This window comes from Theobroma cacao, chromosome 5 (genome assembly GCF_053813885.1).
Source record: "Theobroma cacao isolate CCN51 chromosome 5, ASM5381388v1, whole genome shotgun sequence".
NCBI lineage: Eukaryota > Viridiplantae > Streptophyta > Magnoliopsida > Malvales > Malvaceae > Theobroma > Theobroma cacao.
This window is the reverse complement of record NC_142643.1, coordinates 4,547,804-4,691,982: the sequence shown is the minus strand read 5'-3', so window position 1 is coordinate 4,691,982 and position 144,179 is coordinate 4,547,804. Positions and strand designations below refer to the sequence as shown.

The 144,179-nt window shown below is 34.2% G+C and overlaps 7 protein-coding genes, 2 long non-coding RNA genes and 1 pseudogene across 10 annotated transcripts; 4 read left to right on the top strand and 6 right to left on the bottom strand.

Moving 5' to 3' along the window:
* Positions 1 to 9,311: 9,311 nt before the first annotated feature.
* LOC18598146 (uncharacterized) lies at positions 9,312 to 21,846 on the bottom strand. Its single transcript, XM_088806187.1, is given in 4 exon segments — positions 9,312 to 9,512; positions 21,364 to 21,435; positions 21,437 to 21,537; positions 21,540 to 21,846. Coding segments are annotated over 4 exon segments (468 nt in total). The 5' UTR covers positions 21,793 to 21,846; the 3' UTR covers positions 9,312 to 9,470.
* LOC148762371 (uncharacterized) lies at positions 10,282 to 15,027 on the top strand. The gene is made up of 2 exons (XM_088806756.1): positions 10,282 to 10,315; positions 13,014 to 15,027. The coding sequence occupies exon 2, from the start codon at positions 13,064 to 13,066 to the stop codon at positions 14,951 to 14,953; it is 1,890 nt and encodes a 629-aa protein (XP_088662882.1). The 5' UTR covers positions 10,282 to 10,315; positions 13,014 to 13,063; the 3' UTR covers positions 14,954 to 15,027.
* A 1,732-nt stretch (positions 21,847 to 23,578) lies between the features above and the next one.
* Positions 23,579 to 25,608, top strand: LOC18598145 (uncharacterized). Its single transcript, XM_018120825.2, has 7 exons — positions 23,579 to 23,738; positions 24,156 to 24,372; positions 24,499 to 24,580; positions 24,682 to 24,748; positions 24,835 to 25,020; positions 25,104 to 25,164; positions 25,258 to 25,608. The coding sequence occupies exons 2-7, from the start codon at positions 24,159 to 24,161 to the stop codon at positions 25,419 to 25,421; spliced, it is 774 nt and encodes a 257-aa protein (XP_017976314.2). The 5' UTR covers positions 23,579 to 23,738; positions 24,156 to 24,158; the 3' UTR covers positions 25,422 to 25,608.
* Positions 25,609 to 27,509: 1,901 nt separating this feature from the next.
* On the bottom strand, positions 27,510 to 31,436 carry LOC18598144 (AT-hook motif nuclear-localized protein 1-like). Its single transcript, XM_018122349.2, has 6 exons — positions 30,603 to 31,436; positions 29,839 to 29,906; positions 29,577 to 29,708; positions 28,428 to 28,589; positions 27,853 to 28,195; positions 27,510 to 27,767 (listed from the first exon to the last, which is right to left on the bottom strand). The coding sequence occupies exons 1-5, from the start codon at positions 31,069 to 31,071 to the stop codon at positions 27,863 to 27,865; spliced, it is 1,164 nt and encodes a 387-aa protein (XP_017977838.2). The 5' UTR covers positions 31,072 to 31,436; the 3' UTR covers positions 27,510 to 27,767; positions 27,853 to 27,862.
* Positions 31,437 to 40,968: 9,532 nt separating this feature from the next.
* On the top strand, positions 40,969 to 43,670 carry LOC18598143 (protein PSK SIMULATOR 1-like). 2 transcript variants are annotated; one of them, XM_007027532.3, is made up of 2 exons: positions 40,969 to 41,201; positions 41,769 to 43,670. In XM_007027532.3, exon 2 carries the CDS (start codon positions 41,780 to 41,782, stop codon positions 43,499 to 43,501), a length of 1,722 nt encoding a protein of 573 aa, XP_007027594.2. In that variant the 5' UTR covers positions 40,969 to 41,201; positions 41,769 to 41,779; the 3' UTR covers positions 43,502 to 43,670. The 2 variants fall into 2 exon arrangements, with proteins under 2 accessions (XP_007027594.2, XP_007027592.2); XM_007027530.3 differs by having other exon boundaries at positions 41,062 to 41,201; positions 41,715 to 43,670.
* A 690-nt stretch (positions 43,671 to 44,360) lies between these two features.
* On the bottom strand, positions 44,361 to 50,055 carry LOC148762370 (uncharacterized). The gene is made up of 2 exons (XR_016026388.1): positions 49,206 to 50,055; positions 44,361 to 44,736 (listed from the first exon to the last, which is right to left on the bottom strand). It is a non-coding gene; the product is annotated as an uncharacterized LOC148762370 (long non-coding RNA).
* A 10,310-nt stretch (positions 50,056 to 60,365) lies between these two features.
* LOC108661914 (iridoid oxidase-like) lies at positions 60,366 to 64,522 on the bottom strand (annotated as a pseudogene).
* Positions 64,523 to 65,009: 487 nt separating this feature from the next.
* Positions 65,010 to 67,681, bottom strand: LOC18598140 (cytochrome P450 76A2-like). The gene is made up of 2 exons (XM_018121187.2): positions 66,770 to 67,681; positions 65,010 to 66,046 (listed from the first exon to the last, which is right to left on the bottom strand). The coding sequence occupies exons 1-2, from the start codon at positions 67,679 to 67,681 to the stop codon at positions 65,429 to 65,431; spliced, it is 1,530 nt and encodes a 509-aa protein (XP_017976676.2). The 3' UTR covers positions 65,010 to 65,428.
* Positions 67,682 to 70,264: 2,583 nt separating this feature from the next.
* LOC108661913 (cytochrome P450 76A2-like) lies at positions 70,265 to 121,856 on the bottom strand. The gene is given in 4 exon segments (XM_088806358.1): positions 70,265 to 70,876; positions 72,961 to 72,982; positions 94,690 to 94,704; positions 121,702 to 121,856. Coding segments are annotated over 4 exon segments (804 nt in total).
* Positions 105,320 to 107,090, top strand: LOC148762369 (uncharacterized). The gene is made up of 3 exons (XR_016026448.1): positions 105,320 to 105,391; positions 106,041 to 106,124; positions 106,982 to 107,090. It is a non-coding gene; the product is annotated as an uncharacterized LOC148762369 (long non-coding RNA).
* Positions 121,857 to 144,179: the final 22,323 nt, after the last annotated feature.

Below are 144,179 nucleotides of genomic sequence, written 5' to 3'. Positions count from 1 at the left end.
TGACATACATTGCCAGAAAGATGGGGTTCATTTTACACTTTGGGTGCATTTAGAATATGACATGGCAACTATATTAACAATTTGTCTATCTAGCTTGCTCACCTAATACACTTGGTTGGGGAAATGAACTTGGATTTTCACCTAATATAAATGGAAAATTAAGGAAGGAAAAGGTTTGTTTTATAAATAAAGGAAATGATTCAGATTTAATAGAACTTTTTTCTAAACTAATTCAGTCCCCAATCATATAAGGTTAGTCAAAGTATAAGGCACCCCCCAGCTACATGCTGACTTGAAGCAGCACATGCAAAACTTGTTGGAGTGAAAGCTCCACCATATAAAAAAAATGTATTGAAGAGAAAGGAAAACATTCTAGACAGAGATACAGCTGGATAATTTATGGACTGCCCAACGGCTGCCATTACTTCCTAAACAACAGTAATTAATACTATTTCATTATTTTAAGTATTTTATGTGGAGTTTATAATTTGTTACTTAGATTAGTTCCCAATTGGCTAGCTTCCGTCAGCATTTATAATTAATAACAACAACATTACAACTTTAATACATTGAACATTATCATCAAATTATGATATTTAGTCTTAGTATATTTATGTAAGTAACACTTTGTCCTTAAAATATTCATTGACAAAATCTTTATTATAATATAAAAGGTTTCCATGTACAGGTCAAATTTTCAGTGGCCTTAATGGTGAGGATTATGTGTGGGAGTTTGGGGGTAGATGCTGCCCTTGCGAAGGGATTGGAAATGTGAGGGTGAGATTGGGTTTTGAGATTTCATATTTAAAAGGAAAAAATTCCACAGATGGGTAGGGTTTTTTATTTAAGAAAACCCATTATATTATTAGTAAGTGTGAACACGTCCTGTTGGTCACTGACCATATATATTTGAGTCGGCAGGGCCCTTTCCTTTTTGCATTTTGCATGTGAAAAGCTAAAGTTTAAATAAATTATAAAGTGCCCCAAAGCACGATTATGTTTTTCCACAGTTGAGAGAAGAAAAATAGCAAGAAAGTCAAATTCTACATTGTTTATCTTAAATTTGATATTCCCTTTGTACCATAATTTTGAAGTCAAAATTTTACCTTCTTTCTTTTGAACGGAAATTTTTATTAATTTCTAATCATTTTTGGGAAACAAACTCCCAATACATAATTGAACACCCTTGAACTGATTTCTGAAAGTAGTACATCAAACAAAATAAAGGTACTATCTAAATTAAAACCAATGTTGGCCATATCATCAGCTACCATATTTCATTCTCGATAAATATGAGAAATTTTTACCTCTCAGTCGAGTTGCAACAGTCCATGAATAGCGCTTAATAAATCAGAATTCGCACATGGATGCGATTCACTGGAGGCAATTGCCTGAATCACGATTTTATTATCCACTTGCAGCCATATCCTATGAAATCCTTATTTTTGGCACATTTTAAATATTTTGAAAACTTTGTGTAGCTTTAAAGATCATTTTATTTGGAGATATGTTTGGTATTATTTGGCCAAGGATGATGTAATTATGGTTTAAGTTAATATATTTCCTTCATATAAAAAAAATCATTTTGAGAATTTTTAATTAATAAAATATGTGAAAAGAAAATAGTCTACTTAATTATTAATTGCCTTGTCTTAACTTACACTTTCCATAAGATAACCTACTTAATTATTAATTACCTTAAAAAAAGAAAAACGTAGCATTTTGATGATGCCAAAGAGCAAATGGTGGGTTAAACAGAAGCCATATAATATAATCATCAAACACTGCTTTGCATTTATTCCTTCCATATGTTATCTTTATTAATAGTAAAAATACGAATTTCAAAAGTGAACAACATATTTTTAATTATTTTGGCATTCATTAATATTTTTTTATTAAATTAAAATATTGATTATTTTTTATTTTTTATTAACATTAACTAAAATCCTTATCAAAGAAAACTTTTTTTAAATGATAATTTTTATTAAAATAAATATTAACATTGAAGTTCTTATCAAGATAAACTTTCCTTAAGTGATAATTATTTTATTAAATTAAATCAAACCCACACATAATGACATTTTAACTAAATAGATAAAGTTTTTAACGTCTTCATCGAGCAAATTGGTTGATAGAATGATCTATATAATAAGTTATGTTTTTTTGTTATCCTGTTTCACTTACATTTAGTTTTAATTGTTAATTAAAATATTTATGAATCTTATCATTTATTTATTAAATTTTAATGGACAATCATTGATTTTTATATAAAAATATATTCTAGATTTAAATTTATTAAATTTTGGTATGTTGCATGAAAATATAATTATTAAATATTGATTTGAAGAAGGGTTGACCGTCATCATTCACAAATTTGATCGTATCAAGCTAGTTATTAATTTAAACACAATAATCAAATTAATTTGAGTTATTTGTTCAATTATAAATTTGTTTGGGTAAGAAGATCCTTTTCATATTTGTTGTTATTATTAGTTACATATTATTGAAACTCAACCTGAAGGAAAATATGTACGATAAATGCATATGCCTAAAAAAGTTAAAAAGTTTATTTTATTACGATATTAATTTTTTAATTATAAAAATAAAAAATAATATAAAAATTATAATAATTACGCTTTAAATCAACTACATGGAATGCATATTTTCTAAAAATTACTATAAAAAAGTTCTTTATTTAAATAAAAAAATGTCCATTATCTATTTTGTCTCTAAGTAAACAAATACCAACAGCTTCTTTGATAATAAAGAAACTTGGTAACTAACAACATTGTCTTTTTAACATGGAAGTTGGCTAACAGTCGAATTTGGTTGGATATCCAAGAATTTTCAGTTCTGAAATATATGTTGTAATTTCACAAGTCATTATATATATATATATATATATATATATATATATATATATATATATATATATTGTTTTATAAAAAAATGGGATCAAACCAAATGAGCCAAAGTAAAGGCACATGCACTCTCATGGAACTAGTAAGCAATCTGCAGAAGGTCACAATATCCCCACATGGCCATATGACTAAGAAGCTTACAACATGTCTGCTGAACAGATACATATATGATAATTCATTTCCTGCAATCCAAATGATAGCTCCACGTCATTATTACCATATTCTAGAACCATATCTAATCTAGTGTATTAATATGCATTCATTCATGGTTAGATGAATTATATAGTGGGATTGCTTAATATTAACTGTTTAAATATTTTACATTGCATTTCCTTTTAATGTCGATATTAATTTAATAGTTTTTATGTTAAAAAATGAAAAAAAAAGAAAAATAAAATTTAATATACTAGTATGTTTCGGAACCGAGCTTGTCTATTTAGTCCTTAACCTTTCTTAATCACCACCTACTCCTCAAGTAATAAGTCAGCTGTAAATCACTATTCTATATCAACAGCATAATTATTTATATCTCATTCTTTAATAACGTTTGCAATTTGGAACGACTACCCATATATATATATATATATATATATATATTAATGTGACTATTGTCCATGCTCAAATTATTACTATTATATTTTTTCCTTTCAAGTGTCCATTATGTTATTTAGAAAATAATAATTGATTCCTAAAGGTGATTTGGACAATACCTTTTGTTTAATTTAATTTAATGCGTCAATAACACAGAAAAAGTAGTGATATTTTCTGTTGAAATTTTCCTCTCTTTTGTTTCTTTGATTTATGTAATTAATCCAACCAAAGCAAAATTAAAGGGCGAATTGGACTATTTTGGGGTATATTAATACAAAAGAAGGACATGGTGGGGTTCTCTATTTTTGTTTTTCTTTTGAATGGCACATATTGTCCACATTTCTTTTGTTGTCAAAAGATTGAGTGATGTGTGTCTACAAGGATCTTGGCCTTCCCCATGTCTCACTACAATAATTATTTATGGGTATTTCTCTTTTTAATTTATGTATTTTTTTAAAGATATAAAAACTAAAAAAGTGAAGAAATAAACCATACATAAGTTGTGTTGGTTGGATGGTGGGCTCCAAGGTGCATATTGCACATGGATATGATGCACCATCTTACTTGTCTCTAAACTATGCTGAAAATAAGTTTGGAAATTAAGCTTTTATAATTTATCCCTTGAATTCATGTAACTGGTGGAAATGTATGTGCCCTGTTGAGCTAGACACCTCACCTTACTCCATCTTTGACTATCACCAATTTGCAAATCTAACTCCTCCTTTTCTTTGTCCACATAATATGAAAATAAAAGAAATAAATGAGAAGGCAATGTTGGATATTGTAAATATTTTTGCACCTCAAATAATATCAAGGCTTCTTTAATATGGTGATTGTTATTGTCGCACCATTTAGGGCATAAAGATAACCTTGATCAGAAAAATTAAAATCATTGCGAGGAAAATTTTAGATTGCCTAAGGATCTCTATGATTGGAAATAGACATATCGTTTTATCCTCATATGATGTGTTTTTCTGCTTCGGGGTACAAACAATTACAGGAAAAAGCTGCTATCAATCGACACATCTTCATACTTTGTTTGGAAATAGACATATCCTCATTGAAGTTTGGCTTGAACAAAATAGTATGATGTAAATTTATGAGATAAATTAAGTCTTTTACAAGTGTCTCAAACCCCTTTCCTGTTTTGTTTTTCTGTTAAATTGGATCTTAAAATTACTTAAACTATGTTTCTTGATTTTTTTTATTTTTCTTTTCTATTCTTTTTGCAAAAAAAAAAAAAACAATAAAAACTCAAAACTGGTTCAACTCAAGCAAATTAAAAAGCCTAGTGGTTCCCACACAAGTGCCAGCAAAACAAGATGCTTTAAATGTTTTCTTCAAGTCGCAGAATTTTGATTTTGTCTCTAGCTTCGTGATCTTATGGACATGTGTCATTCATTTATCTGGTACAATGTTACAGATATAATTTATTTGAGGAAGAAAAGGTTGTAAGTTACCAACTTGATCTTTGTTAAAATATGTATTCCTTCCTTGGCTGTGATTATCCGTTCCAAATATGTTGTTTATCTAGATTGAAATCGGAAGGTAATAGCTTAACTAATATATATTCTTCATTGATTCTTGTTTCATGTTACTTTTACCTCTAATAATGCCTCTAATCATTCGATAAAGCCAGATGAAGCTCCAAAAGACAGATGAGACTTGGATGATTTTAATGTGTGGCTGAGAGAGAAAGGGAGAGATGGGTCCATTAATGTAATGATGGTTCATGAACATGCGAAACGACAGCTAAATAACTTTTAATCCATGGATCTCATAGCGATTTCTCCCAAATGCAACTTCCTGTCGCTGTGTTTCCTCTTTATAGTTAAGGCAAAATGAGTTTCCGATTTCCCTTTTATAGCTAACAAATTAATTTACTTATATGTTTTTTCTCAAAGAAAAACAATAGTGGCACACCGGCAGTTCAGTTCAAGTTTTCTTAAAGCAATGGTCCTCCAAACTTTTTGCTAGTGCAGTTAAGTTCCACTCCTATCCCTTCATTGCGGTGAATCTGTCTCTACCACCATAACTTTAACAAGCGGTGGGAAGCTGCAAATTTATGCTGAAGTGTAAAGCTAAATTAAACCTTGCAAGTTGCAATGCCAATCAATCAAATCAGGTATAAATCCATCCCCTCCTTGGCTTCTAGCATATAGATATCTAAATTTGCAGAACTTCTTTAATTAAAGTCAACAATTAAGGACGAAGCTTCATGTAATGATGTTGCATCACAATTTACAATTCCTTCGAAATGTTTGCGTAGTCTAGCGTCCGGTATGCTCAAATCCACGTGACTTATCTATACTCCATTGACACCCTGTCCCCGTACCCAGTGAGAGTCGTTTATTTGTTAATTGACTGTGATTTTAAATGCAAAACTCCAGATGCCTAGTAGAGTAATTGAAGTGGGATGATTAACCTTAATGAGTTAAATGAAAATATTTTGTTATTAGCTTGATGGCAATTAAATCAAATTGCATGAACCATGTTTTGCCTGCTCAAAAGGTATTTTTACATTAAATACAAACGCATAAGAACGCAAAACAGAGATGGTGACGTAACAAAAAGTTGAGACATCCTTTTTAGCTGGTGAAAGACACTGCAGGGAAAAGTTATCATTGTAAGCAAACAAAGGTTTGATTCTCGCATCCAGCGCTGTCATCCACCCATGTAGTAAGAAACCCTTTCTTTTTTTTTTTTGCTCTTCAATACAAAGCCTTTGGCCTGTATAATTATGTAACTGCTGTGAAACATCAACAACTCTTAGGACACGTGTTAGGTCGACATGACAGGCAACCAGTCCTTGCAATTCAAGTACTCCTTTTAATCTGTCCAAATCTGCCAATCTGATGTTAGAAAGCTTAAGAATCTGGTAAAATTTTGCTTAGCAATGTGCAATATCTGAGAGTCCTGCTACGTAATAGGAAATTTGAGTAGCTTTTCAACTAGGCTTGGTCAGTTATGTGTCTTAGTTGAGACGAAATACTGCATTAGCTCGATGAGACATGAGAGTTTCAAATTGAGTTCCGTTGTCTGTTTTTTCATTTGGTGAGCAATTTCAATTGAGTTTAGTTGTTAGGGGCTTATGAGACAGAAGTGGACTGTCCATTGTCTAACCACTTGTGCTCCATTTTTGGAAATACTTGTCATATCAGAGTTGCGGTCAAGAAAACAGAAAAATGCAATCGATGTGCTCAACCAAAATTTGTTTTTGTAACAGCGTTCATTCAACCCCCGCAAAACACAGGTAGAGTCCACGACGCTAAAGCTGCTCGTGTAGTTTGTTTATCAAGAAAATTCAGGTACGACACTTATCTGAAAGAAAAGCTAAAAGAAGGTGCTGAATTAATTCGGAAATTCAAAGTCAATTAAGTACAAAGAAAACAGTAAAAAGGTAAATGAATGAAGTTACTTGAGAATTACTTGTGTTTAATTTGATAAATATAAAGATTTGACTCATTTACTATAGGTTTGAGTCAAGTTAGAACTACTTGAGTAACGAGTCAAATCGAATTCAATTTTTATAGTACTCTACTTGATTCGAATGATTCATAAATTTTTAATATTATTCAAATAAATATAATATTTATTTATATAATGATAATGATTACATTTTTTTTCCTAAATTCGAGCTTGAGTTTAGTTAACTTCCAAGCTCTTTATATAAATTAATGATCGAGCCTAATAGAGTCGAGTTCAAATAGCTTGATTATTTTACACCAAAAAAAAAACTTAATTGAGTTTGACTCTCAAGTTATTTAATCAAACTGAGCTCAAATTTGATACTATATCAACTCGATTATACATCTAAGTAGAAGATTATAATGTTCTTACAAAAGAGAACTAATTAGATCAGGTTTCTTAAATTAAGTTCTTATCGTTAAAATCGAATGAATAAAAATTAAAATTTTAAATTAAATCCTATAGATTGATGGAGTTCAACTAGAAAATCAGTAATATGTAAAAATCTAATTAAAACTAACATCTACACGTAAAATTTCATCAATATTTATTGAATAATGAAATTATTTAACAAAAAATATCTATTTGATTGAAATTATTTAAAATTCTGTATGTTTATCTAAGTAATAAAGTAATATAATCTAGAAAAACCTTCCTATTTAGTCTTGCTGGTGGTCCCCCGTCACAAAACTCAGCTAGCCTAAACAGATAAAAGGAGGTCGAGTAGCGCGCTGTTACTAAGCCCGACCTGAATTAGAGTTATTGGATTAGGCCGTTTGGGTTAGGTCGGGCCACAACAGGTAAGCTCACAAATACCAAAATGAGCCGACAAAATTCTTTTATTCTTGCCTTAGCCCTAGATTATTAATTCCACCTCACATATCTGCTGCCGATTTATTGATTATTTTCTATGCTAATAAAATATAACCACATTTTGTTTATAATGATAATCCTTAATAAAATAAAATTAAAGTTACAAAATCAAATTCTTTTGATAATAGTGACACCTAAATTACATGATTTATATAATTTATGTACTTGCAGGTGTAAATACAATTTTTATTTTTTAAAATATTTTCATTTTATTATATAATTTAATGTATGTATACTAATATCGTGATAAAAAATATAATAATATTCATGTTTTTATATTCGTTCTTACCATTAAATGATAATAGTGTAATCATAAAATAAATTTATCTTTCAAAATATAATATTGGAAATGTAATTACTTCATTAAAAAAATTTAAATTCAATTATTTATGACAAAAATCATAATTTATATATATCATACAACATTTAATGTACTTAAATGATTATGTATCAACATATTCTATTTGTAATATAACATAAAAAAAAATGCAGGTTTTAAAATCACTGAAATTATTATTCAATCAATTACAAATTAAAATCATTTTAATTTTTATGGACTATTACATTTTAAAAAATGTGAAAGCTTGTTTTTATTTAATTTATCTATCATCTAATTCTATTATTTCTTTTCCTTATTATTTTCACTCTATTTCCCATATTTTGTATAACATAGATTAATAAAAAAATTACCAAAATAGAAGAAGAGAAAAGTAGAAAAAATACAACAAATTAAATAATAAAAGTTAATCAAAACCTTTTTCACTAAATAATATTTTGTTTTGTTTCTTTGCTTTCATTTTTTTTTCCTTTCTTTATCCTTGAATTGTTCCCTTTTTTTCCTCTCCAAACAAAAAGAAAAAACACCTTGTGACAGTCAATTAAAGGTGCCCATCAACTAGAAGTTGTCCCTCTTGGGGACAACTTTAACAGTTTGCATAGATATCATCATGAATGGAGTATAAGTAAAAACCTTCAAACATGGGAGAGCCTAAGTTGAAGTTTGTGCAAGACACCTTGAAAACAGAACATGAAGTCATGAATCGCTATGACAAAGTTGAATCATTACTTCAAAACATAGGTAACAGTGGCATGGTTAACTCAAAGCATATGTATGTTTACCCCTCTTTAAGTGTGTAGATTCCAAAATTTGTTAGCGAACTTAGATTTTGTTGCTACCAAAGACACTACTAATTTGCAGATGAAGTTGAAATCTCAAATCACTAAAACCAGTCTTAATTAATTAACAATCATCACCTTAATAAGGTTATTAAGTTTGTAAACTAATTTCCTCCATATCTAAAACAAGTTCCTATTTGTCAAGAGATGGGCTTCTGATTATCTATGATACGCTTAGGAATAAACCCAGAACTACAACAAATCAATAGTTTGTTTGCCATAAACAACAAGAAAAGATTTTAATAGCGCTACTATAAGAAAGACTTCAAACACAAATTAAGGTTAATTTAAATTTACTTATATTATTATTTGTTGCAGTACGAGGGACTTGCAACAGTTGCTCTTAGCATCCCGCTCATTGGTCATTACACTTCTCTTTTGTCCCCAAAAAGAAAAAGCAATCTAACCACGAACAAGCTGATAAAACAAGCATTATATGAATTAATTAACCTTCAAGTGAGGATCAAGCTCAACTCTAGCCACCTGTCGTGACGTGCGGGTTCGGGAACCCGTCCGTCAGACGTCGGGCAAAAATAAAAATCAGTTAGTGTGTGGGTTGTAGACACTAGATTAAAAATACAATGAACAAAAAAATGATGGAAAGAAAGGGAGAGAGGTACGACTGGCAGGGTGCGGACGCACCCTGCCAGGCACCTCTCTCACCTGCCAGACGCGAAAAATTCGCTTCTGGCAGGTTAGTGGAACTTGCCCCTGGGTGCCCAGGGACAAGGCAGTAGTGGAGCGCCCCCTCCAAAACCCAGAAATCGGGTATAAATGGGAGGGGGAGAACCTGCAGCAAAAGGAGGCAGCTTTCAAAACAATGGAGAGCAACCAAGGAGCAGAAAAATAGAAGAGGAAGGAGAGCTGGGCAGAAAAATAGAGAAGAGAGGGAGAGGTGTTCTGCTGCCGGCGCAAGAAGAAGGAGCATCGAACGGAGGAAGAGAGAGAGGAGCGGCGGCTGGCGCGGCACCAGAGAGAAAGGGAGCAGCAGCAGCGAAGATCTGGCGCGAGGGGAAGGAGCACCGAACGGAGGAAGAGAGAGTGGAGCGGCGGCTGGCGCGGCACCAGAGAGGGAGGAGCGACGGCTGGCGCGGCACCAGATCTGCAAGTGACGCAGTGCCGGCGACAGTGAAAAATAGAGAAGGAGAAAGGGAGAAGAATGGTGCGTGAAGAAAGAGGGAGGGTCCAAAGATTTAAAATGGCACCGTTTTGACTCACCCCAAGACCCCTTTTGATTACAAAACGACTCTGTTTCGGTGTTGGAGGGTGTGGCTATTCATAACAAGGTAAATTTTTCATTTTTATTATAGATATATTGGCTTGATTTTGTGGTGCTAAGTTTGACTTAAAATATATATATGTATATATAAAATAAAAAAAAGGAAGCTAATTGGTTTCGTTAGAATATTAATTTAGCTAAAAAACATATAATATTTAGCGGATTGTTTGTTTTAAAATATATATATATAAATATGGGAAAAGATGAAATGTGGAACATATTTATGAGATTCATAGTCATGAAAATTTATATAGAGATAATAAGAGTGAAAATAAATTAGGGAGAACTAGAATTAAAATATGATGAAACAAAAATGTGGAAAAATCAAATTAGGTAAAAAGGTAGTTCTATATAAACGGAGAAAGAACAAAATAGAAGGAGATAAAGAACTATTTAATATAGATAAAGAATCATTTAACTTAGTGCCGATGATGGGATAATCGATCGGGATGCGAGAAGTCGCAATCCCGGGCCGATATTCCTTAGGTTCAGAATCCGAATCAAGGCTCCACCAGTACGATGGGAGGGCCTCGATTTCAAGGTTCCGAAATTCTCAATAAATGAAAAGTTTGACTATATCAAAAAAATTACTTGATAAAAATAATAAATAAATAATTAAAAATAAATAAATAATAAATAATAATAATTCAAACATATAATAAATAATAAATTTGAAAATATAATATACATGACATTAAATAAATGAAAATAAATAAATATATAATAGTAAAAAAGGAACTAATTTAAAATTAAATATTGAGCATTAAGTGGCATAAACTATAAGAAATGTAAAGATAAAAAAAAATAATAATAATAATAATAATAAATATATATATATAAAATAAGATCTTAAGCATTAGGTTTGAATAAAAATCGCTTATGAAAAATATAATAATAATAAAAATATAAAAATACATAAAAATAGTACGATAAAAAAATATATAATTTTTACTCACTAAAATAACATAGAATTATAAACAATTTGTCTAACTATAAGTGAAAAACAAAGAACTTAGAACAAAAAATGTAAAGTATAAAAAAAATAATAATAATAATAATTAGAAATAATAATAGGAAATATGATAATAAAATAAAAATAATTAATAACAACAAAAAATATAGATAATTGCATTAGCATAGCATATACGTATTGCATCATACATATCATTGCACATAAATATTTCTGTTTTCGAGTCTAAGCCCCGATGATGGGATCTTTCGGGGATCCTGCGAAGGCGGGTATTTCTCGAAAAGTTCCTTAGGTGAAAAGATGTCCTCGGGTCCCACCAGTATGATGGGAGGGCTCGAGAATCATCTTTAATAAAAGGCTTTTGCCCGAATTAGGTTCATTATGCACAAAAATATTATTTTAAAAAGAAAACGTACGATGACCCCGATGACGGGAATTATTCGTCGAATTTGCGAAGGCGAGTTCCTCGGATAATTCCTTAGGTGAGAGAATATCCCGAGTCCCACCAGCATGATGGGCGGATTCGGAAAATATCCTCGATAAAAGGTTATTTGTCCGGTATTTTTATCTCACGCCATGCATTTCATCTCACCACCCATTTGCATTCCATTTTAGGTTAAATAGGAGATAAAATAAAAAATAATAATTAAGGAAATCTAGTGAAATTAAAAATTAAAGCCCAATAGGATAATCTAAAAATGGTACCGTTCATGGAACGGGCGTCCGAGGGGTGCTAATCCTTCCCCGGGCGTAACCGTACTCCCGAACCTAGATCCAGAAAATTGTAGACCGGTTTAAGGTTCTTTTCGGTGGGCTTAAAATTAATTTAAGTTTGCATCGATTAGAATCGAGTCAATAGGTGGCCAATCACACCTAGTAAAAAAAAAAGATTGGTGGCGACTCCTAGTTGAATTTTTTAGTGAGTTTTCACAGGTCACGTCTAGCGATCGGGTTCCCGGACCCGCACGTTACGACAGCTGGCGACTCCACTGGGGACTAGAGAGTCGAGCCATAAAAAATAATAATAGGTTATCCAAGGCTTTAAATAATTCACTGTTTTCTTAATATTAATGATTTGTACTGCATACTTTGTTTGGTACATTAGTTTATTTCGCATTTATTACTTTATTACTTCTAATACTTGTGGGGATTTAAGGTAGAGGGATGTGAGATTGTTACTTTGAACTCATGATTTCCTTCACACACACAGCACGTTCTACCTTCATGCATAAACCCTCCACCCGGGTTATGTCCTTTTTAGGAGGGAGTTTAGTAGCTACGCTCTCGTGAGGTGATAACCTCCGCACGGGCTAGTGAAGACTCCCACTCAAATCGAACCTAGTCCGTTTGAAGCCTGTAATGGGTGAGGACCGGGGTGCCTTACTAGTCCGCGTGGACGACAGTGAGGAACGATTTGGGAACCTTAGCTCTGTTTATAAACCCCGCTCAGCATATAGAGTACCGAGAGCAGCTTAACCTTAGAAAGAGCCATACCCGTGAGAACATACCTTATAAATAGGTACACATGAAGGAATTTCTTCCACTCCCTCCATTTTAAATTATGCCCCGAGATAATAAAGTATCGTGGAGTAGACAATAATACCCATGATATTGCTTGTTATTCTCTTATTATTTTTAACACCACATTATTTCTTTTTACCATACTAACTTAAGTTTATTTTGCTTGTCATGCGCATGTTACATGTTCATTTGCATACATCGTAATTGCATATAGGAGGAATATTGGCTACACAACATTCAACCTAAGAGATCCCAGTTATATCCATGGCATCGTCATCAGCCGGCCCGCTCAACATATACAGAAATGACTATGAGATAGAGTTACAGATGAGGCAGACTCAACAGGAAAAAGGAGACTGTTTGACCCAAGGACATATCTCAAATTTACCCGAGAGAGTTCACTTGGATCTTCAGCAGAATGACCTCACAGAGATGGTAGGAATTTGGGAACAATGGAGACGTGCTCACCGAGACGATTTTCAGAACAAGTATGGACACATTGCATGGCTCCTATATGTACCAGTCGATGACCAGATGCTCCGAGCCATTGTCCAGTTTTGGGATCCCTCATATCGTTGCTTTGTCTTTAACAAGGTGGACATGACCCCTACCATAGAAGAATACTCCTCTCTGCTCCGGATAGACCATATGCAGCCTGACAAGATCTATTGGAGGGCCCAGAAGACGGGACACCGACGAAAGTTGGCCAAGTTATTAGGAATGACTACGGTGGAAGTGGATCAGCATTTGAAGAAGAAAGGAGACACAGAATGCCTTCCGTGGAGTTTCTTGAACGGATATATTAAAAAACACATGGAGGATGAACAAGGTCTCTTGGCTTTTGCGATGGCGATTTACGGCTTAGTGGTCTTCCCAAAGGTTCTAGGTCATGTGGAGGTGTCAGTCATAGACTTCTTTGATCAGGTGACAAGGAGCATCAACCCGGCCCCGTCCATCTTAGCTGAAACCTTCAGATCCTTGAATTTCTGTCGACGCAAAGGTGAGGGACGGTTCATCGGATGTGCTCAACTCCTAACCATATGGATCAAAAGCCATTTCGAATGCAAAGAGAGCAAATTTCGAAAGCTTTATCTGTCTGCGAGTTGTCCTATCCTTGAGTTCTGCGAAAGTGAATGGCCTGACTACAAAAGGAAAGAAGAGTGGGTCACAAGGCTCCGGAGGTTAATGAGCATTGAAGTGACTTGGAGAGCTCCATGGATGCCACGAATGCAAGTAATGTATAAATGTGGGGATAAGCCGTGGGTACCACTGATGGGACCTTGGGGAGCCATCAGCTATGCCCCAATAATGGTGCGGAGACAGTTCGGATCTGAGCAATTCGTGCCCATGACTCACCAGCTCGACCAGTTAGAGTTTACATATGGAGAGCCAGAAACGCTAAAGAGAATTGAGGAAATTGCTCAAGACTGGAAGAAAACTTGCCGAGTAGATCAGGGAAGGGTTACTGATGAAGTCACCACAGGATATCATACTTGGCATGACCAAAGGGTGAAAAATGTCATACATCCCCCGAAGAACCCATCCAAACATCCCGTAAACCCAGAACCTCAAGACGTCCTGTTGGAGAGTGAGTTAACGAGGAAAAGACTTGAAAAGGAGATGATGAATATGAAGCGTAGGCGTGAGGATGAGCTAGAAGAAGTGAAGAAAGAAACTGCAAGAAAGGTACGGGTGGCTTTGAAAGAGCGGGATGAGTGGCAAAGCAAGTTTGAGGAAGCGAGTGTGGCAAATTCTTCTCTGTTAGCCCGAATACAAGAACTCCAAAGTGCCAACAACGCTTTGCAGCACGAGGTACAAAGGAAAGAACAAACCATCCAAGAGTTGAAAAATGACTGCGACATGTTGGAAACTGCCATGGAGGGCTATAAGGCACAGTATGAAGCAGTAAGGCAAGAATATTTCCAAATGAGGGAAAGAAACAATTCATGCGCACAAAGCCTTCAAAGGAAAGAAGCTGAAATGCAATGGATACTGAGGCAGATGAGAGAAGTGGCATTTAGAGCTCGAGTAATGGCAGACAAGACTGAAGAACTCAGGCGGGAGATCCTTCCCAAGGATGAATTGAGTGAGCGGTTGATCAGTCACCTCAAGATGGTTAGGGACCAATATGACAAAGTCGGTTTTTCTTTTTGATAGTTATGAATGGTTTTAGACAATGATGTAATTGGATATTTAAGTTTTATGGATGCGGATTTTCTTATGGTAAATGTTGGATGGCCAATATTTTTTCTATTCAAATACATTTCATTTGCATCATAATGCATGATTCAGACAAAAATAATAAATAATAATGCACTCAATATAAAATTCTAACTTATTCCTTGAACTAATAGAACAAAATTCCAGAAAAACAAATTCTCCACAGATACAATACAAGAGCCCGTTCTAAGATCATGGGGGACGAGCATTCAGAGAGGATGGATAAGATTGAGAAGAAGCAAGAAGAAATCATGGGTCAGTTATCAAAAATTTTGGAGTTAATATCTACAGATAAAGGAAAGAAAGTGGCGGGGAGTTTTGGTACACCAGAAGCCGTTCAACAGACAGAAACCAATACAGACCCCGTGTATCCACCAGGATTTACACCTCCACCTGCAAGGAATGCTTCTATTCCCATGCCATCCATGGGTCAATATCCATTTTTTGGGATGCCAATAGGACCACCACCGACTTATGCTCAACAAAGGCCAATTGGAGGGGCAAGTCCTTCAGATCCCATCTCTGTGCCTGATTTGGATGATCCAAAGGAACAAGAGAAGCTCAAATGTGGATCCGTTGAATCGAAAGATAATCCCGATACTCATCAAAAATTTGACCTTTTTGAGGAAAGACTGCGCATGGTAGAAGGAATGGGAATGTATTGTTCTATGGATGCAATTGAGCTTTGTCTGGTTCCAGATGTGGTTATACCCCCAAAGTTCAAAGTTCCAGACTTTGAGAAGTATGATGGAACCAAGTGTCCGGTCACACATATCACCATGTATTGTAGAAGAATGGCCGCATATGCTCATGATGACAAACTCTTGATACATTGCTTCCAAGATAGCCTTACTGGTGCTGCAGCAAAATGGTACGTCCAACTGGACCGCAATCGAATCCACACGTGGAAAGACCTTGCTCGGGCGTTTGTAGCTCAGTATAAGCACGTTACAGATATGGCTCCAGATCGCCTTTCTTTACAAAACATGGAGAAGAAAACCACTGAAAGCTTCAAAGAATACGCTCAAAGATGGAGGAATGTGGCCTCTCAAGTTCAGCCACCATTGACTGAGAAAGAAACCACTGTAATGTTTGTTAACACCTTGCGAGCCCCTTACTATGAACGATTGGTTGGTAGTGCCACCAAGAACTTTGCTGATATGGTGATTTCGGGAGAAATGATAGAAACTGCCATTAAGCAAGGGAAGATAGAAGGAGGTGATATGGCAAACACAAGGAAAGGGGGAACTTTCAAGAGGAAAGAAGGAGAAGCCCAAGCCATTACTTCAGGACAACACCAAGGAGGAACATACAACCCTTACCAGCCATACCTACCATACCCCTATTACCCAGCTGTGCACAACACTTCACAAAGCCCATACCCATACCCGCCTATGCCAAATGCCTTCCCTAACCCGTACCCATATAATCCCATCCAACGGACACCTTACCCGCCTGCTTCCACACCTGTTACAGCTTCAACCACACAACAAACAACACCTTCAAACAACCATACTACCGGTGAATCAAGAGGATGGCGAAACAAGCAAGAGAAAGTGCAGTTTGACCCTATCCCAATCCCTTATGCTGAACTCTTCACTCAGTTGGTTGCAAACCATCTAGTAGCTCCCTTATACATAGAGCCATTAAAACCTCCGTTCCCAAGATGGTATGACACGTCCGCCCATTGTGATTACCATTACGGAATCGAAGGTCACTCGATTGAGAATTGCACGGCATTTAAGCATAAGGTGCAAGGGTTGATCAAGGCAGGAATCCTGAACTTTGAAAAAAAGCCAGAACAGAATGTTAACAACAACCCACTGCCAAATCATGCTGGGGCGGGGGTAAATGCAATCGAAAGGGAGGTGTATGTTAAAAGGAACATTCGGGAAGTGGAAACCTCCATGGAGAAAGTATTTGAAGCCTTGGTAAAGGCCGATATGCTCGAGGTGTGGCCTGAATGTCCTAATGTGAATGACTCACGAGATATCCAAAGACTATGTTGCTTGTACCACAAAGGATGTGTGGGACATTCAATCCAGGGTTGTAGTTCTTTCCGGAAGGAAGTGCAAAGAATGATGGACGAATCAAAGATCGAGTTCTATACGGAAGCTTCAGAGTCAGCAGTAAACATGATATCCAAGGAGTCTACTCACCCAATGAAGATAAAACCTTTGACCATTTTCTACGAACCAAAAGGAGAGCTTGTGGAGGACAAAAACCATGCCAAGATGGTCATCGAAGTCCCTAAACCCTTCCTCTACAAAGACAACAAAGCTGTCCCATGGAACTACAACTGCAATGTACAAGTTTCGGAAGCGAAGAAATGGATAGCTGAATCTCAAGATGATGCTGCCAATATAACTGGTGTTGGAGGGATTACCCGCAGCGGGCGTTGCTATTCACCGGAAGCATTCGAGAATCTCAAGAATGAGAAGGGAAAGGAAAAAGAGCAAAGTCCTAGAGGAGAAGAGGTACAACCTCCGGAATCGACAGATGGTTCGAAAAGATCGGTGACAGAAAAAGAAGCTGCCGAGTTCCTCAAGTTCATCAAACATAGTGAGTACAATGTAATCGAGCAATTGAACCGGATGCCCGCTCGTATTTCACTACTATCTTTGCTCCTCAGCTCAGAACCACATAGGAACTCTCTGATGAAGATTCTGAACCAAGCATATGTGGATCATGATATCTCGGTTGAAAATTTGGACTACATTGTTGGGAACATTTCGGTGGGTAACATAATATCCTTTAGCGATGAAGAAATCCCTTCTGGAGGTAGAGGAAATTACAAAGCCTTGCACATCACTACCAAGTGTAAAGGTTGTACCGTCGCAAAGGTACTGCTTGACAACGGATCGTCCTTAAATGTGATGCCCATGAGGACCTTGGCCCGTTTACCCATCAACATGTCCTACATGCGAAAGAGTCAGATGATCGTAAGAGCTTTCGATGGAACAAGGAGAGAAGTAGTAGGGGACATTGAGATACCAGTAGAAATTGGCCCATGTACCTTTACCATTGAATTCCAGGTTATGGATATTGCTCCTTCATACAATTATTTGTTGGGAAGACCTTGGATACACATGGCTGGGGCCATACCTTCATCTCTTCATCAGAAGGTCAAGTTCATCGTGGAAGGGAAGATTGTCTGTGTTAACGGGGAAGAGGACTTACTCATAAGCAAGCCAGCAGATACGCCTTACGTGGAAGCAGCGGAAGAAGTGCCTGAATGTTCCTTTCGATCCTTCGAGTTTGTTAACACCACATATGTGGGAGAAGGAACCACACCGCCTATTCCGAGGCTTTCCAAAACCACCAAGATGATTGTCAGTCAGATATTAGGAAAAGGATACCGAGCGGGGGCAGGATTGGGAAAAGAACTGCAAGGTATTAGAAGTCCCATACGCACTACCAAAAATGAAGAAAGGTTTGGCCTGGGGTACAAGCCAACTAAGAAGGAAAGAGAAGAAATGATAGCCGAAAGAAGAAAAGAAAGGTTGGCTCGCTTTAAGGGGCATGAGTTGGAAATCCGAGGAATGACATATCCTCATCTTTACAAGACATTCCGATCTGGAGGTTGCATCTTTCCTGAATCACTCACCGTTGAGAACCAAGAATCAGTGTCAGCTCTAGGAGGGACTTTTTCTGATTTGTCAATATGTGCAACGGAGGAAGGTGAAGAACAGCCAAGAAATGCGGATGAGATTCCTACTACATACCTTGGGCCACCAAATCTAAAGCTGAGCAACTGGACCACCATGAGTTTACCAGTCACTTGTGATTCAATTTCAAAGTAATGCAAACTAAACATCCATGCTTATGCCCAAAAGCATTGGAATTTTATGTATCGGGCTTTTTATCATTTATCATTTTAATAAATTGACATACGTAGTGCATTTCTCATATCTCCTCTCATAATTAATCATTTCCATTAGTGTCGTTTCATCCTTTTATTTTAACTATTTACCTATACAATAGTTCTACATATTTCAATTCCCTTTACCTTCCAGGATTCCAAATAATGAATGCAAAGATGATAATGACAGTGGTTCAAAATTTTATCCCGAAATAGGCACATTTGTCAGCTCCCTTGCCTTTTGTATGAACATCTCGGATCATGAGCTTCACCCTTTCTGTGTTAAGCTTTTGTAGTATTTGGACCTTTCCGTGTCTAGACCGCCCTTTCAGGTTTTCGCCCTAAACACATCTCCCAAATTCAAGCTGCCTTTTCAGGTTTTCAACTTGAAAATCAGTTAGTGTGTGGGTGTGGGAGTCGCCACCAATCTTTTTTATCTAGGTGTGATTGGTCACCTATTAACCCGATTCTTAATCGACGAAGTCCTAAATTAATTTTAGGTCCGTCGAAAGAACGATAACTAGTCCACGTTTTTTAGAGATGGGTTCGGGAGTGCGGTTACGCACGGAGAAGGGTTAGCACCTCCGTGACGCCCGTTCTACGAACGGTACCATTTAATCTTAAGTTATCTTAATATAGCCTTTTCTTAGTTTAATCCCTATTTTATTAATTAAATTTTTATTGAATTGCCAGACTGAGTTTTTCACTTGGTCTTACGTATGCATATGATGCAAGCGTAGAATGATGTCGTGACTTGTTTATTTTAAATGATGGAGTCGGTAATCTTTTATTGGAAAATTATTCGAAGACCATCCCAACGCTTTGGTGAAGTCTCGAGATTCCCCTCACCTAGAGATATCCCCGGGAGAACTCGTCTCTACGAGCTCCTCGGGGAAATCCCATCATCGGGATTCCCGCGCCATTTGCAAAATAAGAGTGGCATGCAATGACCGTATAAAATGATGGTATCTATATGCACGCGTTTATTGATTGTTTAAAAAATTTTGATTATTTATTATTTATTATTTATTTATTTATATATATACTTTATTTTTTGGTTATTTAAATCCATGTTTGTTGGTCAATTTTTTTACTTGATTACAAAGTTTATCTAAATAATTAATTAATTTTTAAACGATTAGATTAACTTTATTTAGTAATATTTATTTGAATTAACAAAATTTTTCTACATATATTGTTTTCTAACAATGACTATTTGACTTAATGGGTTTTGAAATCTAGAGTTCAGATTTATCCCGACGCTTCGGTGAAAATCTGTCTCTAACTTCGCACCCGAAAATATCCACCGGAAAGAAGCAACTCTTTACCTCCTTTTTGGTGGTAATACTCAAATATTTGTTCCAATTATATTATTTATTATTATTATTTATTTATTTTTCATTTTTGTTATTATCATTATTATTTTTTTCTTTCTACATTTTTATATTTTTTATTTTTTTATCTAAAAAATATAATATAATATATATATATATTTGCATCATGAATTACTATTATTATTATTATTTATTTTATTTTTTGCAAGCCTTCTAATATATTTATAATATTAATATTTTTTATTATTTACATATCTTTATTAAAGCTAAGCAAACAATTAAAATAAAATAGATAGGCCCAAATCCACAAGAAATGGGTAAGGCCTCATCTTGCTTGGGCCGGAAGGATGGCCCAAGTTGTCTGGGCTGCGCAGAGGTCTGCCTGGCCCGCTTCCTTGGTCCGCTTGGCCCTCTCCTGAACGCACCGTTTTGGGGCTCTGGGGGCTCCCTCAAACGACGTCGTTTTGGCGTCGACCTTTTGAATTCTTCCCTCTACCGAAACGACGCCGTTTTAAGCCCTAAACTCGGGTATATAAATCCCGTTTTTATCTTTTCCTCTCATTTTCAGCCTTTTAGTTTCTCTCTCTAGTCGCACCCTCTCCCTTCTCTCTAAAAAATCTCCCTTCTTTGCCGGCGCCGGCGTCCTCCCCTCTCTTCCCGTCGGCTTCTCTTTCTCTTCTCTCTCTCCCGACGGATCTCTTCGCCTCCTGTCGGACGATCCCTCTCTTTCGTCGGCCTCTCTCTCTCTCCTCTTAGATCTCACCCTTCCGTCGGCCTCTCTCCTCTCAAATCTCACCCTTTCGTCGACCTCTCTCCTCTCAGATCTCACCCCACTCTCCTTGTTTTTCTTTTTTTTGTTTCTTTTTTGTGTTTTTCTTTTTCTATGACGGTTCCCCTTCTTTTTGCAGGTTGCAAGGTTTTAAAGAGCCGGGTTGTCCAATTTTTTGGACAACCCAGCGAGGGGGTTCTGGCACCTCCTGGAGTTGGTGGCCAGAACCCCCATCACACGTAGTGGGTGGGGATGGGATGGCGAAGGGATGGCTGGGAATTTTTTTTATTATTATTAATTATTATTATTTTATTTATTTATTTAATTTAATTTAATTTAATTTAATTAATTTTTATATTTATTTAGGTGTCTACACCACCCCTTCTCGATCTTCAAAGGCTTTGGCCACTTCCACTTCACCCATAACAAACCCAGCCACGTCGCTCTTCTCTCCCCTCAATCCTCTGTTCTTCCGCCTCATCGATATAGTTTGGGTCCTTCTCATCGATAGCTGCAGGCACCGCCAACAGCTCGTTCTCTGCCACGTCATTAGTCCTTCCCACGTGTACTTCCCCCCATGACCCGACTTTGGCGGTGGCCGACCAATCCCGATCCCATTAGCCGGGTGTCGCTCCATCCGTTGGACCCCTTTATCCTCCAACTTCTTCTCTACGTACTTGATGGTGTCTATGTTCCGAGAGGGCACTTCTGTCTTCTCAACTTTCTTTTTACGCTCTTCGTCGTGGCTTACAGCTTGGATCACCACGGGAGTTTTCTTGTCTTCCTTTTTGTCGTTGATAGGTTTCATTTCCACTTTGCTGGCTTTGTCTTCGATGTTTGTGCCTGATGAAGAGCTTGATTTTATATAAAGTACGGGATAGTACATACTAGAAAATGCATATTGCTTCAGTTTAGACACTAGAAAGTGCTGGAAAGAAATAGATTGAAAGAGTAGGCGGTGCTGGAAGGTTCTGCATGCCACGTTTATGCTGAGTTTTTGCCACGTGTAGTCAAATGTTCTGGTATGTCTTAGACTGGGAAGGAACTTAGTTTGTGTAAGTTTTAAATATGTTGAAAGACTGAGTGTAGGGTAGGGTAGGGTAGGGTAGGGTAGGGTGGATTCATTCCATCATATACTGATGGATGGATGTTTTATAAAACTATTCTTACCAAAACGAAGAGAAACAAAGAATTTGAGTATTTCCTTCATTAATTGATGTATTATTTTTATTTAAAAAGTAAAATTTAAATTTTTTTTAATTATAAAAAAATTAAGAAAAATGAAGCAATTATAAGACATTTTTCACGTATCCAAAAAAATTACTTCAGGTATCTAAAGAGCTGGTATAAATTCTCTTCCAGGAAAACAGTTTCATCAGTTTTAACCACATTCATTAGCATTTCACTAATTAATTACATAGTCATTATACTTAACTTTATAAATGAAATTCTACATTAATTCTTAATTACAAGATTCAAATTTTGAATTTCTACTTTAAAATATTTTAATTAATACAAAAGATACTTGATCTTATGGTTTGTAAAAGAAAAGGAGAAGATTTACAAAGTTTTTTTTCCTCTTTTTTTAAAAAGAAAAATTAAAATAACTATAGTTGACGGGTTAATCTAAGTGTCACGTGTCAAGATTTTAAATTGTTTGGACAGTTGGCCAGCTTGGGTCGTTGGTCTGCTTAAGCTGTTGAGTTGAACCTGCTTGGACCGTTGGTCTGTTTAGGCCGTAGACTATTTAATTCGTGACAAAAGAGCAGACCGAGATAAGTGGGTCAAACAAACCCAACTCAGCTGGGTCGAGATCCAAATTGCTAATAGATTGTCTACTTAAATTATAAATTTAAATAACTTTAACTTGAACGTTTTTAAAAGAGATTAAAAAATATAATATTCAAAAAAGTCCTAAATTATTTAAAAAAATTTAAATAAGTTATTATATTTTTATTACTTTTAACAAAATTTTTATATTTTTATTATAAATTAAATAAACTCTTATAATTAATGATTGATTTAATTAAAATGTCATTTATCATTTTATACCATGTGACATTGAAGTGGCATATTAATATATCATAATTAATAATGATGTAACATGTTGATATATCATAATTGATGATGGTGTGGCATGCTAATTTAGTATGATAACTTGATCTTGTAGTATTTTTTATCTTTCATATCAACACCATGTTAGTGTCATTTGAACATAAAATAATAAAAAATATTTTGACTAATAACAATAGTCAATTATTAGTTATAAGAGTTTATTTGACTCAAAATAAAAATATAAAAACTTATTAAACCTAAAAAAAAAATAAATTTACTTAAATAATTTAAAATTTTATTTAAGTATTATGTAAAAAAAAAAAATCAAAGTCACCCCTCACCGTAAGCAAATGGGTTTATTTGAATTCAGGTCATGTTTCCTATGTCGCATGGTTTTGATTTTTGAATGCATGAATGACCAATCAAATTTAAGTAACTCCTTTTCTCTATTGGTAATTTACACTGAGAGGTCATTTGAGTGTGAGTTTATCATATCTAAAGTGCATGGAAGAGCTTTTCTTATAAGTTGCAATCCCACTAAAAGAAGAAAAGTAGGTGCAGGTAGTCTTTCCAAATAATTGAAGTGTTTTGCATTGAAGTTGAATTATCAAAACAGAAGGATTCAAAATTTGAGAATTGCCTTATTGATGCTCTTGATTCTGACTTTAATTAGTTGGAAGAGGATTAAGAAAAGAGAAGGTAAGTAATGATCTTGTTTTTGGTTTTAACTTATTAGCACTATCAAATATTTCTGCTCCTTTATTTCTATATTTCTGTAGAAAGAAATAAAACCCTAGATCAAGAAATAGGAGAGATCCAGGTATTAAAATCAAGTGATAGTAATTTGATAGTACTAAGTAATGCTTTATCAGAAGTTGAAATGGGTTCATAATCTCCTCAAAAGACAGGAGATCAGGAGTATATATGCATGCACCCCATAAGTGATGGAACCATTGCCAGTTAAGGTTAATGCATGAAACTTGAAAGACATCAGTTAGATACATAATGGTTAATGATAAAAGCTGAAAAGTTATGGATTTTCATGTATATAAAGGAAACCAACCAGGGCAAATTCTCAAGTAAAAACAGTGCTTAATTTCATATTTATATGACCAGAAAATGGCTGGGACGAGTAACTTTACCAAGCGGGAATTTTTTTATGGAAGTGTGGAAGATGATAGAGATCAGAACTATTCTGTTCACACAAAGGGTAGAAAGAAACTTCTTGTTTTTGGTCTTGGAGGGTTGCTTTGCCATAGAATCTGCAGGAAAGACACAGCTGAAGTTCCAATAGTACATCGTAGGCCCGATGCTGTTTATGGAAGCTACGCTGGTATGGAATTTAGTATTGTTATTCTTTTTAATTTTCTTTTGGTCTGTTTCCAAAATTGCTGTTACCAATTTATTGTTAGTACTTAATTACACGCTGCTCGTCTTCCTTCTTTTTCCCCTCATTAAGTGTACAAGAGGCCTTATTGTGAAGAGTTCATGAAATTCTGTCTTTCAAGATTTGAGGTGGGGATATGGTCATCTGCAAGAGAGTGAGTCTAGTTAATGAAGCCACTTAATCAAGCTCTGTTTCTTTTTGCAATTTCATGTGGTGATTGCTATGCTTATTTTTATTCTTATGGTAAATGTGAAGATGGTACTTGAACAGCGCCTTGGACTGTATAATGAGTGGGCTGAGAAGCAAGATTTTATTTGCTTGGGTAAGCATGAAAGTAGATTTGTTTTTCTTATAGAAAGGGAAGTGGAGTCCATAAGAAAATGACAAAGCTTTTTGATTCTTCCCCAGGATCAAAATGAATGCACTAATACTGGAGTCAGCTGCTTGGAGAAGAAAGAAAAACCGATATTTTTGAAGGAATTGAAGAAAGTGTGGGATAGAAATTGGTCTAGCTCTCTGCAGCACAGGGATGAATATTCAGCATCGAATACGTTGCTAATTGATGATAAGCCCTACAAAGCCCTGCTAAATCCTGTAAAATACATATCCATTTAGAAAGAAGTACAAATTCCAACAACTTGAGTAGTTCAAAGCTTAATCTTTATGCCTTCTTGCAGCCTTACACCGCCATATTTCCTTCTGAATACAAGGCGAACCAAGTTAATGATAATTCTTTAGGTGAGCGTTTCATGCCCTTGAAATAGAATTCCCGGTTAAGACTTCGTATTTTTTCAATGAATTCATGTAAAGCTGAAATGTAACTTTGTCTAGGTCCAGATGGCGAGCTGTGGCGCTACTTGGAAGGGCTGGCAGCGGCAGATGATGTCCCTTCATATGTTAAGGCACATCCTTTTGGGCAGCCTGCAATAACGCCAATGCACTCAGATTGGGATTACTACTCCAAGATTATGGTCAATATTCAAGGGACAAGGTAGAACAGTTTTTGGCTTTTGTTTGGTCTAAATTTGGCATATATTATTCTAAGGAGAAAGAACTGGATCACATTGACTAATACCTCCTGAGAAATGTGGTGTTAGAGAGTACCATTAATGAGACATTTGTTCCGTTTACAAGGATACATTGTTTATGAACCTATATAAACTTAATCATATGCTTTATGAATTCCAACTTCTAGGAAGACCATTGCTCCAGCACCTCTCCCCTTCTCAGTTGACTCTTTGACGAAAGGAAATGGCAGGGTCATGACTCAATGTCTTGGCTCCACTCGGCCCATTAAATATCAACTGAAGATGGACCTGCCTATTCTGGCCTATCTGAAAATGCTATTGATTCTTGTTTCGTCTCAATCTGGATTTGGGGATTTTGTTTGTCTGAAAGAGTTTGTATGACTTGGCATTTTTGGATAGGATAAAAAATCTACCTAACAATTTCTCGACTCTTGCTCAACACAAAGCAAAATAAACAAAATGATATGGCAAACTCAGGTTTCATACTAACCAACCAGAATAAAACTGGTAAGATACTGTAAAGTTTTATCAATTAAAATCGTTTTACTTTTAATTAAATAAATATTAAGCCCTTACCGTTGCATAAATTTATCTAATTTGAGGAGATGCTTGAATTGTAGGCTAGGCAAGCCAACCCCAGCCCACACGCCTAATTCATCTAATACATATTATTATGTCCTTTAAAATATATATTTTGATATTGATATTTTAATTTTTTAATATATTTTAGATTAAAATTGCATAAAAATATTATTTATGAATATAGTAATACTTTTTGAGCTAGACATGTAAATGGGATTAATATATGTTTTTTTAATGAAATGGGATTAATATTTTTGGTTTAGGGTAATATTTTAATAATCAGATCTAAAATTGAACCGATGAAATTGAACATCAATCCAATCAAGCGACGATGTTGAAAAACCATATGATTTTAATATTAAAAAAAATTTAAATCTCATTTTTATAAAAATTTTTGAAAGCTTAAATAATGAAACAAAATGCTTAAAATGGATTTCATCATGCCTATATGGAGGATGGGCATTGCCATGATTTATTTACATGGACATCTTTATTATTATTACTTTTTTTTCCTTTTTTTTTCCGCAAAACGTGATGCATGGACATCTTTTGCTTCACTTAGCAAACAAAACCTCCATGTAGGGCAAAATCACTCCATATAAGTATAAATATTTCCTACTCTTTTAAGTAAGAGAATCATATACCAATTAATGAATCAAATACTTGAATACCATTATATAAATACAAATGTTTTTACCATGACTTTTCATAAAAATATATATATTTTCCCAATTATTTATTTGCATACTTCTTGTGATGCCTTCCCCTTTTATTAGCAAATTCATACATACATGAGCAATACATATAGATGCATGATTTTATACTCCTTGTATGAATTTTTTTTCAAAATGTTTCACTAGGATTTTCTTTGATGCATGTGAATCCCCTTGTCGGAAATTTCCATGCATGAGCAAAAACATAGAATTATTTTATTATTACTTAGCATTATTTATAAGTTAATTCTTATTTTTTCAATTTTACATTTATTCATGCACTTAAGTATTTGACTCATTAATTAATATATAATCCACTGCTTAGAAAATAAAATTCCAATGTCTCTTGATCAATACATGATCCATTGTTTAAAAAATAAAATTCGAATCTTTTTTTTTTCCAATTTAAAAAAAAAGACCTTACGTTTATTCACATTTAGTGATTGTTTAAAACTAAATCTAATAACTTAAATGTTTAAGAGGGTTTGGACATAGTAAGGTACTTTCTATGTAACATTATTGATCCATGATATCTATATATTATTTTGTTACCGACTTTAGCTTCTGTGAAAGTAAAGTTTTCTGCTATTATAAATAGCATTTTTTAGTAATTTGAAAACAAACGGAAATGTGAACACCCACACAAATTTAGACAGTACCCACCCGTTCCTCTCTCGCTTTTATCTCTTATTGGTTCCATTATTACAGCGCAACGCTACCTTTATAGAAAAAACCTCCACAGCAGTAACAACAACAAATGTGTTGCCAACATAAAATAATTGATGAATCTGTCTAAATTTGGCAAAGTTGAGTATCAGCACTTCTGGAAATGAAAATGCTTTTGACACCCTAGCTAGCTCTCCTACCTCCACCGAAAGGGAAAAAAAGAAAGTTCAATATCTGGCTATCACACAGAATTGTAGAAAATTCTGCGGTCTAATTGTTACAAGTGATAATGTGAATAAAATTAGTTTCAGTGAGTGTATCACGTCAGCCTCCAAGACTCTAAAATGTAAACCTGAAATGAAAATGTTGAGCAAGTTACAAATATAGCCTTTGAAATTGGTATATACAAACGTTTGTTTCAGAGGGCAAGTACATACCTTAGACACCCTATTCACTAGGCACGGACACGTTAATATCAGGGGATGGCCGATGGATTGATGTGGGCTCCGAGCCATTCCAACCAGCAGCAGCATGAGAAGATGTAGCATTCGGTACATGTTTATCAATTGTGCTATTGTCTCCTTCCCCAAGGCTTTCCCCTGGAAATGGGGACGTTGGTGTCATACAGTTGTCACCTTCAGGTTTTGCTTGTGAGATTGGCCTTGCTGCTGTCACCGCGGCTGAAGGAGCAGCGGCGACTGTGGAAGCCACCGCGTGCTCACGATAATGCTTCCTTTTATGCACTTTGTAACCGTTTGGCATGAAGCTTCCTACCACAATCTAGCAATAGAATATTGAACTATATCACTCGATGCATACAACTTTAAATTTAGTGATGACAAATCGGTTGAAACATAGTTGCTATATGCCTACGTCTCCATTTCAGGAGAAAAGCCTTCCGATTGATCAGATATGCTTCAGTTTAGAACATCTACTCCGATGGAGTACCATGGTCAACATATATGATGAAATATAGACTCGTGAATATACTGACAAAGGGCAAAGGACTTACTTGTATAGGGCTAGCAGCCACCAATATACCAGCAAGTCCACCACCTATTACGCGACCATCCGGTCCAGCCAATGAAACACTCAACCCACCAGTTCTACATTTTACACCACCAGTGTCACTGACAGTAAACGAACCAGTTAAGGACAATATCTCAAAGCGGCCCTGCAAAGAAATTTTAAATTTCAACCTATAAATCATGCTGAAAATCAAACTGTGAGAAGATATTATAAAGTTATAAACTATTGGAAAGTATTGCAACATGAACCATAAATCATAAATGACAGTTTTGTAAATATCGTATGATATACTTAAAAGGAAACAGACACCAGCTGAAACGTTGTGGGAAAACTACTAATACTAAATAAGTTGAATAGAGTAAGTAACCATCGGAGTTCAATGATAACAAACATCCTAGAATGCAAGTCTAATATATGAGATATTTCAGAGACCTACGGGAACATGAGCTTCCCTCAAAATCAAAACTGGATAAAAGAGAGAAAATAAATGCCTTTATAATTTGCTGAAAATTTTCTTGGATTTACATAAAAACATGGCATCAATAGGAAATTTTGCTCAAGATAACACATTTTTTATCCACCATAACACATGCTAAGTGTTATGGTGTCAAAGAGGAACCGTAAATCTCACATCAACTGTATATTAGAGTGAGGCTAGATATTTTAGTGTTCACAACATTTTTAACCTGAAACGCTTTTTGTGAGACAAAACTGTGAGTCCTGATATCATTGTAGGACAAAACCAAGATAAAATCGTGAATCTTGCTGTCATAGTCTCAAAAGGGAATTATAAATCACAATTGATTGTCTATTAGATTGAGATTGGACAATATTTTAAAAATTGACGAGTAGCACGTGACACTAGGGTTAAGTTTCCGAACCGAAAGCAACCAGCAAAACATGAAAAGCTGTAGCATTCCTTATTTCAGGATCTATGAAATCCTTAATTTGAGCTGTTCAAAAAAGCAGCTTTGTGTTAACGTGTGCCCTGGCAAATCTACCACCTTGTCTGGGGCATGCATCCCCTTGGAAATCACCTTTTCTAAGGGAGCATGAAATAAATAGTGTAATAAATAAAATTGTCCAAACAGTAAGGGACAACATTGCTAGGAGCAGAAGGTAGAAATCATGCCTCGTATGTTAAAATGCCACCAGACGAACCAGGTTGCCGAATAGTAACATTAGAAACAGCTCCATTGGCTGACAGAATACAAATCCCACGAGGACCCTTCTGCGAAAATGAAAGAATTTTTCCTGCAACATCCTGCATCAAACAATAAAAGTAATGTCTCCCATCATGCAAATTGAGGGAAAAAAAAATTAATACAGGAGATGAAATCTGTGCGAATTACTCTGAACTCGCAATTCTCATATTTTCCACTCTAGTACATTACCTCACCAGTATTAACTGTGACCACATGTGGCGTGAAGTCCCCTCCAGCCGTGTTAGCGAACAACTCACCTGTCCAGATTTAAGATTTGTACAAATATATAGTTTGTGATTAATGTCCAAAGCAGTAATTAAGAATTAATTCATGAAAATAGAAGGCAATTGTAGGAACCCAAAATTCACCAACCTAAGATGTCTCTCTTGGACTTAGAGTAAAACTTCTTTAGATACAATCAGAACTCTTACTTTCTAGCAAATTGAAGACCCAACTTAAATTCAGACTCACCCATATATAAATGGACAAAAGAGAGAAAAATGAAAAGCAAAAGATCAAGTTCCTGTAAATTTGCTGTATTTGCTATCGTCCTTTTGTCAAAGTTGAAATTAATGTGAAACACCCACCATTTATTAACTTAATCATCTAATTCCCTAAGAAAGCGTGAATCAACTACCCACAATGTGTTCGGTGGGAAATAGAAGAAAAACTAATACTAAAAATGGGTAAGGCTTTAAGGCTCTATTTCTTGCTCTCATTAGCGATTACGCTTTTATTTTTATTTATTTTAATTTTCCTTGCTGTGTAAGTTGAGTACTATTTACCCCAGAAAAGGAAAAAGAGTGAATATAACAAAAGGCATGCAACCAATTACACGACTTTATATTTTTCTTTTTTCTTTTTTAATTCCTGCACTTTCTCGGGAACCAAACAGAGTTTTCCATGGAACTAAACAAAACCAAAAAAAAAAAACGAACTTTCTTGAACTTTACCTAGAGAAGCAAGAAGCTGCCAGTTACCAGAACCAGGAGGCCTGCCTCGACCTCTCTTGGAAGAGGAGAACTCAGAGGGAGAACAAGGAGATAAAGTGAAGCCAGGAGGTGAAGTTGTCACTACCGGATATGGTAACCTAAGGTTCCCATCTGCATCATATTTTCTCGGTCTCCCTCTCCTTTTCTTTGCTAAAGAATCAAGCCCTCCACTGCCAGGACTCCCTAACGTTCCTCCTCCTGATCCTGGAATTGCTGTTGCTGCAGTTATTGTTGCTCCTGCTCCTACTCCCCCAACTGTTGCTGTCGCTGTTGCTGCACTATCAAGGCTTCTTTCCAAGGTCATGTTGATGCTCATATTCATATCCATGTTCATGACCTGCGGCAGCACCAGGCTACTCACTGGTGCAGGTGGTGAGTCAGTGTCCGAGTTGCCTAGTGACCCAGATATCGTGCTCTCCTTCTCTTCCATTTTGAAAAATGGCAAACCAAGAATTGGGTCCTTCCCAAAAAGACAGAAAGTTGGCTGTAACTGTACTTCGTTGGGGAGCTTTTTTGCGTTAATTAGAAGCGGGAGAGAAACAAATAAAAAGGAGGTGAAGTTTGAAACATAGAAAGGCTTGCTTCAAATGGCGCCAGAAATAGAAGGTGGTGTAGCCTTTTTTTCCTTCTTTTTTTTTTTTTGGGTTAACAGGGGAGAGAGAGAAAGAGAGAGGAACAGAGAGAAAAATAGAGATTTTGTAAACTTCCCTCCATTAATGGAGGAGGGAAAAGAGACCGGGGAAACTAGGGTCTTTTTCTTGTCTGCACTCCACGGGCCGAAAACAGGGTCAATTTACTAGAATGCCTTTATTCATCATATCCCCAAATTGCCCCTGTAATATTAGAAAATGACTTTTCATGTTTTCTACCAATTTGCTTGGCTTTGCAGTTTGCACCAAAGAATGTTAGCACTAGAAATTTAGGGTTGCTTATTGAAAAAATGGCAAAAAAGGGAAGCCGATTCAAAGTTCTTGTTACCTTGTTTGACAAGTTACGCAAAGTATAGTTCAAATACACGTAGAGTGCAATGAGAAAAAAAAAAATTGCCCTCAATTAATAATATAATAATTCTTTTGTTTTATTGCAAGAGGGCAACCTCATTGTTCTCACTTAGAATAATAATTTATAAGCATTTTAATTTTTATATAAATTCCCTTTTTGGGTAGACCAAAAATTAACCCGCAAGGCCATCAGAGTGAATGGTATTTTAGTAATTTAGTATACCATTGCATTCTCTATGTGTTGTTAGAAAGAAGGGGGTAAAATTAGAAGGTGGATTTTGAAAGGTTCTCAAAACTTGGATTGAATTAAAAGTGCAGTCAAACCGGTGCTTTGCTGTTAAAGCAATAAATCGTGACATTAAATAATGTTTTTTTACTTTATTTTATTTTATTTTTCATTTTTATACAGTGCCTTATCTTATAAAACTCAAAAAGGTTCCAAATCCCTAACTTACGTTTCTAAGCATAATTGGAATTCCGAATTTTCAATTTGTTCTCATTATGTTTATCATTTCTGGAAAAAGTTTTTGCCATTTTGGGCACCTCTTACTTTTATATATTCAACCACAAGAAGGGTGAAAAGGCACTCAAGCCCTCACTCATGTCTTTCTCATTTTCCATAATATATAGGAAATGGAATACCATAGCTTTCAAGAGTAACATTTGAGAAACGTATAGTTAAGTTCATATTTTAGATTTTAATATTAATATATAATTCTATTTACATGTGTTCTTCGTTGTCACCACCTTGTTTTAATTCAGTATCTATAGAGTGTTATTTTGTAAATATGAGTGATTTTAAGTATATAATGAAATACAAATTATAAAAAGAAAGATTATCTCCATTCAATTTTTCTTTAATTTTTTGTTCTTCATAAGTTTTAATAAACTTTCATTTCAACACTCTTAATATTTTAATTATTTTATATTCCAAAGCTCGTATCCAATTTAATAATAAATAGACAGGGTAGGAAAAATATTATATGTTCCTCCATTTTGTTTTAAAATAGTGTGTGCTCGTATCATTTTGCTAGTTCGCCTAAAAATGGCTAATGAAATATAATAAAAAAATGAACCAAAAAAATTATATAATTAAAAAGGAAAGAAATAAAAGAAGGCAGAAAAATCCAATTCTAACACTGCAAAAAGCGAACAGTGATATAAAAGCTGTCGGTAAGACCGTTGACGGCCCGGACCAAACACGCAATTCTTTACAAAATTATTATTAAACTCTTTAAGTAATAAAAGAGCTACAATCCCCTGCTCCAAACTTCACTTCCCAAAGTACTTAAATTCAGTCCATCTGATTCGATCTTAGAGTTCCCTGGAACGACCTGGATTTTCTCGTCAGGAGATCATAACCCACGTCAGATTAGCCGAGCCAATCTAAACGACCTCAGATTTGATAAGATGTGTGTGGTTAGGGATTGGGGTTGGGTTGGGTTGGGTTGGGGTTGGGCAGATGTCCTTTGCAAATGGAACTTTTAGTACAGTAGTACTAGAGTGTGGAATTTAAGAGCTGACAAGGAAGGTGATGTATGTTGAGTTGCTGACTTGCCGGCCAACATATCCAGGATCCAGGATCCAGGATCCGGGATATCCACTTGCAGCAGCAAAGCTGATGCCTGCATTTCCTGGATCTTTTTGGGACCAATCAGGGGATTGTCCCTGCCTTTTACTTTTTCATTTACAAACAATTTTTTCTTTCTTAATTTTTTCTTTAGTTTTAACAAACCTCTACATTAAGAAGAATACAATTATTGGGATAAGTGATGGCTTGATTTCAAATGCGATAATTTGAAGACAAAAGACTCCTTAACCTCATACATATTACTCATAATTTAGTGCATGCATTACATGAATTATCAGTTAAATTTAAGACATTTCTTTGGCGTTTTAGTATCAAAAAGGAAAAAAAAAACCCAAAAATGAAAAATAAAAAGAATCTAAGAGAGTGCATCAAACAAAATGAAATGATCATAGGGCCTCAATTTTTCTGCTATAAAACATAATCATGCACAATCGCCTTGGATGTAAGATTACCCTATGAGATAGCAATGAATAGACTTTAATTCTTTTTTTCTAGCATTAATTCGTGTCATCATTTAGATGTTCATGCCCCCGGCCATTTAAATTGTTTTGGTACAATATTGTACATGCGATTTAGAAAATGAGGGCCCACCCAATGTAAATTTTCCTCCTAAAATTGACCTTGTAAACTTTATTGCTCGCATTAATCTAAAATATTGAATGCTAGCCAGGTCTCTTTCCAAGGAGGAATAGCATATGCTCGTTGTTTTCTTTACCATTAAATAATATTCATTAAAAATTATCAATTTTGCGAGGAAAATATATTTTTTCCGCCTCCTTCTCAGTTCACATTATGAGGCAATATATTATTCTATATCTTTCGTGTGAGCGTCGGGCCTAACTCGGCAAATATAAGGGTGACTAACAGGTAAATTTTTTTAAAAAAAAAGAAAAACTAATGAAAAATCTTTGAATTTTGATTTAGAGTTTTTGACATTTTCTCTTTTCACACCAAAAAAGATATCATTGAAGAACGCCAAGGCTTCCCTTTGTTTTTTTCCTTTTTGTGGATCTCACAACATTGTTGAAAAGTAAAGAGATATGGAAGAAATGGATTAAAAGTAGTGCAAATTTGTCAGATTATTTATATAAACAAAAGTAGGAAAGCAAGGTCATTGAAAATCAATGGGCAATGTGTTATTAGAGTAAACATACAGTTGTTAATAATTTAATTTGTGGTTGTTGAACCGGTTTGAATTTGGTTATACTCTTCCGGATCCTATGAGCCAACCTCACCTAACCCAACCAACGCTCTTAAAACGTGCATTATGGACATAAGCTTGGGATAGAATGCACATATATCCAAAAATTTAAACTTTAATTAAAAAAAAAAGGAATTTTGGGAGTATAGGTAAAGTTTATGAGGCATGTGTTTAAAGATTAATGAACTTAATTTCTAGTGCTGAATGGCCCGTAAAATGGAGCTTATCCCAACCCACTGGCACGGTAATCTTGAATCCCCCTCTCCCCTTGGGATTCTAATATATTCCTGCCTTGCAGTCAGAGAGTTTCACCTAGTGATTTCTCAGATTACTTGCAAATATTTGGGCTCTGACTTGAAAAATATTTCGACTTCATTTTCTTACTTGAAAGTCAAAATCCAACTTGATTAACTTAAATAGTTGGGTAAACCCAATTTGAATATTTTAATAGCTAATTGATTTGAGTGGCTTGCGACCAAAATTGAAACTTTTTTGTTTTTTTAAATAGGCATAAAGCTTTATCCAAATATATATAATATTTTTAAAAATATAAATGAACAAGTAATTGAGCTTGATTTTGAGTTGATGATAAATTTAGTTATCACCAAAGAAAAAGAAAGAGTTGATGATAATTATCAAGCATGTTTAAATGAACTTGTTTTGTTTTATGAACTATATATATTTAGAGGTGGTAATTACGCTTATCAAATTGAGTTTGAGTCAAGCTATCTAACTTTAAGTTATTTTGAATTCAAGTAAATCAAATCAAATACTATTTAGATGTATTATTTGAATTTGAATCATTTTAAGTTATTTATTCAGGTCATTTGGATTTATGCTATTGTCAAGTTCTAATTGAACGGATTTGAGTTATTAATTTGTTTAATCAAATCAAGATGAGCCAAATTAAATAAGTTTTTCGAATTCGAATAAATTTTATTAGCTCAATATATCTGTTATGATTCTTGAGCTTGATTCAAATTCTTGTAAACATTAAACTAGTTTGAACTTTGTAGTCTCTTATGCTTACTAAATTTCTCTTAACTCTCTCACCGGCCAAAAGTATTCATATTCATTAAAAATTGTTTGATAACCTTTTATATACACTATATTTTTATGTTTTCTTACTTACTAAAAGGCAACTCTTTCGCCCCAAACTAAATTAGGAAATTATTAACATGAATAATTCTTAAAACTAGTTTAGGGTTTAAATATTTGCTAATAGTTAACCTCAAATTTGCTCAAATTCAAGTTCTTTGGTTCGGACTACAATAAAGTTAGTTCAGTGGAGACGTAGAAACAAATTTTATTGGATAAATAAAAAGGGCGGGGGGAGGGGGAGGGGATGAGATATTTGCAAATTGAAACCAATAAAAAATTGAAAAGGAAAGAAAGAAAGAAAAAAGACAACTTCGATGAGGACAAGATAAGTGATGTAAGAAGCAATCGCATGCCCAAATCTTTGGTTGTGTTGTAAAAGCAAAACACTAATATTCTATCTAAAGCAGCCAAAGTGAAATAAGATATTTTAAAAGTGACAGGTAATCCTAAAACTTGTAACTAAGTGGCCTAAGTTGTACAAAAACAAGGTGCTTTCAAAGATATCAACTCCAAATTCAAGATCTTCCCATAATTATATACACTCAACACTATTTTTCTTTCCCCTTGAGGTTTTTCCTTTTTCTTTTTCTGCTTTCAGTTGTACATTCACTTGCAGTATTTTATTATGTTAATTTTAAATACAAATAGGAAAAAGAAAATTGAGATTCTCCCTAGTGATGAGCATGTGGGGGGGGTTAAGGAGTTTCAAGGCAACCCCATATGCTATTTCTTTTACTTTGTTTGACAGTTCATTGTGCTCTTCCGGATAATTAAAACAAATAAATTTGGTTTTCCAATACAATGCCTTGAAAAAAGATAATAGTGTAGCTCAAAATATATGTTAACTCCTACCACCTTGAAGAGTCCCAACAAAGAACAAAAAAAAAAAAACCAGAATAAAAATAATCTCTTCCCTTCAGATTTAAGGGACCCCCCCAAAATCAGGAAGAGAAGAGGGGGGACCATGCGTGCTTTGATACTTTGAATTCTCATTTCACAACAAATATAAATGAATAAGCATGAAATAAAGCTGAAAAGTTATAATTAAAGTTAAATGCAGAGAACCGAATCCCTTTTCGGCTCGCTCCATGAACATGTGAATTCATCTACTGGTCATTCCCACAAGCTTATTCTTTTAATTAATTACATTGTTTAGATCAATCTACCGTCTGGTGAGCTAGCATTTTCTTCCTGTTTGGGCAAGCTATTCATCACTTATTTTCCTTTCTCATAATTGTCTTTTTTTTTTTTTTCTTGTTCTTTCTGATAACGATGGCACCATCATCTATTGCACTGCTCACTTAATTGAACGGATAGATTAGCTGCAAAGGGCATTCAATGCTTTAGGCAAGCAAAGCATTCTTACTTTTTATTAATTTAAACTTATCACCTTACTGTTTTTTCGATATATTATGTTTATTTTATTTCATGATTCGGATAAATTTATGAAAAGGAAAAATGTTTACTTTCTTTCGTGCAATCTAAAACTCAATAAATCTTCATAAGTAAAAAATAAAAAAATTAATTAATATGTTATTATTATATGTATTAGAGTAATGTGTTTATTCATGTGAAAATCCTATTAATTTCCTTATTTTTTTGACAATTTTAATACTCCCGTTTTCAGAGATGAACAAATTAAAAAATTATAAAGGAAGAAAAAGAAAGCGTGAATTCTTTGACTACCCCTTGCTTTGGGAGGTATAGCTTAATGAGGAGTCTGTTTTCCATTATGGAATATATCTCTGCCTTTGAGGACTACCCACAACATTAGGCTTTAATTTCTTGAATGGTGTAAATGGACACAACGCTGCAGGTACTGTGGTCAAACATTTGGTTAGATGGATTATCTGATGACCCAAATACTATATACTTAATTTGGAGCAAGAAAACATCATATTGAGAGAAGGGGGGGCGCACTGATTTTGTAATGTTTCTCCAAATGCCAGTAACCATCAGAATTGAATTATTATGGTGACATATAGTTCAAAAAAGTCTACCATAGAAATCTGCATAACTTTTCAAACCCCCATGTGATTGCAATATATAATATCTCACCTAAACCCTATGCCAAGAATATGCTTCCCATAACAAGAAGCAATTATGAGATAATATGCATTTGGATATATAGATCAGAGCAGATGAGGCTTATCTGAAAGCTAGAACAACTCCAACGTAGACGACCCAATTGGCAGCTTACCCTTCTAGCACTTTTTTTTTTTTTATATATACTCTGATGATTCCAACATTAATTCATACCAGAAAAAAATGCTTCATTTCGTTTCGTTTTGTTTTGTTTTTATATTCCATGACATTCTGGTTAGTTAATGTCCAATCTGTCAGGCTAAAGTTCGAGGTTTTTTTCAGACATGACAGAGAATAGTGCTGGTTTGGTTCAGATATTCAAACTGAAAACTGGGATGGTCCTAGCAAATATTCATAAAAACAGAAGGAAAAATTGGTTCAGTTTGGACCACAAATATTCAAGCTTTATAGGTTTGAATTAGGTAATTTTGGTTTTGGAGCTTATTCTAACATCCAATTATATATGGCCCAACTAGAAAAAGCAATGCACAGTCGTTCGAGATGAAAAGGAAATTTTGAGGAAAGACAAGGGCTAATTAGCTATGCTTCTGGGCCATAAAATTAAAATTAAATTTTAATTTCCATTAAGTAAGAGCACTCTAGAGATTTTAACAAGTTTCTGGAAATTTTATTAAGTTCTTTGACACGATAAAAAACGAATAATTAAAAAATAAATAAATAAAAAATAAAAATAAAAATAAGTATACGAATATTTAATTCATTGATTAGTGTACGATTCTCTTACTTAAAGAAAATAATTTAAATTTCTTTTTTCAAATAAAAAAAAAACAAGAGCAATTGTGTCCTTTATTTACGTGTTTTAGGGTTTACTGTTTTACATGTTTTAACACATGGAAAATATTTAGATTTGCTTGACCAAACCTTGAGACAACAAATCAGACAAGAACCACATTTGATTGTAGTGCAAGAATATTCTCATAATTTGAATCACATAACAATTTACATACTTGTAAATTAACCAGACAAGCCGGAATTGGAATTCTAACCAAACAAATTCAGCAATTCTTAATCTGATTGGCAATAGTATCCAGACTTGGGACTGATTAATCTGAGAAGTGCGTGGTAAAAAGTACAGTGAACATCCATCTGGATCTGGAACGTCCCTTTTTCATTCGGCTTTTGATTTTACAAATCCTTTCCCCCCTTCGGAATTGCATGTGGGCCGTTTCAGAAGCAATGTGTGAGCTGGCCTGGCTCAACTGCACAAACTTTTTAATGGGCCAAAGACAAGAATGGCCCGCCGTCCTGACACTGCGGATCAATTAAAAACCAACCTTACTCGTCCGGCTCAAAATTAATACATGTAGTGTAATATTTAAAAAAAAATGCATATATAAGTCATTCCAACGTTTAGCTTGACAATGGGTGTATGATTTTCTATTTAAAAATAATATTCGAATTTTTTTAAATAAAAATTATAAATATAAGATAAATTTTAAATACAAATATATAAATAAATACTGTTACTATTTAGGCCAAGAGGAGGTAATGACAATTTTTTTAATCATTATTATAGGTTTGATTACTCTTTAATCTTCTCGATCCTTCAATTTAGGTATAATATATAAATAAGTTTCTAAACTATTTAAAAAAATTAAATAAATATTTATGTTTTTATTACGTTTCATCAATTTTTTGTACTTTTATTTTGAACAAACAAGTTCATATATTTTTATTTTAAATCAAATAAACCCTTATAATTAATTATTGATTTAGTAAAAATATTATTTTTTATTCTATACAATGTGACACTGACGTGAAATATTAAAATATCATAATTGATAATGATAAGTTATGTTGGTATATCATAATTAATAATGATGATATGCTAATTTGACATAATAATATGATTATGTGACTTTTTGCACCTTCCATATTAATACAATATTATTGCCATATAGATATAAAATGACAAGTATCATTTTTACTAATGATAATTAATCAATCATTAATTATAAGAACTTATTTGACTCAAAATAAAAACATAAATATTTAATTAAACGTAATAAAATAACAATAATTTATTTGAATATTCTTGAATAATTTAGGAACTTATTTGAATATTATGCCTTTAATTTATTTGTGATAAAATTCAAATTTTTGTGAAAATTTATATTTCGGTATATGACGTGGTTAAAAGTTGCAAAAGAAAATATGAAACAATGGATTGTTTCACTGATGAATGTGAGGTAATAAGCAATGATGGTTACCAATAAGGATGGTTATGTTATTAATCATCAAAGATCAATGATACTATCGAGAACCTATGACAATGAATAACGTGTGAATATATATAACACTAAAAATTATTAATGATTGATAACATTATTGATGCTATAAGATTACTTATCAATAAACAGGTGGAGAAAATAAAAAGTCAAAAGTTTATGTTGGTATCAATGCATTTCATTTCACACGTTACTCTCTAATTTAAAAAAAAAAAAAAGGAGAGAAGATGTTACTAAATGAATGAATTAATCTAAATTTTAAGTAATATATATAGGTAGGTTATGCAATTATGGACACATATTTCAATTTATTTCAAAATATGTAAAGTGAACCCAAAAAAAAAAAAAAGTTGGTGCGATTGTCAAGGAAAGGAGTTAAAAAAAATTAAAAAAAATCTAAAAATAAAACAAGATTTATATGACCTTTCCTCTTTTTCTTTTTGAACATCTTTATGTTTGGTCAAATTTAAATAAAAAAAAAAGAGAAAAAAAGTGTTTCTCACGTCTCAATAAAATAGTATCGAATTCTACGAAAATGACGAAAATTAACTGGGGAGAAAAACTTTTGAAGTTTAAAGACAACATTTCACAATCAAAATCCATTTAAAATCTTAACTACTTTAATTTTTTTATTCCCCTACCCTAACTACTATTGATTAATTAATTTAATTTTTTAACTCTAAGAAGATAGACTCTGTAAAAAAAATGTGGGCCACATTTGGTTAAATAAATCAAAAACCCATCTTTTTTAAAGTTTTCTTTGCCTTAAATTTTACATTATTTTTTGTATAAGAAATCATATGCTTTGGAGCTCATTGAATTGAATCCACTTCCAAATTCCAATGGCAGTAAAGCCAAAGAATTGTAATCTTTGAAGCCGTTTTCCATTTCACAAGCACATGCTAATTAACAGTTGTAGATTTGTAACGTCCCAAAATGAAGAAGCATATGCCCTTCAACATTCTCTCTTTGTGATTAACGTGCAACAAGGCGAAGAAGAAAAACCCCTCAAAACGGCAGCGTTGGAGTTGGCAACATCAACATTTATTCCAGCTTCCTTGATATCCACAAGCATAAACCCAAAATTATCCGAACTTTGGGTTTCCGTTTTTAACCTCGGTTTGACCGATTTTCGATTTTTCTGTCTCCTTTTGTCTCTTCCTTATCTTCTTCACCCTTATAAGCCCCTTCTGCTTCTTCTTCCTTCTGTCCGTGTTTGGTCGTGGCTTCTCACTACGGGAAATCAAACTAAGTCTTCTTTCATTCTTTTTCTTCTTGTCTTCAGGTCGAGTGTTGCTTCATGGGGATGTAGCGTTTTACTTTTTTACCCTTGTAAGTTTATGCTTTGTAATTTAAATGCATTTTCTTTTACTGCTTTAATTGTTGCATTGCTATTTTTAGACTCGTAAATTCTGGGTTTTTTTATTTTTTTATTTGGGGATCTGTTTGGGACTCAATGTGTTTATTGATTAATGAGTTTGAGTTGCTGTAGAGGGTCTAACTTGGCAAATTATGGTATGGTGTGAAATTTGCTGAATTGGGCTGTTTTAGTAGTAAATGGGGAAATATAGGGGAGACTTAAAAACTTTTAAGGCTTTATTCTTTTTTCCTGTTTTTGTAGTGGAAGTGATTACTTAATTGAGCTCATTAATTGTTTATGATAAGTTGTTGGTGCTTTAAAAGGCCTTAACGAGTCGGAATTTAATTAAAATTTAGAATTTGGGCTTTCCATTTTGTGGTTTATATATACACAAGAAGAAAGCTGTATTTATGTATACTTGAGTTCTTTCAATTGTAGTGGAAATATTGGTCTGATCTATGCCATCGTTTTATGCTCTAATACAGGGATTGTGATTTGTGAGATCTTTTGAGAATGTTTGACTAGTGCTTACTTTGTAGTATATCGGATTATGGGACGCGAAATGGTGATTGAGTCTTGGTTTGGCAGTTCATGGTGGAATCCGAGGAAGAGTGCTTCGGAGAGTACTGACAAGGTGGTTCTGGGAATCTTGGCATTTGAAGTTACCCGCTTAATGTCTAAAGTGGTGAATTTATGGCATGCTTTGGATGATAGGGAAATCTTGAAGTTGAGGGAAGAAATTGCAGACTCGATTGGGATTCAGAGGCTTGTATCTGATGATGAAAATTACCTTATGGATCTTGCACTGAATGAGGTAATTGAGAATTTTGGAAATCTGGCAAAGTCTGTGGCCAGGCTTGGGAAGAAGTGCACTGACCCTGTATATCGCCGTTTTGAACATTTCATTAATGACCCGATTTTGAATAATTTTGAATGGTTCGGGTGGGAATATCGCTGGAAGAAGATGGAGAGGAAAGTAAAGAAGATGGAGAGATTTGTTGCAGTTACGATGCAGTTGACTCAAGAGTTGGAAGTGCTGGCCGAGCTTGAGCAAACTCTTCGTAGGATGCAGAGAAATGCTGAGTCTGATCGTGTGAAATTACTTGAGTCTCAGCAGAAGGTAATGTGGCAGCGCCAGGAAGTAAAAAATCTACGTGAGATGTCTCCATGGATTAGAACTTATGATTACATTGTCCGGCTTCTGTTGAGATCACTTTTAACAATACTTGAGAGGATAAAAATTGTCTTTGGGACTAACCAAATGGCAACTGTAGATGGGAACAATGATTTTGAATCTATGAATAGTGACTGTCTTTCACGCAGCCATTCCTTTTCCACTCTAATACCGTCTTCGGTATATCCTTCTGATAATAATATCTGTGGGTTCTCCTCAGGACCTCTAGGCAGAACATTTTCAAAGTCAGTGCAGATCACCCACAAGTATCGAACCAATAGCAAGCATCTACAATGTCATCATCAGTCTACTGCTTTACATGGCAAGCATCAACATTTAAAAATCAAACGGTCAAGTCATGTTGGAGTTGGACCTTTTAAAGGATGCTTGTCAGCTGGAAGTGATTCTCCCATTTTAGAGAGCTGCAAGCCAATTGGCACTGGATCTATGAGGTTCAGTAGGCCTTACACAAAAACTATTGACAACATAAACAATTCAAAGATGGAGTCATCGTCCTGCAGCAATAAAATATATTCTAAATTATCCATTTTCAATACCAAGTGCTTGTTGAATGCTCCTCCATCGACTCTTGGTGATGCTGCGTTAGCTCTCCGCTATGCAAATGTGATCATCTTGATAGAGAAGCTAGTTTCATCACCTCACTTGATTGGTCATGATGCAAGAGATGACTTGTACAATATGTTACCTACAACTATGAGAAATGCTCTGCGAGTTAAACTGAAGTCATATGCAAAGACTTTGGCCTCATTCATCTATGATGCTTCCCTTGCAGCAGAGTGGAGTCTGGCACTAGTGCGGATATTGGAATGGCTGGCTCCTCTTGCTCACAACATGATAAGGTGGCAGTCTGAGCGCAATTTTGAGGAACAGCATGTGGTTTCCAGGTCAAATGTACTTTTGGTGCAGACACTATACTTTGCAAATCAAGCAAAAACTGAAGCAGCTATTACAGAACTTCTTGTGGGCCTTAACTATGTTTACAGGATTGAGAGAGCACATAATGAAAAAGCTGTACATGACTCTGCTGGTAGTGGGGGCTGTACCCAATATTTGATCAAAAGGGATGATATAAGATAACAATCAACTTCACAAAACAATCTCAATGCCTCCATGAGGCTTCCTTTTTATTGTCCATAACAAAGGAGAAATTCATCTTGTGGAGGTACTGTATATTGAGTGTTATGTCGAGCTCATTGTATCTTGTTTGAAGCAAGCCTCTGTCAATATAGTTATTCCTTTTGCAACAGATAGATTCTTTTGTTTGTTTATATAGTTGATGAATTTGGGTTGCTAGCTATTCGTAAGCGATATTGCTTAGAGTAAGATGAGTCTCCTAGGTCTTTGTTGGAGTATTGGCATCATTGGAACATTACATCCTGAACAGGGTGTTTAGCAACTTTATTGCTGCTGAATGCTATGCTTTTTTTTTTTTTTGAAAGGCTAGAATTTTATTGCTGAATTTGTCGCAAAACAGAGACTAACAGGAAAACAAGTGTCCCCAAAGGGAGGACTGGCAGACAGATGAGAGAATCCTGATAGGTCACAAACCAAAAGTGAAAAGAACAAAGACAAATCATTCTAGCCTACAGAAAGGTAAAGCTCGTCTCATGAGCATTGTCAACATTAAAAATCTCAGATTATGTCCAAGGTCATTGAGATTAATCAAGAGCAGTAGAATCCTGATGTGTTCTTGCTTGGTAGATATGAAGTAAGCTTTGAAGTTCGGAGGTTCTCAAAACCCAGCTTTTGCGAGGCCATAAGTATATGCTACGATTTTGAACGCCTCGCTACTTCATAACTGGAGTAACTATTCTTTAAAAACAAAATAGCTAGGGTGACATTTACAGTTGTAAGGGCGTTATATTGTTATGTGTAATGGGAATCGTTTTTGCTTTGGTTCTGTAAGATTTGAGAGAAGAGGAGAAAATGAAATGGATAATTTGAAAGTTCCTTCAGCTTCATTAAAATGAATCACAAAGTTACAGAGTATTTATACTCTAGTTCTTAACTAACTAAACAAACCAACCAATAAAAAAAGGTAGCAAGATTTCAAATTCAGTTAACCTTAACTAACTCATTAAAACAGTAACAGTAAAACAGTAACTAATAAATAACACATAATTCCACGTGCTTTGTTCCTCACTCCTCTGCTAAGTCTTTCAACCTGGAACTCGCCAACTTCTTCTCTTGATCTTCAACTAGCTTCTTATCAGGTTAATACTCCCCCTCGAGATGTATGTGTATGTTATTAACATGCATCTTGCCAAGTAACTTGTAGAACTGTTTTGGCTGTAAAGCCTTAGTGAACAAATCTGCAAATTGATCATTTGTTGAAACATGAGTTGGTTTAACCACCTTTTCCCTTATAAAATGACAATCAATCTCGATATGCTTAGTGTGTTCATGGAAGATTGGATTCTTACTAATATGTATTGCTGACTGATTATCACAATAAAGTTTTATTGGAGCGTCTTGACTGATTCCAAAGTTTGTTAAAAGATTTGTTAACCACATCACCTCATAGACTGTAGATGCCATTGCTCTATATTCAGCCTCAGTTGAACTCTTTGTCACTACATGTTATTTTTTAGATTTCCAACTGACTAGAGAATTTCCAAGAAAAATAGTAAAACCAATCACCGATTTCCTTGTATTTGGGCATCCTGCCCAATCACTATCATAGTAGGCAATTAGTTTTAAGTCTGAAACAGATTTCATTAATATCCCTTGTCTTGGAGACCCCTTCAAATATTTTAACACCCTATACGCTGCTACTTGATGCTCTTTAGCAAGATTGTCCATGAACTGAGACAAAGTTTGAACTGCTTAAGAGATGTCAGGCCTTGTGAATGTCAGGTATAACAGTTTTCCAATTAATTGTCTATATTCTGTAGAGTCTACATCTCCATTTACTTCTTTTTCAGTTTATGATTGTAGTTTATTGGAGTAGGTATTGGCTTTGCTCCCAGTAAACCAAACTCCTCCAGAAGATCCAACGTATATTTTCTCTGACATAATAAAATGCCCTCGCTTGATCTTGCTACTTCTAACCCTAAAAAATATTTCACAGGTCCAAGATCTTTAAGTTTGTATTTTGAGCTCAAGTAGGCTTTAACATTACAGATGGCTTGAACTGAACTGCTGCCTAACAATATATCATCAACATAGACTAACAAAGCAATGAATTCACCATTATCTGTGACTAAAGTGAACAAAGAACAATCAGACATTGACTGCTTGAATCCATACTCCATAAGTGTAGCAGTAAACTTTGAATTCCATTGCCTTGAAGTATGTTTAAGTCCATATAAAGACTTATGTAACTTGCATACTAGTTTAGTACCAGGTTTAGTATGCTGATACTCCCCCTTAACAGAAAATCCCTGAGGCAATTGCACATACACAGTTTCTTCAAGATCACCATTGAGAAAGGCATTGTTGATCCAACTGAGACAATTGCCATCCCTGTGATGCTACCAAAGCCATAAACACTCTAATTGTGGATTGTTTAGTAACAGGACTAAAGGTTTCCTGATAATCAAAACCTTATCTCTGGTTGTATCCTTTTGCAACCAAACGAGCTTTGTATCTGTCCACACTACCATCAGCATTCATTTTGATCTTATACACATATTTGAAGCCAATAACATGAGAATTTGGAGGTAAAGGCACTATACTCCATGTACCATTTTCTTTTAAAGCTGTTAATTCAGCAGTCATGGCATCTCTCCAATGAGAACAAGTGACAGCTTGATCAAAGGATGTAGGTTCAAAAGTGTGAGATAAAGCTGTAGTGAAGGCTTTGTGTTTATGGGACAATTGATTACTGGATAGATATTTAGTGATAGGGTAGGCAGTAACATGATTCATATGAGAAGGAATATTGACTTGATATGCTTCTAAGTACTTAGGAACATGTTTAATTCTAGTGCTTCTCCTAAGATTAGAACTAGAATTTGAAGTATCTTGGAGAGCAGAGGAAATAGAATCTGAAGTTGGTGAATTGGACAAAGAAACATGAATATCTGATGTGGAATCAATACCAGAAGTTGAAGGAAGTTGAGAGGCAGGCAACTCAGCAGATGATGAAGTAATAGGATTAGAATTAACATGATTGAAGTCAAAAGAATCAAGCACAGGATCATGCATACCAACTATTTGAGGAAAAACAAATGAATCTGTGGTAGGCTTTGTATGTTAGAAAGGAAAAATATGCTCATGGAAAATGACATTCTTGGAGATGAGTACTTTGTTGGCATCAATATCATATACCTTAAATCCTTTTGTACCATTAGGGTAGCTTATAAACACACATTTGCTGGCTCTTTTAGCAAATTTTGTTTTCTGACTAACCAAAGTGGAAACATAACACAAGCAACCAAAAACTTTGAAGTATTCATAATAGGAGATTTATGATAAAGACATTCATATGGAGACTTGTCATGAAGAAGCTTAGATGGTGTCCTGTTTATAATGTGGGCTGCATTAAGCACTGTATCACACCAGAATTTCATTGGCAGACTTGACTGATGTAAAAGGGCCCTAGCTACATTAAGAAGATGTTGATGTTTACGCTCAACTACACCAATTTGTTGAGGCGTTTCAGTACAAGACAATTGATGTATGATACCTGTGGAATTAAAAAAAATCAAAGAGTCTAAACTCCTTACCATTATCTGATCTGATACATTTTATAGTGATTGAAAACTGGTTTTTGATCAAGTTGTAAAATATCAGCATGAACAATTTCAAAAGCAAGAGTTGTATTTTGAACATGAACAGGAAAAGGCAATGTTTTTTGCTTCGCTAAAGGACAGATATCACAAACCAAGTTTTCTGAACAATGTATTTCAGGATGCTGTTGTTGTAATACATTTATTCTATTTAAAGGTATATGTCCAAGCCTAAAATGCCAAACATCAAACTGATTCTGAATTGTTTTACAACCATTAGCAAAAATAGTAGGGGAAAATTTCAAAATCTTATCAATGCTAAATCTTGACAGATATTGCTCATCTTGATTGTCTTGTATGAAATATAGCCCCAAAGACATTTTAGCAACCTCAGTCACTTTTCAGGAGGTGAGGTCCTGAACAACACAGCATTCATCAGTAAAAATGACACAGTTTTTCTAAGAACTAGTTAGTTTACTTACTGAAACAAGGTTGAACTGAAAAGAAGGTACACATAGAACATTATGTAATACAAGTAAAGAGGTTAGTTTGACAGTTCCTATATGTGTGACAGTAGCTTGAAGATTATTGGGCAATTGAACAAAGCAGTTACTAACCAGATAAGCAGTACTAAAATTCTTTAAGGAACATGAAACATGATCACTTGCCCCAGTATCCATTATCCAGGAATTTGGTTTAACCATAATTTTATGAGCTTGATTTTGTTTAAAAGAATTGTGATGAACTGTGTGAGAGCAGAAATGATTAGAAAGCATTCTGCAACACTAGAATTGACCAGAGAAGATTTAGTCTGTTGAGTTTTTTGAAGAAGTGCTAATACCATGATCAGTGTCACCATTGTTTTCATTGATGAATGCCATTATCTTCTGAAGTTGTTGCTTTATAAGAGAAATTTGAGACATAGAGTCAGAACTAATAAGCTTCTCTTCCTAGCTTGATTGAATTGGTGCCTCTGCAGTTGATGACGAGCCAGCAGATATGCTGTTAATGGATGATGTTTGTTTCTTGGAACTTCCCTTATTCTTGTCCTTGGTAAATTTGAAATCTTTAGGAAACCCTATTATCCTAAAGCATTTCTCCTTCAAGTGACCTTTTTTATCGCAGTGGCTACAATTGATATCTGGTCTCCCATTCTTCTTATTTTCAGAAGTCACTACCATTACAGATGACTCAAATACTGGACTGGATTGTAATAAGAGACTCCTTTGATTTTCTTCTCGCAGAACCAAATTATATACCTTATCTAAGGTGGGAAAAGGTTCCATAGTAGTCACTTGAGTCCTTAGGGTAGAGTAAGCATCATTAAGTCCATTAATAAATCTGAAAACCATGTATTTCTTGTACCGATCAAAATACTTTTTAAAACATCCTGGATTACATTTTTCACACTCACATTGTGGCAGAGGTCTGTAATTCCTCAGTTCCTCCCAAATACCCTTGAGTTCAATAAAATAAGAATCTATTGATATATTTCCTTGTGATACATTGCCAAGGCTATACTGTAGGTTACAAACCCTTATGTCATCTGGTTGATCAAAATTCAGCTTCAAAGTATTCCACACTTCAACAGCAGAATCCATATAAAACACAGTAGAAGCAATAGGAATTTTAAGAGATTCTAAGAGCCTTGCCAATATCAGATTATTACAATGAATCCACGGTCCATAGAGTGGATCAGTTGTGACTGACTTAGGAATTGTTCCATCTACAAATCCAGTTTTATTTCTGATCGATAAAGCTAGTATAAACGACTTACTCCAAGCAACATAATTACTAGAATTGAGTTTAAGATTGATTACAACTAATCCATGGTGATCAGTGTGATGCAGGTAATATGGGGACTGTAAATCCTCAATAACAGATGTTGAATTCTTCTGAATCAATCTTTCTATTTCTCAAGAAATAAAACTCAAGAATCTCAAAAAATCTAAAGCTTGAGAAATCTAGAAAGAATTTTTTCAAACAAATCAACAAGATTCAACCATAATCAAGAACTAAATCTTGTGCAATTACAATTGCATATCAACAAGCTACTAATTGCCAATCATCAATCATTTAATCTGAAAAGAAAAATTAAGAACACATACCAAAATCCCTAGACCTGGCTCTGATACTATGTAAGATTTGAGAGAAAAGGAGAAAATGAAATGGATAATCTGAAAGTTTTTTTAGTTTCATTAAAATGAATCAAAAAATTGCAGAGTATTTATACTCTGATCCTTAACTAACTAAACAAACCAACCAATCAGAAAAGGTAACAAGATTTCAAATTCAATTAACCTTAACTAACTCACTAAAACAATAATAGTAAAATAGTAGCTAATAAATAACACGTGAATTCCACGCGCTTTGTTCTTCACTCCTGTGCTAAGTTTTACAACCTGGAACTCGTTAGCTTTTTTTCTGGATCTTCAACTAGCTTCTTATTAGGTTGATGGGTTCTGTCTTTCTTGTGGGGTGGCCTGTGCTAATGTGATAATAATAAAAAAAATGATGAGATATTTGCGAGTGCTTAAAAGGTTGGTTTATTCAAAGCCTAAGTGCTTGAAATTTATTAGTAACCAAAAACTAAACTATAGGTTCTGAATTTTATGGGTAGTAGCAAGGAACTAAAATAAGCTTCTTGAGAGCTTATTTTTGTTTTCTGTTGCAGGAAATTCTTCAAAATACTTCTTGATTACAAAATAATAAAATTTGTTAAGGGACCGTCAGAGATAGAATATCAATCAGCTAACAAAGAAGACCATCAGTCTTTAAGAAGATGATATTACATACTAATACTACAAGAACAAAGGAAATAAAATTGAAAACTCATGTCAATGACTATGTTAGGCATTGAAGAAGATGGGAGCTTACTTTCTCTAGAAGCACTCATTTTGAATAGAAAACAAACAAGAACAAATTAATGGCTTAGATGATTGTAGATGGAAGCTAACCTTCAGCAAAATCACTTATTTTGTAGTTTTTGTCTGTTTTCCATTCAAAGATTTTAATGCCAATAGCTCATACATTCTATGGACCTGATTTGCCTATCCAAATTAATTCGATTTGGAGTTAGTCGATTAGGTCCATGGAATGTATGAGTGATGGATTTTGCTGTTCTTTCTGAATGCAAACTTTTGAAATGATTTGTTTATTACATAAAAAGATCAAACATATAAGTAAACATAAAAATATGTTAATGTGGTCTTGCCAAAGCAAAACTACATTTAGAAGTAGCAAGTTAGTAGCAATGGGAGTAAACAAGATGATGGTCCACCTTATTATAGAATGAACTGCTCATTAACAACTTGTTTTGAACACTCTACACAAATACCTAGTTCATAAAGAATAAAAAGAAAAAAATGTACAAAATAAAAACTGTTGACAAATGTAAAGATTGGAAATTAAGTAGAACTTTGAGCTAATTCTTTGACTTATACTAATAGATTGCTAATTGTCACGAACTAATTCCAGGCCATGACCTGTGCATAGGTTTAGCAAATAGGCCTCGTTCAACCTATGCAAGCCTCGAAAACAATATCGAATTGCGACAACAATTAGGTACTTAAAGTCGTATTTCATTTCAATATATATATATGAAATCTTTTACGAAAAACATATATAAGATGTGTCACATGCCTTACAAATTTCAAACAAACTATATAAGTTTGTATTTAATAAGTTATAAGCAAAAACATAATTACATTTCCTTTAATATCTATTATCAACATTGATCCAAACATTCACATGTATTTATATTTGTATAACCAAAGTAAAGTTTGACTCGATGAACGGAGCGATGCAACAAAAGGGTAAATATCTACTAGATGCCTTGATGATGACTTAACAAGAATGACGAAGAGAAGACTCCTCAAATACACCAACTAAAGATATACTAATCTGAAAACAAAATAATCCATGTGTGTGAGATATAAAATCTTAGTAAGCAAACACAGGAAATGGGAACAAGTTAAATGGGAAAGTATTTCATAAACATATTTACAAAGGAGTTATGCAATTTTAAATAAATTCAACTTATATCCTCATTGAACCAAAAAGGATGTTTTTAACATAATTTAGAGAGATCAAATTATGCTCAAGGGTTCTTAAAAACTTTTGCTAAGATTGTCCACACAACATTCACCAAACGTAGCCAAAACAACCAAAACAATGTAGTTTCGATTGCAGGGATCAACCATTTAGGGATGAGGGGTTGATCCTTTCAACACTGGACACAATGCTAAACATTTTATCTTCTAAGGATCAACCTTTTTTCCCCTCAAGAGTCGATCCCTGCATTACTGAATGCTAGGGATTATTTCTAGACTCTTTAGGATTGACTTCCCTTGGCTTAAGGGTTAGTCTTTCTATTCTTATTTCCCAAATTTTGCCAAATTGACGTTCATTTTCAAAAAGTTATGCTTTCCTTTACTAAAGGATCCAATCCACAATATTTATTCATGGAAAAGCCAAAACCATACATCATTGAACATTTATATTTAAATACACAAGGCATTCACAATACATTATTCCATTTACATAATATCTTAAGTTTGTACTCATGCTTCCAACCATGTAAGGTACATGAACAAATATTAATACATATATCCAAATATGCTAAGATATATAGACCAAATACGCTAAAGTGTATAAGCACATATGCTAAGGCATGAAATCCAAATATGTTAAGGCATGAAATCCAAATATGTTAAGGCATATAAACCAAATATACTTAGGCATATGGTCGTTCATTCTATGGCAAGAAAACCAAATATGCTAAGAGGTATATATCCCACCATAATAGTATAAAACTCAATCAAATTAACACATGAATTCCATATAGAGCTACCAATTCTAGTAATCCAATTTCACAACCAAATATCATATCAAAGCAACATCACAATATTCTACAACATCAAAAGTACATGCAAATCATGCTTTACACATTTTGAAATGAAATTTCCAAACAAATAAAGGCTTGTACTCCACTTGAAAACTAATATGTAATATTCATATTTACATACATATACATTTTGAAACAAGATTTCTAAATAATTTTGGTATCACAAACATTTTGAATATGTACTCTTTCGTAACCATCATGAGTTTCCAAAGGTATTTAAACATACTTAATATTATATATCAAAATAATTTTAAAATAATGCGACTACTCACAACTCAAAAGTGCTCATTCCCAAGCACCTCTAACCAATCAACCCTCGCTTCACTACAGAGGGTTTAAGTCTTCAACAATACTTATAATGATGCTTAGTCATTAATATCCTCATAAATCCTTAATAATTTCATAGTATATTAAATACCTATTTCAAACTTGACTTATCTTCATTTACTTCCAATAGTATTCATCAATCATTCTTCCAAATTTCAAACTTTGTACCCTTTAAATAATAGCTTACTTTACCCATTGTCTTGCCTTGGTGAGCTCTTTAGAGAGAAAATCTAGCAAAACCTTGAAAACCTAGAAACAAACTCTGATTACTAGAGAAAGAAGATTAAAATATGAAAATCCATGATTTTCAGGTTGAAGTCTCTTACTTTTAGCTCTTGAAATCTAAGGTTGAATAAAGGGGTTTTGAGGGTCTTGAAAGTGTAGACACCTATTTTTTTTTTCCTTTCAAATAAAAAACAATCATAAATAATAAATAAAATAAATAAATCACGATAAAAAAAACTGAGATGCTTGGCCTCCATAGTCAACTCCTTCAGGAAGAAAGCTTGCATAGAGCATTCAATGCGCTTTGGGCAATTGGATTTGAGTCACCTCCATAGATTTTCTTTGACTTAGAGGCCATCATCTGTGAAATCATGCTCAAAAGAGTATGATTTCACTTTCTGATTGTCCAAAAACTTAGACAATCGAGTTCTATAAGAACCTTCAAAATTTTTGATTTTAAGAGGAAGCTGGATTGAGAAAACGATAACCCTAAGGGAAGAACCCTAGAAGTAAAAATGAGTAGCAAAAAATCTCCATTTTCTAAAAAAAACCCTAGCCAACCAAAACCCTAGAAAATCCATGTTAGAAATCTAAAAATACCATATTAACAAGAATAAAAAATACCCTAGTGTTTTACTAGCTGAAGATCCTAACCATAATCGAAACTAGATGCAAAAAAAATTCCAAAAAAGTAACAAAAAAAAAAAGGAAAATTGCAGTAGGTTAGGTTTTTGATTTTTTTCTTCTTTAAGTTAGAGGTGAAGATCTGGCTTAGGGGAAGAGGGGAGAAAAGGCTATGGTTTGGCATCTGTTTAGAGAGAAGTGAAAGGGAGCTACTAGTTAGAGAGAGAAAAGAGAGATTTTTGGGTAGAGAGAAAGGGAAGGAACGACGGTAGAGAAAGAAAGCGACAAGGAAAAATGAGAGAAGGGAAAGAAAAAAAGGCTTTTTAACCTAGCTTTAGTGATTTCTAAACGGTGTCATTTTAGTGAAAGGAAGGAAAAGTATGTTTAAGCCTAAACGGCGTCATTTGAAGTGGTCTTTAAAGCACCAAATGGTGCATTTTGAAAGGGATTCAACAGGCTGGTGCAGTAGGCCTACTTTTTTCTTCACGGGCTACCTTGGGCTAATTCTAGCACAAGAAAAGTAAAATCTTTTCTTTGATCCATTTGTAAAACTATTTGTTTGAGTTTATTGGGCTGATTATTTTATATGTGATTAATTTAAGTAGGATGGAAAATATTATAAGAAAATTTTTATATAATGTTTTGGAGCAAAAAAAAAGCAAAAAAATAAATTATAATAATAATAAAAGTAAGGAAATATAGAAAATTATAAATAAAAAATAAATATTTAGCTGCAAAAGAATAAGTATAGTTAAGTAAAATGTAAAATATGTAAAAAAAACCTAAATAGTAATAGTAGAGTTAGGTTATAAAAATAAATATGTAAGAAATAAGCAAATGTTTAGTAGTAAAAAATAGATCTAAATAGGTAAAATAATGTCAAGTCATAAAAGAATTAATTTAGCTAAGTGAAAAGGTAGAAAAATGTAAAATATATATATATATATATATATATATATATATATATATATATATATATATATATATATTCGATGTTTAGTCATAGGAAAAATAGACTAAGTAAGGACTAAAAATAATATTAAAAGAGATAATCATATAAAAATGAGTTAAATAAACAAAAGTAAATAGAATATATTTTTAATAATAAGAATAAGTTAGGTATGTAATAGAAATAAAATATTTAATTGTATGAATTTATATATATAGGTATGTATAGAAAATAAAAGAATATAACATAGTATAAAATTATAAATATATAAATTATAATGGTTGTTTTGGAGATTAATGCTAATGATGGAATGTTCTTTCGAAACGCGTGAAGTCGCAATCTCGAATAAATTCTTTTAGGTAAAGGGTTGCGATTAAGATTCTACCAGTATGATGACAAGGTCTTAATTTCGAATCTTAATGTTTTTGATCTAAAATAAATGAAAATATATTAACCTAATTATTAATTAAGTAAAATATAAAAATAAAAAAGTAAAGAAATAATGAAGACAACAAATAAATAGTAAAAAGTAATAAAACTTTCAATTATGGTAAACTCACGATAGTCAGTACAACTAAACATAAAGGCAAATATAAAATAGATTTATGAGAAAAGATAAAAAAATAATTAGTCAAAAAGAAAATAGGTTAGGTTAATAAAAAAGGGAAAGAAGTTAAGTAAAAAAAATATATACATAAATAATAATAATTATTAAATAAAAAATTTAGTTTAAAAATATGTGTTTAGGGAAGTCTATATAATAAAATAAATAAGTGTTTACATCGCAAAAATATATGATGAAATAAAAAAATGGTTATATAAGACCAATAAGAAAGTATAAAATATTTGTTCATGGCATATGTGCACGCAAATAATAATAATAAAACGAAATTTCAAAGAAATAATAAAAGAGTTGTTGGAAGATTAATAAACAAATATTGAAATTTATGAGCATATCATACCTTATCATTGCACTGTTAAATGTCATGGCTTGTAGACATATTCTGTATACGAGTATAAGCCCCAATGATGAGACTTTTCAACGGCGCTTGCGAAGATGAGTTTTTTTCGAAAAATTTCTTAGGTGAAAGGATACCTTCGAGCCTCACTTGTATGATAGGAGGGCTCGGAGACCGTTTTTAATAAAAGGTCTTCGCTCATATTTGTTGGTTCTTATAATATGTGCTAGAGGGGGGTGAATAGCACAATTTGGTTCTTGACAAGATTGGAAACTAATTTTCAGAACTTAAGAAAATAAAAACAAAGTATAAAATGCACAGCAATTTAGAGTGGTTCGGTCCAAGACCTACATCCACTACCTTGATTATCCAACCAAGGATTTTCTCACAAATTCACTAACAACCGGTGAAATTCACAAGCTCCACCAAGCTTTTACAATGGCTTCCACCAGGCTCAGCCACAACCTTTTACACTAGTTTTTCACGAGCTCAACTAAAACCTAAAGTGATTTTTCAAGGCTCAACCACAACCTACAACAATCAAGCTATCCTAAGCTTGAACAACCCCTTAGAGTGGCTCCCTCACTCTAAGAATATAAGAGAAGTAGTAAAAGAAAGTACCTATGATCACTGGTTGATCTGATTGGTACAAGATTGAGAGCAAAAGACAAATGCAAAGAATAAGCGTTTAAGTGCGGACAAGTGCAGTGAAGCTTCTCTAGTTTTTCTACTTTCTATAGCTCAAATCTCATTCAAGGCTTCTAAAAACTTGTTTCTAATTGTTGGAAAACCCTTTGATACTTGGAGATGCAACTTTGATGGCAGTTTGACAGTTTATATCCGTCGAAAATAGTTGAGGATGAGTTCTAGCCGTTAATCTGTCTTGTAGTGCACTGGTTCAAATTGCAAACAGAGAGCTATTAGTCGACTAACTTGGTTGACTAAGTTAGTTTTGTTTCTAGTTTGTAGATTTTAGCAGAGAGCACTTGGTCAACTGACCTGGTCGACTAAACTGATTCTATTTCTCAAACTCTTCAGCTCGTCATTTCTCCAATTTGAAATTTGGTCAACCAATGTTCTTCCTTGTTTTACCAATAAACTTCCTCCTTGTTACTCAGTTACATCTTGTTGATTTTATCCCTCTTTTTCTATAAAAAATACTCTTTGAAGAGTTAATAAATTAATTTCATATATTAATTTTCTGCACACTCAAGTAAAGATATTAGATACAAAAAAATGAGAATGTTTTATTATCATCAAAAACTAATGGAGCCAACAATATTAGGATTTGCGTTCACAGAAAGTATTTTAAACATGAATGATTACCCCGATGATGGGATTTTCTCGGTAAATTTACGTGGGTGAGTTTCTCGAGTATTTTCCTAGGTGAGAGAATATCCTTAGATCCCACTAGCATGATGGACGGATCTGGGGAACATCCTCAATAAAAGGTTTTCGTTTGGCATTATCTAGACTTTATGTTATGCATTTCATGATTACATTATGTGCACGTCTCACCCGTAAAACTGAATAAAATGTTTTAATTCATAAATAAAATAAGAGATAAAACAAATAAACAAGGATTAGGGAAACATATGAATAAAATTAAAAAGTTAAGGTTAATAGGATAACATATGATTAAGTGGTATCGTTTGTGGGACGGGTGTTACGGGGAGTGCTAGTCCTTTCTCATGCGTAATCGTACTCCTGAACCTAACTCTGAAATACGTAGACTGAGTCTTGTTCATTAAGCGATCCTAAAATTAATTTAGGGCTTCGTAGAGAAAAACAAATTCAATAGGTGGCCAATCGCACCTAGCTAAAAAAAGATTGGTGGGGACTCTTTAAATTTTTCATGTCTAGTGGTCGGGTTCCCAGACCCACGCGTTACAACAGAAAGTGGGAGGAAAATGAAGAGAATAGAAAGAGTGAAGACTGGCTCGAGTTTAGGGGGTTTAAAGCTTTTATTTTTCTGTTGGAATGCCTAGGGATCGACCTTTTAATTGCCAAGGGTCAATACTGTTGGGATTCAACCTTATGCTCAAACATGAAATAATCAATAAATTAAAATAATATAATGCAAACGAAAAATAAACTAGTATTTAATCAAAGAAACAGTTGAATCTTACTAGATAAATGTTTGTGTTTTTCATGTAACTTTCAAATTAATTATGAATACTCATAAGTGTAAGAGTTACGTACCTTGCTCTAGATATCGTAATCAAGAGCCAAATTAATCAAAATTTTTGCTTCTTCACCTTTAGGATTTGTTAAATCTTCAACCACCCAAGTGTTTGGCCTCTAACAGTAATCCACACAGTTACTGAATAAGACCTTCTCAAAGGTAAGGTTTTACTTGTTCTAGTAAGTTTTGTTTCTAAAACAAAAAGACTAAAAGTTCTCGCTAAATCTTATTTTTGTCAAGCAAAGAAAACTATTTTTCTTTTTTTATTTTATGAAATAGCTAAGAAATGGTTGGAAGCTAAGAGTTTTAGTTTGCTAATATAACATATTTATATAGCCAAACTAATTTGTAACTCTAAATACAACAATTGTATTTTAATTTAATTAAGTCTTTGAGAACTTAATTAATTTCTCGTTTTATTTTGGTCTCTTTCAATTAAGTCTAACTGAATTAATTATCCTTATTTAATCTTAATCATGTCACTTAATGTGTGTGACCTATTAGGCTTCTAACATGTTGGCAATAAATATAAATCCTAATCAAATATAAATTTGATAATAGATTTATATTTATGGATCATGAGCGGCATCTAGCAATACATCATGACCATCCCAATGTTAGAGAGTTAATTAAAGAATTTGACAAAGCTTTTCAGTGATAACCCTTTTAGTGTAATACGGTCATTTCATCAAATATCCCAGATATGTTATTAATCATGGTTCGATGTCTATTTATGACATTCCATATTAGTTCTCATAATTCATGACTAACCTTATGAATTTAGGAAACTAACTTTTCTCAAATTCATCATGCTTTGGCCAAAGACTTTATACAAGTTAATTAAGAATTGAGAACAAGTGAGATACATCCCCTTATATCACTTGGGGTGATGAATCCTCTCTTGACCACTCATTCACTTTCGCATGCTTCATAACATACCCAAAAATACCCTGTTTAGGCATTTGGTTACCTCCAGACCCATAGGGGTGAAATCAAAGTATGTCATTTTCCATACAAGATGACCTGGTATATCAAGTCTAAGGACTAGTTGGACGACTATTACATGAGAACATTTTTCATAGACACTTAAGTGAAATACCAAATGGAGTTCTCATAACTGGTCATGTTTAGTGAACTTGTTCTTTAACAAGCACCTACATGTTATCATCAAGTATCTTATATACTTCAATTTATGAGATTGATTGTTTACTTCCCAAGTAAGGAAGCTTAATATGTATCGATTTTTGAGCATTGTCAATGCCTTGTCTTGACAATACAATGACCAGGAACAATTTTAGGAACATGACTTTGATGCATAGTGATCTTATAATTATAACAACTTTACAATTCTCTTGCAAGGCCTTTATGTTCCTTGGGCTTCATCCAATTAGTGCTTAATAACTCCATATTATTGCACTAACATGAAGGAAAACCTCTATCATATATAGTTATGCGATTAAGTATGCATTAAAATGCTATTTCCTCATGTTTTAGGGCTTAGGGATAGACCATTTAAAGGGTAAGGGTGATCCCTACAATCCAAAGAACATTCTACCATTTTCGCTCTTAAGGATTGACCCTTTTAGCTTTAACTTGCACAAATAGATCTTTTTAGGCAACACCATGAAGGTAGTGGAGGCTTAGTCAGTGACAGTAAAGGCTTGGTTGGTGACAGCCTAAGCTGGGGCGTTGGTTTAGGATGATAATGGCATTAGGGGGCAGGTTAGGAGAGAGAAAAAGAGAGAGAAGCGACTTTTGGGGGAAAGGGAGCCTTGTATTAAACTTATCGATGGAATTACCGATGAAATATTTAGTTGATGACATTATCGAAAAAAGTTTTGTAGGTAATTCCATAGATATAATTGCATTGCTGATAGAATATTTCATCAATAATTCCATCGGTGATCCTGATTATCAATAGACAAGGTTGGTTGGCAATTTTTGCGCCTTCCCTATTCAATTCATGTCATCAAATTATCAATAACTGTCTAACAAAAAGCAATTCATTGGTAAATTCTGTTGCTAATCTGTTGGTATTCGGTCGGTTGTTTACAATAGGCATGTTGGTCGGGAATCGATCCCCAATTTATTAGTAGTGCTGACAAATGTTTAAGAACGGAATTCTTTTCATCAGTAAATACCTTTTTTATTTTTAGTGTAATCACACATTTAGGTTCCGTTAAGCTGACAATTTTTATGATTCTTGATGATGTACTCTATGTTCCCTAATCTCATGAGTGTCAATGGCCTTACAAGTAAGAAAGAACATTGTATAATGTTCTCTAACACACATTGTATATTTTAGGATCTCACCAAATGAAAAGTGATTGGATTTTCTAAAAAACAAGCTAGATTGTACTTCATGCAAGGCATACTAAACAAGGACGTCAATATTAAAGTTTTAGTTTCTTTGCAAAATAATTCTTCTGTTAATCATGCATCTATAAAAAAACAAGGCTTTGTTGAACATGTATCTGTCAAGAACAAGAATTCTATTAATCATGTAAATTTTGTTTTAGGAAATGTTAATTTGTGGCGCTCTAGATATTGACATATCTCATTTAGTAAGGTTAAGTTAATAAGATAGAATTGTTCTAAAGTGATTTGTTATGGAAACTTTGAACGCCATAAATGCCCTTTAGCATAGCAAAAGAGGCTTCCATACCCTGCTCATAATTAATTAGAAAATTTTTCATTTGATCTCATTCATACTAACATTTGGGATACTTATTCTACCTCTACTGCTAATGAACATCACTATTTTCTCACCATAGTGGATGATCACAACAGATTCATTTAAATATTTCTTATGAAAGCAAAATTAGATATTTAACAATTTTACCCTTATTTTATAATATGATTCAAAATCAATTCAATACATCTATAAAGCAAGTTAGGTTAGATATTGGACCATAATTTAACTTTGAAGAGTTTTATTCTACCAAGGGAGTTCTACATCAATTGTACTGTGTTGGAACTCCACAAGAGCTTCATGAGAGCTCATTTTTGTTTTATGTTGCAAGGAATTCTTCACAAAACTTGTTGATGCTCTTAACAATTACATAGCAGGTGATTTAGCATGATCATCTTTCATTACATGACATGCTTCTTGGGTATTGCTTCGAATGGTATGAGCTTTCGTGCTATTATACCCACCATTTCATTCATGTCTATAGCCTCTGAAGTGATGTTGCTCCTAAGCTCCTAGTCAAAGGAATGTAGCAAGGTAGCCAGACCAAGATGAACAACCTTATAAGCTAAAGAAATGTCTACACAAATTCGTCTCCTAGATCCAAAAGGGATCAACTCAAAATTCTATCCTTTGTAGTCTATTTTTTAGCATAAAAATCTTTCCGGCTTGAATGACAAGGGATCCTCCCATGAATCTGGGTCTTTTCCACATGCCCATACGTTCACAAAAATCTGTGTGTCTTTGTGTATGAGATATCCCAAGTACTTGGTCTTTCGCATGGCATTTCTAGGAAGGAGTAAGGGAACCGGAGGATGTAACCTTAGTGTTTCTTTAATCATTGCTTGCAAGTATGGCAGTTCATCTATATCACTCTCCTCAACCTTCATTTTCGGTCCAATAACTCGATTAAGCTCTTATTTGGCCTTAGTCTTTGATTCAGTGTTGCGGAGTAGCTTTGCCATAGCCCATTCAATTGTGCTGCCTGTTGTTTCTGTGCCAACAAAAAAAAAATTCATGCACAATAACAAATTTAATAATACACATATATTTATATTTTTCTAGAATCTTGATGGAATTATTAATATTCTTAGTATGTCAAGACGCAGTTTTATCAGTACGATTATGGTAACAATATGATGTGATACTGTGTCAGGCCCTTCCTTTCCTTTACCTTCATATTTCAATAAAACATCTAAGAAATCGTTGGTTGTCTTTTCCTTTACTAGCTTCGACTCCTCAATCCTCTCATTTGGAAACCTGCTCATAATTTCATGGCTTGTCCCATGTTTCGTACCATATTCCTCTTGATCCCCTGGGGATCTAACCATTTCAAGACAAGAAGGAAGTCGGTCAAAATTGGCTTCCCAGCCCATTCCATGACTTTGTTCATGGCATCAAATAATTCTTTCCCTTTTTTGAATCCAGAGTCTAACAGATCCCGTGACAACACGAGGTTGCCAACCAGGTTAAATTGTATAAGGAAAAGAAAGTGAGCCAAATTTACCTTACCTATTTGTCCTTGTGCATGTGCTGCTACTATGTCTTCCTCTATGTATCACATCATGTCATCAAGGCACTTTTTCCTAAGAGGAGCCATCTCATTGATTCGTTTGTTCACCAAGAGCTTCGTTGAGCAAATGCATCGATCCATGCACCAATAGCTGCCATATCTGCCTAATGCAAGTGTTCCCTGATAGTGGTTATGAGCTGTGAACACAATAGGACATTAACGATCATAAATATTCTGGTCATGATTCTTGAATAGTTCGGAGGCTATCTTGGCTGATTGTATGACCAAAGTGTTTATTGATCCAAGCTTCAAACTAAGCATTGGACCATACTTAGGCTTGAGCTTGTATAGGGTTTGGTGAGGCATAGTTCCAAGGTCAAAAATGTTGCCAAACACTGGCCACCCTAGAGGTCCTGGTGGTCGTAGCTTCCAAACATTCTGAGGTTGTCTTCCCCATATGACCAGAACGAAAGTTGCAAAAAAGAAAAGAATCAAACAAACAGGCAAACTAAAGGTGATTTCCGTTCTTGAGTGTTGGAGTTCCAAACTCTCTTTTATGTCCTTATAAACCAATGTCTTGATACAATGTTCCTGCTGAACTTATAAACGCATTTTGCCTTAGACCAGACGCATATGGTTGTGAAAATTAAGAGATTCTAGATATCTTATGTTTTGGATTGTCCTACCATAACCAAATTTATGTCATTGGAAGAAGTTACAGAAAGCCTTGGGCTCAAGTACACCACCTATTTAATAAATGTTAGTTACATAATTCTATGCGTACAATCATATTCTAAGCTTACATTTAAGAAAATTTGTCACACAATTTCACTGGATATGATGAACATATCCTTAAATACTTTACTTTGTTTTTGAAAGTTAAGAAAAGGGTTTATTCATATGAAAAGGGATGAACCCAAATATACAAAAGGAGAAGGAACCTGGCAAAAAAAGCCTAGGATCTGACTCAGCAAAGAAAGCCTAGGATCCGACTCAAAGGCTAGTGTTGCAAAAAATGGACAGTAGAACATAATTTGTACAAAGAGATTGATAAGCCCATGTACATTAAACACGACATGAGACCACAAACAGCCCTGAACAAAAAGCAGGGGAAAAGCAAAAAGAGGAAACATGACCGTTGAGGATGTTTCTTCCTCTTGCAAATTAGTCTAAGTCATTCCCTAAGGTGATCCATGTCTAACCATAAAGATAAACAATCAGCATAAATTCTCAGCCATTAAAGACCCTCATCAAGAGCATAGAAATAGAAAACAATAGGCAAAGGAGACATTCCACAGCCGAATCACACTCAAGAAGCCCTTGTAACAATTAGGGGTAAAGGCGTTAAAGATCATGAGTTTTGTTAACTCCTGATTTGGCAAGACTATCAGCAGTCTCATTACTTGACCTTGAAATATGTCTGATCAACCATCCATTTGCAACTCTGTTTTTAAGTGAATGGATTTGGAAGATAAGTTGTCGTAGCTGCCACGGGGCTTTACGAGGATTGAATACCCAAGACACAACATTTTTAGAGTCAGATTCGATGATGATGTTGTTGGAGTTCACCCATGAAGAGGTAGCAAACAAGACCATGGCCTTTTTGACTGCTAGGACCTCTGCAAGGTTGGCATCACCCCAGCCAACCTTTTTAGAAAAAATAAGCTTAACAACACCTGTTTCATCTTGTAACACCCCTCAAATGCCAAGATGACCTGGACAACCCCTAAAAGCTCCATCAATATTGAATTTGAGCCAACCAATAGGCGGACACTCCCATGAAACCTTGGACTTAGTTTGCTTCCTTGAGGTGGGAGCTAAGGCAGAGGAAGGAGCACGAATAAAATTTGTGATGGAGGTGTTGTGGTCAAGCCATTTTGATTTGACCCACCATGCCAGTTGCAATTTAGTGATATCCAACACATTCGTAGGATTTTAAATTTTCCCATCAAAGATCATTTTGTTTCGAAAAAGCCAAATGGACCAAATAATGGTGAAGAAAGACATTCTTCACACTTTTCTTCTTGACAGATCAATCTGATGAGAGTTCCAAGCCTTAAAGAACGACACAACATCTTTTGACATGCAAGTAATGATATCCCATTCAACACACCATGAGCACCACAATCTCCACGATTCATAACAAGTAAATAAGAGGTGATTAACTGATTTAATACCATTATTGCACAACACGCACAAGGTCGCCTCTAGGTGCATAAGGTTTCTTTTGACGAGTTCCTATTTGACCGTGACTTTGCCCCTAAGGACTTTCCACACAAAGATCTCCACCTTCGGGGGAGCTAAACCAGCCCAAACGTTTCTCCATAATTCCATATCTGCATCACAATTGCTTAAAACAGATTTGCAGAAATAGTTGGTAGAGTAATTACCATTTGGGGTGAATTTTTAGATTAATTTATCTTTAGTCTCCATATCAAGATGAATTCCTTGCAAACAACACATGAATTGCTCCTAAGCCTCTTTCTCTCAATCAAACACATTTCTTCGTAACTCAACATGCCACTGCCATATCTGATTGGTCTAAGAACCAAACTCGCACCCCTTTCCGATTTTGTTTGTAGCAAGAGCGGAAATACAAGGGAAAGCAACTCTGAGGATAATGTCTTCAATCCACTCATCATCCCAAAAGTAGATATTAAGACCATTCCCGATCAAGTATCCAAGACCTGCACAAAGAAAAGAAGAGAAACTCCCCGAAGGGGTAAGTGCACATGTAATGTTTTTCCAAATGGTAGACATGTGCCTACCACTTGGATTGTAAGGTAACAAACTCAAGTTATCCCCCCCCTTTTTCCCAATAATCACTGAGTGCCACAAACTCTCATTTTCCTCACTATATCACCAAAGCCATTTATTTAAGTGCGCTATGTTCTTCAATCGGAGATCAATAAAACCAAGTCCCCCACAGTTTCGGAGATTACAAATTGACTCCCAATTCACCCAATGAATGCACCTTCTCTCGTCTGAACCACCCCACAGAAAACGTTTCTGAATCTGATCAAGATCCTCCTTCATCCCCTGTGGCATTTCGAATAAAGACATAAAGTAAATCTGATGCATGGTTGAGGAATACTAATTAAAACAATATAGAGAAGGGAGATACATTGTATCCTTAATTAATTTATCTTTTTAAAATGCGTGCATCATTTTATACTTAATTTGTGAAAAGTAAATAGTCATATATTACTTTAGGAAATTAATTAATAAAGGGTAGAGACAAATTACTTTTTATTGTATGTTTTTAACCAGGGTTAATATTTAGATTAATTGTATTAGTATAGATAAATTAATAATCGTTTACTATTAGTTTCAATTTTTATTATGATTTATGATAAATGAATTTCAATATAAATCTTATGAAAAATAGAAGTTTTGAAATTGCCTCTACTTTATACTCTTCCTCATTGGTTTCTATAGTCCCGAGTAGCATTGCTAGTACCAAGCTTCCAGTCAAAGAAGTCAACCAAATTTAATTGCTAGTTGGTTTCAAGGAGTAATTTAAAGAATTCCAAACTTAATAAAACGATAATATGTAATCTTATCATTAACTTAATGGGTCCAGAGCATTGGAGTTCAAAAGAAAAGTAAATACGCATCAAACTAAACAGAAGTCTCCCTCTTGCAAATTGCAATCACCCTAAATGTTGATCTAGTGGCATATGAAGTGTATCCAACTAATATAGTGAAAATTCCAGTAGGAGACATTGAATGAAAAATCTGCTTGCCACCATTTCCATGCAAGAGATGCCGACCCTGGATGAAATTTCCTCTAGAGATCCTGAGTCCTGACAAGTACCCTTTCTTCAATCCTTGTTAATTTTGCTAATACTAAAAATAACGAAACATAAACTATGAATCAGATGCTTGAATAGTATGTGTGCTAGGAAACTTGCAAAGACCGTTTCAAATTGCCCATCATCTAAATACTTCACTTCAGTCTGATGTCTTACACTTTTTAGGAACTGCTAGTAACGGCTCCAGTTTTCTCATTGTTACGCCCAATTTGTCTTTCATGTCAATCGTCTCCTTGGTCACATTGCCTCCAAGTTCCCAATCAAAGTGGTGAAGCAATGAGCCTAAAACGAGGCGCAGAACTCTATCAGCTAGTGCCACACCTGCACACATTCTTCTCCCTGCTCCAAAAGGAATTAGCTCATAGTGATGCCCGTTGTATTCGATTTTCGATCCGATAAACCTCTCGGGCTTGAATAACAAGGGGTCATCCCACACTTCCGGATCCCTTCCAATGGCCCAAGCATTTACAAAAACTTGTGTGTTTTTGGGTATATGGTACCCCATAAAATTGGTGTCTTGCATTGCCTTTCTTGGAATAAGGAATGGAAGTGGTGGATGTAGCCGAAATGTTTCTTTTACTACTGCGTGCAAGTAATGAAGATTTTCAATGTCACGCTCTTCTACCTTCTTGTTTGGTCCAACCACCCGAGTAAGCTCTGCTTTGGCCTTGATCATGGCGTCTGGGTTGCAAAGCAGCTCGGCAAATGCCCATTCTATGGTGCTGCTTGTTGTCTCTGAACCAGCCAAAAAAATTTCCTGGTCATAACATGCATTAAAGTGTTAAATCAAATGTCAGGAATCAGAACGAGGAACAAGTTGGAAAGTCATTTGCTATTCTCTAATTTTTCAGAAAAGCAGAAGTTGCAGCCGAAGCCCTGTTCAATTTGGACACTAAGAATTGGTTAAATATCTACGGTAGTCGAATTGAATTTGTATTCTAAAAGTTTCCAGCTAAACCTGGAAATGAGTTGGCAGCAGGTTATTCACAATTGTCTTTATTCCGGTTAGCAATCTATAAATGGGATTTAGCTTTTCTCGTATATGACAAGTGCTTTGAACGTTGTAAAGGTGAGAGCAAGGCTTCACCAGTGCAATAAACATGGAAATATTTTGGTTATGAAAACTATTCAGTTTTGAACAGAACAAATTTCACCAAGGAGGCTATATAAAACTTCTGGTGCAGAAAAGATCACTCAGTGATTGGCTGCAAAAAATAACTTCATCTAATTTGGATGAGTTCTAATTATTTGGATTAGTATCATGCGAATGTGTCTCTAACATTAACCGCTTGCATATATGTCTTGATGCTCAATTTTTTGTCTCATGACCGTGAGCCAAAATAACAGAAGAAATCATAGCAGCATGCTTCAATATATCTAAGGACAACCAATGTTGACACTTCTTAATTAAATATCTCCATTCAGCCGAGTTCATAATAAATAAAATATGATCCTATATTAATTAAAGTAAGAGAACTACCAGGATGAAGATGTTCAGCTCATGGTCAGATAATTTAGCTGGTTCGTCCTTGCCATTTCCTTCAAACTCAATCAACAAATCCAAGAAATCCCTCTTATCTTCCCCCACCTTCTTCTGTTGCAATTTTTCCTTCACAAACTTAGAGGCAATGTCAATGGCCTTACCAAGATCCTTCTCCATCTTCCTTTTCAATCCTTGAGGGTCAAGCCACTGCAGCCAGGGAAAAAAATCTGCGATATTTCCTTGACCAGACCATTCCATCAGCCTCAACATGACCATGAAAAGTTCAGAACCCTCCTTTGAATCAGGATCGAACAAATCACGCGACAGCATAAGGTTTCCAAGCAAATTAAATGTCAACAAAAACACAAAACGTGCCACATGAATTCCATCTCTATGTGAGTCTCCTTGCTTCTTACGTGCCTCGTCTTCGATCCATAGCAGCATATCATCAACACATTTTCTTCTTATACAAGTGGTTTCATTTATCCGCTTGTTAACCAACATATCCACCGTGACCAGGCGCCTTAACACGCGCCAATATGAACCATACGGTGCTAGAGCTAAAGAACTTTTGTGGTAATCATGGGCGCGCATAATTTCCGTGATGTTGCGCTCAGCGAAGGAGAGATCATGGTTCTTAAACAACTCAGTAGCTGCTTTTGTTGAAAGAAGTACCATGGTGTTCACGGTACCTAGCCTGAGCCATATAACTGGACCATACTTGTCTCTTAGGCAGGTGAGGGTCCGGTGTGGCATGGTGCCAAGATCGAACATGTTTCCGATAATGGGCCATCCTGGAGGCCCTGGAGGGAGCTTGCCTGGGTTGGAATTTCTTCTTCGGAAGAATAGGAATAAGACCGATGATGAAAATATGACAAGGCAAACAAGAAAACTTGTAGGCCAATCCATGACTTCGCAGGCAAGTTCTGGCTTTCTTCACTTACCTTGATATAATAAAACACTCTTAACTTGTCCAAAATTATATACTACTAATAATAAGTCACCTAAATCAGAAGCACATTAATTATCACCACTCATTTCAGCTTTCAGTTTATTGGTTTTTCTTTAATATATATTTTGGATACAACAAGTAAAGCATTAATTTTCCCGATACATGCAGAAGGACAAGTTGATTAAGATTCCTTTTAACTTTTCCCATTATTTTTTAATATATACTCATAAATTTCATTCATAATTTGTGGGATTCAATTATTGATTATAGATCACAACAGGTAAAAAAAATGCAGCTTACAAACGCAACAACCAGCACTTTCTTTAACAAGGAAAAAGAGAATTCACACCCGCAAATATTCAGAAATTCCACAAAAAAGATAATAAATGAGATAATAAAAGGATTTTCTAAATCCTTTTGGACCTTTTCTAGAAGCTTCTATTCTCTGCTTGTGCGACTGATTTAATCACTTAGCAAAAGGACAGATTAAACAAGTGAAGCATTGTGAGCTGAGATAACTAGAAGAAGCGATGAAGTTTAGATGCCAATCAGAATTCAATCTTTGGAATTATAAACAAACAAACAAAGCATTAGTCAACTAGATTAATCGTGTAGAGAGAAAGGGAGGAGTCGAACATTTTAAGAGGGCAAGCAATATTTAATGAAGGGTTAGGCCCAAGTGGTCATTTAAGCTATAGTTAATGCACGTTTTGCCAATAAATTGATCTATAATTACTTAAATACATATATCAAACCGACCAAAGGAAAATTTTGGGTTCACCAAACTCGTGCTGACAAAAACCAAACCAAGTCATGCTATTAGGAATCTAACACATGAATATATCAAGCAATGTTTTAAATGTAGCCGCTCCAAATGACCATCTAAGTTATTAACTCTACTTTAGATTACACAATAAAAAATAATTTTGGAATTTTGCTGTTAAAAGAACATTTTTCCAATGCAAGGGAATTCAATTATTATATTTAATGATATAATTAATTTTTAGAATAATACTTATCAATTACTGAATTTAATAAAAATACATTTATAGAAGACTTTACTAAGTGTGGAAAACTTGTTAATAAATATTTTTTTCAAAGTAATGATATTTTCTTCGATAGTTAAATAAGTCAATTAACTCACAAATGGTATAGAGATACAATAATAACAAATTAATGATATCTACTCTTGAGTATTTCTTTTTTTTTTTTCTACCCTTAGTTTTGAATTCAAACTTCCTTTTCTTTTACATACATCTTTCAAACTTCTTATATGATAATGTATATAGCTCTAGATCACAAATGAGGAAGGCAATTACAAAGTTAAGTATAATACAAATGCATGCCATATTTATGAAATAAATAAATTGATGATCGTCCAAGCATGTAATTCTAGAGACAGAGATTCCTAAGTTTATTCCTGCAACAAAACAGAAAAAGATTCCTTAGTTTACCAAACATGTAGAGACAAAAATCAGAAGTTTTGTACTGTAATGTTGAGCATAATTCTTGTTAAGCCGTCTTGATTTGAGAGAACATCATGCATCCTACGATTCCTCCCTCGATTCGTTTGCCTTTTTCCTATGATACAACTCTTCTTCTCTTTGCACTTTTTGTAATTTTTCAATGTTGATGACCAATTGTTAATACAACTTTTCAAAATAAATTCTACTAAGCACAAATTTATTTGGATTTTTGAGATCCCCACATTACCTACTTTATTTAAAATGCTTTTGAGATGGATATTATGTATGAAGCAGAATCCAAATCCTTTGTCTCCATTTTTCATTCCAATTTTCACAAATTATTATATGTTTATTTTTTTATTATTGAGTTAATACATATTTTGTTTTAAAATTTTTCCTCTTTCTCCCTCATACTTCTATGCAAGAAAAAATTGATTGCAGATCCAAAGTCAACTTGTATTCCACAAATACTCAAGTCACTGAAGGAGGAATTTATCAAACGTCTCCAATTTTTTAGCCAAACAAAACGAGAATATCTGAATCCTTGATTAGCTTAGTTGGTATTGAAGCAAATAACCTTTCAATCCTCAAGATTTAATTATTCTGGGTTTTGGTAATTATAGATGTGACTTCTTGGCTAATAATGCCCATTCTTGGCGATGCTTTTTGCGGTCTTGTTGCTCGGAATGATGGTGGAGAATCTGAATTATTAATTGGTGTTGTAGTGAAAGCATGTCTTTGGGTGAATGTTAGTCCTCTCTTTGAGCAACTTTTGATGACGGTAGGAGAATAAAGAAGAGGAGGAAAAACTAAAAAACTAAATAGTACTAATTTAATAATAAAAAAAAGGCACGTGAGAAATTATGAGAATTGAGATTAAAAATGAGACAGAAAATGAGGATAGAGAATTTGGATTTAGAATTAAGTATATTTATTGTTAGAACTTCTGGTTAAATAAGTATGAAATTCAAAAATCAGTTTGCTTGAGATTGGTGTGGAACACAACGTAAACTTGTACATTAATTTGTACTCTGTAATAACATAATAAAAGCCCAATATTCAACAGGCCATGGTTTAAGGCATTGATATGACCTTCAAGGGGACAAATTTCTTAAGCGTTATGCCCATTCTTTCAGTCATGTCCAAATTCTCAGGCTTGAGCCCATCAGCCAACATCCAGATCCAATCAACAGAGTGTAATAAAGACCCCAACGCCAAAGGGAGCACGCAAGAGGCGAGAGGAATTGCTGGAGACATCCTACGACCAGACCCGAATGGTATAAATTCAAAGTGGTGTCCCTTGAAATCCACCATATAATTAGGCTCTAAAAACCTCTCTGGCTTGAAAACTAATGGGTCATCCCAAGTTTTTGGGTCTCATCCTCATCCAATCGCCCAGACGTTGACTAAATTTTTGTTTCCTTGGGAATAGTAACCTAACAACTTGCAAGAGTTCTTGGCATTGTGTGGTACTAAGAAAGGAAGTGGTAGGTGAAGTCTTAATGTTCCTTTAATCACTGCTTGAAGGTAAGGGAGGTTTTCGATATCATTTTCTTCAATCTTTTTACTCGGGTTTATACTCCTCAACTCGGCTTGGACTTTCTGGAGTGTTCTTGGGTTATGTAGGAGCTCAGCCATAGCCCACTCTAAAGTACCTGAAGTTGTGTCAGTCCCTGCAGTGAACATCTCCAGCAAATTAACCCAAGTTAACACTGCATGTTAGAGAAAGATTATTAAAGGTAAATTTACTGAAGTTTAATAAGAGATGACTAATTACCAAGACAATGACATTGATGTTTGTGTTGGAAAAATAAACGTATTTTATAAAGTTTCAATATCCCACATTATCAAGTGATATTTTTTACCTTAATGGTCAATTTTATTTTTTTACCTTACCTTGACTTAGTTTTTTTATTGTGAAAAAAGAATTAGTATTTGATTCACATTCTGTCACTATAAATGTTTTGTAACAATAGATAGATAGTCTTTGATTTTTTCATAATATTTATAACATTACATAATATTTTATTTTTGATTTTCTCTTGATTCTCTCAACTGTTCCTCTTTATAAATATAGCCTCCACATTCATTCTCAACACACCTCACTTCTCTGCTTCCCTCACTCCATTACTTCTCTGCTTCCCTCACTCCCTTATCTTAATGGATTCTTTCTTATAAGTAATTTTTTACTGTTCCTAATATCTTTGATAGTTTGTGCAAACTAATTGGGAAGAGTTTGTTGAATCTTGGAGGATAACCGCTACAGTCATTTTGTATCAAGTTTATACTCGAAAGGGCGAAAATTATCCTTAAGGACAGTGATACCACGCCTCAGACTTCATGTTCTTACCTATTTATTTTATTTTGATTTATTTCTTAATTTTTTTCAACAATCTGAAGGATAATTTAGATAAGTTTCATTTTATATTGTTGTTGTTATTATTATTGTTATTATTATTATTATTATTATTTTTTTTTACAAGTGAACTTTTAGTATGCAGATTTCTCGGTAAAGTGCTCGTATTGTTTTTGTGTGAAAATATCAACTTTATTCGCAGATTCATCCAAAGCTGAAGAGTGATTTGATAAATTATGTCAGATGAAGGACAACAACATTTTCACCTCACTATGCCTATTGTTGGATGAAGTACGTTTAATATATACTAGGAAGATAACCCGCGCGATGCTGTGGGTTGTTAATTAGATGAAAATTTTTTCAATAATAGAAAAATATTTATGAAGTAAATTAATACAAATTATTTAGTTTGGTTAAACATAAAATTATAGTGGTTGTGAAATTGTTATTTTCTTACATAATAGTTTATTCCATATAGAGGAGAAAACAAATTTTTACATTTGTGAACAATTGGAGTGTTAGAAGAACAGAAGTAATAGAAATTGTATATTACATATTTGTAGAGTAAAAGGTGTTTATGTAGTTCTTAAAATATGCATACAAAAATGTTGTAGATATATTGACAGTAGCGGCAAAATAGTAGCATACAAAATTTTGTCATTATGATATTATCTGTTGATTTTTTTCATATACATTGTTGTAACATGGAGATAACAAAAACATTCTCCATATATGGTAGAACTTACTTCTTTGTGTAAAAAGTTTAATGGCTATCCGTTTGCTTGTGTCTTACATCTGCTGTTCATATGACAGAATTAGGTACTTTTTAGTTTGATTGTTTTTATGATATTATTGCTGTAAGAAGAAGTAAGTTAATTGAAAGAGCTTATCTGTTCAATTTTCATCTTCTTTCCTATGGACTCCTTTGGGAATAATTCCTTTGCAACTTGTACATTTGTTGGTGATGGTGGCATTTCCAATTGGGTGTCTTGGATTGTCAGCAGTGATGGTTGGGAACATGTAGGTTGTTCATTTACTGATGTTGTTCCTTTGTGCATTTTTTATGTTTCAGCTAAGGATTCTGTGGGGTTGGTAGAGTCAAAGATTTTGAAAATTGTGAGTCCAGCTTCAATTGCTTTTCCTGTAAGGCCAACTTTGAATGTTTTTCTTGTATTGATCAGTGCTTTGACAGGAGGTGGAAGCACCATTTTGTCTATTGTTTTGATTGCAGCCAACTCACCAATGGTGGCACCGATTAGTTTTTTAGCTTGCTGACCAAAAGCAAGCAGTTGAATTTTTCTAGTTAGGTCTTCAATTGTTAGTTCCAGAATCATTCTGCAGTAAAAGTTGAAAATTTGTATGATTTGTACAGTTTATAAGAATATATTTTTAAGTAATGTTAGTTGCAAGAAACTTTAAAGGTACTTATGTTAGAACTGGTGTTTTTTCGTCATGGACAAGGCACCAAAATTTGCCAGCACAAAATCGTAAACCTGCTGCACATTGATTGCAGGCATTGTTGTACCATTCGTTTGGTGCTTGAACATCAATAATGTTTGCAGTGAGCTGGAACTTCGTATCTTGTCATTTTCATAAATAATATTGTGTGCATGTGAAAAACAGTATGATTTTTGGTTTATTAAGGATATTAAACTACTGATTTTTGTTTGTTTGTTAGAAAGAAGTGGAAGAATATTTTACCAATGTCTTTTTTTGTTCAATTGCTAGCAGATCAGCTACATGAATGTTTGACATTGTGGATTGTTGTGCAGAGTGAAACTGAGTGCATGCTTCCAACAGTTGAAGGTATGCTTGTATGGGTTGTTTTTGGTATCTAATAATTAGTGATGTATTGTTAGTTTTTTTTTTCTACTAATGTTAATATTTATTGTTGAATGCAATGAGAAAAGTGGTGGTGACATTACCTTTGTTTGAGTTCATGGACCTCTGGAATTTCAGGATCAATGTATATTCTTATTGCTGAGTAGGATGATACATACAATGATCCTACAAATTGGCAATACTTATTTGTTAGTATATTTTGTATGTATAATATGCAATGTTGTTAGTATAATGGTGATATGAGATATACTCACGTATACAAGTTTTGATCATCAATCCAGTAAATGCAAGCACAACATTTGTGTTTCTCTGTAGTATTTCTTGTGCTTGTATGGATAACGCTATATCTCCATACAACAGAACTTTTAAGCTCTCACAGCTGTATGAAATCATGAAAAAGTGATAGTTATTGGTTATAAAATTGTTGTAGTATAATTTTGGAAATTTGAAAGTTAATATTATTTTTAATTTACCTTGCACTTTGAATGTAGATATCTCGTTTTTGAACAAGAACATCTCTATTGTTTAGTTGCACTTTTGTTACAGGTGTTATTGTTGTGACAATGCCAATAACATCTGTTGTTATTTGATGTAAAAACAATTAGGAAAAAGTGAGAAAAGTTGTTGTAAAATAAACTATGATTTTGAAGTGTATTTTTAAGGTTACCTGTCAAGATTTTTTTTTTGATATATCTTATCAGGAAGATCTTTGAAGTGAATAAAGTTGAAATGGTAGTCTGGATATTGAGTGTTATCTTCAGCAATTTCTTTGACTTTTGACATTCTTGATAGAACTATCATCAAATCTTCAGGAAGAACATTGAAGTTGTGCTTTGATTTCATAACTCGATAGTTATCAATGATATAGACAGCACCTTCTTTCAGGATTGGTATAAACAGAGGTGCATCAAAACCTCTAATCATCGCTTGCATAACATTTTTCTGTCAGCAGGAATAATGATTAAGTTTAAAACTTGTTTTACTATTTGATATATTGTAGTTTACAATCAAGCAGAGAAGATGGTGTTGTGAAATTTACCTTTACATCATCAATTAAAAAGTCAAGACTGAGTAGATTTTCTGGATTGTCAAGAGTTATAGATTTCCAAATCCTAAGAATCTTGACTTTGATTAGTGTTGGTGGTTTGAACAATTGTAAATCAGTAAGATATTCATGATCCTTTTCTTCCTGCAAAAGCATAATGGAAAAAGATAATTATTTTTCAATTGAAGCAGTAATCATAATTGGTAAAGATTATAACCAATGGAGTTGGCAGTTATAGACATTAGGTTGTAGGAGTATGAAATATAAGAATTTATTTTATACTTAAAATGAAAAATAATATTCAAGCATAATAAACAAAAAGATGTTAATGAAATCAACAATTTGTACAGGAAATAGTACAGAAAATAAGATACTATAAATGTAAAAAAGAATCAATCTGTAATCAATGAAGTATAACATAGGAAAGAAAACATAGAGAACTGTCTTAAGGAGAGGAGAAAATTGTGATGACCTGGTTGTAGTTATCAAAAATTTCTCGGTAGACTATTTTTTTGTTTGATTTGATTGTTTTTTGTCTTCATTCACAATCAAGATTTTCAACCTTTTTCGTGATGTAACTCTTGATAATGCTACATACAATTGATCATGTGTAAAAACAGGTTTTGGTAAGTACAAACCTATAGTATCAAGAGTTTGTCCTTGACTTTTATTTATTGTCATGCTATAATATAACTAGAAATTGTTTTCTTCGGAATACAAAAGGCCATTTTTCTTGTCTAATTGTTATTACTATCCTTGGTATAAACATTATGTTGCCTGCAAAAGATCCTGACATTACTTTGCTGTAACACTCCGTACCCTCGTTTAGCCGTCAATAAGACCCTATCGATAAAACGAAGAGTCACTTGATGTAAATTAAGGGTTGAAAAACGGGTACGAGTGAAAAGAACATTTTGAAATAAGATATTATTTTATTTTATAAATAAATAATATTAAAATATTAATGTTTTATTGATTGTCGAAATTAGTCATGAAAGAAGGTTCTATGACTAATTTAAGTGGGGGAGAAGAAGTACGAATGAATTTTGGAGATAAATGACATAAGTATGAATGAACTTGAGGATTATGTAGCAAATACAAGGAAGTTGAGAATTTGTATGTAAATTTTATTATTTTGAGGAAATAAAATAAATAATAATAATAATAGTAAATGAATATAAAAATGTATATATAATTGTAAAAAAAAAAAAGGGAAAGACCAACATGGGCAGCCGCCCATGTGGTCAAATAAGAAGCTAAACTAATATTTTTGTGTTGAATGGGTAGGGGCCGGCCACATGGAGTGAAGGAAAAAGAAAGAGAAGAAATGATGATGATGATGGGGTCGGCAAAGGATGAGAAGAAGAAGGAAAGGAAACAGAAATAAAAGAGATGAAAAGGAGAGAGAAAATGGAAGGAAAAATCTAGAGAGTGGCCGACCAAAGAAGAAAAAGAAAAGAAAGAAGAAGTAGAAAAGAAAGAAGAAGAAGGAAAGAAAGGTGACCGACAGTGAAAGAGGGAAAGGAGGAAGCCATTTATGGAGCAAAAATAAAAGGGAAGAAGAAGCTGATTTTGAGAGAGGAAAGAAAGAGCTGTGTAGCTGATTTTGAGAGGGGAAAACAAGGGTGTTGGCTGCTAGAATTTGGAGGAAGGAAAAGAGAGGAAGTTGAGTTTGAGGGTACTGCCAACTGTGAGAGAGAAAGAAGGGAGAATAAAGGAAAAAAAAAAGAGAAAAGGAAGGTGTTGCCGACCGGCGGGGAAGTGAAGCAAAAAAGAGAGAAAAAAATGGAAAAAAAGAAAAAAGGGGAGTGGGCAAAGCCCAATAAGGAGAAATGGAAAGAGCCCATGAGAAGAGCCTAATGGTAACAAGGAAAGAAAAGTCTAAAAGAGAAAATAAAGATGGAAACTTGGGCCAACTTAGCCCAATTTGGAAGTGTTAAAATAAAGATAGTGCACTATAGTGGCGTGCTGGAGGAAGTAATGAGCAGCCAGTAAGTAAAAATAGCGATGTGATATCCCGTTATTGTAAGGTGAGTAGGGGGTGTCAATTTTAAAATTTTCGTAAATATATCTATACGTATGATTTATTTTAAAAGTAAAAATTATGGATAGCATGTGCTGGTAGTAATCTTAGGAAATTGTGTTGCAAATTATGTTTAGAAATCATTTTGAATATATATGTATAAATTATATGTAAAGTGTTTTGAAAATTGGGAAACAAGCCCTTCACACTGTTTTGCCTCAAAATCTGTGCCTTATATTTGTGCAGTGTGCACTCATGGTTATATTACTTATTCACCATGCGAATTATTGTTTTAAAATTCATGTATAAATATATTTTGAGGAAATGATAAATTTTATCATACCCTATGTTGAATGTTTAGGAAATAATTTTGAAACGAGAGTTCAAGGACATAAAGTGATTTTTAAAATGGTTTTATAAACCGAGAGATTCGAGAATAGGCCTGCTATCACTTTGGTTAAGTGTGACCCTCGTGCAAGAGTGAGCTCTAACTAGAGAACCTTTGGATCACCAACGGGCGGTTAGGTGTGGCGGGGACCATGGCCTGTGATGTATGTATGCGTGGCTAGGCCACCAGATGATTTCGCGGTTGGGACCGCTTGATTCTCCGATGTCGGCTAACATTGTTGAGATTGCCATGACATGTGGGATCCGGTGGAGTGAGGCTCTCGGAGGTTATTACGTGGTAGCGGGACCACGGATTTTATTTAATTTCCTACTCAAAACAAAAATCTCTTTGGGTTTTTAGACTCTTATTTCTTGCATGGTGAAAACGAAATTATGTGGTTTCCTACAGCTCCCCCTGGTTTTACTTTTATATGAATTTTACCCTCGTGTGCAAGGCGATTTGCGAACTGTGTATAAACTTGGTTACTATTTGGTTTCACGGGAGCTTGCCCATCTTTATTGATTTAATTTGAGTATTACATGAGACAATTTCGATTGTAGAGATCTTTTACGAACACGAGGTTTAAAATGATATTTTACTGATTTAGTTTGAAAATGGTTGTTAACCTTTTCGCTGCACAAAAGTTAACTTATTTGATTTGACATACATTATGGTTGATTATGACTTACAAGAGATTCTCGATATTTTCTTTTATACATTTGAATTAAATATTTTTATCTATTCTGGTAAGTTTTATTATTCAAAATCTCTACCTTATTGCTTGTTTCCCATTTATGCCCTACTTACGGAGTCGATGATCATTGAGTCTGTGAGACTCACACCCCTATTTTGCCTTTTTTGCAGATAGAGGTCAGCATAACGTGTAATCATCGACGTGTACGGTCTATCGCAAATAGGTAAAGGCATCTCATAGCATTTTATCCCGAGTCGCTTCGCTGTTAGAGGTCGAATCGTAGCACTTTGTTTATTAAGTTGTAAACGAATATTGACGTTTATATAAGTAAATAATTGGAGATCATGGATTTCAATGTATACACTTGTCAATAAATGGTTTAAAGATTGAATTGTTTATTATGTTTATAGTTCAAATCATGATATGATAGAATAATGTTTTAAGTACCAACATGGAATGGTGATTGCATATAGTGAACTAACGAGTAATTCAAGAAAGGCTTGTTCAGAACTTGGCGGGTCATTACAACATTGAATTGTAGTGACCGAGGAGGGGTCATTACAAAGTTGGTATCTAAGCCCTAGGTTTAGTCAAGTCCTAGGATATTCTTGTGTCAAACAGCGAAGTAGTGGGGTCGACGTAGAGTCTTGTTTATAGTCAGTGACTGCAGCACCGATTATAGGCAAGAGGCTGCGTAGACTCTTTATCTTAGCAAACGACCTTGTGTAGTCATAAGTGATATTAAATAACGAGAATTGACTTTCGATGTCCGGGTTTGAGATGCCACTTGAGACACGAGCTACTGTTACAAAGATTTTAAGCAAATATTCCTAATGAAAGGTGGATGTAATGAAATACCCTTTCGACTAAGAGTGGAGGAGAATAAAGTTTGACTAATAGTGTAAAACCCAACCCTATAAATACATGTCATGACATACATGCATTGAGTAGCATGTTATTACGCTAGAAAAAGCACCTAAGAATAGACGAAACCTAATATTGTACCTAACGGTACACTTAAATTGATTTAACCTCGAACTAGTTCAAATAGGAATTGTAGGATGAAATTTAATATTTTATAGTCCAGGAATGACTAAAAATGATTGTTCGGAGTTCGAGGGTTCATTTGGGGTAAAATTAGAAATTTTGATATTCAAGAGTAAAATCGTCATTTTGCCACCTAAGATAATAATTTGATCATGGAGTGAAATTTTTGACCAAGATTAACTATTTGGAGTATAATTTAATGATAGGAAGTGAAAAAGTTTAATTCTGGTGATTTTTGGAGTGTAGGGGCAAAATCGTAATTTTGCCACCCACGGACAAAATTTGAGATTTTGAGAGAATTTAGATCAAATTTGACAAATTGGAGAATGGTATGAGTATAAGGGGTGAAAAATATGTCTATGGAAAATTTTTCAATTTTTGGGGCAAAAATGTAATTTTTGACTTTTACGGGGGCAAAAGTGTAAATTGTAAAAATTACTCCACCGAGACTTTGGATGAGTCTGAGAATTTTATCTAAGCTATGAATATATGAGACAAGTGTATGGTGAAAATTTGGAAACAAATGGATGAAATTTTAAAAATGGGCCAATGGGAAAGTGACACATGGCATTTTTTTAATGAAATAATATTATTTTAATGAAAAGTCAGCCATTTAAACCCAAATTTTGAGTGCTGGCCGGCCATAAGGAAGAAAAGAGAGGAAATAGAGAGGAAAGGAAGAAGAAAAGAAAAACCAAAGAGAAACAAGAAAATTCAAAGAGAAATTCGCGGTTTTCGACCGTTTACGCGTCTAACGGTAAGATTTTTCGATTTTAGCTTGATTCCTACCTTTCCTATGCCTTTATTTCCATTTAGCATGCTTGAGGAGAGAGATCAAAAAGTGATATCAAGGGCTGGACGAAATTCTAGGAGAGAGAAATTGAAATTTTTAGGTTTTGATTTTTAGTTAAATTGATAGTTTTAGTTAGTTAAATGTGTTTAGAAATTAAATTGGGCAAGAAATCATTAAATTTTCACAATACCCACTGTTGGCTGGATGCTCAATGCTGTACAATGATGATGAATTGATTTTATTCTAAGGGAAATGAAGAGAAAATGATGAAAAACGATTAAACGTGATAGAAAAACAAAGTAGAAAATTTACCGAGTTAATGTCCCATTTTTGGCCGAATTTTCCAAGGAAGGGAGTGAGCTGATTTTTGTTGTTTTTAGAAGGTTATTGGCTGATATTTAATGGTTAGAAATGTTGGAGAGAGAATGGGATGATTTAGAGCTAAAATGGAGCGCGTTAGCAATTTATCGGGCAAAGTGCCAAAAATAGGTTAATACCGCATTTAAGTCGTTTTAGGCTATTGCATTTCATACCATGCATTAGTATAGGATTTAAATTAATTATATAGTGATTTAGCATCAATGTGATGAATTGTGTAAATTTTTGTAATGTGTCTAGGAGGAGAGGCTTCCGGAAAAGGCAAAGAAGTCGTACCCGACGAGTAGTGATCGGGGCGCTTAGAAAGCTTTTATTTTGTACAAACGGTGAGTAAACTTATTATTATTGTAAATTATCTAGAATTTATTTTAAATGCCCTTTATGTATTTTATGAAATGAGAACGAGATTAAAACGGGATTTTTGATGTTTTAGGAATAAATGTGACAAATAAAAATATATTGTATTGATTATGAAATTGAGTAATTGGAGGCTACAAATTGACTTGAAAAATATATATTTTCCTAGGAATGGCTTATGCGAAATGAGTATATGTGGCTATATTTTGTGAATGCATTGGGAAATTTATGTAAGTTGTTTTACTATGCAGGCTGGATAAATAAATAAAAGCCACGTTATACTGTCGAAATTTTATTAAAATTGGTGGGTTAGTCACTGCAGTGACGGGTTTCCGTGGACTGCCTATTAGAGGGGCACGGTAAACCCAGTTATATAGTTACTCCGGTTGTAGAGGCGAGGAGGGTAACTCCTGGGGTAGTATTAGAGTTCACTTCACGTCGAACCCCCACGTGAATGTGTAACTCGGCCAACGCCAAGGAACGGCTGGTTTTAAAAATAAAAATGTGTTTCACGTGTGAATATTTTAACACCCTTGGCGGACTCGGTTAGATGCCTCGGCCAAGGTATCCCCGAGGATTAGTTTTGGCTTGAGCCTTGTTTTTATAAAAGACATAAGCCTTAACAATTGTTTTGGTAAATTACAAATATTTTATGGTTTAAGAAATAAATTGAAAACATTATGAAATGGGTTGAAATTTATTGTTTAAACTTGCCTCCATTTTACTCGCCTTTAGATATTTATGATAATGTCTGTTTACTCATTGGGATTGCAAAATCTCACCCAACTCCTTTCCACCCATTTCAGGTTCAGTATAGACTGTAGATAGCTGATCTCATCGAGGACTACCATTGGATCTGCATTTTCCAAATCGTAGGTTCACAGTCCTCTTTACTTTTGTTTATTCGGGGGCCCTCTTGTTATTGTAAATTAAATTAAATATTTTGGCTTACTGTATTTCAGTATGTATAAATTTATTTAGCTTTTACGCTATAAAAATTATTCACGTATAACTCTATAAATATTGTTTTATAAGAAAATAGAATATTTCCCTTAATATTTCTTTTATTTTCTTATTTTATTCAAATAATCGTAATTTCGTTTTAAATGAAGATTTTAGACTTTTAAACTCATTTTGAATATGAATTATGTATTTTGTACTTGTATATTACGTTTTAGCCAATTTTGAAATTTTTGAGAAAAAAATGACCAAAATACCCCTATGTGGCGAAAATTTTATTTTGATTGTTTTTGATCTAAAATAGTATATATTCTCTAAAGACTCGATATCTAACAATGATTGCTCACAAGAAAGGAAATAAACTGATATGTAAGCCTTGCGGGGTTCCGGTTGGCATTCCGGATAATGAGTGTCAATCGGGACGTCGCGGCGATTGTCATGGGCCTGAGGGAGGTTTCGGGTCGTGACAAATAGGTTCGTAATAATTTATTCATTTGGTGGAGTTAAAATTTGAGCCATAATTGTCAAAGGGAAGAAAATTTGATGACTATGGATGGTATTTGAGGTTAATATAAAGGAGAACATACAATAATGGTAATAGGAGGCATAAATTGATTGGAATAAATAATGATCATTGAGATTCACTTGAAGCTTGTACATCTAAGTATTAAGGGAGGTGTAAACTGATACTCACGTGCATGGAGGCAAGTGCACTAGGTTGATTAAGCTTGCTCTACCCATATATAAATGATGTCGAACTTCCAAAATATTTTATATGCGGATATGTGCTAAATATGTGTGTAGCAGCTTAGATGGAGCTAGTTTTGAATTAAATTAAGTGACGGTGAGATCCTAAGGTTTGATTTGGACTATTCTGGGTTATAGTTATAAGTGCATGAATTAGCTCAAAGGTGAAAATCAGTGACTATTATAATTGATGTGTGGTCAAGAAGTAAAAGGTTAGTAAACAAGTCTTCACTAAGGATGAGCTTAAATTTTGTTATGCTTCACATGAAGCCAAAGGATTAAAGGACTAGTTATGTATTTGGTAGCTTGAAGCTAAATGACCTAAAAATGTTGACTCTAGTCTAACTACCATATGGAGATTTATATTTGAGCTTGATATACAAATTATTTTAAAGATCAATTTAAAAATCTATTTGGTTCACTATGTAATTAACGATGCAAATGATTAGACTAGAATTTAATTTCTCCAAAGGTAAGAGAGTTTCTATACCCTAAGTTTAAGAAACTTTGATCTTATGACCGCAAAGGCAAGATGCAATAATTAAGTAAATTATTCACTTTATAAATGTAATTGATTAAGAACTGAAGAGTAAAGTCAAGATCTCGACGATAAGTGGTGTACAATTTGAGATATACGTAACTAAGAATAAATTTGGAGATCATTGCTTAAACAAATTTATACTAAATGCTACGGTAAAGGTATATGAATGCTAGTAGTACAACATGCCCAAAGGGTAATCGACGCATACCACAAAGGGTGAAATGTGGGGTAGATATGTTGAAATTGAGAAAAATAAGAAGGGGTTCTTACCCGTGGTAATGGATGTTGACCTTTAAATAGATGTATTTATATATATGTGGAGTTACTCATGTCATCGGTGGGAGTAAAGAATTATTCTTAGCGATTTGAGTTTGGAACACAATGTGCTTGATGGGTTGCATAGATGGTACTATAAGATACTAATTGACATGATATACATTATTGGAAATAATTATGAAAATGGGAGAAGACTAAATTCTAGAATTTCAAAGTAATAATGTGAACATAAGTAGGATGATCAAGATAGACAAAATTCATGATGATACTAAGTTGGAGTGGTTAAACTATTTGAGTTATAAGATAAGAAAGATAATTAGTTGTGAATGCTAAGGAATTGTGAAACACTAGAAACAACGAATAATTATGTGTGTGGTGTGATACGCATATGGTGGAGTCACTATACAATATGGAAAGAGTATCCTAAAGGGTATTTATTGATTGTTGACAAGTGTTATAGGATGAGATGAATTTGAAAATATTGGCTTTGCCTATTATATGTGATAAGCATAAGAGAATATAAATGGTTATGGAAATTGTGACGTAAGCCTGGAGGAAAACCAAACGGTTGAGGATGATTAATGTAGTAACCTTAAATTTAGACGAATAGCGTTGATCAAGTAAACTCCAACAGCTATCGTGCCACGGTGCTAGGAACACTTTATGTCTAGGATGCATGAATAAAAGGTGAAAAAGCATGAAATTAAACTTACAAGCTGAATTATGGTCATTGGACTTGATGTTAAGTTTCGTTAATTTGAGTTTTAAGGTCCTGAAAAGTCTTTATACAAATGAATAGAGAAGTTTCTAAATTGCTATGCAAAATATTAAGATAAACATTACGCAAACTAAAGCCAAGTCCTAAGAATTAAGGGAGACGAGAGATTAAGCCTTGTTAAAAAGCTAAGGAAAGAGTGAATGAAAAGTGAGATGAATAATGGGATAAATATGGGTGTTGTTACGTCGTGCATAAGAAGCTTAAGGATAATCAATGTAATCATACTAAGTGAGTTCTATATGATTCAGATTAAGAACACGGACACTTTGGGAGATCTTAAAATAATGTCCATTGGGAACTAATGAGCTAGAATATTAATAAGCATACGTTGAAATGTTAAGGTTATGGAAGGCTTTGGAGATAAGCCTTTGATTGTTTAAATCTTCAATGAAATTGTATTAAAGGAAGTGCTTAAGTGTTTTCAAAATGTATGGAAAAGTGTGAGAATGCACTAATTTGACTATTTATAAGAGGTCGAATTTGGATGGTCATGAGTGGCTGGTGAGCAATTAAGCAATGTGTAAGTAAATGAGCAGAGGGAGTTACGATTGGTAGGTAAGAGTAGAACTTTAATGATGAGATTGTGTTCACTACTTTAGGCATTAAACTATAAGTTATGGGCTTGTATTCACTCTGTGAACACCCTGATGACATAGTTCGAGAGATTTTTCGCAATGAAGAAACATTAAAGCTCAAGGAGCAAAAGGCTATATAACCAAGTTGGGGCTTGTGACTGATATGTCACATAAGTATGAAGATGTATTGCAAATATACAAGGATGCCTAGAAATGTTGGTTTGAGGTAATGATTATCTTGTCGATATCTAGATCTGCTGAAGTTGTGGTCTCTATATGCTTGTAGAAGCAAGGCATAAATTGTGAAATGTGCCTCCACCACTAGTTTCAATTTATTTGATTAATTATCAAGGTCAAGTGTCTGATAAGGGTAGGCATGATATTAGAATATGAATTTTGGTTAAGTGAAGTTAATTTTATGACACGTGGTGTCCAGGGATGGTGCCAATTAACGATTGATTTTTGCATGGAAATAAAACATCGAAATTGGCTTTGTGTAATCATCACATGATGGTGAGCATAATTTGATTAAACGTGAGTAGAGATGATTTCAAACTTGATTTGATGGTTATTTTAGTAATACAAGTGGTTTATTGAACTGGTTATAGCTAAGACTACTTGAAGTTGAAAATTTTGGAAATAATTATGGATATAGCCTGAGGGACTTGGCATATGAACTAGCTTAATTGTAAGCTAGAATTCGTTAGGCTATTATGAAGTACACAAATAGAGAAGTATGCTATGAATTTAATGTCTTAAGGGGCAATGGAAAACAATGTATTAGTTTTGGTATAATTCCAATATATAGTTGTCATATATGAAGATCTGGAAAAAAAAATTTATAACTTATGCATGAGAGTTGTGCATTTGAATTTAGGTAGAAAAGTTTAACAATCTGATTGTTTGACATAAAGCCCATGATTGAGAATGAATGATTATGGATTTAATTTTTAAGGCAATAAGATTAAAAGAAGTTAATTTTGGAAAGGTCTCAGTAAATGATTCCTTGATTTTAAGGTGCATTTAAGGGAAGATAAATGTTTAATTTCATATTCAGATTGATAAACTAATGAGGCCATGAGATTTGGAATTTGGAGTAAATTTGAGGAATTTCAAGTTAGATATGTTGTATGTGGCTAATGACTAACAAATTAACTATGACATTGGAGATATAGAGATGATTAGTAATCAAGATGAGACTTGGAAAAGAACTTTAAAGGAAAATTTTGAGCAACTTAATTTTTAAGTGGTTGAGCTATTGATTAAAGAGATTGATTAAGACTATAAAGATATATACAAGAATATCATTAATTATTGAAATGCCTTGTGGTTTAAGTTGAAATTATCTGGTGAGCACTTGATCATGAAAGCACTGAAGTTTTGTTTTTGGGAATATGGTTATTAATGGTTATTAGATTTGAATAATCTATGATGTTAAATATATCTAAAATAAATAAAGTATGTCTTGATCCTTACGTATTATGAAAAGCTCGAATGGAAATGGTATGGAAGTATGTAAACAAAAATAAAGATTGGTTAACAAGTTAAAACCGTAGTCAATGGTTGGATAAATGTTTGAATATCGGAAGATTTGATAAAAGATCAAGGTAGAGGAATTGTGGATGGTTATGTAAACATGCATAATTGATGATTTAAGAATGTTTTGATTGAGATGTGACTAGGATTATTGATATTTTTAATTTCTCTTTATGAGATGAAGAATAATATTGATTTAATTCAAGAAGTGTGGTACTTATCATTAAATGTAATATGACATTGTCAAGTTTTCTATAAAGATTGGAAAGTGATATAATTCATAAGATCAAGATCCTATATTAAGAATGTCCGACGAAGGTGATGTAGAAGAATTTTAGAATTTTGATTATTCACCGTACGTTGATTTGAATTCGAGGACAAATTCGTTTTAAGTGGGGGAGATTATGTCATGACCCACATTTCGGGCCATGACCGGCGCATGGGCCCAATGGACGTAGTCCACTAAGCCCAAGCAAGCCTACTATTTATCCTGCTCATTACTCCATCAAATATTGCTAAGTCACATTTTATAACTTTGGATGAAAATGGTGATGGACATTGCCAACTCATACTTGTGCTACTCATTTAAAATATACATACATTGTCTACAGTATGTATTCTAATAATTAACATCAAATTTGTCTATACATATCAAAAGGAGACTCGATGTCCAGCGAAAAAACTTGACGAACATACAGCTACTGAATGCCGAGACACCTACCAATAGTCGAGTCTACAAAGGCACCTCGACCTAGTTACCAACTGCCTCGTAATCTGAAAATATGAAGTTGAAAACGGTGAGTATAAATTCAGTGAGTGAACAAGGAAGGGAACAAGCAATTGATAAGGAAGAATTTAGAAATCGTGATGCACTTGTTTTGAAAACAATGCAATTTGGTATAATTTCTTTCCCAAACCCCTTTGTTTTGGACATTGATCAGTGGACTCTTAGTATTGCAAAGACCCATGCTCAATCATGAAGATAAGGGAGTGGGGGAAATTATATCAGAACCCGGGCAAGGTAGCAACGTGACAACACATTTCTCACTACAGAAAAAGGCATTCTTGGTTTGTATATGGTTCGGTTTTTCAAGTATATCTTCCACTACATGGGTTCAATTGACATGATTGTTAGGTCATTAGAAATCTAAGAGGCAGGGCTACGACTTTACTGTTTACCACTTTTTCGAGTTCTAATCGAAAAGTGGTCAAAATCACTGTACTATACCACCACCGAAAATTTCTGAGGGCAGGAAAAATCCATTTCGCTGTAGCCAAATTCCTTATTGCAATGAACACCAATTTGACAATACTTAGTAACTTTCAATGTTCAACATGCAAGATTCACATATGAAAAACCATATACCATACTCATGAACTTTGATTTCATAAACATAGATGTATATATATAAATGCATAGATAAACACCAATATCAGTATAATCACACCCGGCTCATGTACATCCCCCCACATCGTGCACATAGCCGGTGCCATCATGTGCATTCCCCCACATCGTGCACAATCAGTGCCATCGTGTACATCCCCCCACATCGTGCACACGGGCACTATCATTATCCATCTCCCACACCACCATCATCACTGGCATGTGCATCCCCCCACATCGTGCACACACACGGTTATAGTCATCATACACAATGTCAATTATCTTGCACAATATACATATATATATATATATATATATATATATATATATATATATATATATATATATATCATCATAATGAAATAGTGCATGAATCCATAACAACCACATTTCACAACTTAAAACCATTTAGCAAAAGCTTGTTCCCAAGGCACTTGTTTTAAGAAAAAGTTATATAAAATCATTTAAGTTCTTTGTACAAAACAGTCACGATCCCAAAATGATTTTGAGATGCAGTTCACTCACCAGTAGTAATTGAGCCTTTAGCCAACTCTAACCTCCCTAATGATCCAATTGGGATAATGGGGCTTTGTTGGAACCCATCATCAAATTAACATCACCATAATGTCAATTCATACTTATAAACACTAAAAGCTACCCCTTAGCTAGCTTTCAATCGCCATTTTAAATAGCTATCTATTCCCACTATCCTAGTCACAATAGAGTCAATACACAATCTCAACAATAAACCCACAATTCAATCACTAAACATTATCAGCACTTAAAACCCAATGCTAATTTTCTACTCACCTTGATAGTTTAGTAACTTTGAATTTCTTTCCAACAATTCCCAAGCTATTATAAGGCTTTTTTCTTTCTTTCTCTCTCTAAACACCTAACTAGTGAGAGAAAGTATGGAAACAAGATTTTTCAAGGGTTTTAAAGAGAGAGTGGAAGAGCATAAGGATTTATGAAAGGGTGCACCAAAAGCATGAAAATTGGAGCTAGAGAGAGAAAGTTAGGAAGTTTTCATACTATGCTTCCATGGAAGAGAAACCAACGTGAGATGGGAGGAGAAGAAGAAGATGAGCTGCTGGAAGTTCAAGAAGCTGCTGGAAGAAGATGATATTTATAGCTAAACTTATCCAATTCCCTTTAAAATTACAAAAATACCCTTTAGCAAGTTAACTTGTTCTTCTCCAATCCTTTGTGCAATCTTTTTATTCTTTTGACACAGGGACAAGGTCCACAATGGTCTAAACTACTTGGGTTTACGAAAACTTAAAATTTTGACTTGATATGCAAAATGACTATTTTGCCCCTATTATTTCCTTCCATTTTAATTTAGTCATTCCAACACTCATTTAACTCCAATTTCCTTCTATTACCTTCTTCTACACATATACAAACAAAGTATGAAGTTTGTACTCCAACGTGATATCTCCATAATATTTAAAATATTTATTTACCCGCGCTATCTTTACTTAATAAATACATGCGGCCCTATTAACGTCGTTTTTCTCCAAAATTCTTTCATTCTTCTTCTCCCCCACTTAGATTGACCATATACTCATTCTTCATGGAAATTTTTGACACTGAATAAAATATTATTTTATTTCAAAAATTTTCTCTTGCCTCATCTTGTCTCATTGGCACCCAAAATATCTTATTATGCTTATTTAGACCTTAAAATACCATAAAACCTTCTTTTGGGAGCTTTTTAGAAAAAATGACAAAACTACCCTGGCCCGTGTTATTACATTTATGCTTAATTATGAGCCTATAGGGATTGAGGTCTCACAGATTGTAATACCTCATACCCTTGTTTAGCCGTCAATAAGACCCTATCGATAAAACGAAGAGTCACTTGATATAAATTAAGGGTCGAAAAATGGGTACGTGTGAGAAGAACATTTTGAAATAAAATATTATTTTATCTTATAAATAAATAATATTAAAATATTAATATTTTATTGATTATTGAAATTAGTCATGAAAGAAGGTTCTATGACTAATTTAAGTAGGGGAGAAGAAGTACGAATGAATTTTAGAGATAAATGATGTAAGTGAAATCGCGTGATTTTATTAAATAGAGCTAACGCGGGTAAGTCAATATTTAAATATTACGGTGATACCGCGTTTCGATATTTTGGTTGTACACGTGTAAGAGAAGATAGAAAGAAATTAAAATTTTTACATGTGTTGAAGGACCAATTTTAAAATACGAAAACTTGAGGATTGTGTAGCAAATACAAAGAAGTTGAGAATTTGTATGTAAATTTTATTATTTTGAGTAAATAAAATAAATAATAATAATAGTAAATGAATATAAAAATGTATATATGTAATTGTAAAAAAATAAAAAGGGAAAGACCAACATGGGCAGCCGCCCATGTGGTCAAATAAGAAGCTACACTAATATTTTTGTGTTGAATGGGTAGGGGCCAGCCACATGGAGTGAAGGAAAAAGAAAGAGAAGAAATGATGATGATGATGGGGTCGGCAAAGGATGAGAAAAAGAAGGAAAGGAAAGAGAAATAAAAGAGATGAAAAGGAGAGAGAAAAGGGAAGGAAAAATCTAGAGAGTGGCCGGCCAAAGAAGAAGAAGGAAAGAAAGGTGACCGACGGTGAAAGAGGGAAAAAAGGAAGCCATTTATGGAGCAAAAAGAAAAGAGAGGAAGAAGCTGATTTTGAGAGAGGAAAGAAAGAGCTGTGCAGCTGATTTTGAGAGGGGAAAACAAGGGTGTTGGCTACTGGAATTTGGAGGAAGGAAAAGAGAGGAAGTTGGGTTTTTGGGGGTGTTGTCGACTATGAGAGAGAAAGAAGGGAGAAGAAAGGAAAAAAAAAAAGAAAAGGAAAGTGCTGCTGACCGACGGGGAAGAGGAGCAGAAGAGAGAAAAAAAAAAGGGAATGGGCATAACCCAATAAGGAGAAATGGAAAGAGCCCATGAGAAGGGCCTAGTGGCAACAAGGAAAGAAAAGTCCAAAAGAGAAAATAAAGATGGAAACTTGGGCCAACTTAGCCCAATTTGGAAGTGTTAAAATAAATATAGTGCACTATAGTGGTGTGCCGGAGGAAGTAACGAGCGGCCAGCAAGTAGAAATAGCGTTGTAATATCTCGCTATTGTAAGATGAGTAGGAGGTGTCAATTTTAAAATTTTCGTAAATATATACCTATACGTATGATTTATTTTAAACGCGAAAATTATGGATAGCATGTGCTAGTAACAATCTTAGGAAATTATGGTTGCAAATTATGTTTAGAAATCATTTTGAATATATATGTATAAATTATATGTAAAGTGTTTTGAAAATCGAAAAACAAGCCCTTCACACTGTTTTGCCTCAAAATCTGTGCCTTATATTTATGCAGTGTGCATTCATGGTTATATTGCTTATTCACCATGCGAATTATTGTTTTAAAATTCATGCATAAATATATTTTGAGGAAATGATAGATTTTATCATACCCTATGTTGAATGCTTTGTAAATAATTTTGAAACGAGAGTTCAAGGATATAAAGTGATTTTTAAAATGGTTTTATAAACTGAGAGATTCAAGAGTAGGCCGACTGTCACTTCGGTTAAGTGTGACCCTCGTGCACGAGTGAGCTCTAGCTAGAGAACCTTTAGGTCACCGACGGGCTGTTAGGCATGACGGGGACCATGGCCTGTGATATATGTATGCATGGCTAGGCCACTAGATGATTTCGTGGTTGTGACCGCTTGATTCTCCGATGTCGGCCAACATTGTTGAGATTACCATGGAATGTGGGATCTGGTGGAGAGAGGCTCCCGAAGGTTATTACGTGGTAGCGGGATCATGGATTTTATTTGATTTCCTACTCGAGACAAAAATCTCTTTGGGTTTTCAGACTCTTATTTCTTGCATTGTGAAAACGAAATTATGCGGTTTCTTGCAGCTCCCCTTGGTTTTACTGTTATATGAATTTTACCCTCCCATACGAGGCAATTTGCGAACTGTGTATAAACCTGGTTACTATTTGGTTTCGTGGGAGCTTGTCCATCTTTATTGATTTAAGTTGAGTATTACATGAGACAATTTCGACTGCAGAGATCTTTTATGAACATGAGGTTTAAAATGATATTTTACTGATTTAGTTTGAAAATGGTTGTTAACCTTTTTGCTGCACAAAAGTTAACTTATTTGATTTGACATACATTATGGTTGATTATGACTTACAAGAGATTCTCGATATTTTCTTTTATACATATAAGGCACAAATCTCTGTTTGAATTAAATATTTTTATCTATTTGGCAAACTTTATTATTCAAAATCTCTCCCTTATTGCTTGTTTCCCATTTACGCCCTACTCACGGAGCTGATGATCACTGAGTCTGTGAGACTCACATCCCTCTTTTTCTCTTTTTGCAGATAGGGATCAGCATAGCGTGTAATCATCGACGTGTACGGTCTATCGCAAATAGGTAAAGGCACTCATAGCATTTTATCTTGAGTCACTCCGCTGTTAGAGGTCAAATCGTAGCACTTTGTTTATTAAGTTGTAAACGAATATTGATGTTGATATAAGTAAATAATTGGAGATCATGGATTTCAATGTATATACTTGTGAATAAATGGTTTAAAGATTGAATTGTTTATTATGTTTATAGTTCAAATCATGATATGATAGAATAATGTTTTAAGTACCAACATGGAATGGTGATTGTATATAGTGAACTAACGGGTAATTCGAGAAAGGCTTGTTCAGGACTTGGCAGGTCTTTCCCGGAGGTCTCAGATGTCGGTAGCTACCGAGGAGGGGTCGTTACATTTGCCTTCTATGACATTAGGAGCTAGCTGAGTAATCAGAATTCTGGTTCCGTTGTAAAGTCCAGCACTTTGATTTATGTTTCTCAATAACATAACAACTGTACTTACCTTTAAATCAAGCTAATGTTTAGGAATTCTAGGGAAGTTAAGTGAGTTTAAAAATTCTACCAGATAACAGTTCATGCTCCATCTAATGGTCTGCGAATTTTGATATTTGGTCGATGCTGAAATATGACTTCAATCTACCTGGAATCAAATTAAGCACATATGAGTCTATAAGATCAACAATTTCATTGTAGGGAATGATAATTGACCTTTGTTTCAGGTAGTGTAAGTCTGAAAACTTTTCTTGTAGTTAGTTATATGTAGTTGAGACAATAGTTTGTATTGAATTTTCAGTAGATGGTAACAATAAATCATCTGGTATTTGAATCCAACATGGTTCATCTTCATCTTCATAGTTAGAGGTCGAAATGTTTCCGTTTCCTATGTCCAGTAACCATTGAGAAAAACTTGAAATTTCAAATCCGATATGTTCATCAAAATTAGACCATAAAAGTCTCATGTTTGTCTTCAATTCATATATACAACAATTTTTCCATAATAGTGATTGATTTATTGATGCATTTACAATGTCTGATCTTGTTCCAACTTCGACAACAAGTAATATTTGTTTGAAATCTCCTCTTAATAGCACAGTCTTTCCACTAAATGCCTTATTCTCAGTTTCTAGACAATTATCAGTGAGTAAATCTTGTAAGGTTTTATTCAAAGCTTCAAAACAAAATCTGTGAATCATTGGAGCTTCATCACAAACAATTAGACTGGCATTTTCAATTAATGAAGCAAGTTGTGTACCTCTTTTTATCTGACATGTTGAACATTCATCAATATTTAATGGAATTTTGAATCCGGAATGTGTTGTTCTTCCTCTTGGTAATAGTAAAGATGCAATTCCAGATGAAGCTACAGCAAGAACTATTTTTCTTGTTGATCTAATTCTTGATATTATTTTATTCTATAAATATGTTTTTCCTGTACCACCATGTCCATAAACAAACAGCATCTGACCTTCATTGTTTTCAACAGATTTTTTCATAGCCTCGTAAACATTCAATTGTTCAGAATTGAGATTTGACAGACATTGTAAATGTTCCTCCAAAAGTTCCTCCAAATTGGAATTGACTTCTTCATGAATTAATCTATTTTGCAATGTGTACAAAGAACCTTCTGTTGGGAGTGGCAGATTAAATTCTGATAGTGAACTGTAATTTTTATTGAAAATTTTTTCTAGAGCTATCAAAGTAAAATTCTTCACGTCATTTTCTAGAACTTGATATTTAGCAATCCCAAAAGCTTGTCTCAGTTTATATTCTATGTCTTCACTAATGTACTTCCAAGTATTTTCCCAAAATAATATAGGATTAGCTACTTCACAGGACATCACAATCGAAACAAAAAGTTACCGTAAGTGTTCACTGGTTGCCCATTTTGAAGCTTGTTTCATTGTTGCTGTCCATTCTTGGTCATTTCCAAGTAGTCCTACTGCTTCACATGCTGTTTGATATGTAGAATTAGTATGCCTTGTACTGTTCTTAGTTCTTCAAAACTTTTTGCACCTCTGATAACATTTAATAGTAATCGAAGAAAGTAAAGTTCCCTTGCTGTTGGATGAACATATGTAATTCTTCTAATACATTTTCCTTTTTGTCGTTTCTTCCAAACTGTTTCAGATTTTGACCAAACCCACTTTGTTGGAAACTCTACATAGATTAGCTACCTTGCATCTTCATACAACTAGTGTCAAGAACCCAAACTCCGAGCCATGACAGGCGCATGGGCCCAATGGACATAGTCCATTAAGCCCAAGCAAGCCTATTAATTTGACATGTTCATCATCTCATCATAAACTGCTAAGTCACATTTCATAACTTAGAATCAGAATAATATTAAACATTGCCATCTCACACTGGCATACCAAACAAGTGTATATACATTGTTTACAACATGTATCTAAATAATTTACATTAGGTTTGTCTATACACAACAAAAGAACACTCAACTTCCAACGGAGAGACTCAGACGAATGTACAGCTACTGAATGCCGAAACACCTACCAAAAGATGGATACAAGTCTACGAGGATACCTCGTCCTAGTTACTAGCTGCCTTTTGATATGAAAACATGAAGTTGAAAATGGTGAGTATAAACCCAGTGAGTGAACAAGGAAGGGAACAAGTAAACAATAAAGAATGTTTAATAAAATCATAATGCATTTATTTTTCAAAACAATGCAATTTATTTTAGTTCTTATTAAACCCCTCATGTAAACCCCACATAAGTAAATACTTTACAAAAAAAATCCATGCTCAACAAAGGATTTGGAGAGTAAAAACTTTAATAGCAATCATGCAAATCAAGTCAAGTAAACGACGGGTCCTCGCTGCAGCGGGAAGGCATTCTCGCTGCAACGAAGTTAGAAATTCAAGTTATTAGTCGAATGAGGGTTTCTCTCAAAATTTCCTCATTCCAAACTTAGTTAGATAATCCCCAAACATGTTGGAAGTCCATGTTCCACTAGGGTATAAATGAAATGGAAAAATATGACAAAAACCCACAAGATAGCAAAATGGACAGAAGGTTTCTCACTACAGCGAGAAGCTACAGTAACTTTCTCGTTGCAGTGAGAACCAGTTCTGGTGAAGGCCATCAAACCCGAGAGTTTCTCGTTGCAGTGAGAAACAAGGCACTAGCAAAAATCCCCTTTTTCCTCATGCAAAGACCACCCTATTCACATGACCAACACAACATGAAACTCATATAATTTCCCAAAGTTTCACATGTAAAATTTCACATGCATTTCATCCATATACCATATTATGAACTTTATATCACACACACATTTTCATATACATACATCATCATCATCATCATCATGTGTGCACTCCCTACTCACACACTCTATCATCATCATGTGTGCACTCCCTACTCACCCACCTTAACATCATCACCCATCATCATTCATCAATACACAGCACATATTCAAAAGGTATATACATACATACCAACATAATAATAAACACAAGGATGCATCCTTCTACACGTTTTCCATTTCACAATATCAAAAACATTTAATCAAGGCTTATTCCCTAGCACACATTTTCAAAGACAAGTTGGATAAAATCATTCACATTCCCCAAAACAAGTTTGAAATGCAAGTCCACTCACCGGTATTTGTTGAGCCTTTAACCAACTCTAACTTCACTAATGGTCCAATTGGGACAGTGTGGCTTTGTTGGAACCTATCATCACATTAACATCACCATTGTGTTAATTCACATACTATAAACCCTAAAAGCTATCTCTTAACTAGCTTTCAATTGCCATTTAAATGGCTATCCATTTTCACTATCTTATCACTCTAAAGTGATTTAACAATCTCAACTACAAAGTATTCATAAATCAAATCTCTAGTCATTCTCAACACTAAAATTTCAACTATAATTTACTATTCACCTTGGTAGCTTTGTGCTTGAAATTCTTTCCAAAAACTTTCAAGCTATTAAATAAGCTTTCTCTTTCTCTCTCTAAAATGCTTAACTAGAGAGAGAGTATGGAAACAAGGTTTTTCAAGGGTTTTAAAGAGTGAGAGTGGAAGAGCACAAGGGTTTATGAAAGGGTGCACCAAAAGCATAAAAATTTGGAACTATTTTGAGAGAGATTATAGAGCTTTATATCAAGCTTCCATGGAGGTTGGGAAGCAACGTGAAATGGAAGAAGAAGAAGAAGAAGAAGAAGAAGAAGAAGAAGAAGAAAAGCTACTGAAGAATGTAGAAGTTGTTGGAAGAAAGAGATATTTATAGCCCAAGCTTATCCACTCCACTTAAATTACCAAAATGCCCCTTCACAAATTAGTTTATTCTCCTTCAATCTTTTAGGCAATCTCTTTACTCCTTTGACACTAGGACAAGGTCCATAATGGTCTAGAAATGTTCGGGTTCATGAAAACTTAAAAATTTTGACCCGAGGTGAAAAATGACCATTTTGCCACTACCATGAAAATCATCAAAATTTTTATTTCCTTGTCATTTTATCCATATTTTCATCATTCATTTATGCCTTAGGCCTATTTAGGACATAATATTGTTTAAAACTTACTTTTATGGGTTTGCTAAGGAAATGACGAAATTACCCCTGATAAGGGATATCGCGTATACTTCCATCTATGAGTCTATAAAGGTCAAGGTCTCACAATTGGTTTGTTTTCATCCATTCTGTGAACATTGTTTTTGTGACATCAGGCCAGTGGATCACTCCATACAAATTATTAGTATCATTGAAGCATATATTTTGTTGATCTGGTAAATGAATCACTAATTTTTCAACTGCTAGTTAATGATGATGTATATCAAATGTAAACATTCTCCAACACGATTCATAGGATGATAAGTATCTACAATCCAAGTATGCTTTAATTTCATCAAAACAGTTTGGTAATTCTTGTTGTTCTATGCTACTATTTAAATTACTATTGAGAATGATTGCCTTAGCTCTGTTTGGACCGTTGTTAATATATCTGAATAGATATTTAATAGCTTTTGATCTACTACAAAGTTCTACATTAATATGAGCCTGATAATTAACAACCAAATCAACATAATGAGCCACAACAAATTTGTTATCCAATTCGACATTATTCTTAACAACAATACATGATTTATCAATTATTTATCTTATTCTATAGTGAACAAACTTATCTTCATTAAGTATAGTTTCTGACTAATATTGTTTTGGGAAGAACTTTGAACATTTACCTCTAACCATACATGGAGAAGAAGGATTGAACATACCATATGGTTCATGCATCATAAAATTTGAAACAGCTTCATACCCGATTGGATAAAGTTCTTTGTTTGGAATTTCAGCTGATATTATTCTGTTCACATCTTGTTCATTCTTACACTTTGCAGTAGATTCTAGCCAAAGCAGTATGTGAACATGTGGAAGACCACGTTTTTGAAATTCAATTGTATATGTAACTACAAAACATTAAAGTAAACAGAAAGATAGAAAAACATTAAAATTATAAGTATCATATAATTGAAAATAAAAACAAACATTGACAATTAAATCAATATTGTAACAAACTACAATATACAGAAAAATTTTACTTGCTGAAATTGGTCCAAAATGCTTGTTTTCAATTAGATCGTCCATGAAGTACTGAAGCTTTAATTTGAATACTCTTGAAACTATATCAGGTCTGTCTTGTGCCTATTGGCCATCAATCATACATAAAGCTTCATTGATTTCTGACCATTTTGCATTGCAGGTAAATGTTATGAACAAATCTGGATAGCCATAGTGTCGACAAATTGCCATTGCATCTTGATAATTTTGGAATAGGTAGCATGCACTTCCAATAAACGTTGTAGGTAATATTACGTGTTTTCCAACTGCATTACATTGTAGATCACCTCTTGACACAACATCTTTCAATCCTTTATATACCTCAGCCCTTAAAGTTTTTTGATTATTTCTAACAAACTGTAATCTCATTTCTTCTATTGCACAAAATGTGCCAACAATAAACTGCTGAAAGAGCCTACCACCTCTAAGCAATGTACTTTTGTTTGGACTTCATTGCTGAATAACATAAGCATAATATTCTTTCATTGAAATCTGTTTTCTTTTCAGTCTCTTTTTGACGGGAGAGTCAACATAATTTATATCCAATCTATATCCATCTTCTCCATATGGAAACAAAATAGGATACTGCATTGCCATAAAATAAGGATGAAGCTCACTTATTCACTTAAGTCCATTAGTTTGATGCTCAACTATAATGTCACGATAATTGTCAGATGCTCCTGTATCTCTAACAATCAATCTTGCAAGTTCTGATCCAGTAGGAGTGGCATAAGTTTTGTCTTGGTTATTCTGTGCTTCGAGTAATTTAAGCTGAATTCTAATATTATTAGATTCTTTAGACCGATCTCATACTTGTCTAAAGACTTTAACTATTTCATTAGTCTCATCAAGTATCTTGATTAAACCTTCTACTATACACTTATATATCATATTATTGGTATTTTCATGTGCAAAAATAGACATTCTATTTGATATCTCGTTATCAGTATCATATATATATAATTGTGCAAACTTAGGTTTGTGTCCTATTGTAGGAAGTAAGGAACCAATACGATGATGATTTTGCCCATTAATCCTAAATATATATGGTCTAACACTACTATTTATGCTATTATCTATTCTACCACCGATAGAGGTAAATTGAAACATAGAGTTGTAAATACTAATGTTTTCTCTAAATTTAGTACTTCTACTATCTCCTTTGTAATCTAGCAAAACATCTAAGAAATGTGGTGTATGATTAAATGAAGATAATCGAACTGTACCTTGTTGACAGCATAATGTAAATGTACAAAAAGTTGTTACTTGAGTTGTATCAACTTTTCATACCACATTATAGCATCACAAAAGGGACAAAAGCAGGTTGGTCCACCAAAGTTAAATGTTGAATACAATTTTCCTATTATGTAAGTAAGAGTAAATAATATGTTACATAAACTACAAACTTAACATTTACAAAGTACAGAGAGCATATTAGAATTCAAACATTACTTGTATGTACAGTAACCGTTAATTGGTTTGACCTTTCATTTATTTGTTCATGTCGTATAACTCCAAAAGAGACAATCCTATCATGGCCTTTATCTTTCTCACAGAACCAAAAAATATAGATTGATAAACAATATTTGAACAAAAAATTGGTTGGATAATTGTAGATGAACAGTATACCATGACCTAACAATTATTAAAGTTATGCATATACCATGAACATCAAGTTTTGCTTTTCGAATTCTCCTTGAGAAAACACTTGTCATAAACTGATCATCCATAATAGGTACATCATATAGATTTAAAAATCACATGTTCCTAAAGACTGTATAGATTCATGACCAATAATTGAAACATCATATAGATTTTCAAAATGAAAATAAGATGTCTCAGTATTATGTTGATAATAACTTGAATTACTACTGTTTAACTAATTCTGACCACCTACTCTGTTAGCAGTTTTTATGACATGACTATTACTTGTAACAGGATATTCTTCCATAGAAAATGTCAAAGTTGAGTTTTCAACAAAAGGTACATAAAAAAGATTATTTGATGAACCAACAGGAAATTTCACAAATTGACTAACTTCTTTATATCTTCCTCTTTTCCTCACATGTTCATTCGACATTATATTTGTACAATATACAATATATATTAAATATTTGTTACATAAATTAATTAACATTATTTATGATTCTCAAGATATTTGTATGAAACACACAAAACATATGTAACAAAAATTATACGATACTCATGTTACAAAAATTGATGGAAAAAAGTATATAGTCATCATTATTATTTAAATAGTATTTGACGTCTATACTTGTATGCCAACAACAAAACAAACACTTAATTACAAAACGAACTTCATATACAGTGATCATTGTAAAAGATAAATCATAGAGAAAAAGATTTACTAATGAAGAAATAATACACAAAAATAATCATAAAATACTTATTGTGAAACTAATCAAACAGCAACACAATGAAACACTTAATTTATATTAGTTAAAAAAACAGAATAAGGAATAAAGAATCAATAAATAATTGAAACTCACTCTTAACAGATTTTCTCAAAGAAAAGGTCATTAAATATTTGAATGATATACTTCAACAATAACTCTAGTTGTAACAACAAAAGCGTACATGAAAATGAGCTAACAAATATTTCAAAATGTTGACAATAAGCCCAATGTAAATTGCATGATAATCATAAGTAAAAGAAAGAGTACAATGCATCAAACACACAGTTGAAAGCTACAGAATATAGCAATAGATACTTGAAAAGAAAAGAGATGAGGTAACTATCAAGGAGAGAATTCCCGAAGAAAATGAAGGTAACATGTTTATGTTATTTTTTAAATCGATGGTGTTACAACATCAAATGTTATTGAACTCCTTGCTGTCAGATATGTGTTTCAGCTTTTTTCTGCATCAAGTTGGTTGAAAAGGTATGATTTGATTATTGAAAGTGATTCTCATAATGCTATTAAATGAAGTTTGCAACCTGAAGGGGCTTTGTGGAAGTTCAGAGGTATTGTAATGTAGATTGAAGCATTAGAAAAGAAGGTAAATGGATGTAGTTTGCAACAGATTCTGAGATCCAGGAATGAAGCAGTTGATAATCTAGCGAAAGTTGAGGTGCAAAAGGCAGAGGATCCGATTAGATAAAGGGTACTGATGCAAAGACTAAGGAGCATTAGTAAGAAAGAGATTGTATGCAGTTAAGCATGATAGGGGGCGGTTGGATTGTTAATGTTTTTGTGTTTGTCAACAACAAAATCTTTTTGTTATTGCTAGGTTCTTTTGTTGATAGCTAATTTGTTTTCCTGTGTCTTTTTAATTGGGAAATTAGGTTGTTTTGTTTTTGGGTACTGTGTGGTCTCTGTGGGAAAAGGGGTGGGATGCTGCAAGTTTTTTTATTCCCTGCAGTTTTGTACAGGGGTTGGCACCTATAGTGTGTGTTGCCTGTATGTATTTGGCTGTATAGCTTTATGATCAATACAAATCTTTGTCATTTCAAAAAAAAAAAATAAATACTTGAAAAGTGATAGAATAAAAGAAAGCAAAATAATAAAAAAAATTCTTAAACACTTCACATTGAAATATCTTATCATGAAACTGATGAATATCAAAATTATATGAAATAATCAAAACAATAAAATACTAAAAAAAATAGAGGTCTCGTTATTAGTTAAAGAACAATCAAACCATGATAGAGAAATTAACTTAAACAAAATAAAGTATTCTTGCAGCTTGCATGTTGTAAAACTTACTGTTATATGCACACAGAAGAAACAAAATATAAACTAAGGTTAAACTATTGAAAGAAAAAAAATGAATCACTAATAATTAGTCAAGAAGAAAAAAGAATAATAAGAAAAAAGTACAATCTTTGCAAACTAATGGAATACAGAAAAATCAAACAACAGAACATACACAAACGAAAAGTAGGTAAGAGAATTAGAGAAAGCAAACGTTTGTGTTACAAATAAAAACAATCTGACTATAATAACAAAACAAAAAAATTAGACCATTGATAATGAATCAAGAACAAAAAACAATAATAAGAAAAAAATAGAACCTTTCGAGATTGGTGAAATAAACAAAAACCAAACACCAGAATGTAAATAAACCAAAAAAAGCAAAGAGTGTTCTAAAAGCTAAATGTGTCTTTTACAAACAAAAAGAAATAAGCATAATATTTATAATACAAAAAGGTAAAAGAATTCAAAGAATTGGAAAATAGTGGGACAAACTCAAATAACCGGTCAATAGCAGTCCCTACATTAACATAAAAGTTAGACAAAAAAGTCAAGCTAACTGACAATCGACATGACCAAGCAAGAGCGTATAAATCTGCATATACTTTATCCTTTTCTTATTTCCAATGATCAAAACAACACAGTTTCAAAAGCTAACAAGACCCTAACAGCCTAGCCCAACCCATCCACTCCTCCTACCAAGCATTGCAATCAACCAAAAATAATCGATTGCCCTACCTTTCCCCATTATCCGACCAAAAACAATGGACGAACCTCAAAACAAGAAACCTAATGCTTATTCAACTATCAATTTTTTTAATTACTTTGTCTTTTGCCACCCCTTCTGTTAAGCCCTTCAACACTGCTTGTGTTGACTCCTTAAAACGTAACAAAACGCCAACAATCTAACTCAACCCACGGCTTGTCATAAAAACCATCACAATGAACCAAAAACAATCGACGCACCTTTCTTTCCCCATCATCGGACCGAAAACAACCAATGAACCTCACAACAAAAAACCCAATGTTTATACAACCATTTTTTCCTAATTCGTATTCCTTTCTCCTTTGCTTCCGTTAAACCTTTCAACCACTACCTCTCTTCATCCCTTCCTTTTCAACTTTTTTTATCTTCCCTATTTCTTCTATCAATAACTTCTAACTGTCCATATCTTCCTATTGTTCTTGTCCTTTCGTTGGATACAAATGAAAAAAAAAACCTAAAATGATTCGCTTCCTATTCTTCTTGTCTTTTCCTTGGACGTAAATGGAACAAAAAAAAAATGATTTGCCGTCCTCAGCTAATGACATGAAAAAACAATCTAACCACACCACAAGACAAAATGGCATCGTTTCAATCAAACAAAGGAGCAGAGAACAGCACTTGACAAACTCAAAACGGCGTTGTTTGGATGCTAGAAAATAAAAAAAATAAAAAAAGCAAAGCATCCAATTGAACGACACTTGTCATTCAATTGGGCATACAATTGAAGGGAATTAAAATAGTTACACCGAATCCTTTTTTTATTGATAGTATATTTGTGCCCTAGAAAAATGAAGTAGCTGACTTGTTGCTTTGACTTGAAAAAGTAGATTTCAAAAACTTAACAGGAAACCTTTTTGGTTAGTGTCACTTTGGCTATTGTGCTGTTTATAAATTTGATTTGCCTAAACTAAACTTCTGTTTGGTTGTTATTTTTTTATTTATTAAAAATCAATAGAATTAATTATTTATTTTATGTGATGTTTTTTATGAGGATGAAAGTTTGCATGTTTTAAGGTACATTTGGTGGAATGAAAGTTAGATTATCTTGGAATAGATATAGAATATTATTCAAGCGGGACTAAGGAATTGTTTAAAATTGCTTTACCTCATTATTAACTTTGCATTATTGCTGTTGTAAAGTTACAATCTTTTAATTTGTATTTTCACAGTTTACTCCTTCAAATTATGTGCATTTTGCAATGTCAATAATATATATATATATATATATATATATATATATATATATATATATATTATGGTGCGTATGGTTAGAATGAAAGGAAGCATGGCTTTGATGATTTTTATTACGGTTGAACATGGTTGTTAAAATTTATTTAAAATAGATTTGAAAGGATATCGTTATTATATATATATATATATATATATATATATATATATTACTATATATTGTAATTTACAAAGCTAGGAAACAAGCCCTTTAATCTGACTTGATCTTTAATATTTATTTCAAAAATTGAATTCTTATTTCTAGTGCCATAGAGTGACCATTTTATGATATTTTTACTTTGTTTAGAAATGTGTAAATGGTATAGGAAATGTACTTGCTTATTATGCATAAATGGCATGAAATATTGAGCTTGACAGGTGCACATTATTGTTTTAAATGTTCGACAACGTTAATGTTTATAATTGTTATGGTATGATTTAAAGAGCATTTCAATATCATTCTATTTTTAAAAGGTGCATGCTACTTTGGAATAAAATTTTGTATTTGAAAAGTTTTGACAACATTGTTAAATTGTATATACATGAAATGATTTTCAGAATTGATGAATTTTAGCAAGGGGCTAACTTGTTTTAAATGATATATATACTGTCCCAAGTTATTTGGATTACGTGGAAGGGACCCATGAGTTTATTTAAACCTACCCAAGAGCTAGTATGCTTTGCTTATTTGATGTTTTAAACGTTATTGGATAATGTTGGTTTTGACTGGTGATCATGGCTGAAAATGTTTTATGCTCATCTTACTTTCATTATACGTTATGATTTATGCCTTTTAGCTAATTATGAGCTAATACCATGTTGCGTTAACATTTAACTGCCACGACCAGTCAGATTCAGTTTTATTAAAAGAGATTTCTTATGTTGCATGACTCAATTGTAACCTTTATTAATGGTTTAAATGCTATATGAATCATGTTGGCAAATACATCACTTTGCTGATGAGAGAAAAAAAAGAGAGGTGATAGTATGACTTAGTCTGAGTATGCACAGATTATTGGGAGTCTGATGCATTTGATAAATTGTACTCGATTTGATATAGCTTATGCTATATATAGATTGAATAGATATACACAAAGTCTCGATTGAGATCATTGGACTATCTTGAGCAAAATAATAAAATATTTGAGAGGTACCATAAATTATGGTATTTTATATAATGGATTTTCCATTGTATTAAAAGGATACAATGATGCTAATTGGATCTCAGATTCAGATGAGACAAAATCCACAAGGGGTTATATATTCACCCTTGGTGGGGGTGCTATAACTTGGAAATTAGTCAAACTAACAATAATTGCTAAATCTACAATGGATTCAGAATTTGTAGCTTTAAAGTTGGTTGGCAATGAGGCTGAGTGGTTGAGAAACCTCTTAGCAGATATTCTGTTGGAATGAAACCAACACCGTCTGTGTCTATGTATTGTGATTGCCAAGCGGCAATAGTCATTGTGAAGAATAAAACTTTCAATGGTAAAAATAGACACATTTGTTTGAGACATGATGTAGTAAAGCAGCTGCATAGAGTTGGAATTACATCCATTAATTATGTGAAGTCAGTGCCAAATTTGGTCGATTTTTTGACTAAACTCTTGAGAAGAGAATTAATTAATGCTACATCGAGGGGAATGGGACTTAAGCCAATGGAGGAAATCAACAAATAATGGTAAAGCAACTGATGTGATTAGAGATCCCATGAATTAGGTTCATATGGGTAATAACAAGTTATTTGTTGATAAATTAATACATTATTAAAATAATTATCCCTCATATGGTGTGTGAATAGTGCAAAACTATAATGCAAGAGAGGTTGAGTTAAACTCTTAATGCATTCCATATCCCTTATAGGTAGTATATTGTCAAGCCCGATCTTATAAAATACTTTCCATGTCATTCATATGATTGACAATATGCTTGCATACTTGGAAAGCCCTGAAAGAAAAATCGTTAAAAGACGACAATGTACCAAATGGTACAATTAAGTTAATTTAAGTCTCGAACTAAATCAAATAGAGAATTTAAAATGAAATTAAGAATATTAAAGTCCCAGAATGGTTTAATATGGTGATTTGGAGTTCGAGGATCAATTTGAAGTCAAACTAGAATTTTTACTGTCCAGGGGCAAAATGGTCATTTGCCACCCAAGGACACAATGGGAATTTTTAGAAAAGAATTTTTTTAGCCCCATTTGACTTATTGGAGTATGATTTGAGTATTGGAGTATAATTTGAGGGTTTGGCAGTGAAAAAGTTTAATTCCAGTGATTTCTAGAGTGTAGGGGCAAAATCGTAATTTTGCCACTCGCGGACAAAATTTGAGATTTTGAGAGAATTTAGATCAAATTTGACAAATTGGAGAATGGTATGAGTATAAGGGATGAAAAATATGTCTATGGGCAATTTTTCAATTTTTGGGGCAAAAATGTAATTTTTGACTTTTACGGGGGTAAAAGTGTAAATTTCAAAAATTACTCCACCAAGACTTTGGATAAGTCTGAGAATTTTACCTAAGCTATGGATATGTGGGACAAGTGTATGGTGAAAATTTGGAAACAAATGGATGGCTAGAATTTAAGGAATTAATAAAACATTAAAAAAATGAATAAAATAATATTATATTATTTTAGCCTTTAAAAAGGTAAAAATTCCGGAATTCTCATCTTCTTCAGCTGTCCAAACCAGGGGAGAAAAGGGAAAAAAAAAACAAGAATCCTACCTGAAAAATTTGGAGAAAATCAAGAGAAATCAAGAAATCAAGCATTAAAAAGGTAAATTTCATTGATTTTCCTTGTGATTTTCACTACCCATGCATTTTTTTCTCATTTCCATGCAAAATTAGAAAGTGGGTATGGACACCCATGCTGGCCAAACCTCCATGGATGAGTTTTGAGCTTGATTTTTGGTTGATTTTAATTGAATTAAGTGATTTTAGTTAAGTTATATTGAAATATAGCAAAAATAAGCTAGAAATATAATTTTCTCCCATTGAAACCCATTATGCTGAATTTTCTAGGGGAATATTGGCTGCTGATCTTGATGGTTATTTGAGGAATTATGATGAATAATGATGAATTATGAGCCTAGAAAAATAATGGAAATTTTCGGAGCAAAAATACAAATTTTTACCCACTAGGCGTATTTTCGTAATTTGTTATCGGGACTGATAATTTGCACCACACTGAGGGACATTAAGTCAATTTGGGTGCAATTGAGGTATAGAAACTGAAAAAAATTAATTTGGAGTTTAAACGGACGCGTATATCAATTTATCGGGTAAAAGACCGAAATAGGCTAACACCGCATTTAGGCAAAAATTTAGACATTTTTGCATTCCATATCAAGCATTAGTAGTCTAAATTAGTTTAATTTCAATTTAGTACCAATGTGGTGAATTTCTCGATTTTGTACTGTGTCAAGGTGGTGAGTCCTCTAATAAAGGCAAGGGAATTGCACCCGAGGACCAATAGTCTGAGTATTTCGAAAATCCTCACTCTAGACACGGTGAGTAACCTTACCATCATTTTAATTATCTAAAGTATGTTTTTATTCGGTTTTGGTGAATTTTATGAAAATGAGTTCAAATGGTAAATTTTTATGTTTTGTAAACAAAATGAGTTTAAATGAAAATATTTTATAAATTGTCTTGAAACGAAATAACGATTTTGCAAATAGAGTAATTGGAGACCACTGATATGTTGTAAATTTAAAATTGAATTAATGGCTTATGTTATTGTATTGGCATGACTGGCTGGGCTGTGTTTTTATGAATTATATGAATTGCTTTATTTTACCCTTGCAAGCTGGGTAGTAATATATTAGCCCTGTCATGCTGTCAAAATTTTATTGTATGGTGGGTTTGACCTGCTGCAGTGGGCTGGATTCTGTGGACTAGCCTATTAGAGGGGCACGGAATCCTGTTATATTTTTACCTCGGTTGGAGAGGCGAGTAGGGTAACTCCTGAGGTATAACTTTTAGAGTTCACTTCACGCCAAACCACCTCGTGAAGGGGAACTCGGCCAACGTCAAGGAATGGCTATGTTTTCAAAATAAAAACATGACTTTCTAATAGCCTTGGTGGACTCAGTTGGGATAGCCCTCGGCCAAGGTATCCCAAATAACTGAGTATGATAATAATTTTTGGCATGAGCCAAGCTTTTTAAGAAATTCATAAGCCATACTGATTACTTGCTTTAAATAAATTGATTTCATTTGGTTGAAATAAGTTGAAAGATGATAAATTACAGTTTGATGAAATGTTTTAATAGTCTCCTTTTACTCGACTTTAGATATTTTGAGTGATGTTTGTTTACTCACTGGGATTTTATAATCTCACCACCCTCATTTCCACCCATTTCAGGTTCAGAATAGATTGTAGATAACTGATATCGGCGAGGATTACAGTTGAACTTGCCACATCCAAAGACTGTAGGTTCATTTCTTTTTATACTTTTGGTCATTCGGGGGCCCACGTGTCACTGTAAATTAAATTCTGTACTTTGGTTATCTGTATTACGGTATGTAAGAATTTATTTTGCTTTTACGCTATAAAAATTATTTATGCAGTGTTCTTAAAATATCGTTTTATGTGAAAATTGAATATTTTATTGAATATTTTTATTTTATTATAACAGTCATAATTCCATTTTAAACGAATGTTTTAGACATCCAAAATTATTTTTGATTAAGAAATATGTGTTTTCCACTTACATACTATATTTTTAGATGATTTTTTTTTATTTTTGGGATAAATGACAAAAATACCCCTGTGAGACGGAAATTATTATTTCATTTGTTTAAGTTGGAAACAGTTTAAAATCTTTTAAAATGTGGTATTTGGAAACAGCTACCCACAGGGGAAATGAGAAGCTGATATTAAAGCCTTGCGGGGTCTCGGTTGACATTCTGGGTAATGAATGTAAATTGAGACGTCGCGGCGGTTGTCACGGGCTCGATGGGAGTTCCGGGTCGTGACATATATTATATTGTAGTATACACTTGATGGAATCAACCTACAGAAGTATGGAGTGGGGCTGCTCCTATGAGAAGTGTGGCAATTCTCTAGAGCATTTATGAATAACCAGGCACGAGCATTGCCTATTAGCGCAAAATCGCGTTGAGCAGCAGAAATTGTGAGGGTGTAATGTAATTGATGAAAGCTATATCTCAAGTAAAGAATTTTGGTTCATAGAAGTTACAAACTTCATCAAAATTCTGTGATTTATATTTCATTCTCTCTAGGGCTAGTTCATAGCTTAAAAAGCACTAGTCACGATGCATTACACTCAATTGAAATTTTATCCAACAAAACTTCCTATGAAACTTTATGAAATATGTGGGGGATTGTTGGAAAAATAAGCATATTTCATAAAGTTTCAATGTCCCACATTGCCAAGTGATATTTTTTACCTTGGTGGTCAATTTAATTTTTTTACCTTACCTTGACTTAGTCTTTTTATTGTGAAAAAAGAATTAGTATTTGATTCACATTTTGCCGTTATAAATGTTCTGTAACGTTAGACAAAATATTTTATCCTAATTTAGTCTTTGATTTTTTCAGGATATTGTCGTAATGTGCAGGTCTGGGAACCCAACCACTAGATGTGTGATAACATAGGGAGTCGCCACCAATCTTTTTTACCTAGGTGTGATTGGTCACCTATTAAATTGCTTCTGTTTGACGAAATCCTAAATTTATTTTAGGTTCATAAAAAAAACGATGAACTGGTCTAAGTATTTTATTAAGGTTCAGGAGTGCGATTATGTACAGAGAAAGATTAACACCCCTATTACGCTCGTTCCACAAACGTTACCATTTTACCATATATTATCCTACCCTATTGATTTTATTGTTGTGTTTTCTTAATTATTATTTTTTTATTTTAATCTTTTATTTTATTAAAATACTTTATTGTGACGTACCCATGATGCATATTGTGAAATGCATGGCATAAAATTCAGATAATGTCAAACAAGTACCTTTTATTAAGGATATTTCTTGAATCCTCCCATCATGTTGGTGGGATCCGAGGATATGCTCTCACCTAGAGAATTACTTGGAAGACTCGCCTTTGCAAGTTTAACGAGTAAATCCCATCATCGGGATAGTTGTTTGCGAGTAGAAATAGCATTTTCATGAATGCAAATCCTAATACGAGCAAAAACTTTTTATTAAAGATATTTCTCCGAACCCTCCCATCGTACTGGTGGGGCTCGAAAGTATCTGTTCACCTAGGAAGTTTTCCAATGAAACTCGCCTTCACAAGCTTCCACAAAAAGTCTCATCATCGGGCTTATACTCGTATACAGAATATTTATATATGCCATGACATTTAATAATGCAACAATGGTACATGATGTACTCATAAATCCTATCGTTTATTCTTTATTTTATTATTTCTCCATGTGAGCATATATACCATGACTAAATATTTTATATTTACTTATTGTTCCATTTTTATTTCGTTATGTATTTTGCTATGTAAGTACTTATTTACTTCACTATATGAAATTTTTCAAAATCATATTTTTAGACCAAATATTTTTATTTTATTTATTTTTTATTTCATAATAATTATTTATATATGTCTCTTATCCATTACTCTTTGTTATTATTGTTAATATACTTATTATTATCATTATTTTCTATTTTTTTTGCATTTTTGACCAATTAGTAATTGAGTATATAATTTGTATTTAAAAGTAAAATCATCGAAATTCAAAATTAGGACCCCCCATCATACTGGTGGGGTCTTAATCAAAATCCTTAACCTAAGAAAACCCATTTGGAATTGTGACTTCTCGCATTCCGAACAAACATCGTATCATCGGTATTGATTTGAAATCAAACATCATAGTTTTATACTTAATAATTTCATGCTAAGTCTTATTCTTTTTATTTTATTTTCATTTATTTATTTATTGACTTTTTAGACCAAACCTTGGAACTTTCCTAATTATAAATACTGATCATAAATATATTTTTTATTTTGCTAATTCACCTAACCTATTTTCCTAAAATGGTCTAAAATTAAACCAAAATTACATTTTAATTAGGCAAAATGGGCTAGACCCAAAATCAATTAAAACAAGCTCAAATCAAGAGGGAAGGTTATACCTTTCTGGGCTGTGATTAGCCCAGCTCAAAGATCCATAGAAAGCCCAAATGCACTACACTAGGCCTGCTCCCTTAGGTCCACCAATTTGCACTCCAACCGCATCGTTTGGTGCTATTTTTTCTTTTCTTCTCATTTTCTTCTTTTTTCTTATTTTTCCTTCTTTTTCTTTTTTCTTTCTTTTTGTCTTGGCCCGTAGCTCTTCTTTCCCTCTTTCTTCTTCCTGACGTCACCCTTCTCTCTCTCTTTTTCCTTCCTCGTTAGTGCCATTTCCCTCTTTCTTTCCTTCACTTTCTCACTTTCTCTCTTTCTTCTTTTTTCTTTTCTCCTCTACCGTGCCGCTCACTCTTCTTTCTTCTACACCACTCACTTTCTCTCATCCTACCTCTAACCGGTGGCTTAAACCCCTTAATCTCTCTTCTAAACACACGACAGCTACCCTTTTTGAAAACTTCAACCTAAAAACCAAAAAAAAAAATAAAGATCTCCCCCTCGAAACCCAAATAAAAAAAAAAAACTCAAAATTACTCTGTTTCTCTCACTCTCCATTGTATATATTTTATTTTATTTATATTTTTTATGGCTATTTTGGTTGGTTAGCTATTAGAGAAAACTAGGGACTTTTTTATTTTTGGTTGCTTTTTCGTTGCTAGAGTAGGATTTTTGGGTGTTTGTTTTAAAGGTTTTTTTTTGTTTTTTGTTGTTGCCCCCCCTTTTCCATAGCTTTCAGATCCTTCTTCAAAGGTTGGATTATCCAAAATTTTGGACAATCTTGAGGTGGAGGCTCTAGCGCTAGGGAATTGGTAGCCGAAGCCCCATTCTTCCCTTTTTAGGAGCATTAAATGCTCTACCATGTTTACTAGGGAGGGATGGCTGAGCGTACGCTTAGTCATTTCCCTGTTTCTTTTTTTTTTGTTTTTTATTATTATTTTAAATTTATTTATCATTTTTTATTTTTTAGTTTTTTATTTCATTATTCTTTATTTTTTTTATTTTTTTAAATAGGTGTCTATAGTTGCCCATCTTGTACATTCTTGAGAATCAAGAATAGTGCAAAGATTTAGACACCTTCCTTGGACCAGATTGAGTCTCTTCTTTTGTTTTCTTTTTTAATAATAAAAAAAGCTCCTTATCTCAAAAAGAGGCTATGTAACTTAAAAAGAATCTTGAAGCTAATTACCCAGAGGTTTTGGAGAATGTACCTAGAGGTTTTAGAAGAAAAGGTTTTCCTCATCTCAAAATGAGGCCACGTAACTTTGAAGAAATCTTGAAACTAATTACTTGGAGGTTTTGGAATGTACACGGAGGTTTTAGGAATGTACCCGGAGGTTTTAATGATGTACTCGGAGGTTTTAGAAGAAAAAGTTGTTCCTCATCTTAAAATGAGGCTACGTAACTTTGAAGAAATCTTGAAACTAATTACCCAGAGGTTTTGGAATGTACTCGGAGGTTTTAAAAGAAAAAGTTGTTCCTCATCTCAAAACGAGGATGCGTAACTTAAATTCTCTCTTGCCAAGATAACTGGGCTTAAACGTCTTGGATGCTAGCTAAATTGGGCTTAAATATCTCGGAGCCAATATAACTGGGCTTAAACATCTTGGATGCTCGATAAATTGGGCTGAAACTATTTTTGTGCCAATGTAACTGGACTTATACATCTTGGATGCCAGGTAAATTGGGCTTAAACATCTTTGTGTCAATATAACTGGGCTTAAACATCTTGGATGCCAGGTAAATTGGGCTTAATCATCTTTTGTGCCAAAATAACTAGGCTTAAACATGTCGGATGTTAGTTAAATTGGGCTGAATTATCTTTTGTGCCGACATAACTAGGCTTAAACATCTCGGATGCTAGTTAAATTGGGCTTAAGACTTAAATCTTTCTTCACTTAATTGCTTGAAAACTGCATTAGTCTTGACATTTGTTTGAAAATTTTCAATTTTGATGATGCATGGTCATGTGCATGGTTGGACATGTATGCATGATTGAATGATGGACAAATGATGCATTGCTTTCCTTTGTTTTGCACCATACATTCCTCACTTGGAAGATCATTTTTCTCGGCTTTGCATCTTTTGACGATGTTCTTGTTCAATTGCCAATTTCCTTGTCAACAAACGATAACCAATTCAAATTGGGTTTCAATGCTTCCATGCATTGTTTTTTTCTCACCCTTTCTTTCTTTGAAAAATGAATTTGTCTTTTTCAAAAGTAATTGTCTTATCTCACAATGATTGAAGAATTTTCATCACAAAGGTCGTAAAGACTCTCATTTTTCTTCTTTTTCTTTTTTTTCAAAGACATCTTGATTTTGACAAAATCATAACTAAATTGCCCCACACAATTATTTTCATGAAAAATAGCTGGATCTTGTAGCAAGAATGTGTCAATTCCACACTTTTCTTGTTGAAGTGATAAAATATCCAAGTTTAGAAAAACCTGTGATATTTGAATCCTTTAAAAATCAGTGATTACTATTTTTAATGACTCGAGTGGGTCAAATCATAATTTGATCTTCATGAATTGAAGGGTTCAACAAATTAAAGTCTTGCGTAACAAAAAGGTTTCTCCATTTTATGGGAACAAGAAAGATCGATGTTTCTTCATCTAAGCTCACAAATGTTGCACGATTTTCTCAAATTTATACTCTCTGAAAATCAAATTCTTTACAAAAAGACTCATTTCAAATCGCAATCAATTTTGACACTCTCCTAGTCTCATGATTTGTGGCATTTTGATAGATGTCAAGACTAGCTTTAGAGACTTAAGATATGCAAGGTTATTTTGAAAGAGAACGGTTCAAAGTTCAGCGTTAGTTTTATGACAAATCCTGAATTTTACAATCTTTGGGCATTTTGGGGATCTCCAATGCATTGTGGTTGCTTTGAAATGATCTCTTTACCGTGCTTCTCATCAGTCAAAATCACAAGTGGTTTCATAAGTTTCCATTTTTGCTCTAGGTTACCTTTTCAGGTTTTCACCATAAAGCTCATTTTTCTCTCTTTTTCTTTTTTTTCTTCTTTTTTTCTTTTTCATTGATCGTTCGACCATGCACTTGAAAAAAAATTCAAACTCTATCCAAAATGGATTAATGGATTCACATGCATAATCTTGGCAAAGAAAAAGTGAGGCCAAGGCCTCTTTGATTTTATGATACCTTTTTTTAGAAGAAAGCTCTTTAATTTAAGCATCTACATTTGATCAAAATGGACTTTTAAAAGCGCGTAATGTAGGTTAAGGTTAGGGGTTCTGATAGAATGGGTAAAAAGGCTCAAAACATGTATTTGAGGGTGATCAACCAAAGATCATTCATGTGAAAATCTTTTGAGGCATTTTTTTATTCTTTAAAACATGTCTTTCCATCAATTTTCTTTTTTTTTCTTTTTTTTTTTGCTTTTCCTTTTGATGGGTTAAAACTCGAATTATTTTGCATTCGCCTCTTCATATAACATGTCCTCTTTCTTCGGATGAGATTTTATTCTCCATGTTCCTAGACAAGATTCTCATACATATTTGCCCCCCCCCCCCCCAATATGAGAGGTGATCCTTGGTTAAGGTACATTTAGAAAAAATTTGATAGGCTCAAAAGGGGTAGTAATCGGATAATTTCTTATTTGTGAATGGGAAAATGAAACGTGGCCGTTTCTCATCTCAAATATGGTTACTTGCCTTGAAGAGCAATCCCTAGAAGGGATGAATTTTGGAGCAAAAATTGATTTTTCTTTATTTTTTTTCCTTCATTTAGCATTGTTTGAACATCTTAAGTACATGATGTCACTATCAACTTTCCTCATCATTCTCTTATTTTTTTCTTTTTTTTCTTTCTTTTTTTTTCCTCTCAACTCCAAGCTTGACTCAAATTTTCCAAAACGAAAGATCCGCTGAGGTTGCCCTTCCTCGATCAACTACTCAAACGAAGGCTTAAGCAAACTTTAAGCAATTGTGACCCTTTCAAAAACTTTCAGAGATCTCATTTCAATCCTTAATTTTGCAAATTGCTCTTGTTAGCATTTTTAAATGAGGGAGAAACAAAGGTTACTTTACCAATCGATTGTCTTGAAAGTATTGGGAAAATTTTCCTTTTCTGACCATCTTGCCCTTGGAGTATGGATGGAGGACAACTTTAGGCAATGGGTGGAGAAGCTCACATTTTGGATCCAGTTGAAAGAGGTTGAGTGGTTTCGATGTATTTGAATCTCTGGCTAGTCTTGACACTTATCAAATTACCAAATTTTGATTCTTTCTAAGAGTGCAAGATTTTCTTTATTTTTTTGAAAAAGATGAATTTTACCTTATCATAACATTGATCATTACTTAGACGAAGACCATCATCTTTAGATGTCAAATGATAAGATAGATGAAGTTTCAGAGCTTTTGCTTCTTTTTGGATTCTAGCCCTTGAATGACCTTTATTCACTTGGTTAAGGCATTGAGAGTGTTTTAAGGTATGGTTTGAGAATGTTTATGAAAATGAGTTCATTTGCAAATAGCAACCACCAATTCTTTCGACATTTTTTTCATCATTTATTTTATAAGAACCTTTTCTTTTTTTTTTCCATGTATGATTTTGGAAACTAGCAGTATGGAGCTTTATTTTTAAAATAGCCAACATTCAAAGAACTCCTTTCTTTTGGAAAGAAAAATAAATAAACAAGAACCAAAAGAAATTTGAGCAATTTTCAAACTCAATTCAACTCATGACAGCATGTGATGATGAAAACTAAACAATCACTCATCTCAAATTACATGATCATGCATAAAAGACAAAAGTCCATATTCCCAAGAGTTTCTACCCTCAAATCATGTACACGATTAGAAAATGATCAAGGATTGCCCCCGAATTGGCATACCACTCAATTGTTCCCAAACCCAAGCCTTGCATCCATCACCCTTGATTTCTATAGTTGTTGACAAGTTTGTTGAATTTAGTTGGGTCTACATCAATTAAAGCTCGAACTTTGTTCTTGAATGCAATGCAATTCTCTGTGGAATGACTTTCAACCCCAGAATGGTAATCACATTTAACATTTGGGTTATACCATCTTGGGTAAGGAGGTTTCCTAGGCTTGGCAGGAATAATGGAGATCTTATAGTTTTGTACCAATAAAAGGAAAAGCTCTGCATAGGGCATTGGTAATAAATTGTATACTTTGACTTTCTTTCTCTTGTTGCTTTGAAGGTAATCCAAATTAATTTCTTGGTCACCTGAAGTGGACATGTAAGGTAAAGGAGCTTCTGCAAATAATGATTGAGCGAAAGGTCGAGGTAGATTATGGAAATATGCTGATGGGTGTGAATGAGCGCCTATAAGATCTCTTTCTATGTCGCAAAATTTCCTTTTGTTTCTCTTTTCAAAAGCCATTGCTTGAACTTCTTTATCAAAAACACCATATTCTCATTTGACAGGATCATTTGCTCGAGAGTCTATAATCCTTCCCTTTTTTATTCCATATTCAATCCTTCCCACGAAGAACACCAAATTCATAAAATCTGAAGAAGCATTACCCACCAACTTGTTGTAATATGAAAGAAGAAGAGTATCAATAAATAGAGAATTTAATTCTCTACTAGTAAGGGGTGGTTAGACTTGTGATGCTACTTCCTTCCACCTACAAGCATACTCCTTGAAACTTTCAGAAAGGTTTCTTTCCATGTTTTGGAAGGTTATTCGATCAGGAATTGCTTTTTAGCCTATGCATGTATTGACCCAAAAATGCTCCAGCCAAATCTCTCCATGTGCAAATACGATTTTTCTCTAGCTTGAAGTACCATTTAACCGTAGCTCCCTATAAACTATTTTGAAAAAAATGAATGAGCAATTTCTCATCATGGACATATGGAACCATCTTGTTGCAATACATTATCAAATGTGCCTTAGGGCATTGGTTCCATCATACTTTTCGAACTCCAAGACTTTAAACTTGGGTGGGATAACCACATTAGGCACCAAACTTAATTCATTTGCCTTAATGGAATCATAGAGATCCATTCCCTCTATGGCTTTAAAGCGCTCTTCTAAAAGATCATACTTCTGTTGTATTCTCAATTTTTCTCTCGAACTTGATAAGTCAAGTGTAGGAACCTGATTAGAAAGATTTTCCATTGAAATTTGCATAGTTTGCCTTTGTGTCAATGATTGACTTAATCCTTGAAAACTTGAAGATCATTCGATAGTCACCCTTTTTTCATTGGCATTCACTATCTCCATTAGCTTTGCCAGTTGTTTTCTCATCTCTTCTTGGGTCTTTTTCATCTTGTTTATCAAATTTGGTTGTTCACCTCCCATGATTTTGGCTTAAGCCCCTATATTGTGCCAATCGTAAGTAGGCTCCCTCGAGCTTTTCTTTTTTCACAATATATAATTAGAAAGAACTTTTTTTATTCGTGAAAATCAACAACAATCTTGCTTCTTTTTTCACGGAATGTAGTAAAGTCAAGTGATGCTACTTGCAACAAAGGAAGATGAATGATGCATGCATGTGTATCCAAATCGAAGAATGTTTGAATGCATAATGGGATGATTAAATGTATGACAAGTGATTTGAAACACAAAGACACTTGATTATGAATAATGCACCAACACGATTACATTTCAAACAAACTTTCTTTTTTCATTTTTTATGGTTTTTTTTTTATAAAACAACATTTAAGAAAATGTCTCAAAAGTTAACATAATTCTTCACAAACATGAACCTACTCTTACAAGATTCAAAAGAAGTTAAAAATTAAAATGTCCTAAGGTTTTAACAAAAACTTTTTTTAAAAAAATCAGCACAATCAATCCTTTTTTCATCTTGACACTCAATTGTGCTCCCCACAGCCATGCCCCATCATCTTTGTTGGATTGAACCATTTGGCATCTATTAATGTTTGCACTCGATACTTGAAGGCATCACAAACTTCGATGGAATGTCCCATAGCTCCACCATGATAATCACATATTGCATCTGACTTGAACCACTTTGGGTATGGAGGCCGCAAGGGTTCTAAAGGCACCGGGACAATAAGATGATAATGAACTAATTGATAAAAGAGTTCTTTATAGGTGACGGGTACAAGGTCAAATTGTTTTTTCTTTTTGGATTATTTTTTAGGGTTGCCTAGGCTAGGAGTGGGGGTGACTGATAATTGTGCCTATAGTTGGCTTTGAAAGGCCTATTGAAAGGAAGGTCAAAAAGTGCTTGAACAGGAGTAAGAATTTGGCTGCAAATTGATTTTTGCGAGTTGAAAAGTGGTGGGTGGAGAATATGACCTTGGTTGTAACCCATTGTTTGGGGGTTGTGTAGCATATTGAGATCCCATCTTGGTCATGAAACTTTTTAACTCAATCATTTGCGTGTTCAACTCATCCATCCCTTTTACAATTTTTTTCTAGACCTTGATCTTTACTTGAGCCACTGAGCAACGTGTTGGGTTCATCGAGGACAAATTGAATTCTATTCAGAAATTGCTTCTGGTGTGGTTTGATTTGAAGTGATGGGGATTCTGGAGGGTGCTTTTCTTTGGCTTCATTGGGACGTTCAACCATTTCCATCAATTTGGCCATCTATCCTTTCATCTCTCGAAGGTCATGTCCAAATTCTTCTTGATTGCATTCCAATGCACTTATCCTTGCTTCCAATTGATGTTCCATATCATTCAATCCTAGCTTGGGTTTAGATGATGACCTAAACCAAAATAAATTAGAAACAAAAATTTAGAACTTTACTAAAAATTTTTCAAAAAAAGATTTATTTTCTTTCCTACAAAGCTAACAACACTGTAGGGTTCTTCTTTATTAGAACAAATATGAAATGATTGCATGTAGATGAAAATATGATATTTACATGTATGCATGAAATGTTATGATGCCTTGATGCATGGATGGTATGAAATGAAATGGAAGACCATATTATTGGAAATCATGTATAGTGGGAGGTAGAAAACTTTATACAAAACTAAAGTCCTTTTCTTTTTGTGGTTTTTGAAAAAAATGGAAGAAATAAAAAACCATTTTATGTTCTCTCTTCTTGCTGCTTAAATAGAGAACCATTTTCTTTTTCTTTTCTGTTTCACAAGAAGCATCATTTTCTCTTTTTACCTTCCTCATTTATTTTTGTAAGAGAAGAAGTTTTTCTCTCTTTTTATTTTCCCTCATTTTTATGGACAAAAGGAACTAAAGACTTTCCTTTTTTTTTTTTTGTTTTTTTAGAAGACCTCACTTAAAGAAAATACCTCTCCTTTTTTTTTCCTTTCTTTATATTATTGTTTTTTTCTTTTTTTCGAAAGAAAAAAAATTCTCTCTCTTTTTCATGTTTATCCTTTTTTTTTAGGAGAAAATAAAGAAAGTTATTCTTATAAAATTAGGGAGAAAATATTCTAAAAAAATAGAACATAAAAAATCTTGTTCATTTTTTAAAAAAAAAATGGAAAAGGAAAGAATTTTTTTTTATTTTTTTTAAATCACTTTGACACGTGTTATTTTTTTTATTAAAAAAAACTAATAGGACAGATTCATTCCTTCTAGTGTCTTAAATTAGGGTATACTCCTCATGACAAGTTTGGTAAGGTTCTGCCTATGAGATGTCTCCTCACGGCTTTCTATATGCTGGGTTTTGGTTTTAAATGAGGCTAAAGGTTCTCAAATTGCTCCTCACTATCGTCCACTCGGACTAGTAAGGCACCCCGGTCTCACCCATTATAGGCTTCGAACGGACTGAGTTCAATTTGAGTAGGAGTGCTCACTAGCACATGCGAAAGTTATCACCTCACGAGAGCGTAGCTACTAAACTCATTCCTAACAAAGGACAAAGCCCGGGTAGAAGGCTTATGCATGAATGCAACATGTGTCATGTGTGTGAAGGAACGTACCAACCTTTGACGGATAATCTCACATTCCTCTATCCTAAATTCCCCACAACTTAAAAAAATAATAAAATAATGATAATAAAACAAGTAATGCACAAAACCATAATGCATAAAACAGATGCTCAAATTTAAAGGAAACACTACATTATTTAGGGCTTTAGGATAACCTATGATTAATTATGGCTTGACTCTCTTTCCTCTCCAGTGGAGTCACCAAGCTGTCGTAACATGCGGGTTTGGGAACCTGACCTCTAGATGTGTGATAACATAGGGAGTTGCCACCAATCTTTTTTACCTAGGTGCAATTGGTCACCTATTAAATTGGTTCTGTTTGACGAAATCCTAAATTGATTTTAGGTTTGATGAAAAAACGATGAACTGGTGTACGTATTTTCTTAAGAGTTGGGTTCGGGAGTACAGTTATGCATAGAGAAGGATTAACACCCCTATGACGCCCGTTCCACGAACGGTATCATTTAATCATATATTATCCTACCTTGTTGATTTTATTTTTTTGTTTCCTTAATTATTATTTATTTATTTATTTTTATATTTATTATATTTATTATTTTTAATCTCTTATTTTATTAAAATACTTTATTTTGACATACTCGCGATGCAAATTGTGAAATGCATGGCATAAAATTCATATAATGTCAAACGAGTACCTTTTATTGAGGATATTTCTCGAATCCGCCCATCATGCTGGTGGGATCCGAGGATATCCTCTCACTTAGAGAATTACTCAGAAGACCGCCTTCGCATGTTTAACGAGCAACTCCCATCATCAGGGTAGTTGTTTGCGAGTAAAAATGGCATTTTCATGAATGCAAATCCTAATACAAGTAAAAGCTTTTTATTAAAGATATTTCTCTGAACCCTCCCATCATATTGGAGGGGCTCGGAAGTATATTTTCACCTAGGAAGTTTTCCAATGAAACTCGCCTTCACAAGCTTCCTCGAAAAGTCCCATCATCGGGCTCATACTCGTATACAAAATATTTCTCTATACCATGACATTAACAATGCAACAATGGTACATGATGTTCTCATAAATCCTAGTGTTTATTCCTTATTTTATTATTTCTCCATGTAAGCATATATACCATGACTAAATATTTTATATTTACTTATTGTTCCATTTTTATTTCGTTATGTATTTTGCTATGTAAGTACTTATTTACTTCACTATATGAAATTTTTCAAAATCATATTTTTATACCAAATATTTTTATTTATTTATTTTTTATTTCATAATTATTATTTATATATGTCTCGTATCCATTCCTCTTTGTATTATTATTATTATTGTTATTATTATTGTTAATATAATTATTATTATCATTACTTCCTATTTTTTTTGCATTTTTGACCAATTAGTAATTGAGTATATAATTTGTATTTAAAAGTAGAATTATCGGAATTCAAAATGAGGACCCTCCCATCATACTGGTGGGGTCTTAATCAAAATTTTAACCTAAAGAAACCCATTTGGAATTGAGACTTCTCGCGTTCCAAATGGACATCCTATCATCGGTATTAATTCCAAATCAAACATCATATTTTTATACTTAATAATTTCATGCTAGGTCTTATTCTTTTTATTTTATTTTATTTTATTTTCATTTATTTATTTATTAACTTTTTAGACCAAACCTTGGAACTTTCCTAATTATAAATACTAATCATAAATATATTTTTATTTTGCTAATTCACCTAACCTATTTTCCTAGAATAGTCTAAAATTAAACCAAAAATACATTTTAATTAGGCAAAATGGGCTAGACCCAAAATCAATTAAAACAAGCTCAAATCAAGAGGGAAGGTTATACCTTTCTGGGCTATGATTAGCCCAGCTCAAAGATCCATAGAAAGCCCAAACGCGCTGTATTAGGTCCACTCCCTTAAGTCCACCAAGCCACACTCCAAACGTACCATTTGGTGCTATTTTTTCTTTTTTTCTCCTTTTCTTCTTTTTTCTTTTTTCTCCTTCTTCTTCCTCTTTCTTTCTTTTTGTCTTGGCTCGCTCACTATCCCTTCTTCTACACCGCTCACTCTCTCTCTCTCTCTCTCTTCCTTCCTCTAACCGGTAACTTAAACCCCCTAATCTCTCTTCTAAACACACAACGGTTACCTTTTTTGAAAACTTCAACCTAAAAACCAAACAAAAAATAAAGATCTCCCCCTATAAACCAAAATAAAAAAAATCTCAAAATTACTTTCTTCTAAACTCACTCTCCATTGTATATATATTTTTATTTTTTTATATTTTTTATGGCTATTGTGGTTGGTTGGCTGCTAGAGAAAACTAGGGATTTTTTTTATTTTTGGTTGCTTTTCCACTACTAGAGTAGGATTTTTAGGTGTTTGTTTTAAAGGTTTTTTTTTTGTTTTTTGTTGCTGCCCCCCGTATTTCCATGGCTTTCAGATCCTCTTTAAAGGCCAGATTGTCCAAAATTTTGGACAATCTAAAGGTGGAGGCTCTGGCACCAAGGAGTTGGTAGTTGGAGCCCTATTCTTCACTTTTCAGGAGCATTAAATGCTTTGCCATGTCTATTGGGGAGGGATGGTTAGTCATTTCCCTATTTCCTCTCTCTTTTTTTGTTTTTTATTATTATTTTAAATTTATTTATCATTTTTTATTTTTTAGTTTTTTTATTTCATTATTATTTTTTTTTATTTTTTTTGAAATAGGTGTCTACAGATATTTATAACGTTACATAATATTTTATTTTTGATTTTCTCTTGATTCTCTCAATTGTTCATCTCTATAAATATAGCCTCCACGTTCATTCTCAACACACCTCACTTCTTTGCTTCCCTCACTCCATTACTTCTCTACTTCCCTCATTCCCTTATCTTAAAGGGTTCTTTCTTATTAGTAATTTTTATGTTGTTCCTGGTATCCCTAATAGTTTGTGTAAACTAATCGGGAAAAGTCTGTTGAATCTTAGAGAATAACCACTATAGTCCTTTTGCACTGAGTTTATACTTAGAAGGAACGAAAATTATCCTTAAGGAAAGTGATACCACGCCTCAACCTTCTTAATGTTCTTACTTATTTTATTTTATTTTCATTTATTTCTCGATTTTTTCTAATAGGTTGTTGAAGAAAACCTGGCTGGCTCCTCTATGCCATCACCACAAAACTCCACTAGTACAGCTAAGAAATCTTTTCTTTTCCCTTCATTATATCCGTTTTCTATACTTTCCATCCTTTCTTTAATGAATTCTCCTGCAATTTCAAAGGCTTTCTCAATGTGAAACGGCATGTTGGGAATGTGTGACACGGCAGGGTTTAAAGTTTGCGACACACCATGGAGGGAATCTGTGACACTGCAGGGTTCAAATTTTATGACATGCCATGGAGGGAATCTGTGACACTGCAAGGTTCAAAGTTTGTGACACGCCATGGAAGGAATTTGTGCCACGCTAGCGTTTAGAGTTTGTGACACGACATGGAGGGAATCTGTGACACGTTAGTGTTTAGAGTTTATGACATGCCATGGAGGGAATCTGTGACACGCTAGTGTTTAGAGTTTGTGACACGACATGGAGGGAATCTGTGACACGTCAGCATTCAGAGTTTGTGACATGCCATGCAGGGAATTTGTGACATGCCATGCAGGGAATCTGTGACACGACAGGGTTAAGACTTTGTGAGATGCCATGAAGGGAATTTGTGACATGGCAGGGTTCAGAGTTTGTCAAACTCCATGGAGATCCATGACACGACAGGGTTTAGAGTGTGTGACACGACAGGGTTTGAAAAAGGAAAAAAAAAGCAAGCAAATAACGAGGAAACCAATTAGACTTCCATTGAATGAATTCAATGAATAAATGAATATTTATAGAGGAAATTGTGAGGCCATTTCATTTTAATTAAATATTTTTCAAAAATCATAAATATCTGTGTGAAGGAACTCAGAGAGTTTGATTTGATTCATTCCCCATTCCCAAAGGTACCAGAGTGTTCGACTTTGTTCTTTGCAAGCTTGACGACACCACAACAACAATGTTGGTTATTAGTGAAGAGGTCAGTCAGTCTAAAAATAAAACTTTTAAAACTTTTTTCTGTTCGTTAATTTTTTATTGGGTTTGTGTGATATGTTCGTGTTTTTTCAATCTTTTACAATTGCTTTGTTTAAACTGTTTTCTTCTCAGTTTTATGGTTATACCAAAGTTTTGAACTACAACAGATATGGTGTGTAATGGGTTAACTACTTTTTGGGGGTCTTTAGCGTGTCACGACATTGATTATTTTAGGGCAATTCGTGTAACGAGTTAGTAATTACACTGATTGATGTGTCACATGCCATGGGTATTTTAGACCAGTTTGTGTAAGGACATAGTAATTATAATGATTTGCATGTCAGCATTAGCATGTTACAACATTTGACTTGATACGCATGGCGTGTTGCAACATTTTACGTTATATGCATGGCGTGTTACAATATTATGGGTTAACTCACTCATGCATGTGTGCCATGTTTTGCAGATGCAGTCCAGACAATATGAGGATCTTGACAGTTTGATTATTATGCTGAGGGAGAAGTGGGCGTTCAATGTCGTTATTAACGCCTACTATAAGTGGTTACAACTGCATTACATCAACAAGACTCTCCAAGAGTAAGGGGAGTACGATGCAGTGAAGCGTATATGCTTCGAAATGTTGTTGGACGTATATCCACAAGGCTACTTCTCTGCAGGTCTCCTGCATAACATCATGATTCATCGAATCACTGTGATAGATTCAATGGAGCATGAGCTATGGTTTGCCATTGGCAAAAGCAAGGCGCGCATATCAAAGCAAGAGTTCTGCCTTATCATCAGACTGAAGTTTGGTCGAATGTTCGATGTGTTCACATGACCATATGAGGTTGTTGCGGACGAAATTCATGCACGATACTAGAACGGGCAGTAGAGCGTTAAGCTACAAGCGTTGCTTGATATATTTCGTAGAGGCAACTTTCAGCGACCAAGAAACGCGACCAAGATGGCTATCATATAGATCACGAATAACATTTTATTTGGTCAAGACTACCGTAGACAGATGACGTCTTGGCTCTTGTCATTGGTGGAGGACATCGACGCTTGGAATGTTTTCTCATGGGTCACTATGTTTGGAGGCTGACCTTGGACTACCTTTTAAAGGGGCTTGTAGTGCCAGCCTCGAACGTGCAAAAGGATCATTTACGGTACAACATTTACGGATTCACGTGGGTGATATGAGTACTGCCACATAACATTTTTCATTTTCTTTTTGACATAATAATTTATGGTTGCACTCGTTTATCATTTACGGTTTGAGTATGGTTATATTTGACTTGCAATTCTAGGCAATGGAGCTAATTCCACCCTTGCGAAAGATAATTGCCCCATCTAGTCTAATAGGCAACGTCTACCCATGCATGTGCAGATGGCAATGTAACCAAAAGCCAAAAGACTTCTACAAGGCAGTTGAGATGTTGGAGTCATCTCACCAGGTGAGTGAACAGTTACTAATTTCTGCTATGAATTTGTATAATAATTTTTCCTAAAATTTAATCACGATCCCTATTTTGCAGTTATGGGCAGTCGAAACCTTGGAGCCCACCCCGGATGAGGCCAACCGGGATTATTTTGTGAACATCGATAGCCCGTTATCTGAGGGCCAGTAATATGTGCCAATAGGGCACATGGAGGATCGGGCAGACTGGTGCTTAGGTGCGAGGGAAAAGAGGAGAAACTTGAAGCACAAAAGAGCCACTGGTGCCATGAAGCGAAGGCGCACTATCGTTGCTGAAGTCAATGAGCTGTCGGTCCTCGAGTTGATGGAGGAAGGTGATGACCATGGCAATGGCAGTGAAGAGTCGGTAAGAACAGTTTTAACGGTTTGTGTTCAACAATTCCATATGTGATTATCGAATAACATATTTGTGTTTACAGTTGGACCATGCGACGACAACTCCACAACCAGCGAGAGGTCTTTCTCAAACTCATAGTGCTAACGATGAGCCGGTAAGGACAGTTATAACAGTTTGTGTTTAACAACTCCATTTGTGATTATCGAATAACATATCTGTGTTTGCAGTTGGACCATGCGACGATAGCTCCTCAATCACTGAGAGGTCCTTCTCAAACACATAATGCTAATGACTTGTCGGTAATATTGGTTCTAACAGTTTGTGTTCAACATTTTCACATATGTTTATCGAGTAACACAGTAATTTCTATTATTGCAGTTGAGAGAAGTGACAACAGTTCTTCAACCACCAATTAGTCTTGCTCAACTGCACAGTGGTAATGAGCCGTCGATAAGGATATCAAAGTTCTAACGGGTAATGTTCAAGAATTCCATATATGATTATTGAATAACACAGTAATATATGTTATTACAGTTGACCCATTCGACAAGAGTCAATGACGGGGTAGTCACGAAGCGTCAATTGCGACGGATCATGCATCGGTATAAAAAAGACATGTCGAAGCTGAAGGCTTCAATTCAGTCATTGACTCTGGCGATGCAGATGTTTAAGGACCGTGTCATTGCTCAGATTCTAAATGCCTTGAAATCACAGGTACGTTATTCTATCTTCACTCATATATTAGTCGTTTATGTTTAATAGCTGTAGTTCTATTTTTTGTTCTCGATTTATGGTTTGTAGTATTTTATGAGCTAACGGATTTTCCCATTTATGTCATTCTGTAAGGCGATCCTTCATCTCACGATGCTAGTGAAGACCACAATGATGCTGATGATGGGCAACATGATGAACCTGATGTTCACATTCATGATGACGTTGTTGATGCTGATCGAGACCTTGTTCCTAAGGTCGATCAGGATGATGCTGTGGCAGGGGATGTCACCCTTCAATCAGATGATGCTGAAGGAGACCCTATTCTTAAGGTCGATTCGGTTATCGATGCATCTACGGTAGGGGAGAGGGATCTTCCCTCAGTCGTGGCTGGAAGAGAACATCTTCCTCAAGCCGATGCATTAATCGAGGTAGCAGCAGGAGGGGACCATCTTCCTCAAAGCATTCTTGATGCTAGCGGGTCACGGTTGTCGTCACCAGAGTCATCTGATGTCCATCATTGTACAACACAAATTTCAGACCTAACTGAGCAAGCACGGTTAAAAATGGCGAGTAAATACAGGGCAAGCCCATACATCGACCCTTCATTGAGCCGTTAGGATGTAAAGAGCACAACGGTTGAAGCGTACGAAGCTTTCAAGAAAGACGAATATGCGAGGTAAGCTCATAAATAACATTGCAAATATTATTTTTTAATGAAACATTAATCCACCGAGGCTTTTTAAACTCATTCTATTACATATGCAAGCGTAACGTCGGGATCTTAGGAGATCAAAGGGTTGACTTTTTGACAACATTAGAGGATCCCAAAGAAGAAATGACTACTGAACAAATAGACGCATTCCTTAGCGTACTTTGTAAGTGGATGACAAGGCCGAAGTCGAAGCTGTACACTACCCGTGCATACGTGGTTGACACGATATTCTTCATAAGTTTATTTGAAAATTTTTCAATTCTGAAAATACTAAGTTTTTTATTGCATTAAGTGTAATCTAATGTATACATGCTTCACAGGACACCATCCATATGCTACACACCACATTTCCAACTAAAGATGCCCGATCAACTATGGAAATTCAAGATGAGTTACGAGGGTATGTGGAGGGTGAGAAGCTGACATACGGTAAAAAATGAGAAGATGTCAATTTCATCCTCACACCTTGCAATATGGGTGGGCATTAGGTGGTAGCGAAGATCGACTTGGTGAGGTCGACGATCAAGGTGGTGGACTCCGTAAGAACTTTGGATGCTAAGGATAACGGAGTGCGTGTGGCTCCAATGACACCCTTTACGACAATTATGCCAATCATCTGCCATCAAGTCGGTTATTTCAACAAAACACGTCGGAAGACACAGGATTTGACGTCGATACCATTGGAAATTCATTTGCCAAAAGCTAAAGTGCATTGACAGAATGATAGTGTCAGCTAAAGTATGTTCATGATAGGGTACATTGACGATATTTTGCAATCGAAATCGATCAGAGTTAAGTAGAATATAATTGCAAATATGCGTCGCCTATATGCTCTAGAAATTTTTTTCAACAGTTGTAAGAGCAAACCCTAAACATATCAGCCCTTGTCTGTACATTTTTTTTGTATATACAATTAATTTTATTAATTTTAATATTCGTACATTTTATACATTACTTTTTCTTTCTCAATTTAAACACAGTGCCTTTAAATTAATACTGCAACCACGTGGCGTGTCACCCCATTGCGGCATGGCGTGTCACCCCTGAATACTGGAACAAGTCAGCGTGTAACACCAAGTATCTGCTTTCACTCAACGTGTCACCATAATTGGGGCTTGCCGTGTCACCCCACAATATTACAAGAAGTCCACGTGTCACTACAAAAATCTGCATGCACTCAGCATGTCACGCCAAGTATCTGCTTCCACTCAACATGTCACCACAAGGTGGGGCGTGCCATGTCACCCCACAATACTACAAGAAGTCATCGTGTCACCACAGAAATCTGCATGCACTCAGCGTGTCACCACAAGATGTTATTGACATCTACCAATTACAGCCTAATTTCAACCCCCACACCAGATGATCCAAAATGCCACATGGCATTTCTTTTATTAGCTTAGCATAATATATTTTTTCGTTCATTTCATCCATATATTTTAATTTTATTTTTAAAATGTTTTAATTTAATAAAAAATAATTATGATGATTCATAGATGAAATATGATTGGATGATCCATAAATTTTTTAAATTTGTTTGGTTAAGTCATGTGTTTTAATCTTACATTTCATATGATATGTTTTTAATTAGTCAAAAATTTTCTCTTTCTATACTTGCATCCTTTGAAGTAAACTCCTTGGTACAATATTATTATTATTTTCTTAAGCGATTGGCTTAAAGTTTTATATGGAGGTATTAATAAGATAAAACAAATATTGTAATTAAAAAATTACAAAAAGCAATTGAATATTAGGATTTAGGAAGCTACTAAAGTTAGATGAATTAATTTCATATCTCTTAAGAGCTTTGATTGTAAGAACATAAAATGTTAAATCAAATTAAATAAAAAAAATTAAATAAATCATTAATTGTTTAATACAAGTGGTAATAAAATGTGAGAAAGGGGGTAACAATATAAGGACTCTGCAAGTCTATTCAATGTTCAAAACTACGGACAAAATGAAATGAAAAATCAAATAATATATCTACAAAATTAATAAAAAAAATGAAGACTCATCTACAAGAGGAAACTAACACAAAATCCAAATATAAATAAATGTAAAATACTGTAAGAGCAAATTGTGACAAAGGTATTGCACATGGGTTACACATTTAGTTAGGTTGACAAGCTGTCTTCATCCACAAGACACCCTACGTTTTCAGACATTGTTCTTCGTATTGGGCAGTTGTTGCGTGTGTGATCAGTTTGTCTGCAACTTGAACATGCTTTTGATCGGCGCACTCATGGAGGCGTCGATTGACTTCGAGATGGTGCCGGATTTGTGGATGGAATTGCAATTGGGGATGGGCAATTCTGTCTGTTATGCCCGTACCTTTTGCATTGCGAACATCTCCTTACTCGACTGCCTTCACCGGCTGATGGAATCCTTCTCCTCCTAGGTCTTCTTGCTTAGCCTCGCCAAGGTGGTGTTAAGACGATAATTTGTTTCACATGAGGGGGGATGTCCCACTCACTAGGATGCCCTACCAACTGAATGGACCCCGCAAGGGTGAAAATCATAGAAACGTTGTCGTGCTTGAACTTGTTTTTAAAGTTTTTCTTTAAGTGGTACCTGCATAAACCGTGGTGCGCTTTTGGGTATGCATTTTGGATTACTTTCTTAATGTCGAGATGCTAATCAGAAATGAACATAGTGTTTTCAAGACAACCAACTGCATCATGCAGCTTGTTAAGAAACCATGTCCATGAGTCTTCGTCCTCAACATGGCCGAAGCCAAATGCAACTAAATACACACACTCGTTCGCATCTTTGCATACAACGACAAACAGAATACCTTTGAACCTGCTTTTCAGATGTGTCGCATCAATTGCAACTGTAGACTCATTACATCTCTAAACCCCCGAAATACAAGCCCCGTATGCCTAGAAAAAATATTTGAATCTTTTTCCCTTATCAGTAGCCACTGTAGTGACTGTGCCGAGATTTTCTTGTTTCGACATATAAAAATACGAGGGTAATAGTTAAAATGACTCCTCCAGGGGACCGAAAACAAGCCTCTTCGCATACTTTTTAGCTTGCCAAGCCTTAGCATACAGGCATTCCAATCCCCACTGAACCCTCATCTCACCAATTATGTCTTTAAGTCGCAATGCTACTCCATTAGCCTGAAGCTTGGGTGACATAAGTTCACCAATTATCTTCACACTCGTAGTTGCAAATCGCCCTTGCAAACCATCAACAGTACACGTGTGTACTTTGTGGAATGTTCAAACTTGCCAATATCCTCCTCCTTCAAGTAACTTTGTTGCACGCACACTAAACTTGCATGCCTCATAACGAGCTTTACATGACCTTTTAACTCTTATCCCAAACTGTTTTTTTAGAGTCAACGTGTTCAAAGCTTGTTTCAACTCAGCCTTAGAGGAAAATATTCTTCTTTTGTACAAGCGATTCTCGGCACATGTCGACTCCTCAATTGTAATTGTTTAGAAGGAGAAACTTTCTGCACCTGGAATTACCCACGTACGAGATATCCTTACATTTTCTCTTTCCTGATAACTGTCATGGAGTAATGTACCAAGGGAACGAATCCCGTTCTCATCAGCGATAGGGTTATTATATATAGGGTCATCACACTGAACATCTCCTACATCAATACCTCCAACAGGTTCAATTTCACCTTCAACATTATTGCAAATTGGAATGTCACTATTATAAAGCTAGTCCTCATTTGAACTCTCATCATGCCATTCATCAGGCCTATCATCCGAACTGTCATCAAATCTATTTTCACCGGTAGGGAACAAATCCTCATGTCCCTCATCAGATGTAGTATTATCCTCGAGCATAGCAGTGTCACCCTAAAATGTCTCATTCTCATTTGAAAATGCCATTACACCATGTACAGTTTCACCCAATCGTTACATTTGTTGGACACAAGTAACTAATTGGTTCGATACACATCCTGATCAGAATTATGCAGCCAACTGTTCTGTGAATGTCGTGTGTCTACCAGGCTGCACAAACTCTTGTACATACGTCAATTACCATTGTTGTGGGTTACGGACCGAATGTTGTGGTATATGTGAAGAATTGTATATCTCATTTTGATTGAGCTAATTACCATGTTGTTCAGCTTCTTCATGTGACATAACATTTATTTGGCGTCCCTTAATACAGACATACATAGCCAAAACATTCCTCTGTTCTAGCAGAATTAATGCAACATCCTCATTGTCTTTGATAATTGGCCGTGATAGCTCTCTAGGTATACTGATCAATGCATGTAACTCAATCTCCTTAATTTCTAAGTTTACTCCAGCAACATCTTCAACCAGCTTCATCAATTCCACAAACGACAAATCACTTCTAACCGCCCGAATTTTTGTGACTCACCACTTTTGTAAATGCCATTCACCCACTGACCACTGTGTTTTATCACAAGTTGCACAATTAGAACCCCACTGAAATTTTGAAAACAACAATAATTTGTCAATCATTTAACACATTACATGACATGCCGTGTTCTAGAATTTGTCAATCATGTTGTAACATGCCATGCATATAACGTAAAATGTTGTAATACTCCATGCATATAACGTAAAATGTTGTAACATGCCATGTGTATCAAGTCAAATGTTGTAACACGCCAACGCTGACAGCCAATCACTATAGTTACTGTGTCCTTACATGAATTGGCCTAAAATACTCATGGCGTGTGACACGTCAATCAGTATAATTACTGACTTGTTACATGAATTGCCCTAAAATAACCAATGTCGTGATACGTTAAAATAACACTAACATATGTTATAGATGCATGGAGTGTAACAACTCTAGGTAATGTTTCTAATCCATGCTCTAATTTACACCAAATGTTTCAGATATTTAAGTGTTGCAGCAATAAACCCAATAACATACCTTGATGTCAAATCTGCGATAGAGTTTGTTAATCTACGACAATATGGCCAAATGCCAAGAGATAGACCACAGCCCGATGACTATAGTGCTCAACAGAGAGTTAACAGAGCTCAAACAATTCAGAGAGCTGAGAGAGCTGATGATGATGGTGCTCAACAGAGAGTTGATAGAGTTGAGACAGTTCACAAAGCTGAGAGAGAAAGATGAGCAAGCTCAAATAGCTGAGCATTTATTTCTATTTTCTTTCTAGTGGGAGGGAGATATCAAGACCTTAATTTGAAATGATATTTTTAAGGGCATTTTGGTCTACTCATGCTACTTTTTGGCTAGAAACAGATAACTTTATATAGGTGATTATTTCTGAAATCACCTTATCAGGAGGTCCATTTCTCACAATTTCCTCTCACCATTATTGCGCATGCAATCCATACCAAAACGGCTATTACTAACCCCAAAATTTCATAGTCCATTATTATTTTAAGGGGGGGGGGGGCTAAATTAGACTTGTTTCGAATGTTAATTAGCCAAAGTTCTTTTTATATTAGATGGTTGTGACAAATTTATGCTTGTTAAGCTTAGAAGAATTCATATTTTGTTTTGTCTCGAAACTGTTTAACTTTATGTAAAACTTCAAACTTTTAAAGTTATTCCAAGTATTTATGTTTTAAATTAACAAAATCAATGCAAGTTAACTTAAAAAGGACAAGCAACCAAACCTTTCCTAGGAGTTTTTTTTCTTCCTTTTTGTTATACTATGGAATAAATAGAAAATTGCATCATTCTAGGTCAAGATACTCTTAAATTGTCAGCTAAAAGATAAGTAACAATTTCTCTTGGTAGTATTCAATAATATGCATTCCCAAAGATAAGTTTTTATGATAAGTGGCCATCCAATTAGCATACTAATTAGCTTTACGATGAATGCAAGTGAGAGTGCAGTTCCAGTCTCGATTCAACAACTCCATAATATCTCGTAGTAAACGAGCATTCGAATCCAACATTGAATTCCTTTGATCAATCATCTGTAAGGTTAAAAGAGAATCAAATTCAACATGAATAGCCCTATAACCTTTGTCCCAAAAGAGCTTAAGCCCTTAATATATACCCCACAGTTCTGCAGTAAATGAAAAGGATATGCCAATTTTGAAAATAAATCCGACCACCCAATTCCAGTCGCATCACGTAATATGCCTCTAGCGGTAGCCAAACCCAATTATCTTTTTGCACTTCCATCCATATTTATCTTCACATAGGGATGTATCAGCTGCTTCCAAGAAATAAAACATTCTTTCTTTAATCTCTGTTGTTGTTTCTGCATGATATCCCATGCCTCTTTACCCTTCATCTGTACTTATTGCCATCAATTACTTGGCCACCTAAAATTATCATCAAACTTCTGTAAATTCCTCCAATACCATAGGGACCCCAATGCATGAATGAAGAACAAGTTCCAAGGAAGATTTTCATAAGTCACAGCATTAGATATATTATTTAAAGTATTATATATATTATCTAAAACCCAGTCTTTTGAACTCGTATAAAAGAAAGCTTCCTCAATGATACTAGTGCTACATTGTAGCAAAAATAGTTTAATTGGTCTACAGTCCCTAAAAGCATGGGACATGTCTTCCACACGCGCACCACATTTACAGCATGCTGCAGAAGAGCCCAAACTTCTAGAAATTAAGCAATCAACAATAAGCAAGGATTCGTGGAGAACTCACCATAGAAAAGCCCAAACTTTTCTTGGACTCATTATCCTCCATAATCGATTCCAAAAACTGGCAATGGGGGTTTCCTTGTCCATTTGCACCTCATATACAGTTTTCATTGAAAACGTTCCACTACTCGTTAATCTCCAGTAACTCACATCTTCCTCAACACTTGAAGGATCAACTTGAACTGCCAGTACTTTTCAAACAATGTTATAGGGAAGGATTGGTACGAGTTGATTGAAGTCCCAACCACCATACTCATTACAATAACTCACCAACAGGAAGCTTTGCCTCAATGTCTATAATTTTCTTTGTTGTTATCTTGTAAAGAGGGCCACAATCCAGCCACGTAGCTATCCAAAATCTAGCACTATGGCCATTATTAATATTAATTCCTATACCCATAGACAAAACATCTCTGCCCTTTAGAATACTAAGCCATTTGTGGAAGTTAGATTTCTTCGCGCTAGCAGACATGAAATCCTCGTGTTTTCTTCTTAAATACTTTAAGAGAAGCCCATTTGTATAGGTAATTTCAGATAACCACTTACCTATCCATATTTTTATTTTTTTCATAATATCTAACAGAACGCTTGAACTATTTAGAAAAATTCAGATAAATCTAAATTTTATTATTGAGTTCAATCAAGTCCTATACTTTTTTTAGATCAAATACACTCTTATAACTAATGACTAATTAATTGACGTTAGTGAAAATGTCACTTATTATTTTTTTTGTCATGTGATGATGACGTGATATGTTGACATTTCATAATGGATTATAACATGACATGTTGATGCTACATGATAACATGACCATATGGCTTTTTTCTCCTTACACGTAAGCATCACATGATATAAAAATTAACAAGTGGCTTTTTGAATAATGAAAACTAAGTAACCATTAGTCCTAAAGTTCTACTTTATTAGTTATAAAGTATAAAGACTTAATTAAACACAATAAAAGAATAAAAATTTATTTGAATTTTCTTAAATAGTTCACAGGTTTCTTAAAGCATTATACTTTTTTTTTTCAAAGCCAAGATTTCATTATATTGTCATGGACAATACAAGTAGAAGACTAGTGAAGATTAGTCAAGTTATATATAGCAATTTTCAGCAACACACTTTCAAAACCACAGGAACAACCTTGGTATAAAACAAAATAGCCAACACTAAAAACACTTAACAACATCTATTTAAAACCAACTCCATCTCGTAATGCAAAGTCACCTCCAAGATCTTCCTATGTAGATAACTAAATACTAACCAAATTGAGTTGTAAAATGCTTCTAAAGCCACTTTAATAGCATATAACATAGCATAATTAGATTTAAGCACACCAATAGGCTCAGAGAACATAACAAGAATAATACCTTAAGAGTTTTTCAATACTTGTCATAACGTACGGGTCCGGGAACCCGACCGCCAGACGTCGATGAAAATAAAGTTGTTTAGGAGTCGCCACCAATCGTCTTTTATCTAGGTGCGATTAGACACCTATTAACCCGATTCTAATCAACGAAGTCCTAAATTAATTTTAGGTTCATCGAAAAAACAAGAACTGATCCATGTTTTTTAGAGATGGGTTCGGGAGTACGGTTACGCACGGAGAAGGTTTAGCATCTTCGTGGTGCCCGTTCCCTTAACGGTACCATTTAATCTTAAGTTATCTTATTATTACCTACTTTCGATTTAATCCCCGCTTCTTAACTGATTTTTTATTAAATTGACTAACTGAGTCTTTTATTCAGTTTTACATATGCACATGATGCAAGCGTAAAATGATGTCGTGACTTGTTTATTTTAAATAATGAGGTTAGTAGTCTTTTATTGAAAAATTATTCGAAGACCATCCCAACGCTTTGGTAAAGTCTCAAAATTTTCCTCACCTAGAGATATCCTCGAAAAAACTCATCTCCACAAGTTTTTCAGGAAAATCCCATCATCGGAACTCCCGTGCCATTTGCAAGATAAATGTAGCATGCTATGACAGGAAAAAATGATGATGTCTACATGCACGCATTTATTGACTTAGGTGGTTCATAATTCATCCAATTATGTGTTTAATAATTTATCACCTTGTTTATATGTTTATTACTATTTGTTATTTCTTTCATGGATTATTTATTTATTTATTTATTTTTATTTTTTATATTTTTTTGTTTTCTATTTAGATCCATATCCTTTAATTAACGTTGTTGATTAATATTTTACTTGATTATAGCTTATCAAATAAACAATTTAATTAATTAATTTTTTTGAATGATTAAATTAACTTTATTTATTAATATTTATTTAAGCTAATTAACTAATTATATTAACTTAAGTTCAAATGCAACATTATATAAATTTATTTTTTAACGACGGCTATTTGACTTAACGAGTATTGGAGTTTAGAGTTCGGATTTATCCTGACGCTTCGGTGAAAATTCATCTCGAACTTCGTATAAAAAAAATCCACTTAAAAGAAGCAACTCTTTGCCTTTCTTAGGTGGAATTTCTCAAATAATCATTTCATTTTTTTATAATTTTATATTTGTATCATGTATTTTTATATATATACATTATATTTACAAATATCTAAATATATTTATAGTATAGATATTTCTTTCTTTTCTTTTTTTTTCTTTTTTTTTCTTCTCATTTGCTTATTATTATTACTATTTAAAAAAAACTAAATCTATTATTAATTTTCTCACTATTTATTTAATTATTTTATATATATATGTTCTTCTTAACTATGCATCTTTACTATTATTTTTTATTATTACTATCATTATTTTTTTATTTTGATTTTCTAACATTAAAATAAGCATTCATATTATATATATAAATAACCTTTCCTAATACGGTTTAAATTATAACAAAAAAATGCATTTTATTTAACAAAATGGGCTAGCCCAAAATCAATTGAAACAAGCCCAAACCAAAGAAAATGATTATACCTTTTTGGGCTCAGATTAGTCTAGCTCAATGACCCATAGAAGCCCAAATTTGCTGTGCCAAATCTACTTCCTGAGGCCCACAAGGCAGAGCTCAAAATGCACCGTTTTGGGTGCTTGCTTGGCAGACTGTAATCCATCAAAACGGTGTCGTTTTGAAAATCCTAACCCTAAGTATTTAAACCTTCATTTTCCCTTCTACTCTCATTTTCTACCTTTTTTTTCTCTCTCTAGCCGCAACCCTCTCTACTTTCTCTCTAAAATTTTTCTTTCTCTCTCTCTTCTTCTCTTTTTTGGTTCCTTTTCTATTTTCGTCGTCGGCTACCCAACCGGGTCTCTTACAAACCGGCGGTGTAGATCCCAGCTTTCTCCTCTCTAATTGGCGTCGACCCCCTTTTTTTTTGCCTGAAATCCTTCCTTTTCTTTCTTACTCCGGCGCTGAATCCTCTCTCTTTCTTTTCACTGCCAACTGACCACACCCACACAGATCCACTCTTCTTGTTTCACACACTACTCGAACCCCCTTTTTAAAACAATGATTTTTTTATGCTTTTTTTATTTTTTGATTGATTTTGATTTTTTTTATTGTGGCTAGGGTAACTTGCTGGTAGAATTTAGGATCTTTCTTTGGATCTTATTTGTGGTTTTGGTTGTTGCTGCCGTTTGAAAAAAAAAATGAAAATTTTTGGTTGGATCTGGACTTTTTCTTTGAAAACGTTTTTTGTCTCCTCCTCGATTTGAAGCCCCCTTCCCCCTTTTAAAAAAAAAATAGGATTGTCCAAAAATTTGGACAATCCAAAGGTGAAATCATGCTCTTCTTAGCATGATTTCACATGTCTCTAGCAATCAAGAAGGGTTGGTAGCCGGAGGTGACCAGTCCTTCCCAAATCCGGCTACCTTTCAGGGGCATTAATGCCTTGTAATGATGGACTGAAGAAGAGGCTGAGCACACGCTCAATCCCTTCTTGTTCATTCATCATTTTTTTATTTTTTTTATTTTTTATTTATTTCTTATTAATTTTTTTATTTTTTGGCTTTTTTTAATTATATTTTATTATTTTTTATTTTTTATTTTTTGAAATAGATGTCTACAATTACCCCTCTTTGTACATTCTTGAGAATCAAGAATAGTGTAAAGACATAGACAATGTATTCAATTCATCTTAGGGCAAGTTTGATTCTAGCAATTTGATCTAGGCTTGACCTATCTCAAAACAAGTTTGATTAAAAACATGAAGTCCCTAGGCTTGACCTGGGTTCGTAAAAGAATGAAATTTCTAAGTTTGATTTAAGCACAACCCATCTCAAAATAGGTTTAAAAAAATGAAAATTTCTAGACTTGATCTAGACTCGACCTATCTCAAAACATGTTCGACTTAAAAATTGAAATTCCTAGACTTGATCTAGACTCGACCTATCTCACAACAGGTTCGACTTAAAGAGTTGAAATTCTTAGACTTGACCTAGGCTAGACCTATCTCACAAAACAGGTTCGATAAAAAAATTAAAATTCCTAGACTTGATCTAGGCTCGACCCATCTCACAAAACAAGTTCGATTTTAAAAAATTGAAATTCCTAGACTTGTCCTACGTTGGACCTATCTCACAAAACAATTTCAATTTAAAGAATTGAAATTCCTAGACTTGACCTAGGCTCGACCTATCTCCGAAAACAAGTTCGATTTAAAAAATTAAAATTCCTAGACTTGACTTAGGCTCGACCTATCTCACAAAACAAGTTCGATTTAAAGAATTGAAATTCCTAGACTTGACCTAGGCTCGACCTACCTCAAAAAATAGATTCGATTTAAAAAAAAAATTGAAATTCCTAGACTTGACCTAGGCTCGACCTATCTCACAAAACAGGTTCAATTTAAAAAAAAAAAATTGAAATTCCTAGACTTGACCTAGGCTCGACCTATCTCACAAAACAGGTTCAATTTAAAAAAAAATTGAAATTCCTAGACTTGACCTAGACTCGACCTATCTCACAAAACAGGTTCAATTTAAAAAAAAATTGAAATTCATAGACTTGACCTAGGCTCGACCCATCTCACAAATAGGTTCGATTTAATTCACAAATGCCAACTTAATTGGATTAACTTCACAATGAAAAACTCAAATCCTTTTATCAAAGTTCTACAATCTCAACATTTTAGGTCAAGTGGATTCCTACTTTTGAAGCTTGGGACATGAATTAATTTGGATTCTTGTTTTGAAAATGACTATGTGTATGGCTAGGCATGTATGCATGATTGAAATGATGGAATGCTTTCATGTTTATGATTCATTAAGGTTCCAAGACCCTTCTCTTGCTTCATCCGACTTTTCACTACAACTTTCGATTATCTTTGCCTATTTACTTTCCTTCTGGAGACTTCAGGTAACTCCAGATTTTCCCTAAGTACCCTCTCTTTTGATATTTGACTTTACCTAAAGTTTAAGTCTCTACCATTCCTTTTCCTCATCATTAAGTCTTTTGTTGAACGATGAGTGTAATTTCTTGCTTAATTAGTTTATTTCTTTTACCAGTCATCATTCATTTCTATGACAATCATTATGTGAAATCATGGGATGGTAAAGAACAAAAGGGTTAAAATAAAGAGGCGAAGGAGAATTTCATATATGAGAAGTCAAATAATTCAAGGCGAAGAGAATTTATAGAGCAAACATTAGATATTTAAGTAATGAACACTCAGACCATTTTGAGCAAACAATCTGATGTTCGACTTCAAGAATTGTCCTTGATTGATGGTTTGAGCAAATCTGTAGGTTACAGACTCCCTAACTTTCCCTATTTTACGAAATTGTGGAGCTCCATTCATAGTGTATTTCTACCTCAATCTTGTGTTCCATTTGGGCTGACATCTTTAAATTTCATTCTAACTTTCTGCTTTTCAGCCTCAAGTCGCCCTTTTCAGGTTTTCAGCATGAGCCTTCTTCTTTGGGTACGAGTTACCCTTTTCGGGTTTTCAGCACGAACCCCTTCCGTTTTTTTTTTTTAAAGTATAGTATTTCTTCACCGCATCCACGTTTATCGAGTTAGGCAAATCCTCCCCATCCATGTCAGCCAAAATCAAAGCTCCTTCTGAAAAAGCCTTCTTTACTACATATGGTCCTTCCCAATTGGGCATCCACTTTCTCCGAAAATCAATTTGATTAGAAAGTATTCTCTTAAGAACCAACTCTTCTTCTCGAAACTGCCTGGGATGAACTTTTTTCTTCTATGCTCGCATCATCCTTCGTTGGTACATCTGGCCTTGACAAAGAGTCGCGAGCTTTTTCTCCTCAATTAGATTCAATTGCTCATAGCGGGAGCGGACCCACTCAGCATCTTCCAATTCTGTTTCCATCAACACCCTCAATGATGGGATTTCTACTTCAACAGGTTAAACTGCTTCTATACCATATACTAATGAGTACAGAGTTGCCCTTATGGAGGTACGCACAGAAGTTCGATATGCATGCAAGGCAAAAGAAAGTTTCTCATGCTAGTCTTTATAAACTTTAGTCATCTTTTTGACAATCTTTTTGATATTCTTGTTGGCTACCTCTACCGCTCCGTTCATCTTCGAACGGTAAGTTGTCGAGTTATGATGCTTGATCTTGAATTAAGCGCAAACCTTTTTCACCATCGCACCATTCAAATTGCTTGCGTTATCAGTAATGACCCTTTCTGAAAGCCCATACCGACATATGATCTCCCTTTGAATGAACCTGCACACCACCATTTGAATCACACTGGCATGGGAAGCCGCTTCTACCTATTTCGTGAAATAATCAATGGCCACCAATATGAATCGATGTCCATTAGAGGCTTTTGGCGTAATAAGCCCAATCACATCCATTCCCCACATTGAAAATGGCCAAAGCGCTATGAAAACGTGCAATGGGGCTAGTGGAGCATGGATTCTATCTGCATAAACTTGACACTTGTGGCATTTTTCAGCAAAGTTTATGCAGTCTGATTCCAATGTCAACCAATAATAACCAGCTCTCATAATTTCTCTAGCCAACATATGTCCATTAGCATAAGCTCCACAAGTTCCTTCATGGACTTCTTTCATTATTTTGTTGGCTTTTGTAACATCCACACATCTCAAAAGTACTTGATCTAGACTGCTTTTGTAGAGCACTTCTCCACTAAGGAAGAAACCCATTGCTAATCTTCTAAGAGTTCGCTTGTCATTGTTCGTGACATTCTCAAGATATACCTGGTGCTTAATGTATTGCATGATATCATGATACCACGGCTTACCATCAACCTCTTCCTCAACATTCAAGTAGTGTGCAGAGACTTCATAGACTTCTAAATCAAAGGGCATACATCCACCACTTCTTTTATTTTGAACATTACTACAAGAGTGGCAAAAGCATCAGCAATCTGATTTTATTCTCGAGGTAAATGGTTAAAGCTGATTTCCTTGAATTGTTTGCTTAATTCTGTAACCAGCTTTTTATATGGAACTAGTTTAGAATCTCTAATTTCCCATTCGCCTCTCATTTGACATATCACCAAAGCCGAATCTCCGTAAACCTCTATGGCGCCGACCTCCATCTCGATTGCTGCTTGTAATCCCATTACCAATGCCTCATACTCCACTATATTATTAGTACAATTAAAATTCAATCTCGCCGTGGCTGGATAGTACTTTTCATTTAGAGAACTCAACACTGCCCCAATTTCATGCCCCAAAGCATTGGATGCTCCATCAAAATACATCTTCCATGGATTAAGTTCTTTGGGATCGTCCCTTTCTATGTGCAAGATGACCATCAAGTCTTCATTTGAAAAATCAAAATTTACAGATTCATAATCCTCATTAGCTCGGTTTGCAAAGAAATCAGCAATGGCGCTCCTTTTGATTGATTTTTAGGATACATACACAATATCATACTCAAAAAATAGCACTTTCCATATAGCTATTCTCCAAGACAGGAAGAGTTTTTCAAAAATATACGTAATGGGATCTAATTTTGCCACCAACCATATTGTGTGATACAACATATATTGTCGAAGCCTCTAGGCAGTCCATGCTAACGCACAATACATCTTTTCGAGTGCAGAGTATTTGGACTCATACTCCGTGAATTTCTTGCTCAAGTAATATGTAGCCTGTTCTTTCTTCCCAGTTTCATCATGTTGTCCCAGTACACATCCCATAGATTTCTTGTTCACAGTTAAATACAAAATCAAATGTTTTTCAGCCGTCGGTGGCACCAACACCGGTGGATTTGTGAGATATTCTTTAATTTTATCAAAGGCTATTTGACATTCTTCATTCCACTCTCTTGGGTCTCGTTTTCGAAATAGCTTAAAGATTAGATCACATTTGCAGGTGAGCTGAGATATAAATCGAGCAATGTAATTCAACCTCCCTAAAAATCCTCTCACTTCTTTTTGGGTTTTGGGAGGTGGCAGCTCTTGAATATCGTATCTTATCTGGGTCCACTTTAATTCCCTTTTCACTTACTATGAACCCCAATAATTTCCTAGAAGTAACACCAAAAATACATTTTGCAGGATTTAACTTGAGCTGAAACTTTCGCAATCTCTCAAATAGCTTCTTGAGATTGACAGTATGATCCTTTTCAGTATGAAATTTTACAATCATGTCATCCACATACACCTCTATCTCTTTATGCATCATATCATGGAACAAAGCTACCATTGCCCTTTGGTATGTGGCATCTACATTCTTCAATCCAAATGGCATTACTTTGTAACAAAACGTTCCCCACATGGTTACGAATGTTGTTTTTTCCATATCTTCGAGTGCCATCTTAATCTGATTATACTCAGAAAAACCATCCATAAATGAGAATGAAGCATGCTTTGTTGTGTTGTCCACAAGAGTATCAATATGTGGCAAAGGGAAGCTATCCTTCAGAATCGCTCTATTCAAATCCCTGTAATCAACGCACATTTGAACTTTTCCATCCTTCTTAGGAACTGGAACTATAGTAGCCACCCATTCAGGATACTTAGCCACCTCTAAGAATTCAGCATAAAATTACTTTTTTACTTCTTCTTTAATCTTCAAGAACATTTCTGGCTTCATCCTTCTCAACTTCTGTTTAATAGGCTTGCAATTCGGTCTCAAAGGTAACTTGTGGACAACGATGTTAGTATTAAAACCTGACATGTCCTCATATGACCAAGCAAACACATCCACATATTCACGGAGCAGTTCTTCTAGCTTCTGCCGTTCATTAGATGACAGCGATGTGCCAATCTTAACCTCTTTCTTTTCTTCCCCATTTTCGAGGTTAATCATTTTTGTGAGTTCCTGATGAGGTAAAATCTCCCTTTCCTCCTGTTCCAACATTCTCGACAAATCAAGGGGTAAGCCATAGTCATCCACCTCCTCTTCATTTTTCAATTCATCAACGTTTGGAATTATCTCAAAATCGAAATTCAAATTGTTTTCTAGGTTGTCTTCGTGTTGATTATTTAAAGACCTACAAACAGGTAAAAATCAAACACGTGTGTAGGCAAGTATTTATTGGCTAAAAGAATAAATAAAAAAAAATATGCGAAAAGGTTAATGAATTATGAAACACATCATGCTTTGTCATTTATTTAAATGATTAAGGCAACAAAAAACCCTACTTAAACAAGAAATTACTCCTAACGCCCTTGGGCATAGACATTTAGGTAAAATCATTCATTACATTTCCAAAGACTTAAAGATGATGGGCAATTTCGTGGCTATCTAATTGGTTAACTCCTCTCCTGGCAGTACTGGATACACCACAGGGACCTTCTTGTTAGGTTCTTCATCTTTGATCATATGGATTGATAGCTCACCAAACATTCGTAGAACCTGATTGACCTCCTCCGATGCCTTGGTATGAATATTCCCTGCGGATAGAAGGGTTTCATACAAGAAGGGAATTGTCTTTTTCCCAAATTCTTCCTCCTTTCCCTCAAGCTGAACCATCCTCTTAACCTTCTTTTGGGTTGCCAATTTCTTTTTCTCATTTTTGGTAGGTTTGTACCCCAAACCAAACCTTTATTCATTCTTAATTAGAGTCAAATGATGGCTAATTCCTTGTAAATTCTTTCCTAACCCCAAACCGACATGGCATCCTTTACCCACTGTCTGTTTAACCCCCATTTTAGTTGCTACTGACAAACAAGGAGTCGGTATCACTTTTCCTTCCCCCACATAAGTAGCATTAACAAATTCAAAATATCTGAAAGAGCATTCTAAGACTTCTTCTGCAGCCTCTACATAGGGAGCAGATGATGATTGAATAGCCAGTATGTCTTCCTCCATAGATACACTTATCAGTTGGCCCTCAGCCATGAATTTAACTTTTTTATAAAGGGAAGATGGTATGACTCCCGCCATATGAATCCATGGACGCCCTAATAAGTAATTGTAAGATCGAGCAATGTCCAGGACTTGAAATTGGACCTAAAAAATACAAGGGCCAATTTTTATCGGTAGTTCAATGTCCCCTACCACCTCCCTTGTGGTCCCGTCGAAGGCCTTTACAACCATCTGGCTGGTTCTCATATAAGATACATCTACTAACAACTTGGTTAAGGTAGAGTGAGGCATGACATTTAAAGCTGAGCCATTGTCGATCAAGACCCTAGGTACGACGTGGTCCTTACATTTGATGGTAATATGCAAAGCTTTATTACTTCCCCGACCACCCGATGGAATTTCTTCATCATTAAAGGCAATGAAGTTCCCCACTGTAATTTTTCCCACAATATGATCCAACTTTTCCGCCGATATATCGTGAGCCACGTAAGCTTGATTCAAGACCTTGAGTAGCGCATTTCTGTGTGCTTCCGAATTCAAAAGTAAAGATAACAGCAAGATACGAGCAGGCATTCTTGTTAATTGCTCCACCACACTATACTCATTGTATTTGATAAATTTGAGAAATTCACTCACTTTTTTCTCCATAGTAGGCTTTTTGACCTCGTTGTTTGGAGCAATTGGAGGTTTGGTGGTTTGGTCTTTGATAAAGGTACTTGTTTCCTTCAAATCTTCTCCCTGTTTGGATTTTCCTTTTTCAACTCTTTCTGCTATCTCAGGAGAATAACATCGTCCACTTCGTGTTATTCCTCCCACGCTAGTTAGATCTTTAGAAGATACTTAGGAAGTAAGGGGGGTCATACCTAAGATATTATATTCGTAATTCCAAGGAACAGCTTTCTCACTCTTGTATGGGAACGAGCTAGGAATTTCGATAGTGATGCCACTTCCGACAACAATAGGGGATGTATCATTCATAGGACTCATGTTTTCTTCATAAAAGATGGTGAGAGGTTTAGGTTTATTCACCCCAAATGAATTTGATGCCGCTTCAGTTAGGGTATCTTCATTTATGGTTCCAACCAAATCCTCTTCGCCTTCTTCATAAAACTCAATTATCGACAAATCCATCAATTTTTGCAACTTACAAAGAAAGCCATCACAATTTTGAATGGAATGCCCAACTACCCCCATATGAAATTTGTAAAAATGAGTGAGATCGCCCCAATTCTTTTATGTCTATGGGTTCTTGAATGATGGCATTTATTTTGAACAACGCCTCAAACACTTTATCCATTGTCGTTTGAATCTCATCGATACTCCTTTTCACCGTCGAAACATCCCTTCATGTATAGCGTTCACTGTCGAACTTCCATGGTTAGGCAAGGGATTCCCATCGACATTTGCATTGTCCTTTTTAGCAAAATTTAAAAGTCATGCCTTAATGAGAAATTGGACTTTATGTTTTAATGTAATACAATTCTCCGTGGAGTGTCCTT

Bases quoted from the DNA above. Each gene is read 5' to 3' on its own strand.
- LOC148762371 (XM_088806756.1), top strand. From the start codon at position 13,064: ATGGCATCGTCATCAGCCGGCCCGCTCAACATATACAGAAATGACTAT.
- LOC18598145 (XM_018120825.2), top strand. From the start codon at position 24,159: ATGGCTGGGACGAGTAACTTTACCAAGCGGGAATTTTTTTATGGAAGT. The intron at 24,373-24,498 runs GTATGGAATTTA...CCCCTCATTAAG, and splicing joins TGTTTATGGAAGCTACGCTG to TGTACAAGAGGCCTTATTGT. The intron at 24,581-24,681 runs GTGAGTCTAGTT...GTAAATGTGAAG, and splicing joins ATATGGTCATCTGCAAGAGA to ATGGTACTTGAACAGCGCCT.
- LOC18598144 (XM_018122349.2), bottom strand. From the start codon at position 31,071: ATGGAAGAGAAGGAGAGCACGATATCTGGGTCACTAGGCAACTCGGAC. The intron at 29,907-30,602 runs GTAAAGTTCAAG...AAATCTGGACAG, and splicing joins GCAGCTTCTTGCTTCTCTAG to GTGAGTTGTTCGCTAACACG. The intron at 28,590-29,576 runs GCATGATTTCTA...ATTTCTTTGCAG, and splicing joins GTGGCATTTTAACATACGAG to GGCCGCTTTGAGATATTGTC.
- LOC18598143 (XM_007027532.3), top strand. From the start codon at position 41,780: ATGGGACGCGAAATGGTGATTGAGTCTTGGTTTGGCAGTTCATGGTGG.
- LOC18598140 (XM_018121187.2), bottom strand. From the start codon at position 67,681: ATGGATTGGCCTACAAGTTTTCTTGTTTGCCTTGTCATATTTTCATCA. The intron at 66,047-66,769 runs GTAGTTCTCTTA...TGTTATGACCAG, and splicing joins AGCTGAACATCTTCATCCTG to GAAATTTTTTTGGCTGGTTC.